This window comes from Miscanthus floridulus, chromosome 2 (genome assembly GCF_019320115.1).
Source record: "Miscanthus floridulus cultivar M001 chromosome 2, ASM1932011v1, whole genome shotgun sequence".
NCBI lineage: Eukaryota > Viridiplantae > Streptophyta > Magnoliopsida > Poales > Poaceae > Miscanthus > Miscanthus floridulus.
In genome coordinates, this window is record NC_089581.1 from 41,245,532 (window position 1) to 41,389,710 (window position 144,179).

Consider the following 144,179-nt stretch of genomic DNA (forward strand, 5'->3'; position numbering starts at 1 on the left):
GGTAGACCAGATCGATGCAGCCGTACTTGAACTAAACAAGAGTTGATAACTAGCTTATACCAGAGTCGCAGTGGAGGTCGACCGGATCGATGTAGCCATACGAATAGAAGTATAAGTCATGATGGTACTTACAAACAAGCCAGAGGTCGGCCGGACCGATGCAGCCCTGCTCGCTGAAGAACTCACCGAGATATACTCTACTCCTACTCCTAAGGAGTGGCCGGAGCCGAAAAAAGCAAGTAACTTGTATTTGATTATTGTGCGTCCTTTACAATAGCTGGGGGTTTATATTTATACCTTGGGCTGATAAGAGTCCTAAATGAACATGACTAGATAACAAAAAGAAATATCAAGATACATGGACTCTAATTTCCCTTATGCAGAATCCTTGCTGATGAAGCTCCCTTGTTTGATACGTGTCCTTATTTCTTTCATCTTGATATGCACCTAGACGTCATGTCTCTCTCAAATTTATTAAATAATATTTCCTAGCTAGCTCATAAATACACCTTAATTAGGAAACTTTCTTGCTTTTGACATCATCGGCTGATCTCTTCCTTTCCAGCATAAGCTTACCAAATTTTTGTGTAAACAGTCCTATAATTGGATGGATCCCCAAAGGTGACGGGCAGATCGATCTGTCCAAGTGGCACGGCCTGCTTTCTAGGTACGATGCCATAGAAAGGCGCTCCGATTGGTCGAATGCGTGATCGGTCGATGCCCATGGCATCGAGGGTCTCGGCGTACATGATGTTGAGGCCACTGCCTCCATCCATCAGTACCTTGGAGAGACGCTTCGTGCCGATGATCGGGTCAACCATGAGCAGATATCTCCCCAGCTATAGGATGCTCTCTGGGTGGTTGGTCCAATCAAAGGTTATGGCGGCTTCTGACCACTAGAGGAAAGTAGGTGTGGCCAGCTTGGCCATATAGACCTCGTGGCATGCGAGCTTCTGATGACGTTTGGAGTCATAGGCTCCCGACCCTCCGAAGATCATGAGGCAACCATCCGGTGTTGGAAAGTCACCGTCTTTCCCCTCAGCGTCATCCATGGTTAGGTTAGGGTCCTTCTCATGCTCCCCCTTATTGGAGGCTCCGAACAAGAACCACTTCATGAGACCACAGTCTTTGTACAAATGCTTGATGGGGAAGGCATGGTTTGGGCATGGCCCGTCAAGCAGCTTCTCGAAGTGGTTTGGGGTGCCATCCGTGGGGTTCCAACCCTCTTACGATCGGCGATGGCCACGAGAGAACCCTCATGCCGTTGCTTGTTCTTCTTCTTACTAGGATAGTTGGAGGCGCCCTCGCCAGTGTCCTTGTCCTGCTTCACCTTGCCTCTAAGGTGATCGAAGATCACTCCGACCACCTCCTCACCCGAGGCATGGATGGTGGTGATGTCGAGGATCTCCTTGGTGGTTCGTGGGCCCTTGTGTCCTAGCTTGTGAACTAGGGACTCGCAGATGGTCCTAGATAGGAAAGCTCCTATAACGTTGGCATCGATGACGTTAGGCAGCTCGTTGCACTACCGGGAGAAGCACCGGATGTACCCATGGAGGGTCTCTATGGCCTTCTATCGGCTGTTTTTTAGATCCCATGGGTTCCTAGGATGCTTGTACGTGCCCTGGAAGTTCCCCATGAAGATCACTTTTAGGTCCGCCCAACTTTGGATTCTGTTGGATGGAAGGTGTTCCAACCACATTCATGCCAAATCGGCCAGGAACAATGGAAGGTTGCAGATAATGAAATCATCATTATTCGCCCCACTGGCTTGGTAGGCAAGATGATAATCCTCAAGCCATAGTCTGGGGTTTGTTTCCCTAGAGTATCTCGGGATGTTGGTTGGAGGTCGGTACCTTGGCGGGAAGGCAGCGTTGAGGATGTGTCGGTCAAATACCTAAGGTCCCGGCAAGCCAGGGCTTGGGCTTCGGTCCTCACCATTGTCATAGTGCCTACCCCATCGAGGGTGGTAGCCACGGCTGGCCCCCTCCCCCGCATCGCCGTGGGTATGCCTGCGGGCATCGAGGGTGTCGCGCACATCACGGTTGCGGCCGAGATGCTCATGCACCGGAACCGTGATGTGTGGCCTACCACCCTACGACGCCTGGTGGACTAATGCATCCTTGTTGGGTCGCTCTGAGGGCATGCATTGGCTAGCATCGAGCTTGCATCACCGAGATAGCGAGCTCTCGGCCTGCTACGCAGCCGCACACTCGAGTAGCGTGCGAATCTCACAATGGGCCCGAAGCCCATAGAGCAAGGCTACCGCAACAGTGATGTTCTAGCTCACCTAGGAGAAGTGTGGGAGGCTTCATCACCCTTGATGACCCTCCGGTTCATGTCACAGGCCATGGCGCGTGAGCGCCCACCGTCTCCGCGGCGCTCGATCTCTCGATCGAGCTCCGCGCGTTCCTGCTCGAGCTAGACTCATGCTTCCTCAAGCTCTTGGTGCCAGGCCTTTAGCTGCTCCACCCGTAGGCAGGGTGGGGCCCCTGCATCTCCCTCGATCTCGTCATCGAGGCCATTCATCAGGGTAGCCTCCTCCTCGTGGATGCTTTCGACATGTTCATTGGGGGTACCTACCATGAAACATTCATGAGAGGGTGATGGCTTCCCCTGCTAGAGTCAGAGGTGGAGAGCGACTCTGTTTCTCCTACAAGGAGGTCGTGGAAAGACTCTGTGATGTATTCGGTCACCCCACAAACTCATCGTTCACGGGGGATGGAGGCATGCATGGTGCCACAAGGTGGCCAATGGTCTCTGTGGCATTGCGAAGACTGAACGGGAGCACTATCGAGGCACTCCAGATGAGGTATTCTAGGGAGAGGGGCTCTAATGTAGATGAGGGTCCCGATCTTCCGTCAGGTTCAAGATAAACAACGATTTGTTTGGAGAGCGACACACCGATCCGGCTTCAGATCACAAAGACCCAAACCCTGCAACCTTAGCACCACGTCTCCTCTGGTTATCAACTGTGTCACAATCCTGTTGACCTCACCAAGAAGGCTAATCCCTGCTGCGAATCGAAGAACACAAGTAAGAACAAGATAAAACGCAACTTAATTGAAGTGACAATTGCAGATGAAAGATTAAGCACTCGAAGTTGGGATCTTGCAAACCGATAACGGCGACTGTTCAATGACAGATTGATCTAAAACAAAACCCAAAACCTAATGTAGGTGGTGGCTACTGATTATATAGCCTAAGGGACGTCCAAGGATCCCTCTTCACGTCCTAAAGGTGTCCCAACACGTTACAAGGCCCAACGGCCCAAAAGACAACAACGCAGCGCCGTGATAGATTCTGGACGTCAACTTATTTTGACGATTCCCATTAATTCTGATGGAATTTTGATGTGGGACCACTTCCATTGGTTTCCTTATGAAATTATCTTTCCATCCATATGTGGATCATAAAAAACGGAGTTTGGATGCGTCTTGGGCGTCCGTTTTATTGCAGACTGGTCCTGACAGCCGAGGCAGACTCGAACTTGGATTGGACTGGGCCTCTGGCTTGGCTTGGACGTCCTTGCTGGCCTTCTAAGGTGGTGGCCAAGGAGGAGGACGTCCAAGGCCATCTTTTAGGTGTTCTCCATCTTCTTGGGGCGTGCTCCAACTTGGGCTTGGGTCCCAAGGATGTCTAACAAGCCCATGACGACAGTGTAGCTCCCGCCAAAAATAGCGACAGAATATATTGGTGATTTGGAAGGCCTTGCCGATGTGATATTGAGATGGAACCAGATCTATTTGAAAGCTTATCAAACAAGCTTTCCAGCAAGTGCTCATTGACCTCGATCGCACTCCGGATGGATGAGTTATGGCCTTCCCAATGAGGCACTGTCGGGCTGCCGACGAACCGAAAGTTCAACTTTGATGAACTTCCATTATGAAACACATTTGAACCTACAATCAAATAGTGACATGTACATGTGGAACCAAGTGAATTATAACCAAAGCCACTATGCAAATGTAGGAACAAGCGCACCTTATAATCATTGTTCGTATCCGAAGGTGCCATGTCCTCATCATCCTCCCCTTCTTGACAACAAACCGTCCTCGGTTTGAGCTTAGCTGGTGGACAAGTTGTCGGTAGTAGCCAACATTGCTCCCCTTCTTGAAATTTAACCTGTTGCCTCATTACAAAACTTGGGGATTTCAACATGATAACATTATCGCTATTGGTGACCTCTAGTTGATCATATTTTTGCACAATGAAAGGAGATTTCAGAGTTGAACAAATATAGACACAATGCACCATATACTCTCCTTTACAATTATATTTGCCAATAAAGTGACATGTACATCTAGATAACCATGGCAATCCTGCACAATTAAATTTCTCCTCCAAACTACTCAGAGCACATAGTGTCTCAAACTCAATATACAACAAAGTATTTAGAGAAGACAACAATTTTAGTTTATCTTGTTCAGTGGCAATTGGAAGCAATTGTTTATTTTTAGCACAAGTATTTGGTTCCAAAACAAAAGAATCATTCTCATTCACTGGTTGCGGCACATTAATAATTATATCACTATCACACAACTCTTCTCTATCGCAAAGATTAGTAGAACATTCGCCATGTGTCAAAGGTAAATCAATAGAAGATTTTAGTATAGAATTATTAGAATCATTGGTGGAAAAAATCAGTACATCAAGAGAGCTCTTACTGGATATATTTACCTGTTCTTTCTCAGTCACCTTGTCCTCTTTTTGGGATACATGTTGCAAAATATTAGTTCCAACAAGAGGCAAAGCACTATCTCCATTTTGTAAAAATCTGAAATAGCCCATTCTTTTCTAAAAGGCTCATTTTTTCTTCTCTCTGCTCTCATGAGATCTTCTCTTAAAATTTTAGTAGCAGTCATAGGTATAAAAGTATTTTTTCTACCATTATATCTGAGCAAATATTTATTAGTAGTTGTGTTGTGCAAAATATTATTTTCAGATATCCATGGCTTGCCTAGCAATAATTGACATGCTTGCATAGGTACTATGTCAAATTCTGCGCTGTCCTTATAAAGACCAATTGAAAACTCAATACGAGCAATTTCAGTTACCTTTATCTTATCCCAAGAATTTACCCATTGCATGTAATATGGATGTGGATGTGGCTGTGTGGTCAGATCAAGCTTCTCAACCATCTCTAAGCTTACAAGGTTGTTGCAAGTCTCACCATCAATCATAACATGACAACGTCGTTCCTTCACAACAAAGTATGTTTGGAATAAGTTGTTGAACTGGTTTTGCTCTGCCTTCTCCATTTGAGAACTGAGCACGCGCTGTGCAAACTCTGTAGTATATGCGCGAGGTGACGGTGATGACGTTGTTGTAGCAGCGGAGGAGGAAGGTTGTGTGCATGCTCTAGTGACCGCTTTTGCAATTATTTCATCCATCCTTGTAGTTAGTCGGTCCATGATGTCCTGCATTTCACACTTAAAAAGAAACTCGTTGTTTGGCATTGTTAGCAATCAAAATAAATGCCCTATCAACTATTTATTGGTCAGTGGAATCACACTCTCACACGTCTTACCAAGTTCTTACAAGGTTCTTACCAACGCAAAGCAGTGGACGGTACAACCGGTGGCTGGTTCGTGATACCTGTGAGGGTGTGACACTAAGATTGCAAGGGTCTTTTTCTGTACCGATCTGAAGTATATGTGGAGCTTGGGAGGTACGAAAAAGAACAAATATATATATGTGACACACAAGTCAGTGACAGACAGCAATATTAAATAAACGTCCAGAGCACTTGTCCTAGTTGCTGGCCTATACGTGTTTCTAACACCAGTTGTGATAAACAAGAGAGGAAACAAGGATGAAAGGAAACAAGTATTAAAGGTAGCAACGGATATGAACAAGGCAAAAGATACCACAAACAATAGAGCTATTGAGTGTTCCTTATGTGCTCCTTTTCGATATCTTCTATTCTCTTTTACTATTTTTTTCTTTTATTTTTTGTCCAATCTTTTTTTTCTTGCTTTTGCTCTTTTGATATTTTTTTCTCATCAAGGAGCACACAAGAATAAACCACAAAAAATTTGAGCTCAATTGAATAAAAGATGTGGCCTATAGAAAATTAGGACTGTGCTAAAAAGCATACCAAAACTTGTGGGCCCAGAAACTCAATTTTCCTAATCGAATTTCGCAAATCTAATTTTTGCGAACCTAGCAACGCTAGGATGAAATATATCTAAAATTTTCTGGCATTCTCCATACATATAAAATTTTCCCCGTTTCGAGTTCGGATGCAAAAGTTATGACTGTTTTAAGGAAGCTGCTCGCATCAGGGTTTTAGTGGACACAAGATGCAAACCGATGGTGATATGGAATAGCGGTGGGTGAAGGGATCAACACAAACTAGATAAGAACATAATCTAAACCAGCAACAAGACTTTGACCTAGGACACAAACTCAACAAAACGGACTCTGAAACTGAATCATGCAAAGGCTATGGCGCGGATGGTTATAGGATAGGAAACAAATATGACAATGGACTATGGGATAAAAGCAAAAGCACTCGAACTAAGGGTAAGATGCGAACTTGACGGTATACCTGAAGCTCTGATACCACTTAATATAGACGAGGGTCCCGATCTTCCGTCAAGTTCAAGATAAACAACGATTTGTTCGGAGAGCGACACACCGATCCGGCTTCAGATCACAAAGACCCAAACCCTGCAACCTTAGCACCACGTCTCCTCTGGTTATCAACCGTGTCACAATCCGGTTGACCTCGCCAAGAAGGCTAATCCCTGCTGCGAATCGAACAACACAAGCAAGAATAAGATAAAACGTAACTCAATTGAAGTGACAATTGCAGATGAATGATTAAGCACTCGAAGTTGGGGTCTTGCAAACCGATAACGGCGACTGTTCAATGACAGATTGATCTAAAACAAAACCCAAAACCTAATGTAGGTGGTGGCTACTGATTATATAGCCTAAGGGACGTCCAAGGATCCCTCTTCACGTCCTAAAGGTGTCCCAACACGTTACAAGGCCCAACGGCCCAAAAGACAACGACGCAGCGCCGTGATAGATTCTGGACGTCAACTTATTTCGACGATTCCCATTAATTCTGATGGAATTTTGATGTGGGACCACTTCCATTGGTTTCCTTATGAAATTATCTTTCCATCCATATGTGGATCATAAAAAACAGAGTTTGGATGCGTCCTGGGCGTCCGTTTTATTGCAGACTGGTCCTGACAGCCGAGGCAGACTCGAACTCGGATTGGACTGGGCCTCTGGCTTGGCTTCGACATCCTTGCTGGCCTTCTAAGGTGGTGGCCAAGGAGGAGGACGTCCAAGGCCATCTCTTAGGTGTTCTCCATCTTCTTGGGGCGTGCTCCAACTTGGGCTTGGGTCCCAAGGATGTCTAATAAGCCCATGACGACAGTGTAGCTCCCGCCAAAAATAGCGACAGAATATATTGGTGATTTGGAAGGCCTTGCCGACGTGATATTGAGATGGAACCAGATCTATTTGAAAGCTTATCAAACAAGCTTTCCAACAAGTGCTCATTGACCTCGATCGCACTCCGGATGGATGAGTTATGGCCTTCCCAATGAGGCACTGTCGGGCTACCGATGAACCGAAAGTTCAACTTTGATGAATTTCCATTATGAAACACATTTGAACCTACAATCAAATAGTGACATGTACATGTGGAACCAAGTGAATTATAACCAAAGCCACTATGCAAATGTAGGAACAAGCGCACCTTATAATCATTGTTCGTATCCGAAGGTGCCATGTCCTCATCAGGCTCTCCCCCGGTGAGCTGTGCCAAGACGTTGGTGAACGATAAGGTGAGGTGGCGTAGGTCCTCCTGGGATGGTCAGGGTCTCAAAAAGGCATCGAGCTGGCGCTCTAACCTTCCATTATCGAAGCCGGGGATCTGGCTGCTCCTGGGGGCATGGGCCTCTGGTGCGTGCAGCCGTAGCTCCTCAAGCGCCTTGGCGATCGCATTGAGGACAGTGGAGTGGAGAGGCTGAATGATGATGGGTGCCTGCACAAGCTTTCCCTCCGTCATGATGATGAAGTCTAGGTCCTCAAAACGAACGTGCGCGCCTAGGACCTAGGTGATGTCGTGACTAGCCATCTGAGGCCTGTTGTTGATGTCGAGATGTGCAAAGGCCCCTACCTAGCATGCCAACTGTCAGTGTTTCGAGTAAACACCAACGAGTAAATTTCTAATATTGCACGTCTGGCCCGGATAGTGCGCTAAGAGGACATGAGATTTATACTGGTTCGGGCAGAATGTCCCTACGTCTAGTTCGTTGCTACTGCTCATGTTACTAGCATAGAAAAGTTCATAGTAGGGGTTACAAATGGCTGAGAGAGGGATAGGTCCCAAGTCTCTAGTGGAAAGAACGAATGGGCACCGAGAGCTCAGTCGCTGCTCAGCTATGTGTTCGAGGTTTGATGCTAGTGGTTTTTTATATGATCTAATGTAGTGCGATCCGATCCCAATTAATGGGATGCCCTGCTTTCCCTTTTATAGGCCAAGGGAAAGCATGGGTTACAATGGGAGAAAAGAGGAGAACGAGAGGGAGAGGAAGTCCTTTAGGGTCGCTCTGCCCTTCGATTCCTTTGTGCGGGCCTCGCTAACACAACAGGTGATGATAGGGACAGCTCCATGCCGGGCGCCTGTCCACCGATGATGCCATGCCCTGGCGTTGTCAGTGGGTCGTGATGTCCCACTTTGTCCGGGTGGGCAGCGCGGTGAACCAGTGTGCTGACCAACGGCCGTATAGAGAGTAGACAGCATAGTGACCACACGTCCGTCACTGTGGGCGATGTGAGTTCCCTAGAAAGACATGTCACAGGGATAGGTCATGTTGAGACATGACTGCTCCCTGCATGATGCCACAAGTTTGACCTTGGGTTGTACTTTCTGGCCCATAGTGGTTGGCGACAGCATGAGCTTCCGTTAGGATCCATGCTCGAGGGATCGGGCAAGGTGGAGCCCGCCCCCAGACATCGGGCGAGGTAGAGCCCACCCACAGACGTCAGGCAAGGCAGAGCCTGCACCCTGATGTCGAGCGAGGTGGAGCCTGCCCTCAGACCTCAAGTGAGGCAGAGCCCGCCCTCAGACATTGGGCGAGGCAGAGCCTGCCCTCGGGAGTTAGGCGAGACGAAGCCCGTGGCCTCGGTGTTGGGCGAGGTAGAGCCCGTCCCTAGAGGTTGGGCTAGGTGGATCGCATGACCTTGGGGTTGGGTGAGGTAGAGCCCATCGTTAGAGGTCGAGCAAGGCAGAGCCTGCCCTTAGAGGTCGGGCGAGGCAGAGGCCACAACCTCAGTGTCGGATGAGACGGAGCCCGCCCCTAGAGGTTGGACGAGGCAGATTGCATGACCTTGGGGTCGGGCGAGGCAGAGCCTGAGGCCAGAGGTTGGGCGAGGTGGAGCCCATGACCTCGGTGCTGGTTAGAGCTATAGTCGCACCTTTGACTGCCTGGATGGATTAACGTATAACGACCATTAGCCCCTCCTCTTCGGGTACCCTAGTATTGGTCCCCGACAAGTGTAGTTACTTAACCTATGCATGCTAGTTTTTCATTTGATCATTCAAACCTACAACTAGCATACACCACACAAGCATGGATATTGAAATTTAAAACTTGTGTCATGCAAGCAAACATATGAAATGCACATTCAAATGCATCCACCAAGTTTATGAGCTTGCTCCCCCTACTTGTGTGCTCAAAATTTTAATTGATCCCTTACTTTGTCATATCTCTCTCCCGATGTTAATTTCTCCCCCTTTGTTATCTTCTCACTATCTTTGTATGATCCCTTGTACACTATCTCTCCCCCTTTGTCATCAATGACCACAAAGGTTTAATTTCAAATAGGTTGAGATTATAAATGTCAATCAATGGGGTGAGGATCATTTTCCCAAATTTGGTTCAATCTAGAATACTTGCCAAAGATATTTAACTCGGTTTGATCCAAGGACAAGCTTCTTCACACCTCTAAATAAGGGTTATCTTGTACCATGTTGAGTTAAACACTTATAGCCCATTTTCTAGATCAAACACTAGGTTTACAAGCCCACAAACATGTCATATGCTAACACTAGACCAAATTAATCATAGAAGCAATAGTGTTACCCTACAAACATTAAAATCATTTGATTTTCATGAATGAGCCTATTAAATGTGAAAAATGACTAGATGCACTAAACATGTCCTTAGCAAGGATGTATGCCATGCCAATCAACTTTTACCTTGGATTGCTCGAAGGAGAGGTATGTCATATAAGTGGGGAGGTGCATCAACACATATTTGAGAAATCCAACATGTTCAACTCATTCCTTAGCTTGTAAAACCTTTTCTCATCTAATGGCTTGATGAATATATTGGCAAGTTGATCTTCGGTGCCTACACTCTCAATGCAAATGTCGCCTTTTTATTGGTGATCTCTTATGAAATGGTGGCGGACATCAATGTGCTTTGTTCTTGCATGTTGAACCGGGTTGTTGGTTAACTTGATTGCACTCTCATTGCCACATAGCAATGGCACTTTTTTGAACTTAATTCCAAAGTCACTCAAAGTGGCCTTCATCTAAAGTATTTGTGCACAACAACTACCGGCGGATATGTATTCGGCTTCGGCGGTTGATAATGCAAGACTATTTTGCTTCTTTGATGACCATGAAACAAGTGATCTTCCCAACAATTGACATGTGCCCAAGGTGCTCTTCCTTTCAACCTTGCATCCCACAAAATCCGAGTCAGAGTAACCAACTAGCTCAAACTTTGCTCCTTTGGGATACCACATACCAACATTTTGTGTATGCTTTAAGTACCTTAATATTCTATTTGTAGCCTTCAAATAACTTTCTCTTGGTGAGGCTTGAAATCTTGCACACATGCATACACTAAACATGACATCCAGCCTTGATGCAGTCACATAGAGTAGGCTTTCAATCATAGACCGATACAATTTTTGAACCACCATCTTGCCACTTGCATCACTATCCAAATTACCATTTGTTCCCATTGGTGTACTAATGGCTTTGCTATCACTCATGCCAAACTTCTTGAGCATGTCTTTGATGTACTTGCCTTGACTCACAAATGTACCATTCTTCAATTGCTTGATTTGAAGACCAAGGAAGTAACTTAACTCTCCAATCAGGGACATTTCAAACTCATTAGCCATCATCTTTCTAAATTCTTCACAAAACTCTTGATTGGTTGATCCAAATATGATGTCATCAACATAGATTTGCAACACAAATAAGTCTTTGCCAATCTTTTTGGTGAAAAGAGTGGTGTCAACCTTGCCCATCATGAACCCTTTAGAGAGTAGGAAGTCCCACAATCTCTCATACCATGCTCTAGGTGCTTGCTTCAAGCCATACAATGCCATCTTTAACTTGTACACATGGTCGTGCTTCTTGTCATCTTCAAAACCGGGAGGTTGCTCAACATATACTTCTTCATTGATGCAACCATTGAGAAATACACTCTTGACATCCATTTGATAGAGCTTGATGTTGTGGCCACAAACATAGGCTAGTAAGATTCTAATTGCTTCCAATCTAGCAACGGGGGTATATGTTTCTCCAAAGTCAAAATCTTCAACTTGTGTATATCCTTGTGCTACCAATCTTGCTTTGTTCCTTACTACTATCCCATCTTGATCTTGCTTATTTCTAAAAACTCATTTGGTTCCAATCACATTGTGTCCCTTTGGTCTCTCTACTAATTCTCATACTTGATTTCTTGTGAAGTTATTCAATTCTTCATGCATAGCATTCACCCAGTCAACATCCTTCAATGCTTCATCTATCTTGTTTGGTTCAATAGATGACACAAATGAGAAATGCTCACAAAATAAGGCCAATCTTGATCTAGTTTGCACACCTCTTGAAATATCACCAATGATAGTGTCCAATGGATGATCCCTTGCAATATTTGTTGGTTGGAGTATTAAAACTTGATTGCTTGCACTTGCTTGATCATTTGGTTGAGATGATGCACTAGCCACTTGATCTTGTTTATTATCATGAGAGCCACTTGTACTAGCTTGATTTGTATCATCTTGCACATTTAAGTTAGAGAGCACTTGCACTTGATCATCTTCATCATCATTCATTTGCCTAGGCCTCAATTCACCAACATCTATGTTCTTCATGGCATTTGAAAGTTGAATGCCTCTAACATCTTCGAAGTTCTCACTCTCATCTTGGGAACCCTTGGTTTCATCAAATTCAACATCATGAACTTCCTCAAGAGTACCACTATCCAAATTCCAAACTCTATGCTTTGCTTGTAGTGGAATAACCAAGTAGGAATCCTTCATCATATTTCTTATCAAACTTGCCCAATCTAGTGCATTTCTTCAAGATATAGCATTTGCAACCAAAGACACAAAAATATGCAATGTTGGGCTTTCAACCATTCAAGAGCTCATATGGTGTCTTCTCTTTTAATGGGTGACAATAGAGGCAGTTGCTACAATAGCAAGCCATGTTGATAGCTTCGGCCCAAAAAGATTGACTCACATTGTACTCACTAAGCATAGACCTTGACATATCAATGAGTGTTCTATTCTTCCTCTCAACAAGTCCGTTTGATTGTAGAGTGTACTTGACCAAGAATTGATGTCTAATTCCAAATTCATCACATAGATCATCAATTCTAGTGTTCTTGAACTCACTACCATTGTTACTTCTAATTCTCTTCATGGTTGTTTCAAACTCATTGTGAATGCCCTTGACAAATAATTTGAATGTTGCAAACACATCACTTTTGTCCATTAGAAAAAATACCCAAGTGTATCTAGTATAATCATCCACTATCATAAAGCCATATTTGTTACCACCGATTCTAGTGTATCGTGTTGGCCCAAACAAATCAATGTGCAATAACTCAAATGCTTTACTAGTGCTCATCATGCTTTTCTTAGGATGGATGTTTCCAACTTGTTTGCCAGCTTGACAAGAGCTACAAAGCTTATCTTTCTCAAACACTACATCTTTCAAGCCTTTAACCAAGTCATGCTTGACCAGTCTATTCAATTGTTTCATTCCAATATGACCAAGCCTTCTATGCTATAACCAACCCATGCTAGACTTAGTGAACAAACATGTAGATAATTGAGCTTCACTAGAATTAAAATCAACCAAGTATAGATTCTCATATCTAAAGCCTTTGAAGATCAAATTAGAACCATCTATACTTATGATTTCTACATCATCTACCCCAAATATGCATTTGAATCCAAGATCACACAATTGAGCCACGGATAGCAAATTGAAATTCAAGCTCTCTACTAGCAACACATTGGATATGCTCATGTCATTAGATATTGTAATTTTACCAAGCCCTTTGACCTTGCCTTTGCCATTGTCACCAAATGTGATACTATCATAACCATCATTGCCATTGGTATTGATTGAGTTGAACATTCTTGCATCACCAGTCATGTGTTGAGTACACCCACTATCAAGAACCCAATGCCTTCCTCTGGCTTTGTAATTGACCTACAAAAGAATATCAATTCTTTTTAGGTACCCAAACTTGCTTGGGTCCTTGAAGGTTAGTCACTAAGCTCTTTGGTACCCAAATGGCTTTCTTCTTTTAGCCCATCCATGGTGCACCAATGAACTTAGCCTTTACGACATTTGTACCCTTAGTAAGCACATAGAAAGAATTAATCTTAATTGAGGATACATTAACATTCTTGCTCTTTTTCTTGCACTCATGCTCTTTGTGACCAACTTGCTTGCAACTAGTGCAAAACCGACCAATATTCTTCACAAAATTAGTCTTGTGAGGAGCAAAGGCCGCCTTGCTTTTCTTGGGGGTATAGCTCAATCCCTCTTTGTAGAGAGAAGCTCTTTGGCTACCCAAGCACATAAGCAAGCGGTCCTCACCACCATAGGCCTTAGCCAAGGTGTGAGTGAGCTTATTGATCTCCTTCTTGAGGGTCTCATTCTCAACCATTAGTGAGGCATTATATGTGAAACCATCACTACTAGATGATGTGGAAGTGGAAGTGCTACAAGAAGGGTTAGTGGAAGCAACAATGATAGGCTTATGGAATGATTCATCAATTATATCACAAGTTAAGCCTATATTACATGTCTCAACATGCTTCTTCTTATTTTGCTCATCAAGCAAAGAGGAATGAGCTTTTTCAAGCTTCTTGTGAGCCTTGCCAAGCTTCTCATGGGCTTCCTCTAGCCTCTCATGAGATGCATTGAGCTCATCAAAGGCTTGCTTAAGGGCTTCTAGTTCCTTACGCAAGCTTTTGTATTCCCTTCTCTTAATGTCAAAGTGTTCTTTAGCATCATCTAGCATGTCAAGTAATTCATCCTTAGTTGGTTCATCATCATCACTTTCACTTTCATTTTTATTTTCATTATCATGTTCCTCATTACTTCCATCATCACAAGTTTGTACCATAGTGGCCTTAGCCATGAAGCATGATGGAGTGTCGAATAGAGAAGGCTTCTCATTGATAGCAATGCTTGCAAGATCCTTCTTCTTGGTGGTCCTGTCATCATCATCACTTGAGGAAGCATCACTATCCCAAGTGACTACATATGAACCACCCTTCTTCTTCTTCTCGAAGGTCATCTTGCTCTTCTTCTCTTTCTTTTCCTTCTTGTCCTTCTTCTTATTATTCTTGTCATCATCATTGTCACTATTGTATGGGCATTGAGCAACAAGATGATCCTTGCTACCACACTTGAAGCACTTCCTTGCTTCGTCCTTGTTCTTTGATGATGACTTCTTCCTTCTAGCATGGTAGCCCTTCTTCACCATGAACTTGCCAAATTTCTTGACAAAGAGAGCCATCTTCTCATCATCCATCTCATCAAAGCTCAAGTTTTCATCTTCACTCGATGATTCTTGCTTTGCCTTGCCCTTGGATGATGTGGCCTTGAATGCCACACTCTTCTTCTTCTCATCTTTCTTCTCCTTCTTTTCTTCCTCCTCCTCATCATTTCTATATGTATCATCGGTCATTATATCTCCCAACACTTGGTTTGGTGTCATGGTGTCCAAACCACTCCTCACTAGAATAGTGACCAATGTGCCAAATCTTGAAGGTAAGCATCTCAAGAACTTGTGGGAGAAGTCCTTGTACTTCACCTCTTCTCCAAGTGCTTTGAGATCATTGACAAGCACTTGAATCCTATGGAACATCTCCGGCACACTCTTATCCTCCTTCATCTTGAAGCTTGCAAACTTCTCCTTGAGAATGCATGCCTTTGCACCCTTCACGGCTTGAGTGCCCTCAAATGATTCTTCCAACTTCTTCCATGCCTCATGAGCTCTCTCAATGTTCTTGATTTGCTCAAATGTTCTCTCATCCAAAGCATCATGGATGGCACTAAGAGCAATGTCATTGTTTTGGAGTAGCATCTCTTCGGCGGTGGTGGGAGCCTGTTCATCATCAATCTCAATCTTAGTCTCCACCACCTTTCAAACCTTCCTATTGATTGACTTGATATATGTTGTCATCTTAGCCTTCCAATAGGGATAGTTGGAGCCATCAAATTGGGGTGGCTTCTTTGTGTTGTTGATTTGAGCCATTTTGACACCGAAGGTTGTTAAGCCTCAAATCACGGTGACCACGGCTCTGATACCACTTGAAAGGTCCTAATGGCTAGAGGGGGTGAATAGCGTATTAAAAAAATTCTATAACAACACTAAGACAAATGATTAGTCAATAAGATGGCGAAGCGAATTTTGCGCTAGCACTATACTTCGGGTTGTAAGCCACCTACCCAATTCTATTTTCTAAGATCTCTAGTATATCACAGCAAAGCTATGTCACTAATATACACCTAGGCAGTGTTTTCCTAAACGCTAAATGGTAAACAGTCGGTCACCTACCGTTTAGCCATTAGTCGGGCAAAACGTCCCATTAAACGGGCTAAACGGCCAATTAAACGGGGTAAACGGGTGATTAAACGGAAACGGCGCACCACCGTGTAGCGTTTATACGGTGTTTCAATGGGCTAAACGACTGTTTAGGCGAACAGTGCACCTAGGTGATCAACCTAGTGAGAGTAATACAATTAAATGATACACTATCTAGTCTTAACTACCACTAGCTCTATCCAAGTGATTGTATAATGAAATACAAGAGAGTGGTAGAGAGGTATACCGCCGTGGCAAGTGACCAATGAGTGAATACCAATGAATATCAAGGAGACAATCAAGACACATTGATTTTTCCTCCGAGGTTCACTTGCTTGCCGGCAAGCTAGTACCCGTTGTGGCGATTCACTCACTTGGAGGTTCACGCGCTAATTGGCATCACACGCCAAACCCTCAATAGGGTGCCACACAACCAACAAAAGATAAGGATCACATAAGCCACGAGCAATTTACTAGAGTACCTTTTGACTCTCCACCGTGGAAAGGTCAAGAACCCCTCACAATCACCACGATCGGAGCCGAAGACAATCACCACCTCTGCTCAATGATCCTCGTTGCTCCAAGCCATCTATGTGGTGGCAACCACCAAGAGTAACAAGTGAATCCCACAGCAAAACACAAACACCAAGTGCCTCTAGATGTAAACACTCAGGCAATGCACTTGGATTCTCTCCCAATCTCACAAAGATGATGACTTAATGATGGAGATGAGTGGGAGGGCTTTGGCTAAGCTCACAAGGTTGTTATGTCAATGCAAAATGGCCAAGAGGGTGAGCTTGAGCCGGCCAAATGATATTTATAGACACCCCCAAACAATAGAGTCATTGGCTCAATTATTGGGCTAACTACGGGACAACCGGACGCACCGGGCAGATTGACCGGACGCACCCTGCCATCGTCCGGTCGTAGTACACCGTCCATGTGTCGCTCTGCATTCAACCGGAGCCACCCGATCTCAACGGTAACTTCACGTGGCAACGGTCACACGACGATCGAACGTAGCACAACGAAGATGACCGGATGCTGCACCGCCTAAGTTCGGTCATTTCCAGAGAGCTCACCGAGCCTCTGTTTTGCGACCGGACACGTCCGCTCCTGCACGACCGGATGTAGACCAACGTCCGATCAGCTCTGCGCCTGTGCGCCAACTTCAGCACCGCCTAAGTCATTGTACGTCACCCTGACCGGACGCGACCACAGTGCGTCTGGTTACTTCTTCGCCCAGCGTCCGGTCACATGATCGAGACTGCGCGCTATCTGCTGCCACTGATCGGACGTGCCGGTCCTACCATGGCCAGCGTTCGGTCACACACAGTGACACCTTCTCGCCTTCGTTTCTTCACCAACTTCTTCTCCTTTGCAAATGTGCCAACACTACCAAGTTTACACCTTGTGCACATGTGTTAGCATATTTTCACAAATGTTTTCAAGGGTGTTAGCACTCCACTAGATCCTAAATGCATATGCAATGAGTTAGAACATCTAGTGGCATTTTGATAACAGCATTTCGATACGAGTTTCACCCCTCTTAATAGTACGACTATCTATCCTAAATGTGATCACACTCTCTAAGTATCTCGATCACTAAACCGAAAAGCTCATATCAATTTTACTTTGCCTTGAGCTTTTTGTTTTTCTCTTACTTCTTTTCCAAGTCTAAGCACTTGATCATCACCATGACATCACCATCACTATGTCATGATCGTCATTTGTTTCACCACTTGGAGTAGTCTCTACTACACAAACTTTATTGGAGGCGGGCGTTTTTGGTTTTCCGCGGCGGGCAAAGCCGTCCGCCGTGGCCTAGAGGCCACGGTAAATCGTGGCTTAACCGCGGCGGGCGGCCTTGCCCGCTGCGGTTAACCGATTTACCGCGGCGGGTGGTGTAACGCGCCCGCCGTGGTAAATATACTTTTACCACGTCGGACACGTTAGGATGCCCGCTGCGGTTAATCATTTAAAAAAACAAAAAAAACCAGGAGCCCGCCGGCGAGCCCGTTCTCGAGCCCACTGGCGAGCCCACCGGCGATGGATCCGGGCTTCCCACGACTGCAGACCCGTGCCGCTCGGGGAGGGAGAAGAGGAGGCCGTGGTGGAGGGAGGCCGCCGCGCCGAACCGTCCTCGCCCGCCGGATCCGGCCACCGCGCGCCGCCACCGACCGGATCCACCTCGGGACGCCGTCACTGGCCGGATCCGGTCACCGCGCGCCGCCACCGGCCAAATCCGCCTCAGGACGGGCTCGTTGTTGCCGTCCCACGATCCGTGGAGGAGGAAGTCGCCGCCGCCGGATCTGGAGAGAGGAAGAGGGAGGAGTGAGGGAGATGGAGAGAGGAAGAGGGAGATGAACTCACCTACCTCGGATCGACGTCCTCCGCGCCGTTGGCCTGCCGGATCCGAAACCCTAGCCCCACGCCGTCGACCCGCATGCCGTCGTCCCGCGCGCGCCGTCTCCCCACGCGCCGCCGTTGCTCCGCACGTGCCATCGCCCAGCGCGCCGCCGTTGCCCCGCGCGCGCCATCGCCCAGCACGCCGTCGTTGCCCCACGCGGAGAGAGAGAGGGAGTCGGGGAGGGGAGGGAGTCACGGCGCAGAGAGTGAGATGAGAGAGGGAGGCGCGACTGCTGGGAGTGCGAGTCTGTGTATATATATGACGACGAAAATAGTGGGCCTCGCTTTGCTATTGGGCCTCCGATTTTCCGTGGCGGGCCTTAAACGATGCCCGCCGCGGTAAATCGATTTACCGTGGCGGACGCCTTAAGACGCCCACCACGGTAAATAGGGTATTTTCCGTGGCGGATGTCTTTAGGCGCCCGCCATGGCGGACGTCGTTACGCGCCCGCCGCGGTAAATCGATTTACCGTGGCGGGCGCCTTAAGACGCCCGCCACGGTAAATAGGGTATTTTCCATGGCGGACGTCGTTACGCGCCCGCCGCGGTAAATCGATTTACCGTGGCGGGTGCCTTAAGACGTCCGCCACGGTAAATAGGGTATTTTCCGTGGCGGACGTCTTTAGGCGCCCGCCGCGGTAAATTGATTTACTGCGGCGGGCAAAAAAACTTTGTCACGGTAAATAAAAAATGCCCGCCTCGGTAAATCGCTGTATGTACCGTGGCGGGCAAACTCAGTGCCCGCCACAGAGGCCAAAAGTGCAACGCTGCGCAAATTCAATCCTACCTATCTCATAATCACTTTAATAAACTAGGTTAGCACTTAGGTTTTCATCAATTCACCAAAACCAAACTAGAGCTTTCACACATGGCAATCGTCAGGACTAAACCAACGGAAAAGAACTTTTGCTAAAACAAATAGGAGGGACTAGCCACCCCCACATTATATAAAATGGCAAACATACCTTATCAAAGGCGGGCACTAATATTTTATAAATACGTTGTGGCTTTTTCATGTAATTACAAATTGATTATAACCGCAAATCGATTATCGTTTCATGCCTCTCATCCATTCCGATACATCACGTTTCCCCCTATACGGGCTTAACGGGCACGTTTTCCTTTAAATCCGCCGAATCTAAGCGTTGTCGTGACATGGAAAATCTGAATTTCACGCCAAATGCATCAAAGTATACTTCCCATGCAGTGTTTTTCTCTCTTATAGCCATCAGATAAAACCCGACTGAGACTTCAAAAGGAAATATTTGAGTAATATCTAGGCAGCCCCTCCCTCCCCCCGTTCTTAAAAATGATCGGAGAACTTTTACCGTTTTAATGGATGAAAAGATGATTAGGTTTGAGAACAAAAAAAAATCTTTGGTTCTACTTACTATATCATATCAATATTTTGCTTTGCACAATAATGCCCTCTAAGTATTATTAAGTGATAATTTAGAAATTTGTAAAATATAGTTCATTTTTTTTGCAAATAATATCCGCCTCTATATTACCTCACAGATATATCATTGGTGACTTATAGTTCCCATATCTAACTAAACCGATGGAAAATAATTTTTGCTAAAATAAATAGGAGGGACTAGCCGCCCCACGTTATATAAAATGGCAAACATACCTTATCGAAGGCGGACACTTATATTTTATAAATACGTTGTGGCTTTTTCAAGTGACCACAAATCAATTATCATTTCATGCCTCTCATTCGTTCCGATACATGACGTTTCCCCCTATACTGGCCTAACGGGCACTTTTTCCTTTAAATTCGCCAAATCTAAGCGTTGTCGTGATATGGAAAAAACTGAATTTCACGCCAAATGCATCAAAATATACTTCCCATGCAGTGTTTTCTCTCGCTTAGCCATCAGATCAACAATCCTTGCATTAGTACCTTGCTCCGGGGTGCAAACTGTGTCCAAGACCAGCTGTATATCCATACTGCAGCTATCCATCCACTGTAATAAAAACCAGCCGGGCCAAGACATTTGTGGCAGTGCTGACAGGTGGGGCCCATACCGCCGCTCCTTCGCCTCCCACGCTGCGCGCATAGGCTAGGCTCAGTGATGTGGAGTGGTGACAAGGAGACACCTCACTTCCCCCTGTCCTCTACCGCACGAATATTAAGGGAGAGTTGGAAGGTCACCCGCAGCCATGGCCGCTGACCGTTGGATTCGCGGAAGATGGACGGCAGTGGCGGCGCGGGCCCGGCTATATATCGTGCACCGCGGATCGGAAGGCCCACTACTCGCAAGCCCGGCGTGGCCCTATCTTCTCCCTGCTGCTTCTTCCTCCTGCCCAGTGCCCCCCTTCTCTCCCCAGCAGAGAAAGGGCCCTCTCCAATTCCTCTCGCTCGTAACCTCGACCAGAGGCAAGCAAGCCGGGAATGGAGTCCGGGAGCTCGGTGCGTTATGGCCACCAGGAGGTGGCGGCTGGCGGCGTGCACCCAGGTAACGGCGCTCATCAGGTGATCCCGGGCGCGGGCATGACGATGCCCCCCGGCATGGCCTCTCTCCTGGTCGGCCGCCTCGGCATGCAGGCGCCGCGTGGCATGGCGCTGCCCGGAGGAGCCCTGACATCCGCCGGGTACGGTGGCATCATGTCCAGCGCTCTGCGCGCCGCCTGGAGTGGGGCTCAGCAGAAGCAGCCGCAGCAGCCCCAACAAGCGGGCGGCGGCAACGGCGGCTACAGGGCGCACCAGCACAAGGGACCCTGGACCGAGGCGGAGGACGTGTGAGTCCTGACTCCTGGGTTCTTCTGATTTGGCTTCTTTTCTTCTTCTTTTTGGTTCGATTCGATGCAAAAAAGTGTTTGCTCGTGGCTGATGCTGAACTCGTGCTGCTGCGTGCGTGCTCGCTCGCTTGCAGAATCCTCAGGGAGATGGTGATGAGGCACGGCGACCGGAAGTGGGCGGTGATATCGCAGTCCCTCCCCGGCCGGGTGGGCAAGCAGTGCCGCGAGAGATGGACCAACCACCTGCGCCCGGACCTCAAGGTGCATATTCTTTTCCTAGATCGATCGATCTGTCCTCGTCTCGTTCGATTTCTTGGATGGATAGATCTTGATGCGTGGAAGCTTGAATTCGATCTGTGTGCAATAGTGTGTAGCAGCTGGTTTGGGGGAACGATATCCCCTCGCTCTCCCCCACATGATCCGCGAGGGGAATTTCTTTTGCCTTTAATTTCTACGTATAAATCCTGCTAAATTTTGGTCTAATTCGAAAGTGGGCATTAACTCGGTAAGAAATTAGTGGGAGCTGTACATGTTGCATGTGTTTTTGACTCTGGCCACTAACTGTGGCAATTCTTCATCAAAGCCACGATCGAATTGATTGGAAAAGGACTTTGCCAGTTTGCCTACCTTACTGAGGTACTCGATTGGAGCGTGTGGAGAGAATCTTTTAATTTTTTATCTGTGGTTATGCATATGCCAAGTTATTTTGATGTATGGATGTTCTGAGTTCGTGACCACTGCACCGATCGGAAATTCTGATCGATGTTGCAAAGTCGATTAACCTTGTGCTTTATTTCGATCTTTTGAGCTGTCGTATATGCACCGCGCTTGTTTTGTTCTGTGCATCTGCATACGCTAATACTGATCGATCGGTCTATCTCTGTCGACTTGCAACGATTAACAGAAGAGCGTGTGGACCGAAGAGGACGACATGGCGCTGATCAAGGCGCACAAGCGCTGCGGCAACCACTGGTCGAACATCGCCACTTTCCTCCCGGGGCGCTCGGAGAACGCCGTGAAGAACCACTGGAATGCCACCAAGCGAAGCCTCAAGGCCAAGCGCCGCCTCAAGAAGAAGAACATCGCGCAGCAGGTGCCTCCCGGCCAGTGGTCCATCCTCGAAGAGTACATCCGCAGCGTGTACCCTGACCTCGCCGACGGCGCCGCCCCGACCCCGCCGCCGGAGGAGGATTCCCCTCCGTCGTCCTACAACAACCTTGGGTCGTACTCGTACGGCGGCGAGGTGATCAGCACTCCACAATCCTCTGCTGCTGCCGCCGCCGCCGCCGCCGCTGCGGCGGCACCGCCCGGCAGCGCCTTCGACCAACTGACTGCGATGGGGCTGTACCTGGGCGCGTCGTCGTCGTCCGCGCCGCCGTCGGCCAACCTGGGCGCGATGAACTCCGACGCCGTGGCGCCGTTCCTGCAGCTGGACCTCAACACCTACTACGGCGCCGCGCCGACAATGCAGCTCATGGCTCCGATGGGGCCGCACATGATGGAGCATGATCACCACCACCACCACCAGGCTGCTGCTTCCTACGCCGCCGCCAACCTGATCACCTACCCCTTCGTCGACAACATGATGTGGCACTCGCCGTTCGCTGCCCACCATGCCAGCTCCACCTACGGCGGCGACGCAGGAGGTGCCGGCCCCAGCAATGCAGGAGGTGCCGCCGTTCCGGACGACGTCGACGTCGTTCAGATGGCCTCCAGGGAGTTCCTGACGCCGTCTGAGGACGAGGTCACTCTCGACCTGGCCAGGTTCCATTGAACAGCGCAGCAGCACCTAGCTCGTCAAAAGGGCGTGCCAGTTTGTTTACTCCCGTCGTCGTTCCTTTATTGTATCTTTCCATGTTGTACTAGCATTTTAATTCCCCGGAGAAACCGTTCGTCGTGTAATTCGCGTTCAATAATTTGGACCTCCCATGGATCGGACCATGTTTATACTGTTTCAATTCCTAAACTTAATTAGAAATTTGCTTCTGTATTAACATTAGACTCTTTGGTTTCAAAATCGATCGGTAGTTTTTATTTCTTCCTTGCGCAGATCGATCGACCCTCATTTTTCTGCCAATCGCCATGATTGAGAGCTTGTACGATTGAAGAGCTAGCGAGGACGCCGAAGGCATAAGTCAATCAGTCAACACTAGTCGTCGTCATCTTGCATGCAGGCATGCACAGTGCCATGCATGGTCCGCGCGGTTAGAGATGCCGTCCCGGCCGGTGTCTTTTGTTTTGTGGCGCGGGCGGCCGGCACGCATGCTATCTGCAAGATCGAGAGATCGACGTCCATCCTTGGCAGGCCGCAGACAGGGTCGAATTCGTTCGATGCTGCTGATTATGTTCAGTAGAAACTCCATTAATGGCGTGTAGTGGTGTGGTGGAGTCATTTACGTGCCTGCCAAAACATCCATCCTTTGCATATTTGCATCCACGTCCAAGAAAGCCTCGGTATTTGGATCTTCTACCCAGCGCTCGATCTCTCTCGTGAGTCATGGTAGTACCGTGTGCTCTTCCCATTGTTATTTGTTAGGCTTTTTACATTGTTTCTGGTCGCTTTTACGTTTTATCGCCCTGAATTTAGGGGCCTCTCTTTCTGTATGTTAGAAAGCAGCCTTTTATACGGCCTTTTATACGTGAAGACGAGCCTAGATCGAATGCTGCGCTGTATTCTGGTAGTCTACTTGTTTTCGCTTGTCTTACAAGCGTGTCCTACACATCCACCTTTTCATTTCATGAGTTTGGAGGGGGTAGGGCGTGTCTCGGCTTCTCCAAAGGGCCAAGGCTCCTAGTGAAACATGTTCAGCATGGCCTTAGCGTGACGGTTTAGATGCTAATAAATCATGCCAAAATAAGATCGCTACTTGGGGTGTCGTGGTCAGTAATTAGGCATTTTAGTGAGAGCCACTATGGGCAGTGGCACAATTGTCTTCTTGTTAATTATAATGATTTCTTTTTGCTCTCTCAGCGAAAACGAGTAAGGCATGAGATCGAGGATGGATTGGCATCACAAATCACTAGCGCGAACAATTAGTGATGACAGCTAATTCTCTACTGGGAGAAACTTGCCTTTTTCGCCCTCTCATGGATGGCCTTTCACTTTTAGGATCGCGTTTTTGATCTTTCATGTGTTGTGAACCTTGTGAACGTTAGAGTGAGTGTGAATCTTCTTTTGTAATAAGCATTGTCTGATTTCTCATTTGTAAGGATGAAGTCGGGTTTATCGCCCCTAATTTAGGGCCTTTTTGCCTCAGATGTTGTTGTATTCTGGTTGTCTACTTATTTTCGCTTGTCTTACAAGTGTGTCCTACATAGTACACATCCACCTTTTCATTTCACAAGTTCGGAGAGGGTAGGACGTGTCTCGGCTTCTCCAAAGGGCTAGGCCTCCTAGTGAAACATGTTCAGCGTGTGGCCTTAGCGTGACGGTTTATATGCCAAAAAAATCATGCCAAAATAAGATCACTACTTGGGGGCCGTGGTTAGTAATTAGACATTTTAGTGAGAGCCACTATGGGCAGTGGCACAATTGTCTTCTTGTTAATTATAATGATTTTTTTGCTCTCTCAGCGAAAACGAGTAAGGCATGAGATCGAGGACGGATTGGCATCACAAATCACTAGCGCGAACAATTAGTGATGACAGCTAATTCTCTACTGGGAGAAACTTGCCTTTTTCACCTATAATGGATGGCCTTTCGCTTTTAGGACCGTGTTTTCGAACTTTCATGTGTTGTGAACCTTTGTGAACGTTAGAGTGAGTGTGAATCTTCTTTTGTGATAAGCATTGTCTGATTCCTCATTTGTAAGGATGAAGTCAGATTTTGTCGCCCTAAATTTAGGGCCTTTCTTCATGTTAGAAAGCAGCTTTTTACACAAGAAGATGAGCCTAGGATGCTGCTGTATTCTGGTTGTCTACTTGTTTTCGCTTGTCTTACATGCGTGCCCTACATAGTACACATCCACCTTTTCATATCACGAGTTCGGAGGGGGTAGGACGTGTCTCGGCTTCTCCTATGGGCCAAGGCTCCTAGTGAAACATGTTCAGCGTGGCCTTAGCGTGATGGTTTATATGCCAATAAATCATGCCAAAATAAGATCACTACTTGGGGGTCGTGGTCAGTAATTATACATTTTAGTGAGAGCCACTATGCGCAGTGGCACAATTGTCTTCTTATTAATTATAATGATTTTTTTGCTCTCTCAGCGCAAACAAGTAAGGCATGAGATCAAGGACGGATTGGCATCACAAATCATTGGCGCCGAACACTTAGTGATGACAGCTAATTCTCTACTGGGAGAAACTTGCCTTTTTCATTTCTCATGGATGGTCTTTCGCTTTTAGGATCGCGTTTTTGAACTTTCATGTGTTGTGAACCTTGTGAACGTTAGAGTGAGTGTGAATCTTTTCTTTTGTAATAAGCATTGTCTGGTTCCTCATTTGTAAGGATGAAGTCGGATTTTATCGCCCTGAATTTAGGGCCTTTCTGCATGTTAGAAAGCAGTTTTTTATACGAGAAGACGAGACTTGGATGCTGTTGTGTTCGGACTGTCTACTTGTTTTCGCTTGTCTTACAAGCGTGTCCTTCACAGTACACATCCACCTTTTCATTTCACGAGTTCAGAGGGGGTAGAACATGTCTCGGCTTCTCCAAAGGGCAAAGGCTCCTAGTGAAACATGTTCGGCGTGGCCTTACCCTGACAATTTATATGCCAATGAATCATGCCAAAATAAGATCACTACTTGCTGGGGGCCATGGCTAGTAATTAGATATTTTAGTGAGAGGCACTGTGGGTAATGGCACAATTGTCTTCTTGTTAATTATAATGATTTTTTTGTTCCCTCAGCGAAAATGAGTAAGCCATGAGATCGAGGACGGATTGGCATCATAAATCACTAGCGTCAAACAATCAGTGATGACAACTGATTGTCTACTGGAAGAAACTTGCCTTTTTCTCCTCTCATGGATGGCATTTTGCTTTTAGGATCACATTTCATGGTGTTGTGAACCCTGTGAAAACGTTAGAGTGAGTGTGAATCTTCTTTTGTAGTACGCATTGTCTAATTCCTCATTTGTACGCTAGTAGAAGTTTTTGACATGTTAGTAGACACTAGTAGAGAACAAACTTTTGGTTCAAGACTTTAGTCCCAGCTATTTTTTGGCCCGGGACTAAAGACAGGATTAGTCCTGGTTGGAGCTATCAACCGAGACTAAAGTCCCCTGCCCAACAGCTAAAGACGTAGCTTTTGCAGGAGGGGAGCAGGAGGGGACCTTTAGTCTCGGTTGGTGGCTCAAACCAGGACTAAAGGTCACCCTTCAATCCTGGTTGGAGCTACCAGCTGTGACTAAACCTTTAATCCCGGCTGGCGGCTCTAACCGGGACTAGAATTGTACCTGTAGTTCGGGTTGATACCACAAACCGGGACTGCATGTCCTGGGCTATATACTTTCTCCTTCTTCCTCCCCCAGCCCGAGCCATTTCAAGCTCTCTGCCTGCTCTCTGTTCTTACTCGTGGAAGGAGTTCATGCTTGCAGGATTGGTGAAGACTTCATTCCTCCATCCATTCTTTGGTTCTAAAGGTTACCAACTTCAACCTCCCATGTTTCATCACTGGCATGACTCATTTCTTGTTTAGAAATAGAGAAATTTGTGGTTTTTTAGATTGGGAATGATGGTGGATTTTTTTGATTTATATACCGTTTGAGCTCGAAATCACTTGATAGTTTGAATATGAAGATAAAGGAAGCTTATAGTAGTTCATCAAAACTAGTATGCAATTTTTATTGCCTCATTTCATGGTCTAGAATGAAATTTTTGGTTTTCTAGATTCGGAATAATGGTGGATATTTTTTATTTATATGCCATCTGAGCTCAAAATCACTTGATAGTTTGCATATGTAGATGAAGGAATCTTATAGTAGCTCATTAAAACTAGTATGCACCTTTCATTGCCTCATTTCATGGTTTAGAAATAGAGAAATAAAAGGTTTTTTTAGTATATAGCTCATTTAATTTCATGGTTCACAAAATGAGAAATTTATAGTAGTTGATGAAAATGAGTATAGAGAGTCATAGATGGCGACCGCTTCTGGGTCCTCGGCCTCACATGGGGTCCCTAAGTGACTAAGGCCGGACCTCCCTCTCATTACATGCGCCGTGCGGCAAGTGTGGGCAAAAGACTGTGAGGGAGTACATGGTGAAGAAGAAGGGTCCCAACCAAAGGCGCATCTTCTACACGTGTCCGGATCGTGAAGTGGGTAATTTTTTTGTCATGTTTTGTTATGCTTTGTAGCCATTTTTCATGATGATTTTGATTAAAGTTCTTGATTTGTTGTAGTAATTTTAGTGGGATGGCACTAGATCATGTGACAGTTGGTACTAGAAGGAAGAGTATGTTGAGCACATCCAAAAATCTCTTGCAAAGGCGACTGAGGCGACCGATGAGAGTGCACCTTTGTATGATAAGGTAGTGGACCAACAGAAGAATGATCTGTGCATTTTAGTTAGAATTGGTCGTGAAATCCTTATTTTGCTGAAGTGCATTTTAGATTTAGTTTGTTTAGTGCTATTTGGGATTATCTACATTGTATCAAGGCTTTAATAAATTAATGTTCGAGAGTATGTGAAACAGCTGTGTGGTATAGGATATTAATTAATCATGTTGATTGATAGATATTTTGGATCTTTTAATTAACTACTAATCATGCATGTTGTATAATATGAGTTATTACAAGTTTTTGATGTGGTGTACGTCATGTAATGCAGATGAACCGTTAATGGATGTACAATGCGGACCGCCGCTCCCTAGAGTTCATTAGGGGCATGCATGAATTCATAAATGTGGCCAAGGCAAACACGCGGAATGGTTTTATGTGCTGCCCATGTGTTCTATGTAAGAATGAGAACGATTATTCTGGCTCAAGGATCCTACACGAACACCTATTTATGGCCGGTTTCATGCCAAACTATATTTATTAGACTAAGCATGGAGAAAGAGGTGTTATAATGGAAGAAGATGAAGAAGAAGAAAAAGGGGATGATGACAACATTATTATTCGTGGTTTTGCTGAATACGGTGCCTTTGATGATACTGCAATGGAGAAGCTGAAGAAGAGGTAGCGGTAGAAGATGAGCTCGCTAATGATCTTGGTCAGGCCATACATGATGCACAGAGAGAATGCGAAAGTGACAAGGAGAAGATCAAGTTCGAGCGCATGTTAAAGGATCATAAGAAATTACTATACCTGACTTGCGAAGAGGGGCAAAAAAAAGTTGGGTACCACACTTGAATTGCTGTAATAGAAGGCAAAGAATGGTGTATCCGACAAGAAATTTGTGGAGTTACTGACTATCGCAAAGAAGATGCTTTCGAAGGCAAACAAATTGCCTGCCACTACATATGCAACAAAACAAGTCGTCTGCCCTCTAGGATTAGAAATCCAGAAGATACATGCATGTCCTAATGACTGCATCCTCTACCGTGGCGAGTACAAGAATTTGGATGTATGCCTGGTATGCCATGCATCGTGGTATAAGATCAGGCGAGATGACCCTAATGATATTGAGGGCGACGGTGAACATCCAGGAAGAGAATCCCTACCAAGGTGATGTGGTATGCTCCTATAATACCACACTTGAAACGTTTGTTCAGAAACAAAGAGCATGCAAAGTTGCTACAATGGCATAAAGAAGACCGTAAGGTAGACGATATGTTGAGACACCCCACTGATGGGTCCCAGTGGAGAGCAATCGATAGAGAATTCTCAAAGTTTGCAGATAACACAAGAAACTTAAGGTTTGCTTTAAGTACGGATGGCATGTGAAAGCATCTAGGCCCCTAGTTGGGTTTCAATGATTAATGATAATACGTGATTACTATGACTAACATGTGTTTTGCAGAGGCAATTAAGTTAGGTCATGGTAATGGAGATCGATTGAGCTATCATGGTGGTCATGCCCCTATGATGGAAATCATTTCGGTTTTCAAAGGATGGACGACAAGGTTAAGGATGGACTAGTTCTAAGTGTCGTTTGGTGTTGAAGAGACACTTAGAGTAGTTTAGGACTTTGTTTTTCCTTTGGCCGTACTATTAAGGGGGGTATGGATGGGTAGCTTGACCTAGGTGAGTCTAGTGGGTTAGGTGTGGTGCACACTTGCTAAACCTAGCACTAGGTAGCTCCTAAAAAGCCCTTAGATTCATTGGAGCAAACTTCATTCACGTACGTTCGAAAGTTGGAAGTGAATGGAGGGTCAAATACTGTTCGGACGCTGGCTTCGGTGTGACTGGACGCTGGCGTAGAGTCCGATCAGTTCATTTGATCAAGGTGAAGTCGTCTAGAAGTGATCGGACATTGAGAGGTGAAGTGACCGGACGCTGAGGACCAGCGTCCGGTCGACTCTAGTAAGGTTCCAGAGAAGGAAAATCACGACTGGACGCGTCCGGTCAGTACTGACCAGACGTTGTCCAGCATTCGATCACTATTTGATCACTGGAATTCAGGGTGAACTGACCGGCGCATCTGGTCAACATGACCGAAGCGTCCGGTCACCCCGCAAAGGCACATAATGGTTCGTTTTTCAGCCCATGTTATAAATACTTCCTCCATTCGTGTGTGGGGGTACTTTTGCTCATTTCAACAGCTGAGAAACACCTTTGAGAGTGCCAAGAAGAGCAAAGTCCTAGTGAGGTGATTGAGATTTGAGAATCCCAAAGAGAGCCCTCATTAGTGAGATCAAGAGTAGCAAAGTGTGCATCCATCCTTCTCATTAGGCTTGTTGTGGTCAAGTGAGAGTTCGCACTTGTTACTCTTGGTGATCGCCATCACCTAGACGGCTTGGTGGTGATTGGGAGCTTGGTGATCATTCGGCGGAGCTTGTGGATGACCCAACTCAAGTTGTGAGCAGTTGTGGGTGATTCAGTGCGACCAAGTGTCAAAGAATCAACCCATAGAGAGCACTTGATACTTGCACGGAAACTAGAGATCGATGAGGCCGGACAAGGGCTCGTGCGGGAGTACGCGGACATCAATCGCGAGATCGAACGCCGCGAAGACGGTGGGCACGCGCACCACGGCCCACACTGTATACCAGAGGATCCTCACCGATGACGGGACCCTCCCTCACTTCGCTCGGGTGAGCCAAAACAACGCCGCTGCGATGGCCTTGCTGCACGGCCTTCCAGAGGCCACGACATCCGAGGATCGCCGGGCCCACCGAGAAATTCGCACGTTGCTCGAATGTGCGGCGATGCAGCAGGTGGAAAGCTCATTGTCTCGGCGACGCGAGCCTAACGCCACCCAACACACACCCTCGGTGCACCCCACCAAGGACACGTCCGTTCACCAGACACCGTTAAGTGGCAGGCAGCACACCGCTGTCCCGGTACATCAACGTCTCGGCCACGACCGCGACGTGCGCAGCACCATCGATGCCCATAGGCGCATCCACAACGACGCGAGGGAAGGAGCCTGCCATGGCTATCATCCTTGACACGGCGGACGCTACGACAGCGGCGAGGACCGAAGCCCGAGCCCCGACCTACTAGGCCCTCAGGCCTTTGGCCAACAGATCCTCAACGCTGCCTTCCCACCAAGGTACCGACCGCCTACCAATATCCCTAAATATTCTAGGGAAACAAACCTCGGGCTTTGGCTCGAAGATTATCGGCTTGCCTGTCAAGCCGGTGGTGCGAGTGATGATGATTTCATTATTCGCAATCTCCCGCTATTCTTGGCCGATTCGGCGCGAGCGTGGTTGGAGCACCTAGCGTCCAACGCCATTCAAAGTTGGGCGGATCTGATGGAGATCTTTGTGGGGAACTTCTAGGGCACGTACAAACACCCTGGAAACCCATGGGACCTTAAGAATTGCCGCTAGAAGGCTGATGAAACCCTTCGTGGGTACATCCGGCGCTTCTCCCGGCAATGCAACGAGCTTCCTAACGTCGCCGACGCCGACGTAATAGGAGCCTTCCTGTCTGGGATGACCTGCGAGTCCTTGGTTCACAAGCTGGGGCGTAGGGGCCCACGGACCACCAAGGAACTCCTGGACATTACCACCAGCCACGCCTCAGGCGAGGAGGCGGTCGGAGCCATCTTCGACCATTCCGATGGCTAGGCGAGGCGGGACGAGGACGCCGATGAAGGGTGGCCGGAAGCCCACAGAGGGTGCTCCAAACCACTTTGAGAAAATGCTCGAGGGGCCATGCCCAAACCATGCTTTCCCGGCCAAGCATCTATACAAGGATTGTGGCCTCATGCGCAAATACTTGTCCGGATGCCTCAACAAAGGGGAGTAGGGAAAGGAACCTGCCCCCACCACTAACAACACCGAGGAGAAGAACGACGCCTTCCCAACACCGAACGATGCCCTCATGATCTTTAGAGGATCAGCGGCCTACGACTCTAAGCGCCGCCAGAAGGACGCACGTCGTGAGGTCTATACGGCCGGACCGGCCACACCTGCCTTCCTCTGGTGGTCAGAATCCACCATAACCTTCAACCGGATAGACCATCCGGATGCCATCCCACACCTAGGAAGGTACCCGCTTGTCGTCGATCCGATCATTGGCCCAAAGTGACTCATGAAAGTATTGATGGACGGAGGCAGCGGCCTCAACATCATGTACGCTAAGACACTCGACGAGATGGGCATCGACCGAATGAACCTCCACCCCATCTGAGTGCCTTTCCATGGCGTCCTACCTGGCAGACAGGCCGTACCACTGGGACAGATCGACCTGCCCGTCACTTTCGGGGATCAGTCCAATTACAGGACTGAGACCCTCACCTTCGACGTGGTAGGGTTCCCCGAAACTTTCCACGCCATCCTAGGACGACCATGTTATGCGAAGTTCATGGCCGTCCCCAACTATACATACCTCAAGTTGAAGATGCCGGGTCCTCGCGGGATCATCACCGTCGACACCTCCTTCCAGCGTGCTTACGAGTGCGAAGTCGAATGCTGCGGCCACACCGCCGCAGTCGTCGCCTCCAAGGAACTCTCCACCTTCAGGGAGGAGGTTCCCAAACAAACGCCCGACGCCAAGAAATCAACCGGGTCATTCGAATCGGTGGAAGGATCCATGGAGGTCCTTGTAGACCCCAGTAGCTCTGAGGGCAAAAAGGTCCGCATCGGAACCGCGCTCTCCTCCGAATAGGAAAGCGCGCTCGTCGACTTCCTCCACGATAACAAAGACATCTTTGCGTGGAAGCCCTCGGATATGCCAGGCATCCCGAGGGAGGTCGTCGAGCATACCTTGAAAATCCACCCAGGCTCCAAGCCGGTGAAGCAACGTATGCGCCGCTTCGACGAGGAAAAGCGCAGGGCCATCGATGAAGAAATAGCAAAGCTGTTGGTTGCTGGGTTCATCAGGGAAGTATACCACCCAGAGTGGTTAGCAAATCCTGTTCTTGTGCGAAAGAAAAGCGGGAAATGGAGGATGTGTGTCGACTACACGGGCCTCAACAAGGCGTGCCCAAAGGACCCATTTCCTTTGCCATGCATCGACCAAATAGTTGATTCTACCTCAGGGTGCAAAACCCTCTGCTTCCTTGACGCATACTCTGGCTACCACCAGATCGCGATGAAAGAGTCCAACCAGCTCGCAACATCTTTTATCACCCCCTTCGGATCGTTCTGCTACATTTCAATGCTGTTCGGTCTGAAGAACGCTGGGGCAACTTACCAGCACTATATGCTCAACTGCTTCGGGGACCTCATCGGGTGGACTGTTGAGGCCTACGCCGACGACATCATAGTTAAGTCCAAACGGGCTGACCACCTTATCGCCGACCTTGAACAAACATTTGTGAAACTCTGGGCAAATAGCATCAAACTTAATCCCGAAAAGTGTGTTTTCAGGGTCCCGAGCGGCATGCTGCTCGGCTTCATTGTCTCTGAGCGCGGCATCGAAGCCAACCCGGAGAAAATCTCAACCATCACAAGGATGGGCCCGATCCAGAACATAAAGGGGGTTCAGCAGATCACAGGGTGCCTCGCTGCCCTCAGCCGATTCATTTTGTGCCTTGGCGAACGAGGACTCCCCCTTTATTGACTTCTGAAGAAAGCCAACCGCTTCGAGTGGACAGCCAAGGCCCAGGAGGCGCTTGACATGATCAAGCTACTTCTAACAAAACCCCTGGTCCTGGTTCCACCAGGCAACAGAGAATCTCTCCTATTGTACATAGCGGCCACCACACAAGTGGCAAGCGCTGCCTTACGAGAAGTCTGAAGAGTTATCAAAAGCGGCGGCACAAAAAGATTTGGATAACTGGAAGCAAAGTTTAGCAAAATCAAGAGCAAGGAGGTTGAAACTTCAAAAAAAACCCCGCCAAAGCCACACTACATAGCTCAACGAGAACTAAGGAAAAAAAATCAATGAGCGCGAGAAAAAGCAGTGTGATGCACGTAAGCCCTCGCCATTATCGGACCATGAACGCTCTCTCGACAAGTCATATAAGGTGTCGCTGAAAGCGAAGAGAGTAGGGAAAGATGTTGCACAGCTTGGGCAACAATCTAAGCAATATATCGACCCGATAGTTGTTGAGGATGATTGTACAAACGCATAAGGTGGTCCGATCGATAGGGAGGCACTCCAAGACTTCATGGCCACAACAGGTCTCACACCTCAACAACTCATTGAGGGAGGATCCATACCAACAGCCAACTTTGATATTTACCAGACCTATCAGTATGTCAGGAGTCTTGTCAACCCTAAGTCCTTCTCGTCACTGGGTATGCAAATGTTCTTGTTAAACAAGTGGTACTTAAGAGCGTGTGACAATGAAGAGGCATGGCTTGTTGTCAGAATTAGACCAGAGAATTACTCCAATGGCTATGACGTTTTACATATTGAGTTCAATAAATTACACCAACTATTAAACTGGGACGCTCTCGACAAATCTCTCATCAACTGCTAGTGTCTGTAAGTGATTTTTTCTACAATTGAAGTAACTTGCATGTTAGTTCGTTGTCTATATATAGTTATCCTCATACTATATATATTCTTTTGTACTATATAAATGTAGATATGAGATGCTGAAACTAAAGAGAAAAGGGTTAACTGATGTTGGTTTCATGGATCCGAATCACACATTCAAGGACACTGTTACTCCATATAATAGATGGCGATCTCAAGTGGAGAATAATTTGTTTAAGTTCTTAGATAACCAACATAACATGATACTCTTCCCTTACAACTTCAAGTAAGTGTTAATGTCTTGTGCCCATTTTATTTTGCTTACTCCATGTTGACTTTAGTTAACGAGTTATGCCTGCGTATAAATATGTAGCTATCACTGGATACTACTGGTCATCGATATGCCTAGGAGTACTGTAAAGATCTTTGACTCAGTGACAAAATCTTGAAAAGATTACCAAGAAATGATAGATATTCTCCAGTGGTAATTTCGGTCTCGCACACTGTATACTCTCTTATGCCATTTTATTGATATAACTCTATTTATTTATTTTGTTGGGTAGTGCTTGGAAAAGGTTCGCCAAGAAACGCCATTATGGTCAATGGAAAGTGCCTCTAAATGTAGTCCAATACCCAGTAAGTACTAGCTAGATCACCGCATCTTTATTTAGCTCAATTCATTATTACCCTGCTTCATTGGTTGATGATGAATCTTTTTTCGTAAAATAGTGTCTACAGCAGGGATCGAGGAACAACTTATGTGGATACTACGTTTGCGAGTTTCTCATGGAATACTCAAGGAGAACAAGTGAAGAGATCCTTGAAGTACATAAAAATATACACAATTTATTTATTACCATTGTGTTGATATATATAATCACATATATATTCATACTTTTTCGTTCATTCGAATTGAAGATTGAATGGAGGAAGCAAAAGATTATACAATTTGACCAGATCAAAGCAATTCAAGAGGTATTGGCAGGATTTTTTATGGATAAGGCCATAGATCCTAAAGGCACGTACCACTATGACCCTAAAGAATTAATACCTAGTAGCCATACGACTGAAGATTAGTGTTGAATGAAATCCCAAGGACATGAGTACAAGGTTTTTGTGACTTTATTATGTACATATTCCATGCATGTACAACCTCTTGAAATATTTGTATATATGTAGTTTCATACATTTTAGTGTGTTATTTATGTATAATGCTCGAACAGAACCTTATACGTGGAAGTATATTAGCAGCGTAGAATTAGTATACGAAAAGCTAATCAAAACCAAAAAGAATTGAATTGAAAAGAAATCATAAAATAAAAAGAAATGAAATGGAAAAAAGGAACCTTTAATACCGGTTGGGAACACCAACCGAGACTACAGTTGCCAGCCCCGATACAATGCCTGGGGACCATTTAGTCCCGGTTGATAATAGCAATCGGGACTAAAGGTTCACTTTCAGTCCCGGTTGCCAGGACTGGGACTAAAGGTGGGCCTTTAGTCCCGAATTCGCAATCCCGGTTGAAAAACGGGGACTAAAGGGGGTTTCTCAACCGGGACTGATGCCCAGTCATGCACCAGTGAGAGAATTTCAATTTATCACACAGAATGTGAAGACCAACCTTAAAGAAATCATGAAAAAACATACCTCCATCTAGCCTTGGATCTAGAACCTCTTCATCCCTAGTAAACAAACAACATCCTCACCAAGGATGCGTGTTAGAGTTTGCATTCCTTGATTTCTTTTCCTTTGATAGTAAAGGACTTGGGCTGTGCCAAATGACCCTGCTGCCCGCAACTTTGTGGACTATTTGGTTTTGTTTATCTGGCCATGATATTGTCTGTGTCTTCCTTTGATATTGCTAAAATAAGAATTGACTGCAATCCAAAAAAAAAATTCAAACATGTGTTACTATCACTTGAAGTAAAAAAAATAGGTTGTGGTCCAGAAAAGTCTATTTTGCCTGTGTTTGCAAAAAAATATAGTTGATTAATTAGTCGTCCTCTAACTCTTGGTCTAAAAACAACAAAGACTTAAAAAATAATTGAGTAATATGTAGGCAGCGCCTCCATCTAAAAACATTTGGAGAACTTCTATGATTATAACGGACGAGAAGATGATATATAAGTGGAAAGAAAAATCTTGGTTCTACTTACTATGTTATAAAAATATTTGCCTGCAACATGGTACATACCCTCCAAATTTTATTAAAAGATGATTTAGAAATTTATACAATTTAGTTCAAAATTTCTACAAACAATATCCGCCTTTATATTACCTCATAGATATATTACTAGCGAGTTTGAGCTTCCATATCTACCTCCCTTTCACTCTATTTCCCAACCCCACATGGCCACACATGGCAATCGCCACAGGACCAAACCGATAAAAAAAACTTCTGCTGAAAACAAAATAGGAGGGACTAGCTGCCCTACCTTATATAAAATGACAAACATATCTTATCGAAGGCGAAGACTCATATTTTTATAAATATGTTGTGTCTTTATCAAGTAACCGCAAATCATCAATTGTTGTTTCATGCCTCTTGTCTGTTCTGATAGATGACGTTTACCAATATACAGGCTTAACGGGCGCTTTTCCCCTTAAATTCGCTGAACATAAGCATTGTCGTGACATGGAAAAACTGAATTTCGTGCCAAATGCATTAAAATGTACTTTGCATGCAGAGAGACATTTGTGTGAATATTTTGCTAGACTTGGGCCTTGTTTAAATCTAATGTGTGAAGTTTTAGGGTGTCACATTGGATGTCACATGGGGTGTCGCCTAGGGTGTTCGGATACTAATAAAAAAACAAACTACAGAATCCATCAGTAATCCGCGAGATAAATTTATTAAGCCTAATTAATCTGTCATTAGCATATGTGTTACTGTAGCACCATATTGTCAATTCATGGACTAATTAGTCTTAAAAGATTTTGTCTTGCAAATTAGTCGCAAATTGTGTAATTAGTTATTTTTTAGTCTATATTTAATATTCCATACATGTGTCCAAACATTTGATGTGATAGGGAGTAAACTTTAGGGGGACTAAACAAGGCCTTGGTTTTGTCTTAGTGTGATGCACTAGCTATGTTATTTTCTTGCAACTTCCTAAGGACCTTTGCTACTGTGTTCTTGCTAAGGACATGGGCTTAGTTTCGTGTCCCTAAGGACTCACTTTGGTTTCCTTTTTTTGATAGTTGCAGAGGTGGTTCATGCCTATGCATGGGTAAAGTAGTTTGATCAGGTTAAGACTTAAGATTTGCTATTTTGATTTTTAGAGCCTCAATTCACCCTATCTTAAGGCCATTCGATCCTTTCACATGGATTAAAATTAGTGCATCAAGTAGAAGGAGGCCTTCATAAAAAAATGGCACGAGGAAGCAAAATTAAAAAATGGCACGAGGAAGCAAAATCGAAGAGGGAGAGGCAGAGGAAGGAGGACATGTGTTTGAAGAGTGAGCTCTTTTGTAAGCATGTGAAGAACATGTATGTGTATTCACAGAGATAAGTGTGTATGCGTGTGTGGGCGTCTATGTTGTAAAAAAACATGATGAGCTAGTCCCCTAAATTTTTTAGTTTACCCGTGAGTTTTTTTCTAAAAAAACATCCACATATACATGTACCATGTCATGTTATATAATATATTCATATATATCCTATCAACAGTAGTGAGCAGGGTATGGGGGAGGGGGAGCTAAACACCCTCTATGTACAATGAATATCTTTTATGGATATGAAATTTCACCATATAATTTAACAAAAACAATTAAATTATATATTTGATTATTCATTATAAGTACTTGGCTCCCATCATCTCCTTTTTTTTAACTCTGCTTTGACCGTGGGTCCTGTTTCTCCTGTTTCTCTTTCTTGCACACTATACATTGTTGAGAGCTTAATAAGGAAAAGCTAATTGGCGATGGTTAAGCAAAAATATTAAGTGCACGCTCATATTTTAACTAAAAATATGAAGACATTTACCAAATAATACATCAAAATGCCTAAGTAATAGTTTCATTCTTCTCATGTTGGAACTTTGACGTATTTAACTTCCAATCGGGCGAAAACTCCAAACAACAGAGTATAGATGGGAAAATAAAAGACAAGGAGATCAAGTAGCACGTGGGCACGAACTATGCACTAAAATCGGTGAAGGCATTCCAACTGTTGGGCTGTTGGAATGACCAAACTCTAAAAATATGCCAAATTTCAAATGTTATACAACATCATGCCCCTCAATAGAATTTAGTTGGACAAATTTCAAATTGCTACCAGAAATCCGGAACTGCCATTCAAATGATACTCCATTGATAGAGAACCATTGCCAAATGGGAAACTTGATTTCATAGCATCGAAAGATCACGAGATCAAAAGAACTCCGTTACGTAAAATACCACTAAAAGATGAAACTGTTATTCGAAAGTAGCATTCCATCGTATTTGAAGGTAATAGCGTCAGCATCGTCGATTCCTGTCCATCTAAACTTCTAAAGGCACAAAAAAATCCAACTCCCACCTACCTGAGCCGGACATGGATAGAGCTCACACGCAAGCGCCTCCTCCTCAACTTAGCTCACATGTGTGCCGCCGCCGCCATGACAGAGCTCGCACGTGTGCCTCCGCGCCCCCCGGCTGAACTCCCTCGTGCGCTGCCGCTTCCCTGGTAGAGTTTGTGTGTGTGCCACCGTTGCCTCCAGGATGGTCAAGTTTGCGCGCGTGCTGCCGCCGCCTCTGTAGAGCTTGCGCGCACGCGTGACTCCGCCGCCCCGGCCGAGCTCCCCAGTGTGCCGCCACCTCCCTGGCAGAGTTTGCGCGTGCGCCACCATTGCCTCCCGACTGGTCGAGTTTGCGTGCGTGCCGCCACCGCCTCTGCAGAGCTCGCACGGTGCCGTGGGAAGTTGTAGAGTTCTTCTTGGAGGAAGAAGGCTAAGAAGCATGCCGCCGGCTCGACCATGTGCGCAGCTGCAAAGTCATGTCTGCTCGTGGCCTCGTGGGTCAGATCAGCTAGCTACCTTCCATAGTTCCATGCATGCAAGAAAAGAGCTTGATGTGCCTAGATGCATGTGTACTAGTACTACTGAGAAGGATGAGATCCTTCCCATCGAGTCGGTTGGCGCAAAACTTGGGGCGGAGCATGGACTACTACGTATGGCATCGGCTTGCCATCCCGGGTGTGCCCAGGAGGACATCGCAGTGTCTGTGGCCTTGATGCCAGGCCCGTGAAGAGGCGCGGGTGCCTGCCGATAAAGGCTGCAGCGAGTCCATAGCCAAGGCACGTCAGCTCTACCGCCTAAGCTACAACACATAGAAGCCCTCCCCCGCGAAGAGGCTGTGCTGATCCGCCAGGACTCCATCCTACCGTGGATCCACCTACGCCGGAGCTGAGAAAGATGAAGGGGATGAGACTTCCACCGATGCTCACTTGAAAACAAGGGAGAAGCAACGGTGGACTCACGTCGTTAGACCAAACCGTGATAGAATGGTAGCTTCGAGTAACAGATCATTCTTTCGGTGGTATTTCACGTGACCGTAATATTTGATTGGTATTTTCTGAATCTCGTGATTTTTGAATGCTACGAAGCCAATTTTTTCTTGGCAAATTTGCAAGTGCAAAATCTATTCTGGTGGAATAATTCAACCTAGGCCTTGTTTAGATCACCTCCAAATTCCAAGTTTTTTCACTCTCTCTCCATCACATCAATTTTTGGACGTATGCATGGAGCATTAAATGTAGGTAAAAAAAATAACTAATTGCACAGTTTGGTTGTAAATCACGAGACGAATCTTTTGAGCCTAGTTAGTCCATGATCGGACAAAGTTTATCAAATACAAATGAAACATGCTACAGTATCCAGATTGCAAAAATTTGCAGTCTAAACAAGGCCTAGTCAAAGAGCCACTCGGTCCTGGACTCCTGTCTCCTGGTCCTGGCCTGACGTGTAAGACTGAACGAGACCACGTGTCGATCCTCCATTGCTCGTAGACGGCTGTACCACCACTCACTCACTCTCTCTCCTCTCATTTCTCTTCCCGCCTTGTCATCAATAATTGCTCTCGCTCCACCGCGACCTCCCCTCCCCTCTCTCACAACGCCGAGCGATTCCGCCTCTAGAACCTTCCCCCACCTCGCTAAACCCTAGCCCCCGTGCCTTCCGGCTCTGCCGCCGGACCATGGACGAGCGGCTGCCGCTGCCGAACGTCTTCGGGCTGCTCCTCGACACCAGTGGGCTACATAGCGCGCCCCGTCCTTCTTCCTCCCGCCCCCGCCCCCCAAATCTCTCTGGTCTGATCTCACGCATTCCGCTTTGCTCTTTTGCGCAGATGATCAGGACCAGTGGCCTCCGGAGGCGACCCTCCTCATCGCGGCATACGACGGCAACGTCCGCCGCCTCAAGGGTAAGCACTAAGCACACGCCTTTTCCTGCCTCGTTCGTCTCATCGCGACTTCGTTCGCGGTCGATTTAGTTAGGGGTGTTCTCCTTCCCTTTTGCCTTGGCGTCCGGAAAAAAAAACTCACTCTTTTTTTGAGTTTGGGATCCTGTCGCGCGTGCGGCGTGGAATTTGGTTGAGACGAGCGCTCGTGTCTCGGATTTTAGTTGGTTATCAACCGCTTTCTGTCATTATTTCCTCGATTTTCTCACTATACTGCTGTTTCCGATCGTTTCATGCAGAGATAGCTAGGGGTCTGGACGTCAACAGGAGGGGGGTCAACTCGGTGCTACGTCGCACAACCTTCAAGGGCATGGACGCCCTCCACGCCGCGGCTGGTGGGAAGGGCAAGCTACCAATCTGCCGATACCTCGCCGAGGAGGCCAGGATGGACGTCAACAAGCGTGACACCTTTAAAGGTACAAACTAGCTTAGTCCAGACTCCAGAGTCATCCCCACTTTCCTCCTCTCCGATCCCTTCTCCATTAATTGCTCTCTTCAAACCTATAATTAATGCTTAACTGATTAATTAATTAATTTGGTAAGTTTGATCGATTCACGGTTTCTGAATTGGCTTCAGTTGACAAAATTGTGTGCCTTTGTTCGCAGGTAAGAGCATGACACCACTACAGCATGCTGTGTTCAGTGGGAACGTCCCTATCGTGAGGTTTCTTCTTGATCATGGTGCTGATCTCCATCAAGAAGGCGGTCTAGGAGGTCATGACAGATGCACTGCTCTTCATACAGCTGCAGAGAAAGGTATAAACACCAAACGAACTTCACTCATTTATTCTTTCTTCTCTCAGGACATGTGTTGGTTTCCTGTTCAGTCTTTCCTGTTACCTTCTTTCTCTTTGTGGTGGATATAAATGGAACATAGGATATTACTTTGGAGAGTCTGTAGTTGAATCTATACACAAACACAACTGCAGACAATGGCATCATATTCAAGAGAAAACTAAGCAAGCTCAAAAATTCTCTACTTCTAATTTTATAGCTTTCTGTTGTGTCTAATGTTGCTATAAACTCAAGCTATCCTGGTTTTATAAACTTTTCGTGCCCAACTGCTATGTCGCGATGTGTTATGTGTAGTATACCATCTTTCAATTTTTTCCCCATTAAACTTTGTTTCCTGCCCTCACATGTAAAATTCATGTGCTTATTACATCTGGACATAGTTCTTAAGGCGTCGCCTAGGCGTCCAGGCGACCCCCAAGCGCCTTGCAAAATGCTCGCCTAGGCGTCTAAGGCGGGCGCCTAGGCGTCTGGGCGGTGGCACATTATCATGCCTCGCCTTTACGCCTTAAGAACTATGCATCTGGAATTGTTGCTGTTAGTCTTTGTGGACCTTGTATTTAGTATATGTTTGTGCTTTTCTGGATCTTCTACCAGGATCAGTTTCATACTTTATTTGTTTTCAGACAATGAAACTGATAGATTGTCGAAAAGTAATTGTTTCATTTCTTATGTACTGTTGATTGCTATCGAGATTTCCCTGTATGCTCTTCAGTGAAGAGTGAAATAGCAATTTTGTCTTTTTTTTTACCTGTTGAAATTTTGTTGCTGAAGATTGGTTTATTGTTATAGTTCTGCAGTCCACTTTACTATGACCTTACTTTTTCATCTCTGTTTCTTCAGGACGGTGTGAAATAGCAAAACTTCTGCTTTCTAGGGGAGCTTACGTTGATGGCAAATCATGCCATATGACACCACTACAGCTTGCGGTTCATGGAGGGCATGATAGTACTCTGAAGATTTTGTTGGACCACAATGCAGATGTACTAGTTATATCTTTTTATTTTAATCTATTCATAGATGAGCTGAGTTCTCTATTTTACCGTTAACACACTGGGGCTTGATATTCCATAATTTTGTTCCTACTTCCTACCTTTACATGCTTAGTTCCTCGTAGCTGTTGATGTGTGACCACTTGGGCATATGTGAGCAGTGGCCCCACACAACAACAGTTCCTGAGAAATCAAAGGGAACACATATATCAGCTATACTAAAAAAACGGTTTTCGTGATCTATTCTATACTGTTTAATTTACCTTCTGTTTTCCTACATAGCCCAACAAGGAAGTAAATCTGTCAACACCTTTGACCATAGCATTGCGCACTCCTTCCTTGTCTTGTCTGAAGCTATTGATTCAGGTATAGTATTTTCTACTATGAGTTTTGTGTTATATTTATGAACTGTCAAGTTATATATGGAGAAAACATCTCATCTTTGATACATAAACTGGTAGGCTGGAGCTGAAGTGAATGGCATTGGTAATCCTTTGGCAAGGGCTGCGCAGGAAGGCTTAACCGAAGCTATCAAGTGCTTGTTGGAGGCTGGTGCAAACCCCAACACTACTGACTGGGTGAGCCTTCTCTCTTGTTCACACTATCACTTGTGAGCTGCTTAACATCAAATAGTTCTGGTCGTACTGCCTTTTAACACTATTTATATAACATAGCTCCTGTCTCCTGAAAAAAATGCTCATTAGAAGTCTGTTCATGAAGGAAAATTGAAAGTGGCATAGAAGTCTGTTGGCTTCCAAAAGAAAAAGGGCATTAGTTTTGAACATCTGAGCACCAATTGAGTCACTGATCTGATTTAGGCGTACTTTCAACATTTCTCACCTTTTACGAGTAGGTTCATGACACTGGCTCGATATAGATGCTCACAGTTTACAGTACTCTAGTTCTGTAGCGGTTTAGATGCTTGCCATTCAGGGTATTGCACGTTGTTTCGTTATTCAATTATATATATCTATATCGATACAAGTTGGGTCTACTGTTTCCCTCAAACATCTGGATACACATGGTCTACTGTGTTAAAACTAGTGAAAGTATCATCAATTATCTTCACATACAAGCTTGTGAAACTTTGCCCGTCTCCATCCCTTGCTATGCACAGTTTATTGGTCTGGATCTATGAATAGTTATAACCTATAGCACTGCTTTGGCTCATTTTGTTGGTTTGGGATCAAGGAAGTTTTGGGGTAGACAAGAATTACTCATCGCAATATGGACAAGTGATTTTATTAGGCATCTATTTTGTGGTATTACATTGTTTCATTAAGCCTCTGAGGGAGCATAATTATCCTGCAATCAGTATTTTTTTTCTTGGAAGTGTCCATTTGTCCTTTCTTTTACATTAAATTTATTGTTTGTGATGCTCTCCACAGTATGGTAGATTTCCAATAGAGTTGGCTGCCGTGTATGGTACAAGGGAAGATGTTGAGATTCTGTTTCCTTGCACTTCCCCAATTCCAACTGTGACAAACTGGAGCATTGATGGAATAATCAATCATATGGAACTGGAAAGAAAGCAACGAGAGGTATGCCACTGTGGCAAATCATCTTGTTCATTCACTTGTCTGTGCAAATAATTTCATTCACTTGAAAAGAAACCAAAGGGTAGCTTCTGCTTGCTCCTTTTCTCTGTAAGCACTCCTAGAGATGCCAAATGCTAGTGTGCCTGCATATTTGCATTGATGCCAAAGCTCTCTGTAGATTTCTTCTAGAAAACTTGTTTAATTTAAATGCTTTCTCGAATACCTTGTATTGTTGGATTGTTCATAAGTTTGATTCTATTAAAGAGAATACGTAACCAGTTCAATTTCCTAGATAAAATATACTTTAGAAGTAGGCTAATGCCAGTAATCCACTAATTTCCATGTTTAATTGTCATGTACTGATTGCTTTCAGTTACAAAAAAGTACTAGTAAACTTTGGAAAGGACATGTTATTTTACTTGTCGTGTACTGTGTTAATTTACAGTTATTTTTCATTAAGATTACAGAAACTGGTCATGGGAAGAACTTTACACCTAGACTAGTACCAGTTGCCTGTTTTCCACGAAAATTTGGAAAGATCAGTGGTTACCAGTTAAGGTTTTTGAAAAAAAAAATCTGTAGAAAAAGAAGTCCATAGCCGTTCAACCATTAAATCTCATTGGCCGTTAGCATGTGTTTGCAACCAGTAAGTCTGGACGCAGATTTCTCGGGATCGATGACATGCCTAGTTTTTATACACCTCATACGTATGGGGATTTCTGAGACTCCTTTGAATCTTTTTCTAGGTTACAGGTTTGCTTATAATATGCTAAATTTGTCTGATTCAAATTATTGTAAAATGTTTAGGATGATGATTTTGTGGAAGCAAGGAAGTCTGATCTGAAAAGACAGGGTGATGATGCATTTAAAAAGAAAGATTATATAAATTCCTCAGCATTCTACACACAGGTATGTTGTATTAAAAATGTATTGACATCAGCAGGGTGAAAAAATGTAAAAATGTTGAATTTGAATGGTTAGTGTCATCATCTCCTTGCATACATCTGAGCGTGTTGATTGCAGACTGTTATTACCTAGAGCTTTCAGTAAGAAATGAGTAAAACTATGCACTTCCTATAATGCTTGAGAGTAAAGAAACCAAGCAATGGCTTGGTCAGTAGAGTCTCTATTTGAGAGGCTGTGCGCCCGGCCTGAACCTGATGGTTGCAGGTCCTTTCCTAAAGGAGTAAAGGTGTTCATTCCTCTCTTAAGAAAGCCAGGGGACACTTGGTTAAGTTTATGCTGCTTGAAAGTAACGATATCTATTCATTAACTTCATTTTGATGGTAGAACAAGATGGGTGTGTTATGGTAGTGGATGGCTATTCAGTTGTATGCTTTTTTTCTCTTTCACAAATTGATTTTCCTAATTGTATTAGTCCTGCATTTACAAAACTAAATCCCTAAAATATCATTTGTTGGTTAATCATCAGCATATTTTTTCTGAGTAACCTATGTCCTGATACATGGCAAACATCAAAGTATGTCTCTAGGAATTGCATTTGTTTGCAAAACATTTTTTTTCCTAGAACACGCAGGAGAGTTGCGCATCTTTATATTAAGAAGAAAAAATGGGGTCACACACCTCCAACACACTTAGGTTTGCAAAACATGGTTGAACTGATTGCATTTGTTTTCCTCCATATTTCGTGGTCTAATAGTATGGAGTAGTAAAATATTCTGATATGGAAACCAGCAATTAATTTTGCTTGGACAGGCCCTTTGGTTTGGTACTGTTAGTCATGGAATCCTTTGAGTTAAGTTGAGGTCGTGAGGAGGAAGTCGAGTGATACTGATATTCTGGATGGTCTCGATCTCTCATCTATTTTCAAGGAGATATTTCTATGTTTCAAAAAAAAGGAGATATTTCTGCATGAGAATTACTGTTTGATCCACAATTTTTGTTTCAACCTTGTTTTACCTAAGAAATAAATGAGGAATCTCTGGGCTAATGTATGCAACACATCTGGAATGTGGCAACAGTGATATACTGACACTTTTTTATCTTACTGCAGGCAGTGAAGGTAGATCCTTATGATGCTGGATTGTTCTCAAGCAGGAGTCTTTGCTGGCTCCACACAGGTGATGGGAAAAGGGCTTTGCAAGATGCAGTTAGATGCAAAATGCTGAGTCCAAAGTGGGCAAAGGCCTACCACCGCCAAGGACAAGCTCTGATCCTTCTAAAGGTGCGACTAAAAATCCAGGGTGTAGCTCTAGTAGTATGTAACTGGATTTGACACTTCATCATCTCTTTAATCTCTCGTATATTGACTGGTCATGCACTGTGTCAATTGTATTCCTTAGGAGTATGAAAAAGCTTGTGACACACTCTCTGAAGGCTTAGAACTGGACCCTATGTCTGATGAGCTCGATAAATTATATTGGTAAGAGACCAGTCCATTGCTTCCTATGTTTCATTCCAGTTACTGTAGAAGGATTGCTGTAGCTAGCGCTGTGTTGTTTATTTGGTTGTTATCTATTCTTTGGAGTTTCCCACTAACTGTCAAACCTTGTAGGGAGGCAATGGAACTGAAGAATGGCAGCACTGGAGCAGCTTAGAAAAAGCCTGCAAGAAAATTGGATCGCCGTTCCCCTTTTTGGTTGATGTTCTTGGGAATACGAAGAAACACTCAGTAGTCTGTAGTTTTGCTGGTTGTACTGTATTCAGCACATCAGCATTTGCCTGTACTTTGAATTGGTGGCTCTCTGCTTGGAGTCCTTTCTGAGGTTGGGAGAAGCGTGTGATACCTGGAGAATAGCGCTTAGCTTAGATCGAGGTACTGGTTTCAAGTAACTTTTACATGCTACCTGAGTGGCATACGCACACTGTTTTGGCCATTTGCGTGCTTGAAGCACGGCACGACCACAGCTGTGAAGCGTTTTTCTGGGCGGCAGACCTGCACTATCCATGCTTGAATATTATTTTTTGTTTGTTATTACAAATTATAATTTACTTTACTCGAACTTTACTAACTTTGACATATATTGACATATACAAGTTTGAATAAATGCACTATCAATATATTTTTATAGAAAATTTAATGAAACTAATATAATACTATAGATTTTTTTTTCTGTAAACTTAGTTGAAGATAGAGAAGTTTAACTTAAAACAAAGTTAAGATGAACTATAGTATAATTTATGGGCTAGTTCATCTAAATGCGTTGTCGAACGGCATCACATATTTCGTCGGTGACTTTCTCGAGCTATGGTTGGGCGATGTTGCCTAAAATTCTCACTTCTCAGGCGTTCAATGCTGGTTTCGCTACCATTTCTTCCCTCTTGTCTGCTACGCTCGTCCAGGTAGCAGCTGCAGTGGCTTGAATACGCAGTACGCTTGGTTCCTTCCTAGCCCTAGCACGCTTCGGCGAGTGGCAGAGCAGGAGCTGCTGGTCTTGGCAGCGCTTCGCTCAATGTTGGCTCTCCTTGGATCCATGGCTCTTCGAGCAGCCACAGTGTATGAAAAAAAAAATGATGCTTCGGAAAGAAAGAGAAGATTGGAGGCTTGGAGCATCGGTTGGCACATTGCAAGGGCGATGCTTGGATAGAAAGAAGCTAGCATCGACGCTTGTTGAATCACCGATGTGGTTGAAAAAAGAAACAGTTTTATTTTTGTTGTAGTTTATAGTCAGTCCAGTGGCTGCCGCGAACTGATCCAGCAAGCTCTTGAGGGCAGCGGTCACCACGGACAACAATCATAGTGTCGTCCGCGTATTGGAGTACCGAAGGAGGCTGGGCCAAGTGGTCCTTTTCAAAAAACAAAAAACAAAAAACAAGGGTCATCTTCTGCAATTGGATGTCTGACCGAAGGAATGGTTTAAATTAACACAGTTCAAAAAAAAAGAATGGTTTGAATTAGATGCTGAAGAGTATCTCTTCCACAATGAGGAATAAGTATGGTGAAAGAGGGTCACCTTGGCGCAAATCCCTTTTGCAGTTCATCCAAGGACCTGGGCACCCGTTAACTAAAACTGCAGATTTGGAAGATGATTGCGAATGTTGAATCCAAGCACGCCACCGTTGATCAAAGCCCCGAGCTTCCAAGATCTTCGCCAGGCCTGTCCAATTAACCGTGTCAGAAGGCTTTTTGCAAAATATAACGTGATGATCAGGGTCGGTGCCTTCACCTTCTTGCAATATTGAGTCAGTTGTACCGTATTTGAGTTGCAGTGGCAAACTATATATACAACTTTATTTATCTAGTCCTAGTACAGCTGCTCTGCTGCAACAGTGACCAGATAACACAGGAGGACTGACTTCTGCGCATGTCCCTGCCGTGGCTAAAGTGAGGCAGGTGAGCCATTCGGCGCCTGCCCTTGCAACGCTACAGTACCACAGCATGTGGCATTTTCGGCGCCGCCTTCCCTTGCTGTGTGTTCACACAAGGAAGGAGGAGGTGCGAAACCGAGATTGGGTTCACGAGGTGCGTAACCGAGCACACACTCTACACGCGGCGATGGGGGAAGGAGGAGCTTGTCGTCGGCGTGTATGTGGACGACTTGATCGTCACTGGCGCGCGTGCGGAGGACATCGACAGCTTCAAGCACGAGATGACGGCTCGTTTTTGAATGAACGATCTCGGCGCACTCTCCTACTACCTCGGCATCGAGGTGAGACAGGGGAAAGAGGAACTCACGCTCGGTCAGAGCGCGTATGCCTCGAAGCTGTTAGAGCGGAGCGGCATGGCTGAGTGCAAGCCATGCGTGACTCCGATGAAGGAGCGGCTGAAGCTAACGAAGGCCAGCACCGCGGCGAAGGTGGATACAACACTCTACCGGAGCATCGTTGTCGGTTTGCACTACCTAGTCCACACGAGGCCAGACATTACGTTCGTCGTGGGCTACGTCAGTCGCTTCATGGAGGATCCCAGAGAGGATCACTGGGCTACGGTGAAGCGGCTACTGCGTTATATCAAGGGGACGGTGGATCAGGGGATCATCTTTCCCAAGACCAGCGGGAGTAAGCTGCAGCTCACTGTGTTCAGCGATGCAGACATGACAGAGGACATCGACGGACGACGGAGCACCTCTAACGTGCTCGTCTTCCTCGGGTCGGCTCCAATTTTATGGCTGTCGCTGAAATAGAAGGTGGTGGCGCTATCTACCTGCGAGGCAGAGTACGTAGCGGCGGCCACAGCGGCGTGCCAAGTTGTGTGGCTACACCGGCTGCTGGGTGAGCTGACCGGTGCGGAAGCTCACCCACCAGCACTGATGGTGGACAACCAGCCTGCCATCGCCCTTGCGAAGAATCTGGTTCTCCACGACTGGAGCAAGCACATCGACGTGAAGTTCCACTTCCTCAGGGACTGTGTCAATAAAGGGCAGATCATCATTGAGTTCGTCGAAACTGGTCGACAACTCGCGGACGTCCTCACCAAGCCGCTCGGACGTCTTTGACTCATGGAGCTGAAGAAGATGATCGGCATGGAGGGGGTACAAGGGATAGCAGTATGATTAGGGGAAGAATTATGAGATAATCTACTGCTTTCTTGTGTGAACACACAGCAATGGAAGGCGGCGCCGAAAAGGCCCCCTGCTGTGGTACTGTAGCCACTGCAGGGGCAGGCGCCGAACGACTCACCTGCCTCACTGTAGCCACGGCAGGGACAGGCGCAGAAGTCAGTCCTGCTGTGTTATCTAGTCACTGTTGCAGCAGGGCATCTGTACTATAACTAGATGAGTAGAGTTGTATATATAGTTTGCCATTGCAACTCAACAAAGAGAGTTCAGATTTGTCATCTCCTATACAGGGCTCCGACCAACGCTGATGTCTCTGCCGTGTGTGTATGCTCTGTTCTCCCTCTTCTTCTATCTCTGACCATAGTGTGTGGTCGGACAGCGTCTGTCGTGCTCGGCCGTGGTCGGCAAGACTGGTGAGTGGTCGACTCACCGAGCCGGTGATCCTATGGGATAACAATCGTGTTCCTAGTGGTTGCCATCATTTTCAAGACCAAGTGATGGCTAGGATCTGTAGGTGGCAATGGGGGGCTGGGATTTTGCTGCTGTGGCAAGGGGTAAAAGTAGTTTTAGTAGTGCTGATGAGTTAGGAGTGGACATGAGTGATGGATGAACTTGGTTTGTGGTAACCTGTCAGGCTACGATCCTGATCTTTTGATTGTGCCCATGTCAGAGTGTGGCAACTGAATGGTGCACTTACTTGTACAGCGTACTGTCACTAAATGTGTTAGCTAGTGTGGCAACTGAACCAGGTCAAGTTAGCAGTTGTGCTTAGGATAGCACCGATGACATGCCATCAGGTTGGTTCTTTTGATTGTGCCCAATTCGTAAAGATTGGTGCACTGATGTAATTAAGTCAGCACTATGTCATGGATGGTTAGTAATGCAAATGAGTAATTTAGAACTAAAATGCATAGTAATGTTTACATCTTCATGGTTCACATTACATTGTGTTCTACTAAACCCAAATACAGTGCATGTTCTTAACTGATAACATCACAGTATAGCCTGGATCACTACCACTACAAACAGGAGTACAAGGACAAAATCCTTAGCAGTCATGCCTCCCATTTTCTTGTTCTGAACTTTGGCAAGTTCTTCTTCACCCAGGTGCTTCGGTTTAGGTGTTTTGCTTCTCAGCGATGCCTGGTATTGTGCTAATGCCTGCTCACCTTCCTGTCTTGATGGGAAACTTGCATGCAGGTTGTTAGGATAACCAAACACTTGGGCTTGGCAGTCCATCCAAGTTGTGTACACTCCAGGTGTTCGCCCCACGAAAACCACATAGACCTTCATGATCATAACTGCATCATACATCAATTGGAACAATCAGTGATCCTTACATCTTGATATCACAGAAATCTCAGCTAGAATACGATAAATCTCAGATTTATATCAAATGACAAATACCAAAGATCATGCAATTCATAGATCATCAGATGAATGCTAAAGCCACTGAGTTCATCAATGCATAATGCAGCAACCAATTTGTGGTAGGTAACTACCCTAAATAGTTCACTCCTACCATAATCTACCCTAGACAATAGTGATAGTTCAAACATTACATCCAATGTTACACATCCAAAAAGGGTTAAGCTGCTACATCAGAAGCACAGGAACATGGCTTTTCTTCATCTCACATCTCCACTTCACTGGAACGCCATCTGGCCTCTGACCTTGGCCAGGTGGGTGTTGATCCACAGCTCCTTGTCAGATGGCGACATCTCCACGATGACCATTGCAGGGACCTTGTGCTCCATCAGGTAGCTGTGGCAGACTGGCAGGTCATCAAGTCACTTCTGGAGAAGTTTGGGCACCCCATGACAGCTTCATATATCCCAGGTGCCACCTCTGAGTGGTAACCTTCACTTAATGCAACGTTGAGTCTCGAGCATCCTCTTCCTCTTCTTCTTCTCATCTGACTTATCCTTATCCTTGACAGCAGCGGTATCTTCCTTGGTAGCAGGTGGAGCCTCATTGGAGTCAACATCAATGGTCTCGGGTTCAGCTGCAAGTTGGCCCAAAGCTTCCTTGGAGCAAATTGCAAACCTCCTAGTAGCCACGCCACAACCAAAAATGGTTTGGATGTACTGGTAGTTCACAATGGGAACATTGAGAAATTCTGCATCCTTTGAGTGATCCTGCAAAATGGGACTAATCAGAAGAAAGCTCAGCAGTTCATGTGTGCAGATGCATACAAATCAGCTCTACAAAATTTTAGGTACAAGTGTAGTGATTACCTTCACATGGCCGTGGTAGTGTTCAGGGTCCACTACAAAAAATACCCTTATACATGACGGTTTACTTTGGTTACAGACAAGCGAAAATGCGTCACAGTTAACTCACGATGACGATCCCAAAAAACGTCATGTATCCCACGTCATACATTTGTTGGACCGAATTGAGCCGTCACAGATTGGCATTTGTGTCCGTCATGAATTAGTTGTTCGTCTCCTATAACCAGCCCAGATCCAAACCGTAGTGACAAAAAAGAACATCACAAATTAGTGCCAAATCATCACAGCATTAACGATACAATCAACATTAACCTTGTCACACATTAAGACACTCATGAAACACGCAAACTGGAACAAAGCTCACAATTGACAGAACATTGCCCATCATTTTCATTGAAACCATCAACATTTGTTTTTGTACAAATTTCCACAGGAATACTAAGGCAATAACCAAGCTACACTCAAGTACATTCAAAACTAAGATGTTGGCTTGTACAGCACACAACTCATATGATTTGCTCAGACAACTAAATATTTCGTAACTAACAAAAATAGCCACCATGAGCACCCTTGATCCTCTTGCCACAATTCTAAGAGCATAAGAGTTGGTCTTAGCTAACCATCCATTGGGTTTGCATCTGAAGAGTACCAGAGAAATAATCACAATCAGCGGTAGTGTGCTCTAGCTACACCATATTTGTACTATTAGCCTGCAATGTTTAGAAGAAACACCCCCTATTTGTTAGTATTGAGCACAAACAATATATTTTAGGTAACTTAATCTAGCACAAATTTCAAATCAGGTAGCCTATAGAATTGACAATTGGAGTAACACAAGGTAGTTCAAAGTATGCATTGTCTGACGCCTAGATATGTTCTCATCCTGAATATGTTAAAATGTCAAAGAAATCAATATAACTTAATTTCTTTTTTTTTGTTCTAGATCAGAAACTTAGAAAATAATTAGCTATAAACAAAACATTAAGGCCAAAAGAGTATAGATCCACCACACATCTAAATTTTTGGTCCAAAACTCATGTTCAATGATATTTACAACAAATTAAGTGATGCAACACTTCTAAAGTACCAGGAAAATGAGATTTTTTTAAACACTATTCTAAATGGCCGGGTTATGAGCTAGCTTCTGAAACAAGACAAATTTTGGAACAATGCAGACAAGTATCACAATAAGCTTACCATTTCTTAGTTGTGCTTGCTACTCCATTGCTTGCATCATGATTTTCAACTCATTATTGCTAGTAGCCATCTCAGCTGAGTCTCTCTGCAAACATGTAAGAGGACAGTAAATTGTTGCAGCTCAAAAATCTTCTCCAACCCAAACAGCAAGATAGTGATACCATATTGAGCACCATACTATATCGAAGCACGGAGCTAGAGATATCAGGTACTAAATAGTGAGTTTGTAGATCATAACAATGGTCCTCTCACATGCTAGGCTGCATCATTAATACCAGCACCCCTTCCCATCATCACAACAACTAGAAATCACAGAGTAGATCTCCTGAGATGTAATGTATGTATTCTAGAGCAGGCTCAGATCAGCCTGAGATGCATGTATGTATTCTAGAGTATTCTAGTTGCAGTATCAGATCAATTCAAAGCCATAAGAAAAACGATTACAAGAAAGCTCACTCACCTACTTGTACATGAAAGCATCTAATCGGGTTTCTAAACTGACCTAGTAACTGCAACAAATAATTATTATATAAGCTTTTGCTTCACAATTATATATAATTGTTATTGTTCCTCTATATTCCTCATCCATGTCGTTCAATGAAATTTATTGTAACACCCGGTTTTAAGGACAAAACCTAATGCACACCATATGTGAGTCTTTAGAAACAAATCTCACATGTAGCTACAAATGAGGGGTGTTATCAAATAACAATGCCTAATAACATAATGTACATAGTATAAAAGATATAACCTTAGGAACAATCAATGGATAAACAACTCCGATCTCCGGGTGTAGACTCCACTCTACGGGATCCAAACTGACTGGTTGATCACAAGCCTAACTCCTTTGAAAACTAGCAATCTGAACTTCGTCCTGAGGTGTGGGGGAAATTGCAAGAGTGAGTCCATGTCGAACTCAACAAATATAGCCAGGGGTTTATGAGGCTCAAAAAGTTAACGCTGGTTTACTGTGATTAGCATTTAAGTAATCTTCAAGTTTAGCATTCATTAACATCAAGGTAGCAATAATCCCATAACACATGATCAATGAACATGAATAATCAATATCTTAAACAATTAACATAAATGATCATCTTAACAAGTAAAAGTCATTATCCCTTAATGTAAGTGTTCCAAGGTCGCTCGTATCCGTGAGCACGACTAGTATACCAGTTTGTTAACTCTGCGCAGAGGTGTACACTTTCACTGTGAGTCATGTTTCCCAAATGAGTGGGTTAATTACTCCCAAAACACCGGAAACCATATAAAGCCACCCAAGAGCTCGTCTAACCGACCAGGTCCGCAGGGTCATCAGATATAGGAACCCCCTTTCCAATAATATAAAAGGCTGCTTCCAAAGCTAGGCTCAACAGGACAGAGGCTGTCCTATACCCAACTCGCAGACCTCTAACCAGCTAGAAAAGGGTTTCTCAAGCAACTAGAGCCAGAGCCATATAGCTCTCACAGCTGTACGTTAAATCCTGGATAATCAGTTACAAGACAAGTCCTTATGTTGCTAAAAGTCATCTTGTTTATGTTTATAGCATATTCATTAATCAAGTTTCAAGATCATGATTGTTGCACTAGCAATAGAACTACCCAATGCAAACCTCCCAGGGTAACAAGGTAATTGAGTATTCAAAATCTAGGAAATCCTACCATAGGTAGCAAGAAAGACACATGCATATGTATTTTAGTGAGCATCATGAATAGGACAACAAGGATGATCCTTAGCTATACTTGCCTTAAACTTAGATCCTTCTTCAAGTCCAAAATCTTTAAAGAACTTCTTCTTGATCAAGCCTTCGATGAACTTCTTAATTTCCAACTTCTAGATCACCAACTTCTTCGGGATCACCAACGCAAAACTCACCGACAGGACATGAGCAAAAAGCACCACACAAGCTTCTATGCAATCATACATGAAGCAAATAATAGAACTAAATTAGAACAGTACACCAATAGAGATAAAACAGTTTGAAGATTTTATAAAACTAATCTACGCATCACTACGATCACACAGACGTGAAGAACACACTAATCGAAGCTTACGGTGAAAAAGAAGCAAACTACCGAAAGGTTTACTTTGAAAAACTAAAGGCTTCATTTATTTTAATCATACAAAATCAAGTATAAGATATTTCATAAGTCAAATTTATATTTGAATTAGAAAACAAAGGTAAAATTAATTATATTTTATTTATAAATCGTGTTGCACGATCATTATTCAAGTTGGGTTTTAAACCATAAAATTATATAACTATTGACATAGTTAAAACTATTACTATCACGTAGTTCAGGTCGTTATGAATCTAACGCAACTTGAACGGGTCAAATCAGAGCTAAAACGAAGATTTTATGGCTAAAACATGGTCAGTGCCAGTTGGGTAAATATGTGAAACTTGATTTTCGAAATAAAATAAATAAATCTGATTTTGATTGCTGGTTGGACTGCAAGTTAAATATAGGAAAAAACTCAGGGTCTCTTTGGCAAAAAGGCAGGTGAAAGGTATCTTCTAATCTGGATCGTCGATCTGAAAACGGACGGCTCAGGATGATTGGAGATATATATGTATTTCCATCGTATTTGGGGATTTGTTTTTGTAAAGAAAAAGGCAAGAAAACGTATGCTGATGTCATCAAAGCTAGATATGAAGTCATCAAAGCTAACAATGACGTCATCAAGCTAAGAAAGCAAGGCAAGGCACCTGATGGAGGCCATGGCCGGCGATGGTGTTAGCTAGTCTGCTAGCTTCGCTGGGGTTGTACGTGTCTGTGTCTCGGTGGTTCTATTTGCACAGGACCTGCACGGGAAGGTAGGGGAGACAACGTCGCACTCACCAAGAGCTTTGCTCGAACGGAGATGACACGAGGGCGGGCTGGTGGCGTACGACTCGATCGGCCGGAGAGGCGGTGACAGCTTCCTGCCAAGGCCCGGCGGCGACGCGTAAGAACCAGCGGAAGCAAGAGATAGAGAGAAGGGCGCAGACATCTGCTTTACCTCGGGTCTGAGCTCGTCAGCTAGCTAGGCACAACGGCAAGGCAGCGTAAGGTGCAGACAGTGGCGGTGGCTTTGTCTGCTCGTCGGTGGGATGCCGATCCAAGCAGCACAGCGCCGCGGGATAGCTTGGACAAGAGGACGGGAAGCGGACGTGTCTGGAGATCAAAACCGGCGGCAGCAAAACAGCGGCACGGCGAAACGATCTCTGCGGCTTTAGAGTTTCGTGGTTGCCGCGGGCTGTAAGCGTGAGGCGGCGGCGTTGCGGCTTGCGCTAGGGCTTGGTTGTGGCTTGCTATTTATGAGGCCTTGGGTCGTGGCACGCACGCCAAAAAAAACTAGGAGTCTGGGATCCGGCGGTCGATTGCCATCGGTAGAGTCCTGCTTGAGGACGATGAGAGGAAGGGGACGACTATGATGCGTGGGCTCCACCGGTTAGACAGACAACAGAGAGGGAGAGGCATGCGTGCGGGTTTTAGCTCTTGTTGGGCCGGCCTGCTGTGCTTGTGAAGGGAAAACTGGGCCAACGCTGAAGTGGGCTCGGGCCGCATGGGAGGGAGAGGGAGGAGGCCATGGGCCAAGAGAGAGGATATTTTCTTTTCGTTTTTTTATTGCAAAAGCCATTTTGTTTGAAATCCTTTTGAAGACAATTGAATTGGTTTGAATTTTGGACAAAAACCAATCATCATAATAAATCATATGCAGCAGCATGCATGCAAGAAAGATGTTTCTAAACCCTATGATAAATTTTAATTTAATAGAAAAATGTTATTTATCCTATGCTTCATAAGCACAAAATGTGAAAATTAAATCATTTTTCATCTATTTCCAAAGTTGCAAAGTTTAGGGTGTTACATTTATACATAATCATTCCTCTCTACTCCACTTTGCAAACAGATAACATAGTCATAATGAAATATATTTGTGCAGGCATTGGAAGTTATGTGTCTGCAGAATTGCACATCTGTGGCTTCTTTAACCAGAGCTAGCATTACCTACCACACAAGAATTGCAAATACCCAAACCTGGTCTATAGTGGTGGTAGCTAAGGATGAGATCTGGCTTGTCGCCTTGCCCCCTATAGCACCACATCTTGTGCCTTAGTACCCCAACCAAATCCTAGGCAACAGGCACTAGGCACCATTAGCTCGAACCAAGATTGAATCCAAGGTCACCAAATCTTGACATAGAGAGACAACACGAGGAAGGAAGGGTGGGAATTCACCTGGATCTCATCCCTACAAAGGGAGAGAGGTGCTTAGGGTTAGGAGAATCACAGGAGCTACAGGAACTAGCACAGGAGCGATAGGAACCAGCATAGGAGCAATGGGTTTTAGTACTTTAGGGACTAGGGTTACCCAACGCCATTGTCGCCCACACGCCGAGAACTTGCCACCGCCGCCGCCCACGCCAAAATCCCACCACTACCACCACCATCACCCACACCGAGATCCAGTGGCTGCCGCTACTGGGATCCCGCCACCACCACCGCAATTGCCCACGTCGGATCCCGCCATCGCCCATGCTAGAGGGGAGGGAGAGGGAGAAGGGCCTAGGAGCGTCGCCACCAGAAAAGGGCACCACCGTGCGGCCCACCGCCAGTGGCTACTAGGAGTGCATGCCACTCAGAGATAGGAGGAGGAGAGGGAGAGGGTGTGGGCCTATGAGAGAGGGAGAGGGAGAGGGAGAGGAAGAGAGAGATGTGCTTGCTGGGCTAAGAGAGAGGGTGAGGGTGTGCGCTGCTCTCGGTTAAGGGAGAGGGAGAGGGTGAGAGAGTTGAGAAACCCTAAGTTTTGGTTCTGCTTATATATGTGAGGGGTACTAGGTCTTGGGCTGGATATCCAATACTCTAGATCTTGCATCATTTACAGGGGAATATGATCTGTAACGTCCAACCATGATGACAACTAAACCAGTCGTCATAGATGTATCACCTCAGGAATGAATGGTCATAGACAATAGAATTCTATGATGTTTTCTTAGAATGTCACCAGTAAACCATCATGTAAAGCCTTATTTCTTATAGTGGTCTAGTGTATTCATGCATAGGTCCTCATCCTAGTTAGCACCACTAAGGCCCTATGCCTATAGATCTTCACCCACTTGGTACGCCTCTTCTAAAGGTGGTTGTAGACCTATGTACCTAAAACTTGCTGGTCTATGTAACTCTATAGTTCCCTAGCCACTGTATTGACATGACAGTCCTTGAACCCCTTGTCTGTCCTAACTCCTTTAGTAACCAAGCCTGAAAACTTGCTCAGTACATAGGTAGACATCATAGGTGTCCAGTTCGGCCTAGCTGCAGCACCATTTCCTTGTGGTGTAGGTTGCAGCTCTTGCACCTCATCGACAAGGTTATTTTGGACATCCCCCCAAAGATGTCAAACCCATCAAGCCTAGCCATAGCTACCCAAAATAAAAGTAGTACGTGCAGAAGAAAATAAAGCATGGAGTTCACAATATCAGAGGACAACAAAAGAACATGAATAAGTGAACATGGAAAATCAAGACAATAGAATAGTAAACATAGCAATTTTAGTTCAGATTACAAGACAATAGTAGGTAGTAAACTCAATTCAGATTATAAGACAATAGTAGGTAGCAATTTAAGTTTAGATTACAAACAATAGTAATTACCAAATTCAGTTCGAATTACAAGACAGAGAATGGCATCATCGCCTTAGGAATGGTCTCATAAACATAACACAATTGAAACATCATAGAGTTCATCCATACTGCTGCTGGAACAAGCTTCAATGGACCCCATTCCTAGTTTGCCACATCTAGTTGGCCCAGGTGTCCCTCTTGGATGCCCAAGTATTATTATCACTAACATTGTCATTTGGGGCTGCCTCATTTGTAGGGTTGGCCTCCCAGTCAAACCCTAGTGGGATGACTTCATCAACACCATACCTAAGTATCCAGTTGTGTAGGATACAACAAGCTAACACAAGCTTCACTTGAGTTTTGTAGGGGTGAAAAGGCTTGTTGTAAAGGATCTTGAACCTATTCTTGAGTGCCCCAAAAGCCCTTTCAACTATGACCCTCAAGGAGGAATGCCTCAGATTGAAAAGCTCTCTAGGATTCTGGGGGCTCCTAACTCCAATTCCCTCAGATGGTATCTTGTGCCTCGATAGGGTGGCAAGAACCTAGGCTTGATAGCATACCCAGCATCTATAAGGAAGAACTTGCCTAGACATAAGGAAAAAGGGACATAATTAGAAGTGTAGGACCCTACAAAACCTAGGCTAATAAAGAAACCAAGGAGATACCAATATACTTGGTGGTATCCTAAGACCATCATCCCTTTCCAAAGCATCAGCAAGAATTAGAGCATCATGAGCTAAACCTTCCCAACTAGCTAACACATAAGTGAATCTTAGGTCAAAATCAGCTGTAGCCGGGACATTTTGGGTGGTTGTGTGCTTCCTGCCCATGAAAGCAGCTCTATGTTTCTCAGCAACTCGAGCAAGAACATGAGTACCATCAATGGCACCAACATAGTCTAAACAAAAAAGGTACATCAACATGGAAGTCCTAGTAGTGAAAATGGAATAAGTGAAGTAAGAAACTCCAACCTTGAAGAAAGGATTCCATTTTTTGCTATGCTGAATTTTGGGATGGACTGAAGTAGAAGAAGCCACTATCATTTCATTTCTTAGTTCACCCACTGCATAAAGCACTTCCTAGAAATACCTACTGATAGTTTTAGTAGACCTCCTAAAAGTGTGTTTGATGACCCTGAATCTTGTGTTATGCCAAACCACTAGAATCAACATGGCAAGTTGTTCTTCAATCTCATAGTTGATGCTATCCCTGAGTAGGCCCCTATTGCGAAACAAGTCATGGAGCTAGAAGAAAGGAGCTCTCTTCATCCTAAGAAGCTCCACACAGTTGTTGTCATCGCTGTGGTGGATGAACCTAAGGTTTGCTGCCCTTTCTTGATCTCTGACAAACATTGGGCCATACCTAATTCCTCTCCTACTGGATGACATCTATCTGAATCTAAGAAACACCTAAGCAGTCATGACGACAACAATTGCTACACCCCTAACAATGAGCCGACGACACCTAACCGCAGGATTAATGATGCTAAACAAGAATTTGGGACTAAGTATTAGTACAACCTCAACCTTAACCAAATCAAACGATTGGCTACGACACCAAAGGCTATGCCACCTAGATCTAGTCAAACATGCAAAGAAAGATGGATCTGAACCAGAACATTACGCTAAACAGGAAATAGGGATACCAATTACTCGGACCAAAGTAGCAGTATGAACAAAACCCTAATCAGTTCTAAGGACCGACTACAACAGGACATGCTATGCCACCTAGGTCCATAACAATCATCGACCAAATTCCTAAAGCTCAGCATAAAATTGAACCATCTGTAACAAATCTAGGACAAATCCATAGTAGAACAAAACAAGAAAACATGAAGGAGATGGGGATCCGGCCATGTACCAGTGGCCCAACCCACTTACCAGATGCACCGATGAGGTTCACCACCACCAGTGGCACCCTGAGGATGACAAAGACAGAAGGGGGTGAGAGGGAGAGGGAGAGCAAGAGCGAGACCGAGAGTGGCACCACAGAGAGCAAGTGAACAGTACCTAGGAAACCCGAGGGGGCAGTGAGGTGCAGCTTATATTCGGTGGCTACCAAGAGCCACCCGGGCCCATGGGATAGAGCAGGCGCATAGCTTCGCCAAGCTAGGCCTTAGAAAAATGGATCTCGAATCCGTTCTTTGGGAGCCAAGCCTAGGTGTGTACGACGACCACCTTAAGCCTGGCTAAGGCCCAAGAACAGGCAACCAAACATCCACATCTTATCTCCAGCAGCCTAGTCAGGGGTTGGCCACCCAACCAAAGAAGCCCTTAGGCTATGTGTACCCGAAAGGGCTCGATGAGTTACACCATGAGGATCCACTTGCACATGTGTCATTCCTATACATGCCTTGCTGGATGGGACATGGGAGACTTCCCTAAAAATAGCTAGTTTACAGAGCATCTTTTTTTGTTAGGAAATTCTGAGACTTCTTTTAAACTTAGCATCGCACAATATAACCAACATTAATTATTAAGGAAAATAATAACTAAAGTACTCCCTCTATATCCTAATTAGTGATGAGCAAGGTGATGTTTTATCATACTAGTCTTTATTTTGTCAAAAAAATCACTTGGATCCCTTATATTAGTATGAAGAGAGAGATAGAGTATGAATATAGGAGTATCTACTACTTTCCTTGGATTTTTTTCTAGGTACTTTCCTTGGCTTTTTTTTATTCTTATAGAAAGATATGTTACTTCCTCCACTCAAATAAAAGTACTTTCTGCATTTAACTTCACATGGTCTTCGATGTATATCACTGATCACTATTTTCTTCTAGAAAATATACTTAGAATACTTCAACCGTCATGTGAGATTTCGTAAATAATTTAGGAGACACATAAGATCTGCATGTTTTTAAGATAAACAGTTTCTAATAAGTTAGGTTAATGTATGTTGTTTTTTAAAGTATGACTAATATGTTGCCCTAGACGGGTGCTAGCCTATACTTTGGATATACACAAGATTTTTTATGAACATGCCTTGGTGATATCTTGTCACATGTTTTATTAAAAAGAACAAAATTACACCACACAACTATGAGAAAGTCATTGTAGCCACATGTTACAAACCACAAAGATAGTGGTAGACAACCCAAAGCAACCTAGAACAACAAGAAAAAGCAAGGAGAGAGGACCCTCAGCCACAACACCTAGCAAATAGACTAAGCTTATGAAAATAATTAAAATACACATCGACGCAATGGTTGCCTACAGAGATACTAAAACCATGGTGACAAAGCTTCCACCTGAAGGTGACAACACAGACTAAAACAATCCTAATTTCCTCGAAGGGAAATTCAGAGATTCAAAGTATAACATGATAGCCCTAGGTGATCATCCCATCACATTATCAAATAACAGTCGATATCACAGTCATACATTGAATACCTGTCTCAAGAGAGTACAAATAGCAAGGTTTACTCATTATTGTATCACCACTTGGTGGAATCACTCAGAGCATGCAGCATCCAGAACAGCATCAAGTAGAAGGGCAGCATACGTTGACTCCATCTTCTCAACCAAATTTGAGCGTAGGAACAAGACCTCTAATCCTCCCAATCACCTCCCTAGTATGATTTGTAGAAGGGCAGCAGACGTCGACTCCATCTTCTCAACCAAACTCGGGCTCGGAACCTATCAAACAATTATCAGTATGATTTGTACTGGCCACTGGCTCCCACCTATGCTTTGTGTTTGTTTTGTGGTAGTGGAATGCAAGGGTAGAGCAAAAGACCTATTTGTGGTTGTAGTCTCCTATGCAGGTATGTGAAGTTTTAATAATAATAATTCATCAAGTTTTTACCCAACTCATCCACACATTTGTAACACACTAGGTGTTAGCCACTTGCTAGGCAGTGGGTTTTAGCTCAAACATGATAGATCAAGAGGTAATCAGGAGCTTTAGTTCCTTATCTCTGAAATGGTGATGAAGGTGTTGAGGTCAAATCTATGAAAATGAGCCCAACTTAAATTTGGACAACACACCATTGCTTACATGTTGACCCTTTTAAAATGTATGCTTGAGTAGTGTTAAACATTTCTCTTTCATGAGCATCACCTTAATATCTATCTCCACCATTGGAAAGGTTTCATGAAGTTTGGAGCAAAAAAGTCACATGAAATGATAAGTTACATTTTGCTTAAATTGCTTCATTAAGCAAATGGAACATGGGATGTCTACCAAACCTTCCTACCTTGCCCAAATGACTCTAATTGAACTCTAGAACAAAAGTCATGAAAGGTTCATATTGAGCAAATGTCAAGAAAATGCCTCAATTGGTCGAAAACCCTAATTCCAAGGTTTATCGTGATGCTGCTTTGACCAAGATGAAACTATGATTTAAGGACTAGATATGAAGTTTGACCTTTAATAGAAGTTGAAGTTTAAGTTATGCATAGCAAACTTTGTTTTTGGATCAAGAGCCAAATCATCTTGGAAATAAGTCAAATAGAGGCTCAAAGATTGAATCTGCTGCTGTTTTCAGCCCTTAAAAATATTATAAGTCAGAGATTTCAGTGGCAATGATGATTGATGTGTCATGTTCCCATGTTTTCATTAAGAAACTTGATTTGATCCAAAAATAGAAGTTGGAGTTAACTCCATGGAGAAGAACTCAGAGAAGTTTGGCCGGAGTTTGACTTTGTTTTGATCATCAAGATTGAGTTCCCTTAATTGTTGTCAATGCATTGATACTACTATCTTGGAGTCTAATTATCTCCTAATCCATAGCTCTAATGGCTCTGCACCCTTTATGATAGTTGTAGAGCAGTTCGTGGGCTTCCACTTTGCTCATGGGACCAAGGTCCAATTTGGCCCATAACTGGCCCAAAAACACTTCCCACGTCAACCACACCATCGCCCTCCACGTGCTCGGAGAAATGCCCTAGAGGACACTGTGTGTCAGGTATGTGTCCACCATGCATAGTGATGAGCGCCCTCTCCCTGCCGCATGGTCGTGCCCTTGCCTCCCGGATGCAGATGCCAAGCTCCTCCCCTCCCTCACTCGCTCCATCTGCCTCTCCACTTGCCTCGCCTCACTCTCCATAGCCCTTGGCAGAACGCGTAGGGCCGACCACCATTGCTAGCAAGCCAAGCTCCATGGCTACTGCCCCTCACTCGTCCTTTGAGCCTCCCCGCGCCCTCTTCTAGCTCCACCAGTTGTGCCAACTCACTACCAGCTCCACGCACGCGCTCGCCGAGAAGCTCCATCATCGTGCAACCACCGCCGCTAGAGCCGTGCCTTTGGTGCCGCGTGGCCAGGTCAACCTAGCCAACCTTGGGCTGAGTGGGGTAGCCCTGCGGGTGTGCTCAGGGCCCTGGGTGCTCCCCACCACTGCTAGCCCCTGCTGGCCAAGGCCAGCTAACCCCGAGCCCATCCTCGCTAGCCGTCGGGCCACTGCTGCTATGGCTGCGCCAACTAAGGCTGTCTCGGGCCGAGCCAAGCTATCCCATGGATGCGCGTGGACCCCCTGGTACTCCCCCGCTGTTTCCCCGACGCTGGGGACGACCTCACCAGTCAGAAATCGGCTGACCACCAATCCTCCTCCGCCTCCTCTGTTCTGATTGGCGTGGAGGACCTCACGTTCAAATAGAAACAAGTCCAAGGGGTTTTCTATAGAAGTTGTGACTTATGTGAATAGTTCCTAGAAGGACCATTTCGCTGGTATCTGTTTTCGTGAAAGTTTGGGGTCCTCGGTGTAAATTTGTTTTTTCTTTTATGGCTAAAACTTTGGAAAATCATAATAAATCATAGAAAAATCATAAAATAGCAAATAAAGACATTTTGGAATCTTTGAGAGTAGTTCTATGCATTAGAGTTACAATATGATATGTATTAGTAGAAAGTTTCTGTTGTTTTATTTATTCTTGTAAAGTGCTTTTAAAAATGCTTTTAAGTTGGACATATGCATATCTTGAGTTATAGAATTCCAAAAATGGTAATTCTAATTGTGTTAATCTTGTCATGACATGCTCTAGCTAATAAAAATAGTAAACATGCTAGTTGTGTACTGCTTTTATAATGTTTTGGTTTAGTCTTGTTAAATAGGCAATTTTAGCTTATTTTGCTTGTTATTCTCATATCTAAAGTTTTGGTGCTCCAATTGCTGTGAAATTTTTATGGTAGGCTGTTGATGTCACATATCTGCTGTGGTAAAAATTTCATATTCAGTGGATGCAAATGACTGAGTTATTGATTGAACTTGTTTAATGCTTATTAAATAGTTTATAAATAATATAAGTATGTAAAAATGTAAAATGTGGTTCCACAACCTTTGTATGATGTTGTTATATCATGTTGATACATAATATGGCTATATGTTTATAGAAAATGTTGAGTTTTAGATTTATCTTGCTCTTACATGTTTTCTTGCAATAGCAATTTGTCTTTTTCATAGTGATTAAATTAATCACTATGAACCACGTAAAGGATGTGATGTTGGAGCCTAACCTTAAGATGGTGTATGGTGGACCTATCCCAAACATGGAAGGACTAAGCAAGTGCTAGGACCGAAGATGTCACCAAGACGGTGCGAGCTAACTGATCTGACTTGTGTCGGATCCCAGGCAAGCCCTAGAGCATTCTAAGCCTCCTATGTTTTCTAAATATCAACTTGAGTCCTTTTATGTTGATGCATTAAGTACTAGGGGTTGATTCGAACCACTTGCTGCATATACTTTCCTTGACCCGACAAATATATCTTGAATCCTATGTAGGTCTAGGATCGAATATATGCTTAGCCATGCTTAGTCCGGTATAAGTCAAGTGATTTCCTGTCACCTACAAGATATAGATAGATATCTGGTCATGGTTGGCTATAATTGCTATCGTGGAAATAACCATGTGTTGATGAATAAAAGGAGACTGGGCGGGATTGTGATAGAGAAGCAACAAGGCACGGAGGTGTTGGTGCCTATTTATCCACGTCTGTGTTGGTTAAGGACCGATTTGTTGTATGTCCTCATGTCATGTTGAACGCATGCCTAGCACTTAGTTGGATGGATAAGCCGTTCTGACCGCAAAGCCGAGTAGCTCAACTCAAGCTAGGACACGGTAAGTGAAAGTGCGCACACTAGAGGAAGTAAGGATGTGTGGGGAGCCAGTGGCATGAGACCAAGGGCAGGCTAGGCCAGAACTTCCTGGCAGACTAGTAGTATCCCTGAGGGTGCGATGCTGATCAGATCCGCTATTGTACCTGAGTTGTACCAAAGGTGAGCCGACACAACCTCGATGGAGGAAATATGGTTTTGTGTTAGGAATAAGTCCCCAGCTGGTTGGAATCGATTCGAGTCACCGTCTCTCCTGGATAGTGAGAACTTGACTGAGCAGAGGCAACGTAGCATTAATTGATGGAACTTGATGGTTATGATGATGCTCAAATTAATACACCGGATATGGTTACTAATGCTTGCTAGCTTAATCATGTGATTGCTCTAGTACAGGTACTAATCTAGAGATGCTTAATTGAATATGTATTCAATTTGATGCTAAAGATATTCAATCTCCAAGTTATGTTACTTAAGGTTTTATGCAAAATGTTGTCAAGCTAACTCTACCGATAAAGCCTTTCATACTCCTTGGTGTCACTTTATTTTTGGTTTATGACGGGTAAGTCTAGCTGAGTACATTCGAGTACTCAGGGTTTATCCCACCATGTTGCAGGTGATATTCTCAGCCTGCTGAAGATGGTGGCTAACCATCGGTGGGCTCGGCAACTCTATATAGTGTTCTTATCTATATGCTTTTGTCAGAGGATGTCTCATATGCTAGCAATATTTTTGGAACTTATATTATTGTAATCAGTTGAAAGCTATGTTGTTTTCACTAATCGGTTTTGAAACCCAAACTTGTATTATTACTTCTGAACTCATGGTTACATTTTTTCCGCTGCAACTCTATGTATATGATGTGTATTTGCTTAATCGTGCGATCTTGGTTGTGATGTTGATTTACCGAGGTCCTTCGTAACACTCGGTGGACTACCGGGTTTATATAAGTGAAAGTATGTGCGCGTTAACATGTTAAACGGGGACAACCGTACTTGATCTTGTATAAATTAGGTGGTTCTATCACAACTAGCATCAGAGCAAGATTAAGCATAATACTGTCATATACGTAGTTTTAAAAACAAAGTTTTGATTTTAAAAGCCTATTTGGACTAAAACCTTAGCTACAGACAAATTTGTCAAAACTAATTTGCAAAACTATGCTAGCGACAACCTCTAGTTAAGCCCAATTAAGGACTACTAGGTGGCTAAGTAAACTGATACTAACTATGAGGGATTTACTTAATTGCAATTTTTATTTCATCGTCCATACGGCATGCTATTGTATGGATGCCATTCACTTAAGTGGTAATGTATGGATCAATATACCTCTACGCCCAAGATAAGATGATGAGTGGCATGACCACAAGATGTGAGCATGCAGTATAAGGGGAGAGGTAGCTTTGATACTAAAGTATATATATATATCATGTATATACGGAGGTATTTAATTGTGGGTTAGTTTTGGTATGGTTGTACATGCATATTTATATGTATGCATGCACGTATTTACATATGGGTAGCTTTGGTACGGAAGTATATATATGTTGGGTATATATATATATGGAAGTATTTAGATTGCAACTTAGAGACTAGATTTTCATTCTTGCATATGTATATGTGGGGTTGGGCTGAAATGAAATCCTTCTATAGGTATGCTAACCACGAATGCATAGATTGAATGTAGCTGACAACTAGCTATATATCTAGAGAGTATGTGTTATGCCATCGACATAGAACGTGATTGCCACCTTAGGCTGGCAATTTTGTGAGGACAAATAGGACGGTCATGCATCATGATTGTGCTTGTGCATAAATATGCTCTCCTCAGCTTTGTTCTAATAATAAGTAACTTGTGATCAATGTGATGTTACTATTTTCCTTGTGTAAAGCTAGGAAAAATGCCTTGTTCCATGTCGCTTGAGTAGCTGTGCTTGAAGATAGTGTTTGATTAGCTTTGCCTTGTATGTTTGCTTTCAAAGAAAATAGATGACAAGTTAGTAGTTAGCAAAAACTTCACCCTTTTGAAAACTAAAACTGGTAGTGATACCTTGTTAGAAGTCTGCACATGCTTTTCTTTTAAATATAATGGTAGGTTCTTCCTTTCAAGTTATCTTGACACTAGTTCTTTAGACATGTGGTTGCTTGCTTTCTAGGTATTACCATGATGTATGTGTGAATGTGTTGTGATCTAGGTGGTACCATAGTTGTCACCCTTTTTGTCCTCGGTAAGCATGTGAGTGTGAATAGCCTTATCCTGGAACAACACTCAAGTTATGTTAATCTCATGGTTTTCTCCAAGTAGATTCCCTTGCTTAGGAGCTTGAGCCTATGTGTGTGATTGTTAGCCCTTGAATGTTTGTGTATCCATGCTTTTGCTTGACTCGTGAGTCCAAGTTTGGTTCCCTTAAATGCTTGCATATGTCATGGATGTCTTGCTCCTGTGTGTGAAGACCCTGCCCATAAATCCTTGTTGGACATCTCTGCCCTTATCCTAAAGGTGATCCAGTGCAACGCTAACCTCTCGCTACCTGAACCTCAGAGTCTTTTCCTTGCAAATCATTTCATTGCTTTATCAACTGAATCCCTAGTCAGTGTATCAGCTCTGTCCCTCGAATCTCGCTTGTTTAATCTCTAACTCTCTCAAGTCTCGGAATGTTTATCGGTCCTGATCTCATGTTGTTGCCCAACAAGACCAAATCCCATGGAAGTCTTTTCTCTAGAGATCTATATTGGTGGAAGCTAGATATGCGTGGAAATTTAAGCAAGAGTCTCATGCTTAGTTGTCTGCATTAGTTAATCTATGTTTCTCCTGTGCCATGTCTTTACCTTGGACCACCCCTTGTTGAGTCCAAACCTTGTGACTATCTTTGCTTACTCATAGTGCTTGTTCTTACAACCCAATCTATGCCACATGAAAGTTCACTTTGGTTGTGTGTTCAGTAATGGTGTCTTGGTTAATGACTAACGGTGCCACAACAGAACCTAGGGCCTCCTTGTGGCCGGCCAGCACATGGTTGTGCTGCTGGGTGCACGTTGGTATCGAGGTTTCTAATCATGATCCATTATGGAACTGCACCGATGTGTTATTTTAACATAAGCTCTTCCTTGGTTATCTCTCCATATCTAATTAGAAGATCCATATATCAGACCAAAAGTAGTAGAGTTTCCTTCTAAAGTTGCAAAAAGGATAACCTAGAAGAACAGATCATCGACATAAACAATAGCAGACTACAAGAGGTGGTAGACAAGTGACTCTACTTGACTATCCCTATAATGACATCAGTCATCTAGTGAGCAACTTGCGTCATCCCCGTTGGATCAGAAAGGTACACAATACTTAAAGTTAGACAAGTTATCAATTGGATGATAAATGGACTAGGATATTATGTCCTATAATAGGTCACCTGGTGCTTATGAGCTTTCTGTCCAAGTCTTGACCTTTATGTGCAAGATGATCAACCGACCTTCTTCGGTGTGACCCTTTTCTGCTGACTTCAATGGCGACCATCTGTTTATGCATCGACCACAATTCTTGTTGTCAAGAGTGAAGATTTGGAATCTTTTTAGTGTTGAGAGATAACTGCTTAGTTACCAGTAGGAAGGTTAATCTCTGGCTAGGTAACGACTCTTTGGTAGCTATGAAGGTTGTGTCTCACAGAACAATAACCAACAAGGAGTTGATCAACTAGCTAACGGCCTGAGTGGCACTCTATCTTCTAGAGCCGTTGTGATCAAGTCAATTCCATCTTGAACCATCACATAGATAGTGCAAAATGTTGTATCAGCTAAGTAAAGAGCTAGAGAAAGCACGTCCCTAGTCTCGGTCAGCATCATTATGTATATGGTGCTATCAAAGGATTTGTTCAGGACTCTATTGGATGAAGCATAGGAGGATAGTTAGAAACGGTCCCTTATCTTTGCCGGACTTCCCCTCTACATGTAGTATACATTGTGCCCTACAAAAACAACCCACAAGTCTAGTGCTTGTGTATCATCGAGTTGGTGTCTAAATCAATGGTTAAGGTTGTTTCCAAAGAGGCATGTAAGGAAAAACCCTAGCCTCCATCCTCAGTGAGAAAGCTACTGCTGCTTCTGTACAAAGAGTTAGAGAGTGCGAAACACACTCCACAATGTGTGATGCAAAGAAAAAGAAGAACGAGAAATATGTCCAGTTTTCATTGCACCAAACCAGTTATCTTTAAGCCGGTGATTAGAAGCTCAAACATGGTTGGATTGTCACAAAACTTGGCGAGCTCATTCTTCACTTGGGGTACTTCGATGTCTGAAGTTGGTTTGAGCATTGGTTGAGTAAAGCATCAGAGTTGAGAGATGTTTTGCCAGTTTGGGGACATTAAAAATTTCAGAACAGAGCAGTATTGGTAGATAATTCATTTTGATAGCCAAATAGTGTCTGTTTGAGCTGAATTTTTGTCAGTTGTTAGAGGACTCATGGGTATAGATGCCTACCAAAATTTGTGTGGAATGGACTTGTAGTTTGTGAGATATGTACTGAAAACCAAGGTGTACAGAATCTGTGATTTCTCTATTGATTGCTATCATCCCTCATGTTAGAAGGTTGTGTTTGTGATTGATGCCAAGATTAGCAACATGGTCAATGTTTTGCCGTTAGATAATAATTTAGGTGCCCTAGAGGAGACTCCTTACACCCCTTTGTGCCTTACTTTTGCCCTCTCATATCAACAATGCTTGAGCAGTTAAGGTGTTCTACAAGTCAATTTGTGCCTTTGCAAGTCAAAAACAATTTGAAAAGTGTCAAACAACAGATTTTAGGTTATGATCTTGAGTTGTTGATTGACATTAGAAAGGAAGCTTCAATGTCAAAAGTAGTTCAACAAGTAAGCTTTGTTGGATTGTAATTGTACCATGAAAGAATGTTGTACTCAAGCTACTTTGGTAGAGGACTGCTTTTCAAACTTCGTGAATAAATCCTCGACCACTATTGTCCTTTGAGCATCACTATTATGCTTTTTAGTAGCAATCTTTAACATTGGCTCGTCCTTTGGTAATTGCTGTGTGTTTTTACCCAAGAGATTGCATTAGATTCAACCCAGATAACTGTTGTCGCTTGGATACGAGGATCCCCTTAACTAATGATCATCAAAAATGCTGAGCCAACAGAGTCAGCTATCACATTCACCGCTCACTCAATAGACTCAGATAATACAGTGTTGTCATTAGAGAAAGAGAACTGCACACATGGAACTTTATGTAGTGTTTCCTCAATTGGCATCTAAGTGGTTGAATAGTCACCAGTGACGTAAACACCTTCCGCTGGTAGGCCAATTTCCTAACAAGAAGGGTTTTGTGGAGCATGATTGTTCATATACATGCTATACCCACTAGAGAAACATATATTTATGAGTAGTTAGTTTATGCTCCATAGCACTTTCCGCATTCCAACAACAAAGTGCTGCGCTATCTTGGATTCCTCCCAAAGTAACAATGCTTCATGGGGTCAATGAAGGAAATTCTACAGACAAAAATTTACTATGAAGAACAAGTATCAGAGAATGTCTTGACCAAATTAGCCTCTCTAATGCTCGGAGCTAAGTAACCTAATGCTATCGTAGACGTTGAAAATTGGATGACATGCCTCCCTTCCCTTAAAAGTCTTTCGCACCGAATCTCGAGGCGAGATTCTCGTAAGGGGAGCATAGTAACACCCTGGGTGTTAGCCACTTGTTAGGCAGTGGGTTTGAGCTCAAACATGATAGATCAAGAGGTAATCAGGAGCATTAGTTCCTTATCTCTAAAATGGTGATGAAGGTGTTGAGGTCAAATCTATGAAAATGAGCCCAACTTAAATTTGGACAACACACCATTGCTTACATGTTGACCCTTTTCAAATGTATGCTTGAGTAGTGTTAAACATTGCTCTTTTGTGAGCATCACCTTAATATCTATCTATCTCCACCATTGGAAAAGTTTCATGAAGTTTGGAGCCAAAAAGTCACATGAAATGATAAGTTACATTTTGCTTAAATTGCTTCATTAAGCAAATGGAACATGGGATGTCTACCAAACCTTGCTACCTTGCCCAAATGACTCTAATTGAACTCTAGAACAAAAGTCATGAAAGGTTCATGTTGAGCAAATGTCAATAAAATGCCTCAATTGGTCGAAAACCCTAATTCCAATGTTTATCATGATGCTGCTTTGACCAAGTTGAAACTATGATTTAAGTACTAGATATGAAGTTTGACCTTTAACAAAAGTTGAAGTTTAAGTTATGCATAGCACACTTTGTTTTTGGATCAAGAGCCAAATTAGCTTGGAAATAAGTCAAATAGATGCTCAAATATTGAATCTGCTGCTGTTTTCAGCCCTTAAAAATATTCTAAGTCAGAGATTTCAGTGGCAATGATGATTGATGTGTCGCGTTCCTGTGTTTTCGTTAAGAAACCTGATTTGATCCAAAAATAGAAGTTGGAGTTAACTCCATGGAGAAGAACTCAGAGAAGTTTGGCCAGAGTTTGACTTCGTTTTGATCATCAAGATTGAGTTCCCTTAATTGCTGTCAATGCATTGACACTGCTATCTTGGAATCTAATCATCTCCTAATCCATAGCTCTAATGGCTCCACACCCATTATGATAGTTGTAGAGCAGTTCATGGGCTTCAATTTTGCTCATGGGACCAAGGTCCAATTTGGCCCATAACTGGCCCAAAAACATTTCCCACACCGACCACACCGTCGTCCTCCACGTGCTCGAAGAAATGCCCCAGAGGACACCGCATGTGTGGTACGTGTTCGCCATGCATAGTGATGAGCGCCCTCTCCCTGTCATGTGGTCGCGCCCTTGTCTCCTGGATGTGGACGCCAACCTCCTCCCTTCCCTCACTCGTTCCCTCTGCCTCTCCAGTTGCCTTGCCTCACTCTCCATCGCCTTCGGCTGAACACGCAGAGCCAACTGCCATTGCCGGCAAGCCAAGCTCTATGCCTACCGCCTCTCACTCATCCTCTGCTAGCTCCACTAGCTATGATGACTCACTACCAGCGCCGCGCACATGCTCTGTTCTAATTGGTGTGGAGGACCTCGCGTTAAAATAGTGGCGCCATCGTCGAGCCGCCGCCACCGCCAGAGCCATGCCTCTGGTGCCACGTGGCCAGGATGACTTGGCCTACCTCGAGCTAAGCTGGGTAGCCCTATGGGTGGGCTCAGGGCCCTAGGTGCTCCCCACCGCTGTCGGCCCCTGCTGGCCAAGGCCGGCTGACCTCGAGCCCATCCTCGCCGGCTATCGGGCCGCTGCTGCCATGGCCACACCACCTAAGGCCGCCTTGGGCCAAGCCGAGCTATTCCATGGATGCGCGTGGACCCCCTGGTGCTCCCCCAATGTTTCCCCGATGCCGGGGATGACCTCACTAGTCGAAAATCGACTAACCCACGATCCTCCTCTGCCTCCTCTGTTCTGATTGGCGTGGAGGACCTCGTATTAAAATAGAAACAAGTTCAAGGGGTTTTCTACAAAAGTCACGACTCATGTGAATAGTTCCTAGAAGGACCGTTTTGCTGGAATCTATTTTCGTGAAAGTTTGGGGTCCTCGGTGCAAATTTGTTTTTCTTTTATGGCTGAAACTTTGGAAAATCATAATAAATCATAGAAAATCATAAAATAGCAAATGAAGACTTTTTGGAATCCTTGAGAGTAGATCTATGCAGTAGAGTTATAATATGATATGTGTTAGTAGAAAGTTTCTGCTGTTTTATTTATTCTTGTAAAGTGCTTTTAAAAATGCTTTTAAGTTGGACAGATGCATATATTGAGTTATAGAATTCCAAAAATAGTAATTCTAGTTGTGTTAATCTTGTTATGACATGCTCTAGCTAATAAAAATATTAAACATGCTAGTTGTGTACTGTTTTTGTACTGTTTTGATTTAGTCTTGTTAAATAGGTAAATTTAGCTTGTTTTGCTTGTTATTCTCATATCTAAAGTCGTGGTGCTCCAATTGCTATGAAATTTTTATGGTAGGCTACTGATGTCACATGTCTACTATGGTAAAAATTTCATATTCATTGGATGAAATATGACTGAGTTATTGATTGAACTTGTTTAATGCTTATTAAATGGTTTATAAATAATATAATTATGTAAAAATGTAAAATGTGGTTCCACAACCTTTGTATGATGTTGTTGTATCATGTTGATACATAATATGGCTATATGTTTATAGAAAATGTTGAGTTTTAGATTTATCTTGCTCTTACATGTTTTCTTGCAATAGCAATTTGTCTTTTTCATAGTGATTAAATTAATCACTATGAACCACGTGAAGGACGTGATGTTAGAGCCTTACCCGAAGATGGTGTATGGTGGACCTATCCCGAAGATAGAAGGACTAAGCAAGTGCTAGGACCAGAGATGTCATCAGGATGGTGCGAGCTAACTGAACTGACTTGTGTCGGATCCTAGGCAAGTCCCGGAGCATTCTAAGCCTCCTATGTTTTCTAAATATCAACTTGAGTCCTTTTATGTTGATGCATTAAGTACTAGGGGTTGATTGGAACCACTTGCTGCATATACTTTCCTTGACTAGATAAATATATCTTGAATCCTATGTAGGTCCAGGATCGAATATATGCTTAGCCATGCTTAGTCCGGTATAAGTCAAGTGATTTCCTGTCAGCTACAAGATATAGGTAGATATCTGGTCACGGTTGGCTATAATTGCTATCATGGAAATAACCATGTGTTGATGAATAAAAGGAGATCGGGCGGGATTGTGATAGAGCAGCAACAAGGCATAGAGGTGTTGGTGCCTATTTATCCCTGTCTGTGTCAGTTAAGGACCGATATGCTGTACGTCCTCATGTCATATTGAACGCATGCCTAGCACTTAGTTGGACGGATAAGCCATTCCAACCATGAAGCTGAGTAGCTCAACTCAGGTCAGGACCCAGTAAGTGAAAGTACGCACATTGGAGGAAGTAAGAATGTGTGGGGAGCCAGTGACATGAGTCCTAGGGCAGGCTAGGCCTGAACTTCTTGTCAGACTGGCAGTATCCTTGAGGGTGCGACACTGATCGGACCCACAACTGTACCTGAGTTATACTAAAGGTGACCTGACGCAACCCCCATGGGGGAAATATGGGTTTCTGTTAGGAATAACTCCCCAACTAGTTGGAATCGATTCGAGTCACTGTCTCTCTCGGATAGTGAGAACTTGACTGAGCAGCGACAACATAGCATTAATTGATGGAACTTGATGGTTATGATGTTGCTCAAATGAATACACCGGATATAGTTACTAATGCTTGTTAGCTTAATCACATGATTGCTCTAGTATAGGTGCTAATCTAGAGATGCTTAATTGAATTGGTATTCAATTTGATGTTAAAGGTATTAAATTTCAAAGTTATGTTAATTAAGCTTTTATGCAAAATGTTGTCAAGCTAACTCCCCCGATAAAGCCTTACATACTCTTTGGTGTCACTTTATTTTTGGTTTATGATGGGTAAGTCTAGCTGAGTACATTCGAGTACTCAAGGTTTATCCCACCATGTTGCAGGTGAAGTTCTCGGCCTGCAGAAGATGGTGGCTAACTGTCAGTGGGCTCGGCAACTCTATATAGTGTTCTTATCTATATGCTTTTGTCAGAGGATGTCCCATATGCTAGCAATGTATTTAGAACTTATATTATTGTAATCAGTTGAAAGCTATGTTGTTTTCACTAATTGGTTTTGAAACCCAAACTTGTATTATTATTTGTGAACTCATGGTAAACATTTTTTCCGCTGCAACTCTATGTATATGATGTGTATTTGCTTAATCGTGCAATCTTGGTTGTGATGTTGATTTACCAAGGTCCTTCGTGACACTCGGCAGACTACCGGGTTTATATAAGTGAAAGTATGTGCACGTCAACGTGTTTAACGAGGATATCCGTACTTGGTCTTGTATAAATTGGGTAGTTCTGTCACAACATTCACCCATACCATCACACATATCTAACCACTCTCACACTCTCTAGGTGACAAGGATGACTCTTGCTCGTACCTTGCCTCATCGGCTAAAGCCGGAAACAAACACAAGAACCTAGGGGGAGAGAAGAAAGGACTCCACTCACTAATCAAGGGAAGCATAGGTCATAGGAATGTCCATATCCGAGGACACGGCTATACGTATAGATCAATCAGCTATACAGAACATGTACACCTAGAACCACAAGATCACCATCATCGATGGTGCCCCTCCTAGGCTGATATCGACTGCCTCCCAACCGATATGGTGCCAACCTACCACTCAGCCCTAGGCCACCCTAGTGTCCACCGGCATGCTGAGACTATGAGATGTAGTATCGGGCCCCCATAGGTCACTATGCTATCTTAGGAGGGTGTGGGCCATACACCCATACCTCCCTACACTATCCACTTCTAACCTAGCAGTAGTAGCACCATCCTAGCTGGTCAGGTAACCGTCCCCCATCCATTCAGGAGCGAGTGGTGTGTATGTACGGTCCAATGATCCGGTTGTCTCGACATACCAATCCTTATGGGGACCGGATAGGATATCTTCTCAAAGGGGATAACCAACACCCCATGCCTCAATGGCACCTCCATCCCAGGGCTTCATCCCACAAAGACACTCCACCCTGGTATCTCCTCATCTCAGATGCATCGGCCATAGGTAACAGTCATAGGGGATGCCTAGGATGCACCCCCTAGCATGACTCATCCAATGACTCATCGTAAGATCCTACCCGATCGACTCAACCCTCACCACACACCTAAAATGCATGCCAAGATCTCCCTGGTTGTTACCACATTACCGGCACCCAGTGCCTTAACCACTCACATACAATCCTCCACCAAGCATCACATCACAGATATAATGCATAGTAGAAGTAGTGGCAAGTAACTAAGTGAGCGTCTAACTTAACAGTGGGTGTGCAGGGGTATAGGTTGCTACAAGGTAATGGCTCACAAGCAATTCTACCATGCAACCTATCACAGATCATTTGCTTAAAAGTAAAGCACTAGCATCTACATTGTAGCATGTCCAATAGGATTCTACGAGGTTGGGTAGGACATGGCACTAGGCAGGTCATCTCCAAGCTTCTCTATGTAGTCAGGGTCATGCTCCTTAGTCTGTGGCTCCCCTGGGTCTATCAAACAAGACATATAGTCACGATAAGTGACTCCTATAGATGATCACAAAGAAGCAATAGAAATCCAAAAGATCCAAATGCACTCAAACATAAGCCTATGACATAAAGCTCATTTTTAGAAAAAATGGGGCACTGGTTTCATATTTTTCTGAGGTCGTATGAATTTCCTATGAATTTTCTATGTTTAAATTATTTTCTAAAAAAGAAAAATAAGAATTTTGAACAGTGAAGGACACGTGTCAGCACGTGATTGGACGTGGGGAATATGGTCACTGATAGGTGAGGTTCGCGGTCAACAGTGACTAACAGGTGGGGTCAGGTCAACGGTCATCGTTGACTGAGCCTAATGGGCCGAGCCATGGGCTAGTCTAGGCTGGGCTGGGCCCGAACACATGTCATGCGCATAGGTGGCCACGTGGCGCAAGTAGGCCGCTACTGGTCTCAGTCCATGGGGGTTGGTCCATGGTGGACTGCGTCGTGCGGGTTCATGGACCACAGGCACGGTCCGTGGTGGACCGCGTCCACCTCTCCCTCTCCTCTCTCTGGCTCATGGTGCGCTGCATGCAGGTAGGTCCACGTGAAGGGTGCGGCTGCCTCCCTCTCTCTCATGGCGGTGCTCTCACCAGCGACGAGCTCAGCCATTCTCGCGCTGTGGCAGCTCGGAGGGGTAGCTAAGGGGGTCCACGGCATCATGTGGTCACAGAGAACTTCACGGCGGGCCAAGGACAGTGACTTGGAGGCTCGAGTGCTCGGCATAGGTGTCGTGGCGGGTGGCGGTGGCGTGGTTCAATAGCAAGGGTGGTGGAGGCATTGGGACAGCCTGAGCAGGTCTTCTACAGCTTCTAGGTGCTCCAGCGAACACGGCAAGGGTGTCAAGGCAAGGCGAAAGGGCTCGGGTGAGGCCAGCTATGGTGGCGGTGCACGCGCGGGTGCGGGCGTGAGCTAGGCCGATGGGGTTGGGCTAGCTTCTGTAGCTGGACTTCTTTTCCCTTTTCCCTTTTCTTCCTTTTTCCGATCCTTTTTCTATTTCTATTTCTATTTCCACACTACTCCTATGCATGTATATATGTGTTGCCAACATATCTACATCATAGTGGGGTCCACCAGAGGCCATCTAGGGTCCTAGGGTCCAAGCCAAGGTTTGGCAACTCACACAAACAATTTATTTATAAAGGTTGGATTGATTTTATTACATCACATAAAATCATGAAGAAGCAACTCACAAGTTGAATTAAATGCAAAATGCTCAATCATGCTAACTTGGTTATACTTGTGCAACTACATGGATGGTTTGCTAGTATGCACACTCACCATGCATGGGTTTTGTTAGAAAAATTTTTAAGTTTAGATTTTTGGGTATTGGAAAACCTAGGTTGTTACAGTCCTCCCCCCTCATAGGAATCTCGTCCCAAGATTTAAGGTGAGACGTGCCTTTCAAAGAGGTAGGGGTAAAGCATCCAAAGTTCTGACTCTTTCTCCCAAGTAGTTTCTCGTTCGGTGTGGTTGCTCCACTGAACCTTGCACATAGGTATAATCGTGCTTCTAGTTTCCTTCTCAGCTCTGTCAAGTATCTGTATCGGGTGCTCCTTGTACTCTAGAGTGTCCTATATATCGAGTGCCTCTATAGGTACTTGCTCATCTAGTAGCTTCAAGCACTTGCGTAGTTGGGATACATGGAACACTAGGTGCACTCCGGTCAATTCCATAGGTAGTTCCAACTCATAGGCTAGCTTGCCAACTCTCTGACAAATCTGGTAAGGTCCTACATACCTTGATGCCAACTTCCCTTTCACATGGAACCTAATGGTGCCTCTTAGTGGGGAGACTTTGAGATAAACGTAGTCCCCAACTTTGAACTAAAGGTCTCTACGCCTTTTATCTGCGTAACTCTTCTGCCAGCTTTGAGCAATCCTCAGATTCTCTTGCACTTGGGTGACTCCTTCCTCGGCATCCTTGATCTTTGAGGGGCCAAAGAATGATCTCTCCCCGACTTCTGACCACATCAAAGGGGTCCTACACTTCCTCCCATACAAGGCCTCAAATGGTGACATCTTGAGACTAGCCTGGTAACTGTTGTTGTAAGAAAACTCTACATGTGGCAAACTCTTCTCCCAATTAGACCCATATTTCAAAACACAAGCTCAGAGCATATCCTCCAAGATCTAATTCACTCTCTCTGTCTGGCCATCCATCTAAGGGTGGTAAGCGGTGATGTAATCTAGTCGAGTCCCAATTGCCTTTTGGAGACTCTTCCAGAACTTGGACACATATTACGTCCCTCGATCAGACACTATGCTCACAGGGGCTCCGCGAAGCCTGAGAATGTTATCCACATAAATATCTATGAGCTTCTCAGTTATGTAGTCTTTCCTCATAGCTATGAAGTGAGCTACCTTGGTCAATCTATCAACAATTACCTAGATTGAGTCATGGCCTTTCGGGGTTCGAGGTAAACCCACTATAAAGTCCATGGATACGCTTTCCCACTTCCACATTAGAACATCTAAGGGCTTCAATAGTCCTGTTGGTCTTTGGTTTTTGGCCTTGATCCTATTACAGATGTCACAACGCGTGACATGCCCTGCAACATCAGCTTTCATATTCTTCCACCAGAAAAGTTTCTTCAAGTCGACATACATCTTGGTACTTCCTAGGTGGATACAATATTTAGAGTCATGACCCTTGGCTAGGATCTCCTCTTGCAAGGCTATGTCAGAGGGTACTCAGATTCTATCCTTATACCAGTACACTCCATGTTCATCTTCTCTGAACTCGGGACACTTGCCTAGCTCCATAAGCTCTTGGATTTCTTAGATTTTGGGGCATTCTTGCTGGGCTTTGCAGATTCAATCTTTAAGATTGTACCGCCCTCGAAGCTCATTCAGCATTCCCTTTGGTAGGATTTCGAGTCGAAGGTCCTCCATCTCTTGACTCAGCTCTGATGGTATGGCTTCTGTCATCAGACTATGGCAATAGCCCTTATGGCTCAAGGCATCTATGACTACATTAGCTTTCCCTGGGTGATAGTGTATCTCCAGGTTGTAGTCCTTAATCAGCTCTAGCCATCGGTGCTATCTCATATTTAGATCCTCTTGAGTGAAAAAGTACTTCAGACTCTTGTGATCGGTGTAGATGTCACATTTGTTCCCGATCAGATAGTGTCTCCAGATCTTCAGGGCGTGCACAATAGCTGCAAGCTCAAGATCATGGGTAGGGTAGAGTTGCTCGTGGTCTTTTAGCTGACGGGAAGGATAAGCTATAACTCTCCCATTTTGCATCAGAACACAGCCAAGTCCCTATCTGGATGCATCACAGTAGACCACAAAGTCTTGTTGAATGTCAGGCAATGCTAACATAGGAGTGGTGGTAAGCTTCTGTTTCAAGGTCTAGAAGCTTTGCTCACACTCATGTGTCCACTCAAACTCATTGGTGTTCTTCAGAAGGTTGATCATCGACTTGGCTATCTTGGAAAAGTTCTCAATGAAGCGGCAGTAATATCCTGCCAACCCAAGAAAACATCGGATATTAGTCACATTGCGGGGTTGTTCCCATTCTTTTACAACTTCTATCTTGTTGGGATCAACAGCTACTCCCTCAGCAGTGAGAATGTGACCCAAGAAGGTGACTTCTTCAAGCCAAAATTTGCACTTGCTGAACTTGGTGTACAGCTGATTTTGTCTCAGCTTCTCTAGCACTACTCTTAGATGTTGCTCATGTTCTTCTATAGTGGCTAAATAGACAAGAATGTCATCAATGAATACCACCACAAACTTATCTAGTTCCTCCATGAACACCTTGTTCATCATATTCATGAAGTAGGCGGGGGCATTGGTGAGTGCAAAGGACACAACGGTGAACTCATACTACCCATACCTAGTGACAAAGGTTGTCTTGGGAATGTCCTTAGTCCTAACATTCATCTGATGGTACCTAGATTGAAGATCAATCTTGGAAAAGAACTTGGCATTCCTCAGCTAGTCTAGTAGATCATATATCCTTGGCAGTGGGTACTTGTTCTTGACAGTCATGGCATTCAAGTTCTGATAGTTAATGCACGTTCTCATGGAACCATCCTTCTTCTTCACAAACAAGACAGGGGAACCCCAGGGTGAAGCACTGGGCCTAATGTACCCCTTGTCAGACAACTCCTTGAGCTATTTCTTGAGTTCCTCTAGCTCATCAACTGACATGCGATCGGGCCTCTTAGCAATAGGTCCCATACCAGGTAGAAGGTCGATCACAAACTCCACATCCCGATCAGGTGGCATACCTAGCAGCTCTTTAGGGAACACATAAGGGTACTCACATACTACGGGAACCTCCTCAACTGACTTGGCTTCCAAGGCACACAACATGGAAACCGTCTTCTCAAGGTTGGGCTTGCATTGAATTGCGTGACCACTCGGGTGCATTATCTTCACATACCATGGTGAGCAAGATATTACTCCCTTGTGTTGAGTTAGCCAGTCCATCCCTAGTATGACATCTAGTCCATCAGAGAGAAGCAAGGTAAGATCATCTAGAAATGGGTGACCCTCAATGATGATGCTCACTCCCTAACATCTTTCGTGCATATAATGCGTCCCAAGGGTGAACTAGTGTCTATAGGGTCCTTGCATGGAGTCACTAGTATACTATGCTCTCATGCAAACTTGGTGGATATGTAAGAATAGGTAGCATCTAAATCAAACAATACCAAAGCTATAGCTCCATGCACAATGAACATACCGCACACCACATTGGGGGTGTTCTGGCGTCCTCTACGGTCAGGTGGGTGAGGCGACCACGGGTGGCTCTAGCAACATTCTTGTGTGGCATACCTTGAATCGAAGCCTATCTCGCTAGTGTCAGAGTAGGTGGTGCGGCATTCTTCATGAGGTAGTCAGTGACCTTGTGGCCCGACTGACATAGTCGAAGCAAGTGAAGGGCATGTTGCCTGTGGTGGTGGGCGTAGTAGTCTTCCACGTGCTAGGGCTCTAAGAAGGGTGGCTCTGAGCTAGGCGGTGGTAGTTGGTGGTGTGGGTACCACCTCCATGGCTCAAAGTAGGTGTGGCTCCCTAGAAGGCATGAGGGCGAGGCTATGAGGACATGTGAGCATGCGGCCTCTAAGATGCCGAGACACGAGAGGTGCTCTCGGACCGATGCTTCTTCTCCTTGTAGAGGGCGTTAGCCTCTAGACGATCCCTCTCCCTCACTAGTACCTTGTTGATCATCTCATGGAGGGTGTAGCAGGTATGACCCGAGAGGGCCACCTTGAGGCGTGTGTTCAGAACCTTCTTGAAGAAGTACATCTTGTTCTCAGAGTCTGTCTCACCAGGAGCAAACCTCATCATGCGAGTGAAGCGGTTGGCATACTCCTGGATCTTCTAGGATCCCTAGGAAATGTTGTGAAACTCTTCCACTTTGGCATCCATCATGCCCTTGGGCACGTGGTGCTCGCGGAAGGCTTTGGTGAACTCCTCCCAAGAGATGTGCATGGGGTCAGCGTGGGTGTCACAGTAGCTATCCCACCACGCACATACAGCACCAGTGACCTGGTGGGCTGCAACTCCAACACACTCCTCATTGGAGCAAGTGGTTAGGTCTAGCTTCTTCTCCATCTCACGTAGCCAGTCCTCAGTGGTGATGGGATCATCGTTAGAGCTATCGAAGGTAGGGGGCCTCAGCTTGAGGAAACCCTCCAACTTCCTCTGAAAGTCATTGGGTGGTCCCCCATTGTGGCACAATAGCCCCTCAGCTAGTGTATCCATGAGATGTGTTAGGCATTCCATCACCTCAGACAGAAGTGGTGGAGGTGGTGGAGCATCATCACCCCCAGGTTGGGCTACGCCTGGCTCCTCCAGGATGGGCTCCTCCACGTGCTGCTCTCCATCAAGTGGTACCTCCTCCTCGAGGTTGAGGGCAACGCAGGCTGCAGCGTGTCCTCCTCCATGCCCATGGCCACGACCATGACCATGACCATGGCCAGCAGACATGAGGGACGGAGAGCGATGGTTCAGATGTTCTAAGCAGCGACACGACATCTTTGTTGTAAACGTTAGGTTACAAGTTGTTATTAAGTGGTTAGACGATTTATTAGCAATTCAATTAATAATTTAATTCTAGCCATACACTCAAGCAAAGAAGCAGGAACAACCATAAGAAACATTAAGATCTAAACATTCATTATATGAGTTTATTACATGGTGATGTCTCCAGTAGCTACACTAGAAACTCATGGGGAATAGCACTACATGCAGGTAGGCTTCAAAAGTGGGACATTCTACTCTACTCCTAAAAGTGAGTCATGTCTCATAGCCATGTAGGGCTCATCATGAACACTATGACTACTACATTATTAGAGCATCACTAGGAAGCTAACTCTAGCTAGGTGGTGGTGAAGTGCTAGCATCCATCGCCTGGAGCTCTACATCGGTGCGGTGCATCCTCGAGATGTACTCTAGGGCCTCCTCCAACTGCTCGGTCTTCAGGGCCTCAGGGTAGTCCTTAGAAGGGCATGCCCTTAGATTAAGCTTTGTGGGCTCAACCCAGAAGGACTCCTTGCATGGCCTCTTGCGTGATTTAGGGGGTAGGAACTTCTGCATCTCCTTAAACTCCTTGACTCGCATGATGTTGGCGTCAACCCATGCTTGGCTTATCCTATCTGCCCTATCTTTCTGGAACTTCATGTACTTCATGTACTCAATAAGGTGGCACTGGTTGTGAGCGGTGTTAACACTCAACGGAACCACCTCCCTCTCCAACATGTTGCAATGGCTCTCCAGCATCATCTTCCTAAAACCATACCTCTTCTCCATGTCAATGTTGTCACTCAGGCACCCCTTCTTGCACTCGAGGGCATCCTCAAGCTCAAGCACCTTGCAGTCTAAGTAGTCATTGTGGAGCCCAAAGTCTCCAACCTTGTCTCTTAGATCTACAATCTCATCCTTCGGCTTGCTTTCACGTGCCTTGTAGTAGGCCTCCATGCGGTCGTAGCCCTCATGATCCACATGGATGGTCTCCTTAAGTACTTCCTTCTTCTTCTCTCCTCCAAGAAGGCCTCGTCAACCTAGAACAGCATGTCCCGGTACTGACGGTTCTATGCTACACCTCCATGATGTACCTGTCCTAGCAGAGGATGTACTGTCCGAACACTTGAAGGCAAAGGCCCTCCTTGGCATAGATAATCTGCTTCGTGGCCAAGACCTACCTCTTGGTACTCTAGGTAAGGTCTAGGGCTTGAGTAAGCAAGTGGTGCGGTCCCCTCCTAAGGTGCTCGTGGGCATCACGCATCAGGCGGTGAAGGGCCAAACGCAAAATGGACTGGACACAAGCTATGATAGAGGTCTCCACCTGTAGCTCCTGGAAGGCATGCAGCTCTGGCAAGGTCTCACTCATAGGAACCCTGAGGTGGATGATGATGTGGCCCTATAGTCCGTCGGGTCTAGGCTCGCCATGATAGACATACTCTGCCTACTTGGTAGGGACACCAAGCTCCTCGAGGATGTCATAGAGCATCTAGACAAAACCCCGATAGCTCAGACCATTGATAGGAATCTCAACTGCTGGTGCCATCTACAAATTAGTCCATAAAAGGGGATCAACAGACTAGAAAAAGATAAGCCATGCATAACAGGGATGCAAGGTCTGTACATATAACCAAAAAAGATAAGTTCCACTCCTATTTCTATCGTCCAATCCTAAGGGTCTTGTCCTAGGGTCAAGTATGGCTATGATACCAAACTGAAATAATCCCGATTTCCTTGAAGGGAAATCCACATATTCAAAGTATACTATGACAGTCCCAGGTGATCATCCCATCGCATTATCAAATAACAATCAATATCACAGTCATACATCGAATACCTATCTCAAGAGAGTACAAATAGCAAGGTTTACTCATTATTACATCGCCACTTGGCGGAATCACTCAGAGCATGCAGCATCTAGAACAACATCAAGTAGAAGGGCAGTAGACATCGACTCCATCTTCTCAACCAAACTTGAGTGTAGGAACAAGACCTCTAATCCTCCCAATCGTCTCCCTAGTAGTCGTACTCAGGCTTGGAACCTATCAAACAATTATCAGTATGATTTGTACTGGCCACTGGCTCTCACCCTATGCTTTACGTTTGCTTTGTGGTAGTGGAATGCAAGGGTTGAGCAAAAGACCTATTTGTGGCTAGTCTCCCATGCGGGTATGTGAAGTTTTAATAATAATAATAAATCAAGTTTTTCCCATCTCATCCACATGTTCTCCCTTCCCATCACACATATCTCACCACTCTCACACTCTAGGCGACAAGGACGACTCCCGCTCGTACCTTGCCTCATTGCCCAAAGCCAAAAACCAACACAAGAACCCAGGGGGAGAGAAGAAAGGACTCCACTCACTAATCAAGGGAAGAGTAGGTCATAGGAATGTTGATATCCGAGGATGCATCTATATGTATAGATCGATCAACTCTACAGAGCATGTACACCTAGAACCACAAGATCACCATCATCGGCGGTGCCCCACCTAGGCTGATACTGATTGCCTCCCAACCGGTATGGTGTCACCCTACAACTTAGCCCTAGGCCACCCCAGTGTCCACCGGCATGCTGAGACTATGAGACGTAGTACCAGGCCCCCAAAGGTCACTATGCTATGTTAAGAGGGTGTGGGCCATACGCTCCTACCTCCCTACACTATCCACTTCCAACCTAGCAGTAGTGGCAACATCCTAGCTGGTCGGGTAACCGTCCCCCATCCATTCAGGAGCGAGTGGTATGTACGTACGGTCCTATGATCCGATTCTCTCGACATACTAGTCCTTAGGGGGACCAGACAGGATATCTTCTCAAAGGCGATAACCAACACCCCATGCCTCGACGACACCTCCATCCCAGGGCTTCATCCCACAAAGACACTCCACCTCGGTATCTCCTCATCTCACATGCACCCGCCATAGGTAGCAGTTGTAGGGGATGCCCAGGACACCCCCCTGGGAAGACTCATCTAATGACTCATCGTAAGATCTTGCCTGATCGACTCAACCCTCACCACACACCCAAAATGCATGCCAAGATCTCTCCCGTTGTTACCACATTACTGGCACCCAGTGCCTTAACCACTCACATACAATCCTCCACCAAGCATCACATCACAGATATAATGCGTAGTAGAAGTAGTAGCAAGTAACTAAGCAGGCATTTAACTTAACAACGGGTGTGCAGGGTATAGGTTGCGACAAGGTAATGGCTCACAAGCAATTCTACCATGCAACCTATCATAGATCATTTGCATAAAAGTAAAGCACTAGCATCTACATTATAGCATGTCTAATAGGATTCCATGACATTGGGTAGGACGTGGCACCTGCAGGTCATCTCCAAGCTTCTCTGTGTAGTCGTGCTCCTCAGTCTGTGGCTCCCCTGGGTCTATCAAATGAGACATATAGTCGCGATAAGCGACACCTATAGACAATGTTTTCCTAAATAGTAAACGGTCTTTACACGGTCGCCCTTCGTTTAGCGTTTAGGCTGTTTACACGGTGTTTAAACGAAGTTAACGGTTTTGTACTTTTTAAAAAAATACATATAATTATATATGTGCATGTAAAAAATCAAGTATTCTAGCATTTATACATATTTATCCGAGTAAAAATCAATTATTTTGGTATGTATATATATTTATGCATGTGAAAAGAACCAAATATAGATATTTATGCATGTAACATATCAAGTGTACACATTTATAAATATAATAAACTTAAGTATACAAATTTATCCATACAAAACTGAACTAGATTTCACCTAAATGACCGTTTAAACAGCTGTTTAGCCTGTTTAATGTTGTTTATCTCCGTTCCGTTTAGGCCATTTTTCCCTATTTTTGACTGTTTAAACGGTCAACCATTTAATTTTCGTTTACCCTCTAAACAAAACAGTTTACCACCGTTTACCATTTACTAGCCGTTTAAACGGTCGTTTAATCCATTTAGGCGAACACCGCCTATAGATGATCACAAAGAAGCAATAGAAATCCAAAAGATCCAAATGCACGCAAGTACAAGCCTATGATGTAAAGCTCATTTTTAGAAAAAAATTGGGCATTGGTTTCATATTTTTCTGAGGTCATATGAATTTCCTATAAATTTTCTAAGTTTAAATTATTTTCTAAAAAAAGAAAAATAAGAATTTTGAACAGTGAAGCACACGTGTCAGCATGTGATTGGACGTGGGAAATACGGTCACTGACAGTGAGGTTCGTGGTCAACGGTGACTGACAGGTGGGGTCAGGTCAACGGTCAGCGTTGACCGGTCAACAGTCATCGTTGACTAGGCCCAATAGGCCGGGTCATGGGCCGGTCTGGGCTGGGCCGGGCCCGAACACATGTCACGCGTGTAGGCAGCCACGTGGCACAAGCGGACCGCTACTGGGCCTGGTCCACGGGGGCTGGTCCATGTTGGACGGCACCGTGCAGGTTTGTGGACCGCAGGCACGGTCCGTGGTGGATCGCGTCCACCTCTCCCTCTCCTCTCTCTGGCTCATGGTGCGCCACATGTAGGTAGGTCCACACGAAGGGCGCAACTTCCTCCCTCTCTCATGGCGGCGCTCTCGCTGGCAACGAGCTCGGTCGTTCTCGCGCTGTGGCGGCTTGGAGGGGTATCTAAGGGGGTCCACGGTATCATGAGGTCATGGAGAACATCACAGCAGACCAAGGCCGGTGACTTGGAGGCTCAGGCGCCCATCGTAGGCATCGTAGTGGGAGGAGGCGGCGTGGTTCGACGGTAAGGGCGCCGAAGGCATTGGTACAGCCTGAGCGGGGCTTCTACGGCTTCTGGGTGCTCTAGTGAACATGGCAAGGGCGTCAAGGTGAGGCGAAAGGGCTCAGGCGAGGCCGGCCATGGTGGTGGTGCACGCGTAGGCACTGTCACGAGTGCACGGGAGCTAGGCCACGTGGGCGGCATGGGCCGGCGGGGCTAGGCTGGCTTCTACAGCATGACTTCTTTTCCCTTTTCTATTTTCTTCCTTTTTCCAATTCCTTTTCTATTTCTATTTCCACACTACTCCTATGCATGTATATATGTGTTGCCAACATATATACATCCTAGTGGGGTCCACTAGAGGCCATCTAGGGTCCTAGGGTCCAAGCCAAGGGTTGGAAACTCACACAAACAATTTATTTATAAAGGTTGGATTGATTTTATTGCATCACATAAAATCATGAAGAAGCAACTCACAAGTTGAATTAAATGCAAAATGCTCAACCATGCTAACTTGGTTCTACTTGTGCAACTACATGGGTGGTTTGCTAGTATGCACACTCACCATGCATGGGTTTTGTTAGAAAAATTTTTAAGTTCAGATTTTTGGGTATTGGAAAACCTGAGTTGTTACATAGACATCACAAACATTACTGGTAAAGCATCCGCATAGGGACGTGGTCTCGGTAGCAAAGCATCCACAGAGACTGAAGCAATGCTGGCAGCAAAGCATCTGCTAGGAAAGAGACCAAGAACGGCTAGACATCCGTCTAGAGAGACATGGTAGCGACAAAGCATCTGCCACAAAAGTTGAATGATAGCGGCAAAGCATCCACTAGGATGACCCAAACGATGCTACGATATGACCAACCATTGCAAAGACAGATGATAAGCACACACATAGGCACAATAGAGTGCTCCAATGTGGACCAGTGACGTGGCAAGTACACGGACAGTGGCAATGACCCTATGAGGTGACGGTAGATGGCCACAAAGAACTAAGGCACGAGACTAGAGTAGTGCTTCTATAGCGACACTTCCAAGGACGAACATGACGCCAAGGGCACCATCGCCATTGACACCACCTAGCAGCTGAGCAAGGCTTTCACCTAGGAACCACCACCACACTGAGTTCCTACCCAAGCCACCCATAGCCACAAAGGAGTCAAACCCCTAGCCCCAAATTCCACACACCGGTGCAGCTACCATGAGCCAAGAATAGTGGCAACAACTAATGGAGGTAGGCAACCCATGACCTCACAAGCGGTGTGATAACCCAACAAGATGGGAGCTATCGCCCCGCTGACCATGAAGACCCAAACCCAAAAGGAAGTGCCACCTCCACAAAGCACCCATGAGCCCACTGAGAAACATGTTTAGAACTTAGCCCAAGTGACGGTGCTACCACCCACTGCATGAGGAGCCCATGCTGAGGTGCTAGCAAATGCACACTGTGGAAGCAGCAGCGCCACTGCCACGAGCCACACTAAGAAGGACAATAGGGTCACAGGGGACGGGGGCACCAGATCCTTGTTGGTAGCCATCAGATCTAGAGTGGAGGATCACGGACCTGGTGCCCCACCGACCTAAGGCACCATCGGCCACCATGGGAGCCCCTCAAAGCTTGGGGAATAGGTGAGGAAGGGAGATAGGAAGCCGTGGTAGTAGCCTTTTTGGGCACCCCCGCTGACCCTTCGCTCATTAGTGAGCAACAACAGTGGTCAAACGGACAATAATGACGGTGACTGGACACCCCCAAGTTGCCTTCAGACAATACGGGGGCCTGTTCACAAGGATATAGCCAAGACTCAATTCTCTACAAGTCACAAAAACATTTCTAAATTCCATATCTATTACCCTCACCATTCCCTTCTCATCTTACTCTATCTCCTGCTGCTATCATCTCCACTAGGTGGACCCTTTGAAAGGTCCTTGTTTGGTTTTGGTAATTGAGTGACAACCTTAGGTGGACTAATTGTGTTTATGTGAGATACACAGGTGATTAGTCCACAGTTTACATGTGTGTGAGCAACATATGCCATGGAGGTTGAAATGGCTCAGAAATGTTGCAAAGCTCACATATGTGGTGATGAAGGAGCTCATTGCACATGAGACATGATATTGAGTCATGTGATCAAGATGGAGAAGATCAAGACATGACTTGGCTCGACGGACCGGTTGCAAGTGTGGAGGGCAAGTTGAGTGGTGACTTGGCGCCGATGGACCGAGGCAACGATGAAGAGCAAGTGAAGTCAAGATCAATGAACCAATATGATCATGTGATGATATGAAGTGGATCATATCATTATTGATCGTGTTGGTGCATGTGTAGCATCGACATTGGAGGAGATGGAATGGAATGCGCAAGGCAAATATATAACCTAGGCATTTCATTTCACCAGGTCATAGGAGTGTAGAGGAGTTGATGACCGGGTTTAGGATAGATGGCCATACTATCAAGAGGGGCAAACTTGTTTACATATCGGTCATCTAGTGCCACTCGAAGTGATCTAACTTTGCATCATTGCTAGGATTGAGTGGCATGGCAAGTTGAGTGGCTAACTCCTTAAAATGTTTGTGAAAAGCTAACACACATACACATATTAGGTGTACACTTGGTGGTGCTGGCACATTTGCAAAGGAGGAAGAAGTTGGAGTTGAAATGGATCAACTCGGCGAAGAAAAGGAGGCTAAACAGGTCACTAGAAGTGACCAGGACTCTAGCACAGCATAGCGACCGGACGCTATCTAGCAAGTCCGGTCATGTGTTCCTGAGAAAGCGTGGTCTCGGTCAAGTGACCAGATGCTGGGCTGAAGAGGTGACCTGACACATAGTGGCCAGTGTCCAGTCAGGGTGACGTGCGCTGACGTAGCATGCTGAGTTGATCCAGAGGGGATCGAACGTAGAGGCTGAGTCCGGTCACCTAGGGACCGGACACGTTCGGTTGCAAAATAGAGGCTCAGGGAGCTCTCTGGAAATGACCGGACTCTGAGGCTCGCGTGTCCGGTCTTGGCACAGAGGTGTGTCTGGTCATCACTTGACCAGTGGCATGCGGTAGCCGACCATTGAGATCAAGTGACTATGGTTGAATGGGGGTGACGCATGGCGTGCATCCGTTGACCGGACATTGGCTGGGTGCGTTCGATCGATTCGACCGGCGCGTTCGGTCACCCCAAGCTGTGCCCAGTGAAGGGGTACAACGGCTCTATTTTCTTGAGGGCTATAAAACCAAGCATTAGCTGGCCTTGGGCTGGTAGCTGAGCACACTAGAGCCTTGGTGGCTTATGTGGTAGTGCTTAGGAGCCCTCTAACTCACTTGAGCTTGATAGTGTTTATCCGATCGAGTGAGTGAGTGATTCTAGTGAGATTACATCATGAGGTTGCATTGAGTGGCACTAGGTGGTCGTCTTGCAAGCTGGTGGTGCTTGTTACTCTTGAAGGTTTCCACCTCCTAGATGGCTTGGTGGTGGTCTCCATCAAAGCCCACAAGAAGCTTATGCGGTGCTCTGGAGAAGAGCTTTATGAGGGGCATTGTGCTCGCCCCGCGGGAGCCACTGAAGAGCAACTCTAGTAGAGTAAGACGCGAAGGGCAACAAGTGGTCTGGCTTGGTCAAGTGCTAGAGCTTATGGTAAGCACTTCACGTGGGAGAGTGTGACTTGTGAGTCACCACTAGCAAGAGGACCAGCGGCAACCTTAGGAGCTTGTCTCAACTAGGGACATAGCGTGTTGGCAAGCATGTGAACCTCAGGATAAAAATCACTGTGTGAACATTGTTCTTCCCATTGGTTTGCAATCCCCGTACACAAGCTTGTAATTACTTTCATATACATTGTGCTTGTGTAGTTGCTCTTATCATTAGTTAGCTTTTGTAGCTCACTAGTTACCTTCTTGCTTGTGTAGCATAGAAGTTGCTCCCTTGCTTGGCTAATTTGGTTTGTGTAACCTTGTTAGTCACATTGCTTAGTTTGTGTAGCTAAGTATTTGTGCTCTCTAATTTGGCATTGGTTGCCTTGTTATTGAGCATTGCTAGTGAGCTTAGGAGCTTTGTGCTTTTGCTTACTAGAATTGTATAGGAGCTCCCTAATGTGCAAAATACTAGTGGCATAGGTTTGTGTGACCTTGCTCCTAGAATTGGATAGGTGAGCTCTAGCTAGCCCGACACCTTTGTTGTCTAATTAGGATCTTTATAAGGTGCTTGTGAACTTCGATAGAGGGGTGTAGTCTTGGCTAGATCGATTATTTTAATTTCGCATTTGTTTTGGTTAGCCGGCGTGATTAAATTTAGAAAGGACTATTCACCCCCCCCTCTAGTCCACCATCTTGACCTTTCACCCTTGCTGTTATTTATAAAGAGAGACACAAGATCAAGATAGAGAGATGGATCAAGAGGAGAGACACAAGATGAGACAGATAGAGCATGTTTGCGGTGAGCAACTCTGGTGAAAGAGCAAGCTCAATCCCAGTGAATAGGAGCTCCATCATGTTAGCAGGAACTTCGACGCCATTTCCTCAGAGACCACCCAGAGGATGTCATCGAACGACCTCTACAACTATACCTACAACATCGTTGACAAGCCAAAAGGCTAACACCAGTGCGGGCTCATCACTAGCTTAAGACAATGAGGCGAGGGCACTAATGATGTCCACCACCAACCCCCTCTCCAAGACGCAACTCACCCACACTGCTTTCTCTTGGTAGGCACACATCCTTCGACCCTTGATTGCCTTCCTAGGGTTGGCATCTGTCCTTGACTCCTCGCGTCTGGCCCTAGAAACCTCGTCGCCTTCCCTGCCCCCAGATCGGTGAAATTTTCGGCCGAATATATATATCACTGGAAATTGGCAATTTTTTCCTATCTATGACCTCCGGTTAATATAATACCGGTAATTTCGGTTTCATTTTGTTCAGGTTTTTCACATTTTAGCTAAAATTTCATGAAAATTTGAAAACCTCGACCAAAACCACAGCCGACTTTCATTGATTTTCACGATTTTCGTTTCTACTGGTCCTCTCTGGTATTTATGTCTTAAAACGGTAGGCCGAAACCTGGCCGCAACTTGAATGCTAACCAATCATGAGTTCGTGACCGGCCAGGGACTCGAGTTGTGTGCATCTGATCTGAATAAAACCACAACCGCGCTACCACTGGAGAAGAACTATGGAATTACAGTAATGCAAGGCTCAGGCCGTTCATTCGTTCGGATGCCGCCTTCCTAGGCCTGTGCGCTACCAGCCCAATTGGCCTGCCTGCTCTCTATGTCTCCCCCATCTCTCTCTCAAAAATATCTCCCCACTCCACACTCACTTGTCATCCCCACATGTGCCCCCATCCTACGCCGCGCCATCCCACTCCACCTCGCCACCGCGTCCATCCCTTACCGCACTTCATGCTCGCCTGTCATGACCATCCACCACAGCGCCTCGCTCCATGCTCACCCATCACGGCCACAGCATGCACCCTACCACCACCACCCCGTGCCATTAGGAGAAGGTCATTGTTGGCTGGGACATTGTCTCCCGTAGCTGACCGAAGACACCACCCACGGTAGGAAGAAGCGCATGCTCTTCATATGTTTCAAGTGCTTTAGATGTTTCAGAGGTATGTTGCAAGTGTTTTAGATCGGTGTTGTAAAAGTAGATTGGGAGATTGCATATGATACGATAGCTATACACGTATGTTGCAAGCGTCTGTTTCAAAATATTTCATCTATTTTTTAGACGTATGTTGCAAGCGTGTTTATCGAGATATTGCATATGTTTCACACAAATGTTGCAAATGTTTTATCTGGATGTTGCGTATGTTTTCTATGGCTTTCAAGTGTTTTTATGTGTTTTTGCATGCAAGTGTTTCGGTTGTTTTAGGCGTACGTTGCAAGTGTTTTATTTATGTGTTTTTGCATGCATATGTTGCTCGTGTTGTAATGGGACCCACTTGACGTGGCCGCCTATTGCTGCTGCTGGGCACCGCCGAGCGGGCGTAGATATCCGAGCAGGGAAGCAAACGGGGCCCAAGAGGTCCCCACGTGGGGTCAAGCGACGCGGGCGAAGTCCAGGCAGCAGGGGCCCCATGTGGGGCATGCGATATGAAGTGCAGGTGCAGGGGCCTACACGTAGGCGTCTGTCCGGACGTCCTGGCGCTATGATTACCGGTGGAATTAATCTTGCAAATTGAACGTCCAACCCATCTCCGTGAAGGACCGTGCAGCAAGCATGTGTGTCATGTGCGTGGTTGGCCATGGCAACAAATCAAGCTTCCAGCGGTTGGTTTGAAGGTCGTCACAACGCGGTCGAGGTACAGGACGAGGCCCAGGGAGTCCTCGAGCGTGAGTGTGAGCGCCGAGGGACAGGGGAAACATCGAAACTAGCAAGCTAATTTTAGGGTGTTTGATGTAGGGACTAAAGTTTAAAAGGTGTCACATCAGGTGTCATATGGATGTCATATGGGGTGTTTAGATACTAAAAGTAAAACAAATTACAGAAGTCGTTAGTATTCCGCAAGGCGAATTTATTAAGCCTAATTAATCCTGTTAATAGCACATGTTTACTGTAGCACCACGTTGTCAAATCATGGACTAATTATGCTTAAAAATTCATCTCGCAAATTAGTCTCAATCTGTGCTTTTAGTTTTGTAATTAGTCTACATTTAATACTCCATGCATGTATCCAAACATCCAATATGGTAGCAACTAAAGTTTAGGATTACTGTCCAAGATTCACCTAGAGGGGCAAGTAATCAGCTTGCCATCTTTGACAGCATCTCGTGCGCGCGTTTTGCTGACCCATATTATCTATCTTGCATAAGACGGCGACGACGACGACGACAACAACAACAACAACAATAAAGTCTTTAAATCCCAAACAAATTGGGGTAGGCTAGAGTTGAAACCCAGCAAAAGCAATCAAGGTTCAGGCACATGAATAGCTATTTTCCAAACACTCCTATCTAATGCTAAGTCTTTGGGTATATTTCATCCTTTCAAGTCTCCTTTTATTGCCTCTACCTAAGTCAACTTCGGCCTTCCTCTGCCTCTCTTCACGTTACTATCCTAGCTTAGGATTCCACTACGCACCGGTGCCTTTGGAGGTCTCCGTTGGACATGTCCAAACCATCTCAACCGGTGTTGGACAAGCTTTTCTTCAATTGGTGCTACCCCTAATCTATCACGTATATCATCGTTCCGAACTCGATCCCTTCTTGTATGACCGCAAATCCAACGTAACATACGCATTTCCGCGACACTTATCTGTTGAACATGTCATCTTTTCGTAGGCCAACATTCTGCACTATACAACATAGCAGGTCTAATCGTCGTTCTATAAAACTTGCCTTTTAGCTTCTGTGGTATCCTTTTGTCACATAAGACACTAGATGCTGGGTACCACTTTATCCACCCTGCTTTGATTCTATGGCTAACATCTTCATCAATATCCTCGTCTCTCTGTAACATTGATCATAAATATCGAAAGGTATCCTTCCTAGGCACTACTTGACCTTTCAAACTAATATCTTCCTCCTCCCGAGTAGTAGTGCCGAAGTCATATCTCATATACTCAGTTTTAGTTCTACTGAGTCTAAAACCTTTGGACTCCAAAGTCTCCCGCCATAACTCCAGTTTCTGATTCACTCCTATCCGACTTTCATCAACTAGCACTACATCGTTCGTGAAAAGCGTACACCAAGGGATGTCCCCTTGTATGGCCCTTGACCTTCATCCACCACTAAGGCAAACAGATAAGGGCTCAAAGCTGACCCTTGATGTAGTCCTATCCTAATCGGAAAGTCATCCGTGTCTCCATCACTTGTTCGAACACTAGTCACAATATTGTTGTACATGTCCTTAATGAGCCCGACGTACTTCGTTGGGACTTTATGTTTGTCCAAAGCCCACCACATAACATTCATTGATATTTTATCATAAGCATCTCCAAAATTCTTTCTTAGTCCCACATTCTAAAGTATCACGAATAAAATCGCTCTATATATCTTTTTATCCTCTAATAACTTTTTATGTCTTGTGCGTACTCTACAGAGTCAGCCCTGTTATTTATTTTTGACTAGCGAGAAAAGAATAACAGTATTTTTGAAGATCTAATTTAAAAAACTATTGGAGGGTAATTTTTTACTAAAATTTTTATTTCTATCAATTATAAATAAAGGATATAAAGAGACGTTTGGAGATGCTCTAAATAAGATATGGACGGCTATTGCTTGCAAAGTTATTCATCGGGAAAAACATTTTTTTAAGAAAAATCTTGGAGACCTTGGTGAATTGGACACAATGGCAATTGGCAAAGAAGCAGGTCACCGACGAGCCGAGCTGCATGAGCTGCATGGCTTCGTTGTCACAATCAGGTCAACGTCAAAACAGCAAGAGATAAGAATCATACTTATCATCGCCTTTTCTCGTTCCAATTGGTCGGAATAATAGTTGTTCTTGCTCACGAAAAAAAAAATCTCCAGAATCTATTTAGTGATGCGCTGTGGGGGAGTGACTACACAACAATCGATTGATTATGTTTCGTTCTATCAACCAGATTTTGAGCCAATGAAAAACTGACAGATTGGGTCACAACTCAATCCGAATAAAAATCTGGAAGATACGATGGAAAAAAAACAACCAGATTTAATTAGGTAAAGAAAATAAAAAACGATTGAAAAACTAATATGCCAACAACCAGATTTCAAAACAAATCAGTGGACCACACCAGTACCTACCTCCACCAGATAAGATGCATTCACGCAGCAGAAAAGCAGAAAAAGGAACCTCATAGAAAAATGCACGAATCTCATCAGAAACACAACCATAGAAAAATGAATGATTAAGAAACAAAATAATAACCGAATGATAAATAGAAATTCCCATCTTAAATTTGACCGAGCTTATATACTAAAAAATACTAATATTCATGATATCAAATAAATATCATTTGATTTAGAAATATATTTTCATAGTAAATATATTTGATGTCATAAGTATTGATATTCTTCTATGTAAATTTAGTTAAACTTTGAGTTAAAGATAAAACCAAAACGCCACTCTTTGCGTGACGAAGGTAGTAGATAATGGTAGAATGTAAATATTTCATCTGTTCAGAAAATAAAATAATTTTTAGAGTTGTCTTAAATCAAACTATTAAAAATTGACCAAATAAAAAAGAGTATCAATATTTGTTCAGTTCAGCCTATAAGAATGTTCAGCTGAGAAAGATACATATGTATTTAACTGAAAATATGGTGTGTGTGTTTTTGAGAAAAACTGAAAATATGGTTGAGTACACAGGTTAGATCTTGGGCCCCTACTTGGACTGGGCTCTAGGCTTTTGCATCTTTTGCGCTCCCCTAGGGCCTAACTCTAGGCAAGGCAAGTAATGTAATTATTACTATGCTCTTTATTTGGTCAACGAGTGATTGATCGTTTTAGTTTTATCTTTTTTTACTAATTTTAACTAATTATACAGAAAACTTTATTAACATCTAATCATATATAAAACCAAATAACTACACTATAAACATGTATTAAATTGTGGACTTAAATTAAATAATTACAATGACAATATGAAGAGAATTGTGTAGTAAATACACGTCGGAATAGCCGTAAAGGAAAAAAACTTTCTGCGGCAGTAGCACAAGAACAAAAAATATTTGCTCTTTGAGCGCTTCTATATTCTGTACAATGGAAACTGCACAAATCATAAAACACCAACAATTACAGTTGCTTTTGGTGTTTTAATAATAAGCTCTTGAACTTCTCATTTGCTTTGCATCTAGCAGAGACAGCAAAACAGAAGCACCAGCTCTTTAACCCTCTCGGCTTCGTACCCATCTCAACTCAAGAATTGAGAAGATAAACTAAAGACTAGTTAGCATGGTTCCAACTAAAAAAATCATGCTAAGTACGATCTGTTAAGAGATCAATCCCTTGCTAAATTTCTGCACAGATTCCAAAATGGGTCTGCAAAAGAAAATGCCCCCTGTTATTTCATCAGATTTTTCCTTCTGTGCAGGTTTTTTTTTCTTTCATACTTGTCAAATTAAACATCAGCTCAGACATGTGATTTGTCCTTTTTGTTAGTCACCCTATAAACAAGAAGAAGAAATCAGATAAAATCCAAAATAAATTAGTTAAACTGCAATATGATGCTAAAAATCCACCCATGGACATCCGAGGACATGGATATATGAACCAATTGACTAGTGTACTGATGGTGACAAATTAAGCTAGGTACAATACAAATACACAATTGACGTTCCAGGCGAGCAATTCTAATTAAGTAGAACGACCTAACTTTTGGCATATATGTAAAAACATATTCTCCCACCATCCGAGCTATTTTTTTTTCAAGTGTGTGTACAAGTGGAAAGGGACCCTAGTGTAACATCGCAACCTTATCTTGTCCAATTGCATCATATTTTTCTTTTCATTACCGAATTTTATTGGTACAATGGTCAGACGGTACGTAGTTTTCGTGAGATACCACTAGGTAGGGTTTTGCTGACCTCACAATAACATGAGTACATTGAGCACGTAAATGAAATGTTTATTATTTGGTTAGGCCTTGTTTGAATATGTTCATGTCCACCTCAATCTATAATTCCATATATGTTGAAGTAGATTAGGATAAAACTTAGGTGATTGATGTAATTATATGAGTGCATATAATAAATAAGCCCTTAGTGGTTATGGTTTATATATATTGGGCTATAAGCTATATATAGAGGCCATTTGGGAAGGCTTCTAGGCTCCGGCTCCTCCAACTCATGAACTGTTCACCATACTGTCCATCCAAATCCTTTTTTTCCTCTCTTCTTCATATAAATTAGGAGCTAAGAGGAACCTATTTTTTTCTCTTCAGCTCCGGCTCTTCGTCCACTATATAACACATAGCCGGAGCCAGGAGTAGCCCGGTCAAACAGGCTCAGTGTCTATTTTGTATAGCTTGCATATGGACTAGGTGGAGTAAAGGCAGTTCCCACATCGATCGCGGTGTGTTTGTTCTTACTTCTCAGGGAGCTTTTTTAGGCCATGTTAAGGGTGTTTGGGACTGCCCAATAAATTCCATCATCGAGCAGCTCCACAAAAAAACTTAAAGTTTGTGGAGCACCCTTTAGGTGCTCTCACAGCTTCACCTTTTTTCCTAGGGCAGAATTGCATGGAGCTGGACATGTTTGGCTGCAAAAATGTGGAACGGAGTTGAAAAACGTAGAGCGGAGCAGTCCCAGACCCCCTTAGTAAGGATCCAAAAGTGAGCGGTGTTACTTTCGGTGCTACTCCACTAAACAAAAACTTTAGAGCACAGAACCTTCCTCTCCATTGTGCTGCTAATGATTGGGCTGAAGCTGAACTCCAAAAGGCTAGTTTCCTTTCTATCCCATCATTTTCTTGCATTTCCCCCTTCTGTAAGCAGCTTTGTTACTTTTACTTTTCAAAAGAAAGCTTCGTGACTTTGTCCTTCTATGCCTATAGAGTAAAAGAAACTTGTGCATTGTGCTAGAGGCAACAAATTTTCGTCTCTCCACGGAAAACTAAGAATGCAACACATATGAGCAGCTTCAATGTGTTCAAAAATCGACTCGCAAACTGAGTGTAGCTTAACTGATTAGGTTTCTTTGTATTAGAACCTGTCCATTCGTGTTTGAGTTTTTGGTTTGACATGGATGCTCGTATTTTCCTAAATTTATTCCAGGATTAGACGGCGTAGTTTTTCATTAGCAGGCGACATGCCCATCAACAACGAGGTGACTGTGATGACTCCATCAATCTCGAAATCTGCCAGTCCGGTCTCAGTGTTGGTGCACATAGTGGTAGGGTTTGTGTACATGCATTCATGAGTGAGCGTACGTGCATGTATAGGTGTCTATCAGAGCAGAAAATCGGCGTTGAAGTTTGACGTGGTGTTTGGAGGAGTTTCTTTATGCAAATTACCTTTGCTCAATCAAGTAGAAAAAAAATTTCACAAAAATCACTTCTGCATTTACACTAGGACCTTGGAGAAAAAACTGGGTTTTGGCTACTCTAAATTCAATTCTCACCTAAATCACTTCACCTCCTCTACACACCCCTCCTTGACTAAAATCCTCTTATCAGAAAATTAAGGAGCTGGAACTCAGAATCAGAGGTCATTCGACAATACTCATTGGAGCAGCTTCTCCATGAGAATCATTTCTCCCTAACCAAACAATAAAAAGTTGCCTAGCTTCTGGTGGGGATTAGCCAAAAAGCATTTCTCCATTTAAACTGTCAGAGAATGGAGCTCTACCATCTATCTTGGATCGTTGAGGGCTGACAGTGAGGAGATAGATGCCCTTGGCAAATGATGGAAGGCACGAAAAGTAAGCTCCATTGCGCCGTCAAACCGTATCGTACTTGTCCCTCGCTTTACACGTTGAGGGGACCAAACTCTAAAAAAGTTTATTCGGCGCGAACCGATCCAACTCGAGACACTCAAGTCAAGCGCGAACAATATATTCCTGTACAGGGCCGGCGAAAAAAGGCCCCAGTTCAGTTCTGATCTCATTGTGTATTGGGGCCCAAAAATGTACCAATACCAACCACCAACGCTAGAGCTGCCTATATCTAGCAAGACACTAAATCTTCTGTCTGAAATTGGACAGCCACTAGTGTTGCTTTACGTTGTTTCTTTTTTCCTTTCATTTTCTCGTTAATAAAGCTGCTAAATATTTCATTGTTGGTGGTACACTCAGGGCCAGTTTCTATCTATCCTGTAATAACCACCAACCAAACATGTTTAAACCAACGGCTACCTTTGTTGCAGTGAACCTGTGATCCCAGAAGCAGAAGATGAGGAGAAAAGGAGAGCGAATGGCACCGTACCTGGTCCTCTGCTTGGCGCGCTCTCTGGGGGCAGCACTCCGGGCGCGGCGCCGGCCGGCATGCTGCCACCGGGGCCCGGCACGTGATGAAGCTCTGGAATCTGCTGCTGCACGGCCTTCGCCCCCAGCGGCGGGTAGTAGCCCACGCCCTGCACGTAGTGCTGCCCAAACTTGTCAGGAAACACACACAGGCCCACAGCATAGGGAAATAAAGAAGGCGGCAGGCAGGGGACGCGGCGGACCTGGTGGACCTGCGACGGCGGCGGCTGCAGGTGGCTGACGCCGAGGTAGTGCCCGTACGGCTCCGTGATGCCCACCGCCGCCGGCATGTGGTGGTGGCCGCGGTAGCCCGGCACTGGGTTGACGTTCACCTGCGCGTTGGTGGGCACCACCGGCTGCGGGGCGGCCATGAACGGCAGCCGCGGCATGGACGGCATCGCCGCCGCCGGGCCCATCCCGACGCCCATCCGCGGTAGGTACTGGTGCACGCCGGGGAACATCACCGCCGGTGGCGCCGCGATGCCGCTGCCCATCCACATCATCTGCATGCCGCGATGCCGTTGCCTACGGTTAGTGTCAGTGATCGACTTGCACGGCGAGGGAGGACGTGGTCGCTGTCTCACTGACCTGCACTTGCAGCTGCAGCGACTTGAGGTACTCGATCGCCTCGTCAAGCATTGACGCCTTGTCCGTCTGCTTCACGTAATGCAACAACAAGATTAATACTGATCTACTGTATAAAACACTGTCCACAGGTTATGATGAAAGTGATAATGGAGCTACTTCTTGTCCAGTGCAGTCTACTAACCTTGTTGCAGTGAGGTATGAGCTCTTGCAGGGCTCTCATCTTCTCGTTTATCCTGTCTCGTCTCTTCTGCATTGGGACCAAAAACATCCATGTCAGACAGTCAGAGATCGTCGTCGACTGTTCAACGAGGGCAACAGCTAGCAAGGAGGTGTTGTCGTCACGCACCCTCTCCGAGAGGTTGTGCACTTCGGCGGCGCGGCTCCTCCGCGCCGTCGTCATCTTCTGCGGCGGCTTGCGCGCCAACATGGCGGCGGACTCCGACTCCGCGTCCTGCATCATCGTACCATTGCCGGGAGCGTTGTTATTAAACAATAATAGACGGGCCGACAAGGCAATCGTCGTCGAGGAGAGACGAGACCTCGCTGGGGCTCTCCGAGTCCTCGGTGTCGAGCCGCTTGCGCTTGCTGCTCCGGTTGCTGGTGCTTGTCGGCTCGGTCGTGGTGGTGGTGGTGGCGGTGCCGAAGCAGTAGTTGGACCGCCCCGACGAGGACGCCTCGTTGCCCCTGCTGCCCATGGCGTTCGCGTTCGCGCGCCCCGGCGCGCCCACCGCGCGCTGCACCAACACCTGGTTGCTCCCGCAGATGCTCGACCCGATCGCGCTCAGCATCGACGACGCGCCGGCCTCCGCCGCCGCCGCCCCCGCCGCAGCCGACTTCCCCGCGCTCCCCGACCGGACGATGAGGTCCGAGAGGTCGCCGGCATTGTCGCCGCCGTTGGCCAGGCTCCTCGTCTGCTGCCTGGAGCAGGACGCGGGCGTCGACTTGGGCGGCGGCATCAGGTCGCACGGGTCCTCGGACACCGGGCACGCCCCGCCGCGCCTGTCGGCCTCCGCTGGAACGACGTGCCTGCACGACTTGCCCACGGCGGCTTCGGTGCCGGTGCCACCAGAGGCCACCGGCGCCACCGGTGTCGCCGCCGCCTCCACCGCTGCTGGTGCCTCGTAGAAGAACTCCGAGAAGATGTCCTTGTCGAGCGAGTCGGCCAGCGCGAAGGGGGACCAGAGGCCGCCCTCGTCTTCTTGCGGCACCGACGCGGGGGCTGGAGGAGGCGCCACCACCGCAGCCTTGTCGGGCCTCGGCGGCACCTTCCGGTGGGTCTGGCTCTGCATGACGACATGGCCGTTGCACCAGAGCAGCTCAATGAGGTCATCGTCTTCGCTGCACGCACGCAACAACACAGCAGAATCTTGAGTAATCCCTCCCTCTCGCAGGAAGATGAAATCAATCGACCGATAGATGAAGGAGATGTCTCTGCTTCATGATCTCCATCGATCAAGCAAGGAATCAGAGCTAGTGCTCACCCGAGCGGCCTGGAGGTGTCTCCCATGTTGCTCCAATCATGGACGAACTGGTTCATCGCTCAGATCACCACCATCGATGAGCAGCCAATCACTTGAATTCAGTCAGAGTGCACGCTGCAAGAACACACAAGAGGGCAATCAGCATGAGCTGCAAGAAGCAGAGGGACGTGCATGGGAACTGAAAGCGTGATCTTAAAAATTGTTGGCAACTTTCATTTATGCAGTTGTCAATGGAGGGAAAACTGTAAACAATGACGTCTCCTGTCCAGGATCTTGCAGCACACAGGAACCTTTTTTTTTTGGCCTAAAATGGAGGAAGCAAGCAAGCATGTGCCACACACGCACGCACATGAAGCAAGGAAGCGTGTGTCACTCATCTATGCTCGCTCTCTGTCCATCTGCTATGACTGGCAGCCTTCCTTTCCTGTTCCGTTTAACAAAGGGGGAAAAAACGCAGTAGTGTTCTATAAATTGGAGGAGATGCCAACAAGAAAAAGGGATGGAAATATGACAAATTGGCAGGCCCTACAAGGTACATGGATGGATCTGGGAGAGCAAGCAAGCAGAGCATGTGAACTGTGGAGTGCAACAAGAACATGAACAGTGATGGATAAATAAGAGAGGGAAGAAAACAAAGGAGAAGCGGAAAGCAGGATAGACGTGTGGACACCACATACTTGCAAGGGGAGAAGCACCTACTCCGCCTGCCTGCCTGCTCAAGAGCAACAACCAAACACCGTGCAAAGGTTCTTTTTTTATATATTGAAATTGCAATCTATAGCAAGAACACTGGATACGAGACGAGATCCTTCATTAAATTAAGTTACTAACAGAGGAGCTTTCTATCAAGTGTAAAGTTAAGATTGTCCGGTGAGAATGGACGGACGACGGTGAAAGTGAAAGTATCATATCAGATCTCGCCTAGAAAAAAAAAAACAGCTGCGCAGTAGTATATATATATATTATTATAGAAGAAGAAAAGAGAACATAAGCGGCGAATTCGAGAAAGATGGAGATACGGTACGTAAGAAGGAGAAAGAAGAATCAGAAAAGACGAACTGACCAAGTACCTTGCCTCCTTGTTCGTCTGCGGAGCTTGGAAATCCGGCTTATCGAGGGGGAGCAGAGCATGGCCACACTACAGACGGGTTGCCGCAGGCCTCTTTCTGTGACTGACCGCGACTCTCGCTTCTTCCTCTCTTCTAGAGTCCAGAGCTGGAGCTGTGATGAGGAAGAGGAACTACAGGTGGTGAGAGAGAAGTAGATAGCGCGACGGACGGGGGAGGGGAGGATGAGTTGCTTTTATTCAGTTGAGCACCATGTTCGCTGGATCGTATCAATCATGCTTGTCATACAGTGTTTTTGTGTTTTTTCTCTCACAGCAACACGGCATCCGTCGACTTATAAGCCATTGCGGTGTGGGAATCGAAGTGGATTCCAGCAGACAGGGACGCGCGAGAGCGACGGGAAAGCGGAAGAGGGATGGACTGGACTGATGCCTGATGGTAGGGGTCCGGTCCGGTCCGGGCGCCCGGGGGCGAATAATGTGCAAGCTGCAAGAACACACAACACCTGCTGGCATAGCTGCTGCTGCAGCCTTGCAGAGCACCGCAGCGCAGCGGCGGCATGTAATGTGCGGTGGCGGTGCGGACCAGACTACTCCTAGAGAGGACGACGTACCAAGCCGCGCCTTACCATTTCGAGTAACCAACCGGCCTGTGTGCTAGGCTGCTAGCACTAGCAGTACTAGTACTAGTACTAGTACGCTGGTACCTGCTGTTGGGCGCCGCCACCGTATCTGCGGCTCTGCCTTGCCGGTGCTTCGCCTCGCACCTGCTGAGTGCTGACGATGATTAGGGGAGAATCCACAGCACAGCTCTCGGTTGTTTGACTGCTCCAATCCTGATGTGGGTTGTGGGATGTGGCACCCCAGACCCCACCCCCGCGTTAGGTGCCGCGCTAATCTATCCCGCATTTGGTCTCCGTTTCTCTGGTTTGTTTTAGGACTCGTTTGTTTTAGCTATACGCTCTGTTTGGGTTGGGCCGTGACTTTTAAAAGTTTGGGTGAGCTGTGGGCTTTAGATAAGCAGGTGTGGTTCTCTTTAAAAAAAAGATAAGCAGGTGTGGCTTATGAGCTTCGAAGAAGCGCAAAGCCTTTTGGTTGATCAGTTGTAGCTTTTGAAAAAGCAGCCGGCAGCAGCCCCACATGTCATACACGACCCCACATGTCAATCTCTCCCTAACTCCTCCCTCGTGCTGGCCGAGGATGGGGCATAGGCTACGCATGCCGCCGGGGATGGCCTGCGCGCTGGAGGACGTGCTTGCCGGGAGCAAGGCCCGTGCTAGCATGGGGGGCGGAGGTGCTCGCCGGGAGCAGGGTGGGGAGAGGGGAGGAGCGAGGCGGGAGAGGCGCGCGCACCCGTCGGCACTCGCCCAGTGTTCGCCGGATCCGCGCGTCGCCGCCGGTCTGCCCAGTCAGGCCGCGCCGGGCCAGAGCACGTCTTTATCACCCCCAGCGCTCACCCGAGACGCCCGCGCTCCCATTTTTTCATTTTCTGGCCTCCTCCTTCGCCATTCGCAGTAGCGCAGCAACCGCCGTCGCCATCACCGGCACCAGCTCGCTTCACCTCACCCATTCGCCACCGCAGCCACTCCACTACCATCACTGGGTCTCACCGCACCCACCTGTGCTCACCAACAGCGCCTGGTAAGCCGCCGTGCCGCGCACGACCTCGCCGGAGTATCACCACCGAGCCCCGTCGTCGTAGTCGCACCATCTCTGTCCACCATGCGTTGTGTTGTCTTGTGCGCTAGGTTCGCCATGGTCAGTAGATGCTCGTCCGAGCTTTAGCTTGAGTCGCCGTGGTCACCTCCAGCGTATCGCCGTCGATCGCGTCCGCCGCGCTGCCATGGCCGCCGCCGTCGTCCTTCGCGCCGTTAATCCGCCCACCTAGACAGCCTAACGTGTGCGCGAGGTCTAGAGGGTCACCGTAGACTAGGTGTCGTCGCCGGAGACGTCGCCGCCGGCGAGTTAGCGCCGCGCCGTGTCATTTCTCTGTTTCGGTTTCACTGACGTGTGGGGTCACTGAAAAGCGGGTCCCAGCTGACAGTGACTGTGAAGCTCAGGATAGTTCATTTATTTCTTGTTTTATGTGCAACATTGAAAAATGGATAAGTTGAGCTATAGAGATCCAAATATTGTGAACCAAATTTTGTAGTGTTTCTTAGAAAGTGTAGTATTTATGAAAAATATAATATTAGCTTTTGTAGTAGAGTTTCTGGAAGATTTAAAATGAAACTTGAAATGTGTTTTGAAATGTATGTAAACTTGTTTAATTTATATCTAGAGTTCCTATGCTCCAAAAATTATGAAATTTATGTGGTGAGCTGTTCTTGATAAGTATAAGCTCTGGTAAACATTTGAGGGCCATAGCATGACTAGATTTCTAGTTATCGATTTTCCTTTTATAATTAGGTGATCCTTGTGTGAATTTTTATAAATTAATTATGAATCCAATACTCATGAAATTTATTAGAGGTTGTCCTAGTACCATATGGATGCTAAGAAAAATATAAAATATGTTGCTTGACACTTTTCACTAGGGTTTCCTATTTATGCTATTTTAAGCCTTTATATCTTGTCATTTTTGCATAGGACGTTTTACTTGGTAAAATGGCATGAAACTTTTACAGTAGTCTATTGGTAGCACTAGTAAGCCACTGTAAATTTCTGAGAATTTATGATGTAAATTTAGTATATGTTTATTATTTACCCTAATTGTTTAATTAAATTAATAAAGGCATTTGAATAATTAGATTGTGATTAAGCATGATGTTTTCTATGGTTATTATGATATATAGTAATTGTTGAGGTCAATGGTAAGGCTTAGAAGCCATTGATTGTATACAAATAACTAATTATCGCTTTATCATTCAACTACAAGACTGCATGTATAATTTTGATTGTGTGGATGATTTCATAAGGGTAATGGTCTCTGCTGTAAAACTTGTTCATAACAAAGTTGTAGATAACTTACTAATATACCTTGTGTTAAATTTGCACAATCATAGGACTTAGGGTTTTCGAGTTCTAGCTGTTACAAGTTTGTTGTCCGAAAGGTTTACTTCCTGGACAGATTTGATTGAATGAATTGTTTGCCCTATATAACTCTTGAATCACAGTAAGAGTATTAAAGGAAAGTTGTAGATAATTTTATAAGCTTTCCAGAAAATTCAAGATCACCACATTTTGATAAGTAGAACTTCAGTTATGAGTAAAACAAGTAGCTGTTATTTTGCGGTATAGTAAATGTATTGTTGAAGTAGTTGATTAAATAATCAAGAAGAGATATGCACATACTCAGTAAAATGTGATGCACTTGTTATTACTTTAACACCATGTTGTTAAGAATGCTTACAAGAATCCATTCATCATGTATCACCATACTATACTTGTCAACATGAATACATTCGCAATATCTTATGTCATACTCATACATCTAGGACCGACAGAGGAGATAACGTTGCTGGAATTCAACGAAGAAGAGGAAGGGGACCAGCAGGAGATTCCTCAAGCCGCAGCTCCCAAAGGTGAGGAGCAGACCCCAGAAGAGCTTCCGGAGTGCCCTGACCACCGTCCCACTTTCTTTCTAAAAGGCAAGCCCCGGAGCATTCTAAGTCTCCCAGTATTTTACAAAATATTACTCAAGTCCTTATGATTGATGCATTAGGTTATAAGAGTTGATTGGAACCACTTGATGCATATAAATTCCGTGTCTAGAAATACTACCTTTAACCCTATATAGGTCTAGGATCGAGTATATGCTTAGCTATGCTTAGACCGGTAGAAGTCGGGTGATTTCCTGTCACCTGCGAGATATAGGTGGATACCGAAGCACGGTTGGCTATATTTTCTATTATGGAAAAGAACCATGGGGTAAAAGTAAATCAAGGCCAGGCGGAGTCTATGATAGGTTGACTCATGTGATTCCGTCTATGCCGATTAAGGACCGTACCGTTGTTGGCACTTTTGACAAGATTGAACGCATGCCTATCACTTAGCTGGCCGGATAACTCGTTCCGACCGCGAAGCTGAGTAGCTCAACTCAGGCTGGGCCCCGCTCTATAAGAGTGCGCACTCTGGATGGTAGTAAGGATGTGCGGGGAGCCAGACTAAGCCCAAGGGCAGACTGGGCCTGAATGTCTTGGCATTTGGTTGTCCCTGATTGTGCGGCGCTGGGCGAACCCACGAAATATGTACTTGAGTTGTACCAAAAGTGACCTAAGGTGACTGTTGATCTAGTCTGCCTGGGTTTGTATTAGGAATAAATTCCCAGCTAGTTGAAATCGATTCGAATCGCCGTCTCTCCCGGATAGTGAGAAACTTGGCTAGCTCCAACCTCGTAGTAATTGTACTATGGAATAGGATGGTTCGAATGAACATGGAAGTACAATACCTGCTATGGTTATTATTGTATGCTCTTAAAATGATATACCACATGTTTGGCACAGGATAGTTGCTAATTTAGAGATGGATAGTCATAATTAACTTGGTAACAGAATTATAATTGTATAACTGAGTTAATCGCTTTTTATGTAAAATATTGTCAAGTCATCTCCAGTTATACAGCCTTGCATAATCCTTGGAGTCATTTTATTTCTGGTTTATGACGGGTAAGTCTAGCTGAGTACCTTCTCGTACTCAGGGTTTTATTTCCCATTGTTGCAGATGGCACTGTGTATCATGGTTACTGCAAGAGTTGCTTCTATTCCGCTGTGGATGAGGAGTAAGCCTTGGGTAGGCTTCTTATTTAATCCTTCTACATGCTTTTGTGGATTGTGATTGTATGTTGGCACTGTATCAAACTATGTTGGCAAATGCTACTTTCAAACTTATTTTGCTTCTGCTTTTATCTATCAAACTTGGTTTGTAATAACTTTGTTTCATACTCTGATGATGGAAATGTATCTGTGAACTTTATGTAATATGTGACATGTATGTTGAATCATGTACGATCTTGGTTGTTGTAAATCGTTTATCGAGACCCGTCGTGGTACTCGACGGACTACCGGGTTTATATGGGTTCAAGTATGACAGTGCGACCGCTTGCGGGCTGCCATTGTACTTGTACTCTTATAAATTGGTCGGTTCTGCGACAGCTGGTACTCGCACGGCGGAGTGCGGAGCAGGGAGGGAACGCTAGAGGAGGGAGGGAGGCCCCGATGGGGTCAGTGCCGCTCGCCCGCCACCACCGGTGAGGCACATTGGGGCCATGTCAAGTGACTGGATGTTGCCCGTTGGGCGGGTGGAGGAGCTCGTCGTGGCCCACGCCATCGGTTTTCCTCACGACACGAACAAAGCAGAAGGGGAAATGATTCGTTTTCATAACCAGTGGCTGGTGGATAATTTCTTTGCCCAAAAGCAGGTGAAAGCAGGGGGAAAGGTGTTGTGGGTTTTGTACTAGAATAAAAGCAGTTGTGGCTTTTCACCCCTTTGGTTGGCTTTTGACTTTTGCAAAAACACAAGCAGGTTGAAAAGCCGAACCAAATGAGGCCATAGCTTTTAGGTCTTTTTTTTTAAAAGCTACTCTTCTTGTTTCTTGTTTCTTTCCGCTATTGACATGTGCAATAAATTTTAGTTTCTCGGTAGACCAAAACACAGAAAAGCTACTCTCATTTGCCTTTTAGCTTTTATAGTTTATTTCCTCACAAGCCAGTTTTCTAGCTTTCCTAAAACCACCTTAATTGCGTCTACACTATGAAACATCGCAATGCAATTGTTAGAAGGTAAGAGAATCTTCAATGGTTTGGTAATGTCACTGTTAATCTTAGTTTGTTTGGTAGGATGAAAAAAACTTTTTCCAACCATTCTCTATATATTCACCCTAGGAAAAATAGAGGCATCCACGCAAAAAGATACATGGACGACAGCTACTCCCTATCATGGGGCGCTGTTTTTTTTTACACTCCATCGCCCCAACTGCCACCGCGTAGAGGTTCGTCGTAATTGAATCTTCAACTACTATTCTTAGATGGGAATACTGATAAGTAGAGCAAGCAATAGAGATTTTGTTTTGTAGATTTTGGTTGTGGGTTAAGGTGTTGGGATGGCCAGCAACAGTGGGCCATGGATGCAGGGGTGTCCAGTGGCCACTACCGCCTAGGAAGGAGGTTCGTCAAAATTGGATCTCATGGTTTAGAATCGTCTCCTCATCTTCTTCTATGATTGAGCGGGAATGTTAGAAGAAAATATATGTATGGTTAAAGATAATTGGAAACATATAACTCTAGAGAGAAAGATAGAATCCTAGAGATATGATATTGATTATTAGGCCTAGTACAACTTGTCTTGTACTCCAAATCTCTTCATATATGCACCTATATATACCCCCGGGGATCAATGCAATTAGCAACAAATTATTAACGTTTCTACCATATATATACACCCTTTTGAACAGGGAGCATCTTAACTATGCAGATGTTAATAATCTTTTTAGTACAATTTTATTCTATCAAGGATTGGACCTGCGATCCAAAGCGACGGATGACACCGGTGCTGCTACTCCATTTCACGCGCGTCGCGCACACGCAGGAACCTCTGCGCCTCCCATTCGGACACCTGCGCCCCCTCTACTTCAAGCGCTAGCATGCTCATTCCCCTCGGCTTCCCGTGCCCGGTCCATGCACGGCGCCCCAGCAACTCCCATTTTCACGCGCTTGGGACCGCTCGCGCCACGTCCCTGCCTCCATCCCCCTCTGCTTTCCGCGCGCATGCACGGTGCCCCAGCAGTTGCAGCAGACGGCTGCAATAGGTGGGTCCCGTTGCAACATGTGCAACCCTAGATCTACTTTTGCAGCACCCAGACGAAACACTTGCAACATACGTTCGAAGTAGCTGAAATGCTTGCAAGATACGTCTGAAACACTCAAAGAACACATGTGTAGCCATTGCAAAACATAAGCAACATCCAGATAAAACACTTAACATACGTATGAAACACCTGAAACACATGAAAACTACTCCTGCAACATGCATGTATATGCAACATCCAGATCTAATTTTCAACATCCAGATGAACGTCCGAAACACCTTCTGGTGGCCTACTGTACTTGAGAAGCAATCATCTGATTCATGTCACATCCAAGTTACATGCGGGGGGCATCATATAGGACAGCCACACAAACAAGTAGGTAGTGTAGCAACATTCATTATTAATTAATTTGACAGGTTTAGAGGCAAATTATTAGTTTGCATCTGTGGCCAGCAACACTTAGAATCATAGTATCATAGTACGACAGTACGTGCAAGGGAAAGAGAAAACCCTTAATTTTTTACACTTCTTTTTTGTCAACGTCGTCGTAGGTCGCCATAGAAATTAATTAAAATCACCTGTTGCAGAATAGTTTTATCAAATCTACTGACGTGACTGAGAATTCTGTTGCCATTTGCAATATCTCCGGGTGATCATGCGGATTTCCATTCCAATTATTAGCTCTTCAGCTATCCGCGAAGCAGGGATTTACATTACAGTCAGACATTGAAAATGTCATAATCTTGTAAGTTACATGAACTTCTCTTGATAGTAATAAACAACATACTAGCTAGTATAAAAGATGAACAACGTGACACAAAATGCGACCTTGTTTTAAAAAACAACAGTACTTTTTATTATGTATGATGGTGATGGCAAACAATTGGCAATTTTGTGACTGTGTATAGTGAGCAGCATGGACAGTTTACGTACGTGTGCGATATATTCCCGATTCTCATACCAACAAAATGATCTGGGGATCGGATATTTTCTAGTTGGCCTGCACGGCTAGCTGTGCTTGATCGCATTGTCCATCTCTGCATTTTATTTCAGTATTCATTCTTTTTGGAAACAGCAAATCCATCTCATCCGTGGAAACAAAAATATCTATATATAACTAGCTAGCATTTGAGTTAGTCAGATCTCACACTGGCCTAGGTAATTACCCAAAGCACATATATATAAAATTAGATCACACGTATTTGTTAATTTGTGTGTTAACTAGCTAGCTATGCATATATGTGATCTCTCAAAAGTCCCCTGTTGAGTTGGTAAACCATATAGATAACTATATCTATATATGGCGCATGAGTGAAGTGAATAGAGTGCAACATGCATCGCCCTGGTGCAGTGCGCACTACGTACTGCTTTGTTCCCTTGCTTGGATACTTATCCACATCAGCAGAGGCGTGCCTGGCCACGAAAAGGATCCCCAAAATCGTGGCCACATCTTTTTCTTCTCCCGCTTGCGGAGCTGAGAGCTGCATGCACAACACCCAGGGCCGCGAACGAACCAAGCTCCATCGATGGCTTGCTAGCGGCCAAGCAACAGCATGTGGCTGGCTCTGCGGAGCATCCTTCCCCTTCATTCCCCACAACTCCTCACAGGTACGGCCGCTAGCTTGCTAGATCTCTATCAGTATGTGTCTCTGCATGTAGGCGGCCGGATGGACCTCACATCGATCCGTAGTGCAGCCGGAATAAGCTACGACCAAAAAGCCAGCAGCTGTTCACATCAGATCACATGCCATGGCCATGCGGGAGGAGACCAAATCCCGGTGGCCAACCAGCTGGTGGAATGCATGCAGCTCGCTAGCTCTGCTTGGACCATCTCCGGGTGATGGCCTTGTGCCCGACCCTGTGCAGTGGGTGTGGCTGCATTGCACTGCAGGCATGCACCTGCTTTCGGGGCAGGCTAGGCAGCAGCAGTCGTCCTCCTCCTCCTAAATGATTGTTCTCGTATTTCATCAAAAAAAAATGATTGTTCTCGTTTCATTGATGTGCATGGCCGGCGAAGCCGCGAAGGACGACACTGATTATTGGCGTACGTGGGTGGTATACATGCATACCCAACAAGATAGAAAATCTTTCATCCTTTTCGGCCAGCTATAGGCAGATCCAAGGCGATAAATATAGCATCTAGATCGAGAGTACACATGCATGTCTAAATGATTGATTTCTGAAAAGAGAGAGCTCGATCGCATCCAATCCAGCAACTAAGGTTATGTCGTCTGAATATGTATCGTCAGGAAATTAAAACCGGTCGACGACATGATCGTTCAACTACAACAGACTCACATGCATTGTCGCCATCTACTTGCATTGACATGATTTGGGGTCCTGGCCTCCTGGGTGTTGGATCATCATGCTGCGCGTGTTCCAAGTTCTTTTTTTTCCCCCACGGGATCGAGTGCTGTGACGGGTAGATATATACAGCTAGAGTGAAAGCTTGATCGAGGGCTCCACGGACAGGGGAGAGTGAAAGCGCGAGTCACCGTCCGCCGACTAAACGAACCATAGATCATTTCCCCTCTTCATTCTCCTCCCGAAGAAGGTTCGTTCCAATGAGCCGTTGTCCAGCAACTTCACGATCGATTCCCGATTGAATGGCGAAATTACAGTATCTATCAATCAGATGGTTGGACTTTGGAGGAAAAAAGCATGGACGAAGACACAAAAACAAAGCAGTTCCACTTGTGGGGTGGGGAGAATAAAATCTGTAACACTCAATATTAACTTCTTTTCTTTTCTTTTTCATTTAATTTCCTTTTTCTTTTTAACTAATTATTGGAGGGGGGTGTTGGGGATTTAACTTCGCCTACGAAAACTCAGCTCCTAAAACTTCGGAGTTGAAATTGTGACTTCCATAACAGAGTTTACTTGCAGGAAAAGAAACAAAGCGAAGATGGAAATTTGACTTCGCCAGAAAGATTCCGTCTTCGCTGAAGAGATCTCATCTTCGCTAAAGAAAAGAAGAAGGCAAGATTAGGCGAAGACAAAGATTTGACTTCGCCTAACATTTTGAAGACAGGAGAAGACCAAAGCAAAAATCGACTAAGTCCTAAAGACGAAGACACCAAGAAGATTGATAAACAAAAGTTGAAGAATGAAGGCTCAGAAGGAGAAAAAGGACCACTTGGCCCTTGTAGTCGAAAAGGGTTATAACTATTTGAGTTAGGGGATAAAATTATCATTTTATATAAAGTACGAAGACTATGGCCCCTATGAATACCCCCTCTGACATGAATAATACGATCATGAAATGAATACAACTTTGAGTTGTGTTCAAACTTTGATGCTTGCGTGATTTCTTTACCCAACATCTAGCGCCCATCGTTTGTGTGTGCTCGAAGACGTACTCCCACGACCACGCGAAGCCAATGGCTAGGAACAACAAGAAAGCTACCACTAGGGTAACTGAAGATGAACCACCAACAGTTCAAGATCAAAGTCTTAAAAAAGATGCACCCCTAAGACCCAAACTCTTCTAGGGCAAGCGAAGTCGAAGAACAAAGACTCAAAGAATTGAAAGAACAAGTGTTGAGAAAGAAAAAAGAACTCGAAGAATGCCACCCAAGAACAAGAGAAAAGTCTCTCAAACAAAGAATTGAAGAAGTCAAAGCCACACTTCGTGAACTAAATGAACAACTTCAAAGTGCAAGCCACGAAGTCATACATTTAGAAGACCCAAATTCAGCAACCAAAGATTCTCAAGAAAAGAACTCCCAAAAGTCATTTATATCAATTGACACAAGCTCTCCCTTATCAATATAAACTTGCAGCTTGCACAATGGCCCTTGGGATACAAATTCAACATGATACCAATATTTGATGGCCAATCTGACCCAAGACAATTTCTGATGAGTTTTGAAGCCGCAGTAATTTCTAGAGGCGGTGATGAAACTCACTCTGGGCATAATTAACCGAAGACCGAAGACCGAACCGAAAAGACCGAGACCGAGACCGAGAAGACCGAGACCGAAAAGTTCGGTCATGAGTTCGGTCCTGGCTCCCAACTAACCGAAGTAACCGATAGAAGTTCGGTCATATGTGTCGGTTAACCGAAGTGACCGAACTGACCGTAGTTCTGTAGACTTCGTTCATAATGTGTGATTGTGATTTGTGAGAACTGAGAAAGTTGTGTGCTAGAACTTATCATAATAATGTGTGGTTTGTTTTATATATTGTGTTGTTATTTTTTTGCCTTCAAATAGCAAGCATGCTGTTGAAAATTGCTATAGATTCTGCTATTATTTGTGGCTGCTACTCAGGTCCGGTTAGTTCGGTCGTGACTGAGACCGAACCGAACTAACCGAGACCGAACTTCCTCGGTCTTCGTTTTTTGCAAAGACCGATCGGTCCCAGGTTTCTGATGACCGAACTGACCGAATGATCGAGGAACCGAACCGATCGGTTCGGTCTGACCGAATGCCCAGGGTGAGATGAAACTACATTAGCAAAATCTCTTGTCATGGTAGTTAAAGGACCAGTCCAACAATGGTACTCTTTGCTAAAAGCAAAATCAGTAAATTCATGTGATTAACTTAAAGCAAATTTACTTGTTGACTTCCAAGGATTCCAGCCAGCTGGCCTCAAAGACATAGATCTATTCAATTGCAAGCAACAAATCAAAGAGCCCCTAAGCCAGTATTTCAAAAGATTCATCCAAATGAAGGCACAAATTCCAAATATCCCAGACAAAGTGATAATAATAGCGGCAATCAAAGGGCTTTGAGTAGACCAATGTGCTTCCCATCTTGCTCGAGAAAAAACCAAGTACAGTTGCTGAGCTTTACGAAGTCATTCAAAATATTGCAAGTCAGATGATGATTACATGAAAAGAATTGAGGAAGAAAATAGCTTCAGGGCTCAAATTAAATGAAACAACAACTTACATCCTCCAAGACCAAACAACTATGAGCGAAGACCATTTACACTGCACAACCAAGTCAATGAAATCGAGAATGATAACAACTCAACAGTTGAAAGTGATTATGCTCACCAAAATCAGTACAACCAGCGAAGTCAATTCAATGAAAGAACATTTGAAAGAGGAGGCTTTAGCCCAAGAGGAAGATAAGGAAGAGGAAGAGCACCTTTAAAAGCCGAAGATATGTATTGCATTATTCATTGTAAAGGGGTTGGACATACATCCAAGATGTGTCCGAAAGTAAAGAAAAACATTGAAGAAGCAAAAGAAGAAAATAGGACACCAAGCCAATCAAAAGTTAGTCAATCATGTGAGGCAAGAACAGCAAAGTTTTCATCAAACATATTACCCAATACATTATGGGCATGCCCAAGCAATAATTCCAACACCTCCGCCTGCATACAGCTATGAACCTTTAGCAATGTATCACCCAATGAAAAGTCAATGGAGGCAAAATCAACCTCAATAATCCAATGTCCAATCGGCACAACCTGAGGCTTCGGTCGCAAATAACAACCCTCAAAGCAGTCGAGCTAAGAAAGAAAACAATTCTCCATCAGCTTCGACAGCGAACAATAATGCAATCATCCCAAGAAGAGGAGAATATTGACAATCACAAGAGGAAATAACATGAATCATGAAAATAATAATCAAAGAAGAAATTACTTCCAAAGAGTAAATTCAATTTCAATCGAAGGTCCATACAAGAAGACAAGATGGTCCCATTTGCCAATCACATTTTCTGAAGAAAACCTCCAGTTGAAAGATTACCCACATACGGATGCAATGGTAATCGAAGCCAACATTGATGGATGGACAGTCTCAAAAATATTAGTTGATGGTCGTAGCTCCGCAGACATTATATTTACATCAACAATAGATGCCATGAAAATTGATCGCAAAATATTAGGGAGAGCTGAACACCCGCTTTATGGCTTCGATGGAAAAAAGATACACTCAATTGGGCAAATAGTCTTACCAGTATCATTTGGAACAGTGAGCAATGCAAGAACAGTGCAAATAGCATTTTATGTGGTTGATATGTATTATCCATACAATGCACTCTTCGGGAGAGGAACCTTAAATGCATTCGAAGCAGTCATAAGCTACTCCTATTTATGTATGAAAATACTAGCAATAAATGGAGTATTCACAGCCCACGAAGGCCAAACTGAGGCAAGAAACATTGAAAAGGAATAGTAACAAGCATGATCACAGATGACTTGTCATTTTTCATAAACAAGCAAAATTGCCATCAACTACATAAATTATTTAAAAAAATAAGTAAATGGAAGAACACATACCAAACTATATAACTTCAGGAAAAAAACATCTTCCTCAAACAGGTTCCTGCTCCTGATAAGAGTTCCACCTCTGAGGGCAAACTTCCTCCATTGGTAACTGAAAACACAATGAAACAGAAATTGCAAACTAAAATTGCATACTAAAATTACAAGCTAGAATTGCAAAATGAAATTCCAAACAGAAAGCACATAATTAACAGTCCTGAAGATGATGACTTGGTCAGGCTTTCTTTTCCTAGAACTAGTGTACAAGTCAATCAGACACTCCCTGAAACAAAATCAAATTCCAATAAGTAATGGGGGAAAGCATGTGTCAATACAACATAGAGCATTAAGTATCATGCTCAACTAAAAAGGTATATCATGCTCAAACACGATCAGACCGCCATCTTTAGAAGAACAAGAGGGACCTCCACAACCCTCAAGCTTGTCCTTGTCTTCGCTATCAAAGGTTACTACACTGACACATAGTGGTCAATATTATTTTATTTGATATAGTTACCACATATAATTGAGAAAAAAAGAAATAAATTATACTTACACCAACTTTAGAGAAGAAATAATGCTTGTAAGAATTCTTGGGGTGTTTCCTATGAAATAGCAATCTACACAAAGCATTCACTACAAAGTAATGAACCTTTCCTTGAGGCTTAAGAGAACTTGCAAGTGCACTCAATTTCATAACCACTTGCCCATAATTGATTACTGCAAGACTAAAACAAATGAAAACAATTCATAATTACTTGATTCAAGTGTACTCACGTGTGGTGAAAATGCTAAGGAGGTTATAAACATTTAAAACTTACTCGGAATGTTCGCTTTCTGCCATTCTCAGAACAACAGCATACACGTCAGCTTCAAGTCTGGACACTATTATCTTCGAACGAGGCATCATATAAGGGCTCAACTTGTATTTGCTTGGGATCACGATCCTCTTAGGATGATGAACAGCCAGCTTTGCACTAGAAGAGTACCAAGGACCTTGATTTGAAAACAACTCAGAGTCGTCTGATAAACCATTGCTTCCCATACTTTTTACAGAAACAGAACTCCCACCATGATGGGATGGAAGAGGTGTAGGTGCCTGCAAAATCAGGAAAAAAACATAAAGTTGTTCGAAAATCATAAAGTAAAATTGAAATAACAGGGCTCATACTATTTCATTCTATTCTCCAACTACCTAACAAACAAACATGGCTGAGAGGTATAAGAAGGGGGCAGCAGAAATGATTCCATTGCCTTTATTCTCAATATATACAGCACTAGTACTGCTAAGGTACACTAGAGTATGGACAGTACTACAACTACTTGTACTAGCTATTTCATGGCTGAGAGCAGCCCCCAACTACTAACAATTGTCCTTCCACTATCATGGCTGTAGCAAAAGCAAATCAGTCGATTATCTCACAAGACAATTGTTCCAAAATGATTAAACTAGAAATGCCAATTTACAATGTCATAGTGTTCTCCAGAAGGGATGATTGCAGCTAGAGGAACAGGAGCAGTTGAATCTTCAGCAGTCTCAGAATAATCAATAAAAGGTAAAGACTCCATATGAAAAAGGTCCTAATAAAAAATACTATCATATTAGTTATAGAAAAGAGAGAAAAGAGAACACAAGATATGTCACAATACAAAATTGATCCAATCTAATAAATAAGCTTACAGTTTCAACATTGTCATTTCTTTCGATCTCAACAGTTTCCTGATTGCTCACATTACTGCCTCCACCAAATGGATTAGACCTCATCCGGTCAACAAATGTCCAACCCTCTGATGCAGGGCAAAATTGGAAGTAGAAGCTGCTCTCAGATTGAACCTATCAAAAAGTGAAAGTAAATCAGGTGCTAGTACAATGAATAAGACAAACATATTGGAACCACAATTTTACAAAGAACAAGTTACAAACATATATTAGCAAGTAAATCAGGTGCAAACATATAAAAAAGTAAATTAGGTGCACGTAAGGTCAAACATACATTTACAGGGACACCTCCATGGCATATATTAGCACCATGATTCTGATCTGAAGTAGAAGTTGCTTTCAGCTGCAACAACACATATTAAATAAGTACAAAAATGTATATACACACAATATGATGATTTAGCAAGGGAAGAATAAACCATTGCTTTCCCTGCTTAATTAAATATTAAATTAGTAAAGAAAGTTGAAACTTACAGGTGACAAGAAAAGATATTGCACATGTCAAATATCATAATTGAGTATTTCCAATGTGCAATTTACTGCTAATAAATGTACAATCTAAAAATAGGCACTAACCTGTATGATCCAAAGCAGGAGCTGTATTTTTAGCCAGTTGAGTTTCTTTTGAATGGCAGAGAATAGTTTTTGGCTCTGAAACATGCAAATTAGGACTAGAAGTAGTTTGGACATTCTTCACTGCACAAAGACCATGATCACTCTGCTTCAGAGAACCAATAGGATTCCTTCTACTAGATGCTTCTCTTGCACGGAGACCATGCTCAAACATGTGTCTTGTTTGTATCATAGATTTGTTAAACATTGTTTCATGAGCAGGACAAACCTGGAGCCTTCTCAACCATAACCGTCGAGTGTCCAACAGCTCCACTAGTTCTTTCACCTACCTGAATAATGACAAATAGATGGAATAAGTTGCATGGGCAAAATAAAAAAGGGGGACTATTGTTCATAAGTGCACGGGCAAAAAGCACAATATAAAAACAATGTGAGTCTGCTCCAAAACATAGACTGGAATGAAAGATCATGGTAATAACAAAAAACAATGCAAGTATGTTACCTTTGTTGAATCAAGAGGTATGTCCACTGTCACACCACGATCATTGTAGAAGCCAGTTGGTTCATGAGGAAGAGGTGGCATCCGAGAATTAGAAGCAGCAAGTACACTTCCTTCCTACAGAATAGGTAGCAATAGGAAAATCGGTCAAATAATAGTTAAAGAAAACAGGTGGAAGATTAGAACCAGCTAGAAGCTTGGTTTGCATTTGCTAAAAGATAACAGAAAACTATGGCCCTAAAGCTCTGAATTGACAGTACTGTAAGTGTTAGATGGAGCACATCAAGGGCCAACAAAGTCGCAAACTCATGATACAAGAGCACAAGCAACACATGCCAATTTCCCAAGGAGAAAGAACTTTGGCAAAGACCTAATGCTACAAACAGCCCTCAATTCCCTTGTGCCATTAATAACTCACCACCAAAAACAATATGCAGTCAGCCCTCAATTCCCTTGTGCCATTAGCATATTGTATCTTATGAAATATTGATGCCAACAACACTTTGTGTAAATTCCCTCATAAAATAAGTTTTCACACATGCACTACAATGAGTAGGTCCCTAATATAACCCCACAAATCTATTGCTGCCAACCACACACCCTTGAACCCAAGCATCAAATTCCATGTTTAAGCATCATTACTCCCTTGAAAATCTCAGAACAACAAATACAAGCACAGACATGAGGAATTGGACTTGTCTAGCACTCAATAGCTAGCAGCTGACCCCTACTAGTCACTGGAATGGAGACTTTTACCATACTGATCATTGAAGAATAGACATTTAAAGATAGCAAAAAAACACAAACCCAAAAAAAACCCAATACCAAACGGCAGAAAAATGCTGCGACCTATGCCTATAAAGTATTTTGTAGCACTATCTACAAAAAGCAGTGAGGTGCAAACACAGGAAAAAAGGAACAGGGAAACATAGAAACTCACTTTTAGTTCAAGCTTCTGTCGTATACTTGCAGCATTAGAAATTATGACTAGGGCTTCTTCAACAACTACAGGATTGTCCTTTGTACCTCATGTTCCAGTATGATCCAGCACACTTGCCTAAAATACAAAAATACATTATTTAGGGAAATAATTTTAAACTGAAATCACTATTCTAAACACAATAACATAATCAACAAAAGAAAAATTTGAATAGAGATGATCCATCAATTTAGAAAATACAAAACTAAAGGAAAATGAATAAGATGTAGGAACATTGACCTCAGCATCATCATCTTTTCTGCAATTGAGAGGGGATTTTCCAAGACGTTGACATAGTCCATATCGAGTCCTAGAAGCTACACTATCAGGACTGGAAGTTTGTGATGCATAGTTTTTCCTCTTCCTCTTCCTTCTACATGAATCTACAGCTGAATCTGCACCTAAAAATATTCATAAGAGTATGAACAAGACAAACAAAGTTAACTCAATCCTGAAACAAAGGTACATATCACTTCATGTACCTTGAACTGATGAGTTATTGGAAGGAATAATTTTAGTTGGCTGAGAAACACCACAATTGTCACTACCAAAAATATTGTATGCACTATCTGAATCAACTTTTGTAGTCACAGAAACTTCTTCATCATTAATTTTAGTAGCAACAGCCATTATGGGATCCACATCTTCCACATTAACTGCAGTAGCAGTGGTATCGAAAACATCTTCCACAATGGTATGAGTTGAACCAGCAGGCATTAGGGCTTCATATTCATGAGCCATTGCATCATTATCTTTGTCACTAACATTGGCTAGAGAAGGGATTTTGGCAGCAGAATTCTCATGCAGTGGATCATCATCAACTACATTACCATGATGCTTTTTCATGTACTGGAACATTGAGATGACAAGTTTGCCAGGGCTCCTGAAACCATGTGTTATGTGATGTTCTTGAAAAATGCCACACAAAGCTTCATTGTCCTATCATGTTAAATTAATAGTGCCATATGAATCATATGAAGCATATTTTCTGATCATTGAACCTCTCCAACACATAATTCTTGGCAAATTTGGGGGAATCTGGTGACGAGATCCGAAGTTCAGGAAGTCTAGATAGTAAGACTACAAGAAATTACAAAGTGGTCAGTAAATACATTACATATAGATGACAAAAGGAATTGATAGGAAAACAAGCAATGGAAAAAAGACATGTTGCCTACCAACTTCTTGCCAAAGGTCTTGATGAGGGGTAAAGAAGTCTCATTGATTTCTTTAACAAAATTGACCTTTGCAGACTCATCTTTCTGTTGCCTGATGTCTTCACCACCAATTGGAATCCCTAAGAATAGGTGAACTGATTTTACAGAAAAAGGGACTACTTTGCATCCAACAAGTATATCACAATAGTTGACATCGACTTGATCCACAATCCATTGGACAAAGTTTTTAGGCACTGAACATCCATCATACTCAAGCAAGATCCCAAATACATGATCCCTAATGATCTTTTTCTTACGCCTATCCAATTCTCTTATTTTCTGTCCAAAATACTTGTTATTGCACCTGCTTCCTGCTTTAGCAGATGAACTCTCACCAGTAGTTGATTTTTCTTTACCAGTGCCTTTAACATCTCTAGTATTCTGAAAAAATGATGAAAAAATAAGTTTCCAGTTATGAAACTAATCATCAATTCACTAAACATGGTGTCAAAAAAAGCATATGCTACTGAATTTACCTTTGCAGCACGTTTCTGAACTCTAGAACGTCGTGATTTCCCTTTCTTCTGAATAGACATAGAAAATTAAAAATACAATATCAATAGTTAGTTCATAAGAAACATAGTGGCATGGACTGATTCGAGTAACTTAACTGCTGAAGAATAAGAACAGAAAAGGTTGATATGTGCAAATGAGAGACAGACTGATGTCCAACTCCTATAACTATGACATAGTGAAGGTAATAGTCCAAAGAGATATACAAATATGCATAGTTCAGTAATAAAAGTTTCAGAACATACTCCAAAAAACACTCCTTTCAAATACTTGAAAGCCTGGACTGCTACAGCAGGATCAATATCATCATATAAGGAGTTTGGATCCTAAAAAGGAAACAAGATATATCATATTATATACACAGGTGTATAAACAAACAAAATCAAGTAAACTTATTACCTCGCCAATATTCAATAAATCAGAATTGTTGTCTTCTTCAGAGTTCATATCAAACTCATCATCACTCTCACCATTTACAGATTGAGCATCAGAACCAAATTCATCATCATCCATGGCTATATAACAAAAAAAAGTTTAATCAACTACTGTTTTCTTAAAAAATATGCATACCTATCCTTCAGAAACTCACGGAGGCTATCAATGTACTCAAAAAGAAGTATATAATCCAACAAGCACTTCAAAAGACATGACAACAGATAGATACTGGACCATGAACACAAGCAACCATTTTCAAAGATGTTGGATCATTGAGATGACCGCTAAACTTTATCTATATAACACCTAACCTGATCCAATGTTTTTCTAAACGGTAAACGGTCTTTACACGGTCGCCCTTCGTTTAGCGTTTAGGTTGTTTACACGGTGTTTAAACAAAGTTAAACGGTCTAAACGGTTTTGTACTTTTAAAAGAAATACATATAATTATATATGTGCATGTAAAAATCAAATATTCTAGCATTTATACATATTTATCCGAGTAAAAATCAATTATTTTGGTATGTATATATATTTATGCATGTGAAAAAGAACCAAATATAGATATTTATGCATGTAACATATCAAGTGTACACATTTATAAATATAATAAACTTAAGTATACAAATTTATCTATACAAAACTTAACTAGATTTACCTCGTATTCGCCTAAACAGCCGTTTAAACAGCTGTTTAGCCCATTTAATACAGTTTATCTCCGTTCCGTTTAGGCCGTTTTTCTCGTTTTTTGACCGTTTAAACGGTCAACCGTTTAATTTTCGTTTACCCCCTAAACAAAATAGTTTACCACCGTTTACCGTTTAATGGCCATTTAATCGGCCGTTTAGGCCGTTTAGATGAACACTGACCTGATCACTACATCATTCAGATGCCTTTAACTATTTGAGGTATTGGATCACCATGGTACATCTAGTTGAGATACTACCAGATCATGAGAAGTACAGTATTTATTTTTTAGAAAAAACACAAATGAGCAGTTGGGCACTATTGTGTTAAGTTCTATGTGCTCAATACAACCCCAGATCAAATCAGCAAGCACTACTACAAACCTCAGCTAGTGTAAATGAGCAATGCAACAACAGTGGGTTTTTGTTGTTAAATGCTGGAATCACAAACTAATACAGAGATTCAGACTAGAAAAGAACAAAACAAATTGATAGAGAGATTTCAACATATCTCTGACTCTTAATATTTGAGTTCTCTAGTTTCAGTTTCGGTTAAATGCTGGCAGGAGACAACAGTTAGGTTCTAGTATCAGTTCAATGCTGCTTGGAGACTACAGTCAGTAACCAGTTCACTCAACTCCTAACATGTTCAGACAATAGGCAGTGGCTAAAAGCATGAAACCTATAGCAGTAGCAACAGAAATATGCACAGTTTAGTCAAACTATGCAGTGGCCACCCCCGACCATGCAGCGGCCGCCTCGATAAGTTAGCGCCGCACCATCGCCACCCCCTCTCCCCCTAGCCTCTGCCCCACCTCGACAACAAGCGGACTAAAAGTTGGTCATCTACGGCAGCACGAACACGCGCAATTGATGAGTTACTACAAACACAACAGCAGTACACACCACATCCCCGCAGCATCGACTTGCTTCCGGCAATGACCATTGCCAACCCTGCCCCATCTCAAGCAAATTAAAACACCACTGCCTATAAATGGAGTGACAAGCATCACCTAGCAATGGAGTGGCAAGATTCAGTTAAAAACAGAAAGCAAATTAAAAGAAAACTCAAGCAAACACAGCCAAAAATCTAAAAATTCAGAAACTAACATATATATGATAACAAAGATTCAGTTAAAAACACATGAGTTTCAGTTTAAAATAGACTAGCATCCTGAACGCCTAAGTTGACAAATGACGCACCGTAGCAGGGCTAAGGGTATACATTTATTGTGAAGAAAAGATAACAATATTTCCTCCTTGTGGAATAGCACAAACTAAAGCGGCATTCCCCTATTCTCATTTGGGATCAGATCGAATAAATGGAAACAAAATGGGTAAATTATACAGAATCAAAGCTTGATTCACAAAATAATACAAGCAGAATTCAATCAACCCCTAGACGGCTACAACACAAACAGAGCAATCAGCCAGAGTCTTACAAAATGCATGAACTAATTTAACTTGGTAGATGGGCCTAAACATTGACATGGCATTCATGGCAATATAGGAGCATATAGTAATACTGATGGGCCGAGACTATACAAATGCATGAAGAAAACCCATCCTCGCACAAGCTTGCCGGCCACAGTCTAAATTCCCAATCTCAGTTTGTCTAGAATTTACTGTATTCAGGATCACCAAATTCCCTAAAATATTTTTGGACGGAAAAGTCAAAACAGAAAATCCAATTTTAGAGATACCAACAAGGATGCTCGTTCCTGGGTTCTACTGGTTGCCTAAACACAACCATAAACGACGGAGTTGTCAGCTTGAGTTGAGGAAAGAAATGATCACCTCTACCTAAACTCATGTCTACTACTAGTGTCTGACAATGACACACTAGTAAACTACATACAGAGAACACGCAAGCCTGAACCTAAAGTCTGACCCATTCATTCTGAAACGAACTCTGTACGATCTACAGGCAAAACAATATGCAGATGGAACGGCAACGACATCCCAGAGCACAAGGTACAGCTCACAAAGCCGGACCTGTTGGCGGCGGAGCAGATACAGGAGGCCGTCGCCTGCCTCCCACGCGCGGCTGGAAACCGCGCTAGCCACCAACGCGCTGCCGCTGGGCCTCAGGAAACTGATGACAAGCAGAGATCTAAACAAAGAGGAGCGGCGGCCCCGGTCTCAACAACGCTCGCATTAGCACCTGGTCGCTCATCGTCTCCTGTGGACGCGAAGAAGAGACAACACCCATGGCCTGTGCACGCGTGGCCGACGCGGACGAGGGTGCCGCGTCGTCGTCGTCGGTGCTGGTCCCCCCATCTTCTACCCAATCGAACCCCGCCGCCCGCTTACATTCCAAAATCCCCCACCCAAATCTCCATCCCTCTGAACTCAATAAAGTATTCCACACATTACGAAACGGGAATTGATTACACACCTTTGGCAGCACTCTGCGCCGGGGGAGCACGAGTTCGTCGGACCAAATCGCCACAGCGCCAATGAAATCGCCTTGGGCGCGTGTCGCGGGGCAAAACGTCAAGGGGAAGGAAGACGAAGGGGAAATGAAACGCTAAAAAAAGGAGAGGCGCGATTCCCAATTTTTCAACAATACCGAAAAAGTGAGCCCTCCAAATCAGAGAAAGAAGCGGTGGTGGCAAGGACACACGATGCCCATCCAACGAACAGAAAAAACATGTGCCAACACAACCAAAAACACTTGAGTCTGATATAGCATTTCTGTATTTTTTGTTTTTGTTTCGTGAATTGACAACAAAGTGTTGTTATGAGTTTCAAGAAAAAAACAAAGTGTTGTTATGTGCTCGGATAGAAGATGCTTTAGCTTCCAAAAAAGTGTATTTAATTTACGTTGCATATATATACTAATTATTAGCTCATCAAACACCTCGCTCGTAATTAAAACCACAGCTTAATTTTTATTTTTTGAGGAAACCACAGGCTTAATTTGAAAGAAAGAAAGAAAGAAATAGCTGGGGGCCCGAGGCAGAGCATGTTGGGCTGGACCATTGTTAAATCTTGACAGGCCCTGATGGCCGCTACGAATAGAAATGGGCCGGACCACCCGGTCATGTTTAGACAAACTAGCAAGCGACGTGCTCACCAAAATAATTTTTTCTTTTGTATATAGTAAGTATCCTCTCCTTTATTTTTGAGAAAAATTCAGATATTATGGTTGTGCTTTTATAACCAGGTCTGTTTGCCGTTACCACGGCTACAATCGAATGGAAGTATTTTTATCTTTCATTCACAGTTCCAAATTTCATTCCAATCAAATGAAATGATCCGTAGCGGCATATAATATAATTCTGTATTTGCTATCTGTAACAATTTTTAAATTACTGTTGCAAAACATGTACTGTATATATTTTTCTTTATAACTGAAAATCTCTGCATCGCCAACCCAGTGTCTTTTTCTACATCAGTTGCCATTGTTTCCCCAATAGGTCTGGCCGACTCGCGCGCCGTCGGCTACCGAGTCATCCACCTCCGCCCCTTCAACCGCGTTGGCCGGCTCGTCGTCGGCCACCTCGCCACCAGCTCCCGGCGCCGACATCCAGCCCGTGGCCGCGCTCCCTTTCCCCTTGGGGTTGAGCAGCGACGCCCACATCGCGAGCTGCTCCTGCCTGGTGGTCGTCGTCGACCCGTCGCCCTCGTACGACGGCCGCTGGCGGCGTTCCCGCTCCGGCCGCTCCCGCACGACCTCCTCCCCCTCGCTGCCCTCCACGGCGCCTGCGCCGCCCGCAAGGTCGCCGGCCCCGACACACGGCACCGGCCTGTGCGCCCAGTACGCCGCCACCGCAGGCAGGTGGTGGTGCACGCCCGCGAACGGCAGCCACTTCCCGGCCCTGGTGGCCGCCGCCGCCGCTGCCCCGCGCCGCTGATGATCTCGATGCCCAGCCGGCGCCAGCGCCAGCGCCGACGTCGTCGTCCCGGACGATGCCGCCGAGGCCTGCCATCCCATCGGCCGCGCGGCGGAGGCGCCGTGGAGCACGGCGAGGAGGTGGAACGCCGTCGCGACGGCGATTGCGGTGAAGGCGCGAGGCATGTTTGGTGCAAATCGCAGTGGTGGAGCGGAGCACTGACCAAATGACGGAGCTTTATAAGGATTTTATACTTGAGATGGTTGGATCCAAATGGTGAAAGCTTGGGAACAAGTGAAACAGGTCGTGCACAAGGTAGGAGAAGGTGGTGGAAATGCATGTGTTATACTTGCCTCCCAGCTACTGCCGTCTTACCCATACCGGCGTTGACTGCCTGCCGCGCATGCTGCCGGAGAGGAACGTGGTTAGGTTGGTCATGTAATGCGTCCATTTTCTGATTTTTTTTATCTGTTGCTCTGTTCATTATAAATTATAAGTCATTTTAATTTTTATACTAAGTCAAATAATTTCCTATAACCAAGCTAAAAATGCACTGGCATCAAAACACCACTTCACTTTAAAACATGCTTATAGAAAAAATATACACAAATATCAAAACACCATCCTAGAGCCCGACTTTTATAACAAAAGCATGTTAGACACAACTTCCCTCCTGCACCAATAATTACAGCAGCACTGTTCATGCCAGAATTTGTGGACATCACACGGTCCCAAAGTCGCTGGTCGAAAAAGCCTTTCGTCAAGTTTTTTACTGGTCCACCGCGCTACGAGATGCAGAGGAGGTCGTCCGCAGATGTAAAGGATGTCAGTTCTACGCTCGACAAACACATCTGCCAGCACAGGAACTCCAAACCATCCCCATCACCTGGTCATTCGCGGTCTGGGGCCTCGACATGGTGGGACCCCTCAGAAAGGGGCCAGGCGGTTTCACTCACCTACTCGTAGCAGTCGACAAATTCACCAAGTGGATAGAGGCCAAGCCCATCACAAACATCCGCTCGAAAGAGGCGGTCAAATTCTTACTCGATATTATCTACCGGTTCGGCGTTCCTAACTGTATCATCACTGACCACAGAACCAACTTCACCGGAAAGAAGTTCCTAGACTTCAGTGATGGATATGGCATCAGGATCGACTGGGCCTCGGTCGGACATCCACGAACCAATGGTCAGGTCGAGCGCGCCAATGGCATGGTACTCCAAGGACTCAAGTCACGCATCTTCGACAGACTCAACAAATACATCGGACGATGGGTGGCAGAGGTCCCAGCAATCCTTTGGAGCCTAAGAACGACCACGAACCGATCCACAGGGTTCACACCTTTCTTCCTGGCTTACGGAGCTGAGGCAGTGCTGCCCTCCGACCTCGACCACGGCGCCCCAAGAGTGAAGGCTTTCGACCGCGACTGAGCCACGGAGGCTCAGCAAGACGTAGTCGACCTGCTCGAGGAAGCCTACGAGACGACCGTCATCCGCTCCGCTCACTATCAGCAAACTCTTCGTAGGTACCACGAAAGAAAGATCAGGGGGAGAATCCTCGAAGTCGGCGACCTCATACTCTGGAGAACCCAATCAACAAAGGAAAAACACAAACTCTCTCCGCCATGGGAAGGACCCTATACGGTGACCAAAGTAATCCGACCGAACACCTACCGACTGGAGGACGACAACGGCAACGCTCTCACCAACACTTGGAACATTGAACAGCTACGTCGTTTTGTCCCCTAAATTTTGGTATTACCGCTTTTTTAGTCAACACTTACTCCTAAAATGCACCCCGGCCCGAACAGTTTCAGCCCAGGTCGCTGGGGGGTTACATAAGGGCATAATACCGAATATTACCTCTATTTTTATTGTCACATGGTAAACAAATTTATCCCCGAATGGAAGCACATTTCCTTTCCTTTAACTGTCCTACATAACTTTGTTCTCACTTCTAACCGAACGCACCCCGCCATGACCTACGGCTACGAGCAGCCGAGCCCCACGGGCCATGCCCAGGTTCTTAAAACAGCTGCAGCCTACGGAACTAACGGGTAGGTACAAAAAAGAAAGGACAAAAACAATAGCTACGCCAGGATAAAAACAAGAAATGGATAGTGATTCTGTCACAGAGAACAGGACTAATGTGCTCATTGATTCAAAAAACTGTTCACACTGGGGCTCACCCACGAACGACGAGCGCGGGTCCCGGTCGGACATTTCCGACTGAAGCTCTCCGAACCCTGTCACTCAAGTCATCAAGGTAAGCACTACCAACCCCCTCTATTTCCTTACAATCATTTCATACATCCATATGCGCATTCATTCCATACGCCCGAACCTCCCGGACGATTGGGGCCCTGAACCGCCCAGGGGCTCGGGAACTAAGCATCGCACGTGCAACGAAATGCATCACAATGTTCCATGTTGCGTCACGAAGCGGCGATTGCCTCATTCGACATGAGCAACCAACAGAGCTAGGGGAGAAAAACGTAGATGAGCCCCGTGCGGCCCTTGCCCGGTCTAGCAGACCGGGTCATCTCAACCTTCTCGTTCGATCCTAAACCTCTCACCAAGCCCACAGAATCTCCATCGAGGGGAGGCCGTTAGGACACCCGGGTTAGTCTCCGAAATGACCTAGGCATCTACCGGGTTGCAGGTAAAGGAGTAGTGGAATGTCACAAGAGGGCTATGCCGACCCCATCATGAATGACGGACCTGGATTCATCTCGATCACACCCATTAGCGAACTCACCAAGCGCGTCACTCGAGCCTGAGCGATCGGGACAAGCGACAAAACTCAGCCCCTCTGGTTGTGAGGAACCGAGGATGGGGTAACGCACACAACTCACACTGACCCCTACTAAGGCCCAACAGGGCTCGGGGGCTCAAGACAAAAAGCCTAGGACTACGACCCCGAACTCGCCCCTTCCGACTGCGCTCCAAAAACCTGGGTCTGCGACCCCGATCTCGCCCCATCTGGCTATGCTTCTGACTATGCTCCAAAAACACCCGGGTCTGCAACCTCGATCTCGCCCCATCTGGCTACGCTTCCGACTGTGCTCCAAAAACACCCTGGTCTGCGACCCCGATCTCGCCCCATCCGGCTACGCTTCTGACTGCGCTCCAAACACCTGGGTCTATGACCCCGATCTCGCCCCACGACTCTGACTCACCCGATCCCATGGCGCGCATCAACGCTGGGATCAGTGAGCTCTGTCTCGTCCAAATCCCTTGGCTAACTCCCTCGCTCGATCCCACAGCGCGCATCGATGCCAGGATCAGTGAGCTTTGTCTTGTCCAAAACTAACTGCCTCACCCGATCCCACGGCGTGCATCGACGCTAGGATCAGTGAGCTCTGTCTCATCCAAAACTAACTGCCTCACCCGATCCCACGGCGCGCATCGACGCCAGGATCAGTGAGCTCTGTCTCGTCCAAAACTAATTGCCTCACCCGATCCCACGGTGCTCACCGATGCCAGGATTAGTGAGCTCTGTCTCATCCAAAACCCTTGACTGACTCCCTCGTTAGATCCCACGGCACACACCGACACTAGGATCCACGAGCTCCCTCTCACCCAATCTCTAAAAAACAACTAAAAACCGCGTCGGCTGCACAACGACGCCTTGGGCGACAAAACCCCATCTCAAAACAAAAACACGCACGCACGTCCGCTAAAACCAGCATCCCCTAAATGGTTCTGCCCGAACCGCCCGGGGGCTCAGGGGCTACACCCGCGGGTGCGCTCGCACGCACCCACCGATAAAACGAAAAAACTCCCCCACTGACAACACAGGAAACCCCTAGACGGTTCTGCCCGAACCGCTTGGGGGCTCGGGGGCTACACCCATCAGCAAGACAAAAATCTTCTGGACGATTCTACCCGAATCACCCGGGGGCTCGGGGGCTCCTGTCAGGTTCATAAACCTGGGGTCCCTCGGGGATCGGCTTCCACGCCAAGGCTCGGCCCGAGCAGACAGCACGTAACTCATGGGCCGGCCCAAGAGTCTAAAATGATAGGCTGGAAGGGCGGCCCAGTCACCGACTGGAAGGTCTGGCCAAACAGGAACAGCGCCCGCTCGTCGGCTACTTCGGCCCACCTCTCCGATCGGAGCGTTCGCTTCGACTCCAGCCGCCTCCGGACGGCCTCTCCGATCGGAAGGCCTGGCCCAAAACACTACTTCTGACTTCGACCCTGCGTCTCCGACCGAGGTTCGTAGGAACTCTGCTCATCGCTCTTCTCCGACTGGCGCACTCAGAGCCGACTGGAGCCATCCGACCAGGGACGCCCGCTCGGTAGGAACCAGGAGACATGCGGAGAAAAGCAAGGCAAGGCTCACAAGTCAAAACCACTATACCAGGGACCATACCCTGCACAGAACAGTACTCTACAGCCACCCTGACACAAATAGTATTGTAGGCGCCGACATCTCCCTCTATAGTATTGTAGGCGCCGCTAAAACTCCCATACGGTAAGCCCCCCCCCCCCCCACGTGCCTCTAGACATCGATAGCGTTATGGGCGCCGGGATTTACCGTACCGGGTGAACGTGGTGAGACTCCTCACATGCCTCTTGGCATCAAACAATATTTACAGGTACCGACGTCTACCATCCCTGAAAAAGGTAGCACGACCTCCCACATGCATATGACATTCTACAGTGACATCAACAGTGTTGTAGGCGCTTACCATTATCTTGTACCCGCCGGCATGGGCAACAAGGCTCGGTAGCATATGTACCCTCACCCTCTCACTTGTAAAGCCATCCCCTTTATCTATAAAAGGGGATGTGCCCCCTCCAACAAAGGAGGGCCCTTCTTGAAGAAAACAAGCACCGATCAAGTTCACTAGCTCACAACCACAGAACTGCCGGATTCAGACTCCAATGAAAGGTCCTAATGGCTAGAGGGGGGGTGAATAGCCTAATAAAAATTCTACAACAACACTTAACAAAAGGTTAGACAATTATGAGGCGAAGTAAGTGTTGTGCTAGCCTACTTAAAATGCAAACCACCTACCACAATTCTAGTTTAGATAGTGTCGATTCACACAAGAGGTATGACACTACCCTATGTTAGTGTGCTCTCAAAAGCTAACTAAAGAGCCACACCAACCAAGCAAGCAAGCTCTCACAACTAGTTACACTAAAGAGCTTGTTAACTAGTTTGTGATAATGTAAAGAGAGTGATCAAGATGGTTATACCGCCGTGTAGAGGAGTGAACCAATCAATCACAAGGATGAATAACAATGAAGACCAATCACCTCAGAATCAATGATGAACACAATAATTTTTACCAAGGTTCACTTGCTTACAGGCAAGCTAGTCCTCGTTGTGGCAATTCACTTACTTGGAGGTTCACGCGCTAATTGGCTTCGCACGCCAAACCCTCAATAGGGTGCCGCACAACCAACACAAGATGAGGATCACACAAGCCACGAGCAATTCACTAGAGTACCTTTTGGCTCTCCGCCGGGGAAAGGTCAAGAACCCCTCACAATCACTACGATCGGAGCTGGAGATAATCACCACCCTCCGCTCAACGATCCTCGCTGCTCCAAGCCGTCTAGGTGGCGGCAACCACCAAGAGTAACAAGCGAAATCCACAGCGAAACACGAACACCAAGTGCCTCTAGATGCAAACACTCAAGCAATGCACTTGGATTCTCTCCCAATCTCACTATGATGATGAATCAATGATGGAGATGAGTGGGAGCACATTGGCTAGGCTCATAAGGTTGCTATGTCAATGAAAATGGCCAAAGATATGAGCCACAGTCGGCCATGGGGCTTAAATAGAAGCCCCTACGAAATAGAGCCGTTGTGCCCCTTCACTGGGTACACTGCGCTCTGACCGGACGCTCTAGTCTTACTGACCGGACCCTAGACTCAGCGTCCGGTCCACTGATGGACGCCACGCGTCACCAGCTTCAAACGTTCTTCATCAGATTTCAACGGCTACGAACCTGATCGGACACTCCAGTAAAACTGACCGGATGCTGGAGCCTCAGCGTCCGGTCGAGTACAGTAAGGGTCAAAAACCGGTTTTCCTCGACCGGACGTGTCCGGTCCATCTCGATCGGACGTGTCCGGTCCATCTCGACCAGACACAGCACAACGTCCGGTGGTAAACCCTAGCCACTGTACCGCCAGTCAACGTGACCGGACGCAGGCAGTCAGCGTCCGGTGCTTTTGGATCCAGCGTCCGGTCACTTGACCAACGTTGGCATCTCCTCTGTTTTCTTCACCCTTGATCAAATGTGCTAACCACCAAGTGTATCACCTTGTGCACATGTGTTAGCATATTTTCACAAACATTTTCAAGGATGTTAGCACTCCACTAGATCCTAAATGCATATGCAATGAGTTAGAGCATCTAGTGGCACTTTGATAACCGCATTCCGATATGAATTTCACCCCTCTTAATAGTACGGCTATCAAACCTAAATGTGATCACACTCTCTAAGTGTCTTGATCACCAAAACAAAATAGCTCCTACAAGTTATACCTTTGCCTTGAGCTTTTGTTTTTCTCTTTCTTCTTTTCAAGTTTAAGCCTTTGATCATTGCCATGCTATCACCATTGTCATGTTATGATCTTCATTAGCTTCTCTACTTGAAGTGTGCTACCTATCTCATGATCACTTGATAAACTAGGTTAGCACTTAGGGTTTCATCAATTCACCAAAACCAAACTAGAGCTTTCAATCTCCCCCTTTTTGGTAATTGATGACAACCCTTATACAAAGATATGAATTTAAATTCAATTGAATTCATGTTGCTTGCCCAAGCATATTTACCATTTGTAAAAGGATATGTACAAGTATCATGAACCCTAAGTGGTAGCAATTTCTCCCCCTACATATGTGCTAAGAATTTGAATTGTAGCTTGCACATATGCTTAGATAAGAAATGTAGGAGTCAATGTCTACCAAATGATGCTAAGGTATAAAAGATGGACCTTTGAAGCGTGATACCAATTGGAGTGCACCAATATACCATCCTTAGCACCATCATTAGCTCAATATCACTTGGAAACATATTTTTGAAAGATACCACTTGTAAAGACTTATTTGGAAATGAAAGTTATCTAGTGATTTTATTTCACCATTCAATCTTACAACTAACATTCATCACATAAGCATGGATGTGTAAATTTAATACTTGTGCCATGCAAGCAAACATATGAAATGCACATTTAAATGCACCATACAAGTTCATGAGCTTGCTCCCCCTACTTGTGTGCTCAAAATTTTAGTTGATCCCTTTCCTTTGTTATATCTCTCCCCCTATGTCATACATCAAGATATCTTTCTTTATGTTTGTTTCTCTCCTTCTTATCTTTGTTTCTCTCCCCCTTTGTCATTAATGACCACAAAGGGTCTAAATATAGATAGAATTACTTGTCGGGTCGAGATTATCAATGTCAATCAATGGGGTGAGGATCATTTTCCCAAATTTGGTTCAATTCTAGATTATTTCCCAAAGATATTTAACTCGGTTTGATCCAAGGACAAGCTTCTTCACACCTCCAAATAAGGGTTATCTTGTACCATGTTGAGTTAAACACTTATAGTTTATTTTCTAGATTAAACACTAGGTTTATAAGCTCACAAACATGTCATATGCCATCACTAGATCAAGTCAAGCATAGAAGCAATAGTGATATCATATCGACATTAAAATCATTTGATTTTCATGAATGAGCCTAATAAGATAGAACCACTTGAGAGGTCCTAATAAGATTGAAAATATGACTAGATGCACTAAACATGTCCTTAGCAAGGATGTATGTCATGCCAATCAACTTTTACCTTGGATTGCTCGAAGGAGAGGCATGTCATATGAGTGGGGTGCATCAACACATATTTGAGAAATCCAATATGTTCAACTCATTCCTTAGCTTGCAAAACCTTTTCTCATCCAATGGCTTGGTGAATATATCGGCAAGTTAATCTTCGGTGCCTACACTCTCAATGCAAATGTCCCCTTTTTGTTGGTGATCTCTTATGAAATGGCGGCGGACATCAATGTGCTTTGTTCTTGCATGTTGAACCGGATTGTTTGTCAACTTGATTGCACTCTCATTGTCACATAGCAATGGCACTTTCTTGAACTTGATTCCAAAATCATTCAAAGTGGCCTTCATCCAAAGTATTTGTGCACAACAACTACCGGCAGATATGTATTTGGCTTCGGCGGTTGATAATGCAACACTATTTTGCTTCTTTGATGACCATGAAACAAGTGATCTTCCCAACAATTGACATGTGCCCAAGGTGCTCTTCCTTTCAACCTTGCATCCCGCATAATCCGAGTTGGAGTAACCAACTAGCTCAAACTTTGCTCCTTTGGGATACCACAAACCAATATTTGGTGTATGCTTCAAGTACCTCAATATCCTCTTTGTAGCCTTCAAATGACTTTCTCTTGATGAGGCTTGAAATCTTGCACACATGCATACACTAAACATAACATCTGGCCTTGATGCGGTCACATAAAGTAGGCTTCCAATCATAGACCGATACAACTTTTGATCTACCATATTGCCACTTGCAACACTATCCAAGTTGCCATTGGTTCCCATTGGTGTGCTAATGACTTTGCTATCAATCATGCCAAACTTCTTGATCATGTCCTTGATGTACTTGCCTTGACTCATAAATGTACCATTCTTCAATTGCTTGATTTGAAGACCAAGGAAGTAACTCAATTCTCCAATCATGGACATTTCAAACTCATTAGCCATCATCTTTCCAAACTCATCACAAAATTCTTGATTGGTTGATCCAAATATGATGTCATCAACATAGATTTGCAATACAAATAGATCTTTTCCAATCTTCTTTATGAAAAGAGTGGTGTCAACCTTGCCCATTGTGAACCCTTTAGAGAGTAGGAAATCTCTCAATCTCTCATACCATGCTCTAGGTGCTTGCTTCAAGTCATACAATGCCTTCTTCAACTTGTACACATGGTTGGGCTTCTTGTCATCTTCAAAACCGGGAGGTTGCTCAACATATACTTCATTGATGTAGCCATTGAGAAATGCACTCTTAACATCCATTTGATAGAGCTTGATGTTGTGAGCACAAGCATAGGCTAGCAAGATTCTTATTGCTTCCAATCTAGCAACCGGGGCATATGTTTCTCCAAAGTCAAGACCTTCAACTTGTGTATATCCTTGTGCTACCAATCTTGCTTTGTTCCTTACTACTATCCCATCTTGATCTTGCTTGTTTCTAAAGACCCATTTGGTTCTAATCACATTGTGTCCCTTTGGTCTTTCTACCATTTCAAATACTTGATTTCTTGTGAAGTTGTTTAGCTCTTCATGCATAGCATTGACCCAATCAACATCTTTCAAAGCTTCATCTATCTTCTTTGGTTCAATGGATGACACAAATGAGAAGTGTTCACAAAATGATGCCAATCTTGATCTTGTTTGTACACCTCTTGAAATATCTCTAATTATAGTGTCCAAAGGATGATCTCTTGCAATACTTGTTGGTTGGAGCAATGGAACTTGATTGCTTGCACTTGCTAGATCATTGGGTTGAGATGATGTACTAGCCACTTGATCTTGATTAATGTCATGAGAGTCACTTACATTAGTTTGATTTGTATCATCTTGCATATTTGAGTTAGAGAGCACTTGCACTTGATCATCTTCATCATCATTCACTTGCCTAGGCCTCAATTCACCAACATCCATGTTCTTCATGGCATTTGAAAGTTGAATGCCTCTAACATCTTCTAAGTTCTCATCTTCTACTTGTGAACCCTTGGTTTCATCAAATTCAACATCATGAACCTCCTCAAGAGTACCACTATCCAAATTCCAAACTCTATATGCTTTGCTTGTAGTGGAATAGCCAAGTAGGAATCCTTCATCACATTTCTTGTCAAACTTGCCCAATCTAGTGCCTTTCTTCAAGATATAGCATTTGCAACCAAAGACCCGAAAATATGCAATGTTGGGCTTTCTACCATTCAAGAGTTCATATGGTGTCTTCTCTTTCAATTGATGACAATAGAGGCGGTTGCTACAATAGCAAGCCGTGTTGATAGCTTCGGCCCAAAAAGATTGACTCATATTGTACTCACTAAGCATAGACCTTGCCATATCAATGAGTGTTCTATTCTTCCTCTCAATAAGGCCATTTGATTGAGGAGTGTACTTGGCCGAGAATTGATGTCTAATTCCAAATTCATCACATAACTCATCAATTCTAGTATTCTTGAACTCACTACCATTGTCACTTCTAACTCTCTTGATGGTTGTTTCAAACTCATTGTGAATGCCTTTGACAAATGATTTGAATGTTGCAAATACATCACTTTTGTCCACTAGAAAGAATACCCATGTGTATCTAGTGTAGTCATCCACTATCACAAAGCAATATTTATTTCCACCGATGCTAGTGTATTGTGTTGGCCCAAACAAATCTATGTGCAATAACTCAAATGCTTTACTAATGCTCATCATGCTTTTCTTAGGATGGGTGTTTCCAACTTATTTGCCGGCTTGACAAGAGCTACAAAGCTTATCCTTTTCAAACACAACATCTTTCAAGCCTTTAACTAAGTCATGCTTAATCAATCTATTCAATTGTTTCATTCCAACATAACCAAGCCTTCTATGCCATAACCAACCCATGCTAGACTTAGTGAACAAGCATGTAGATAATCTAGCTTCACTAGCATCGAAATCAACCAAGTATAGATTCTCATATCTAAAGCCTTTGAAGATCAAGTTAGAGCCATCTACACTTATGATCTCTACATCATCTACCCCAAATATGCATTTGAATCCAAGATCACATAATTGAGCCACGGATAGCAAATTGAAGTTCAAGCTCTCTACTAGCAACACATTGGATATACTCATGTCATTGGATATTGCAATCTTACCAAGCCCTTTGACCTTGCCTTTGCCATTGTCACCAAATGTGATACTATCATAACCATCATTGCCATTGGTGTTGATTGAGTTGAACATTCTTGCATCACCGGTCATGTGTTGAGTACACCCACTATCAAGAACCCAATGCCTTCCTCTGGCTTTGTAATTGACCTACAAAAGAAGATCAATTCTTTTTAGGTACCCAAACTTGCTTGGGTCCTTGAAGGTTAGTTACTAAGCTCTTTGGAACCCAAATGGCTTTCTTCTTTGAGCCCATCCATGGTTTACCAATGAACTTAGCCTTCACACCATTTGTACCCTTAGTAAGCATATAGCATGAATCAAACTTAATAAAGGATACATTAGCATTTTTGTTCTTATTTTTGCATTCTTGCTCTTTGTGACCCACTTGCTTGCAACTAGTGCAAAACCGACCATTATTCTTCACAAAACTAGTTTTGTGAGGAGCAAAGGCCGCTTTGCCTTTCTTGGGGGTATAGCCCAATCCCTCTTTGTAGAGAGAAGCTCTTTGGCTACCCAAGCACATAAGCAAGCGGTCCTCGCCACCATAAGCCTTAGCTAGGTTGTGAGTGAGCTTAGTGACCTCCTTCTTGAGGTTCTCATTCTCAACCACTAGTGAGGCATCACAAGTGAGACCATCACTACTAGATGAGGTAGAAGTGGAAGTGCTACAAGAAGGGTTAGAAGGAGCAACAATGATAGGCATAGATAGTGATTCATCAATTATTTCACAAGTTAAACCTACATTGCAAGTTTTAACATGCTTCTTTTTATTTTGCTCATTAAGCAAAGAGGAATGAGCCTTTTCAAGCTTTTTGTGAGCTTTGCCAAGCTTCTTATTGGCTTTCTCTAGCCTCCCATGAGATGCATTGAGCTCATCAAAGGCTTGCTTAAGGGCTTTTAGTTCCTTACGCACGCTTTTGCATTCCCTTCTCTTGATATCAAAGTGTTCTCTAGCATCTTCTAGCATGTCAAATAATTCATCCTTAGTAGGTTCATCATCATCACTATCACTATCACTATCATTTTTATTTTCATGTTCATTATCATGAATATGTTCTTCATCACTTTCATCATCGTAAGATTGTACCTTAGTGGCCTTAGCCATTAAGCATGATGAAGATTCAAAGAGAGAAGGCTTCTCATTAATGGCAATGCTTACAAGAACCTTCTTCTTGGTGGTCTTGTGATCATCACTATCATCATCATCATCATCACTTGAGGAAGCATCACTATCCCAAGTGACTACATATGAACCACCCTTCTTCTTCTTGAAGGCCATCTTGTCCTTCTTCTCTTTCTTTTCCTTCTTATCCTTCTTCTTGTTCTTCTTGTTGTCATCATCATTGTCACTATTGTATGGGCATTGAGCAACAAGATGATCTTTGCTTCCACACTTGAAGCACCTTCTTGACTCTTCTTTGCTCTTGAATGAAGACTTCTTTCTTCTAGCATAATAGCCCTTCTTCACCATGAACTTGCCAAATCTCTTGACAAATAGAGCCATCCTTTCATCATCATCATCATCCCAAGATTCATCTTCTTCACTTGATGTTTCTTGCTTTGCTTTGCCCTTGGATGATGTGGCTTTGAATGCCACGCTCTTCTTCTTGTCATCTTTCTTGTCATCTTTCTTCTCCCTCTTTTCTTCCTTCTCATCATCATCTCTATAAGCATCATCGGTCATGATATCTCCCAAGATTTGGTTTGGTGTCATTGTGTTCAAACCGCTCCTCACTAGTAAGGTGACCAACATGCCAAATCTTGCGGGCAAACATCTCAAGAACTTATTGGAGAACTCCTTGTCCTCTATCTTCTCACCAAGTGCCTTGAGATCATTTACAATCACTTTCATCCGATGGAACATGTCCGGCACACTTTCATCTTCCTTCATCTTGAAACTAGCAAATTTATCCTTGAGAATGTATGCCTTTGCACCTTTGATTTCTTTGGTGCCCTCAAATGATTCCTCCAATTTCTTCCATGCCTCATGAGCTCTTTCAATGTTCTTGATTTGCTCAAATGTTCTTTCATCAAAAGCATCATGGATGGCACTAAGAGCAATGTCATTGTTTTGGAGTAGCAATTCTTCGGCGGCGGTGGGAGTTTCTTCATCTTTAATTTCAATTTTTGTTTCTACCACCTTCCATATCTTCCTATTGATTGACTTGATATATGTTGTCATCTTAGCCTTCCAATAGGGATAATTTGAGCCATCAAATTGGGGTGGCTTATTGGTATTGTTGATTTGAGCCATTTTTACACCGAAGGTTGTTAAGCCTCAAATCACGGTGACCTCGGCTCCGATACCACTTGAAATGTCCTAATGGCTAGAGGGGGGTGAATAGCCTAATAAAAATTCTATAACAACACTTAACAAAAGGTTAGACAATTATGAGGTGAAGCAAGTGTTGCGCTAGCCTACTTAAAATGCAAACCACCTACCACAATTCTAGTTTAGATAGTGTTGATTCACACAAGAGGTATGACACTACCCTATGTTAGTGTGCTCTCAAAAGCTAACTAAAGAGCCACACCAACCAAGCAAGCAAGCTCTCACAACTAGTTACACTAAATAGCTTGTTAACTAGTTTGCGATAATGTAAAGAGAGTGATCAAGATAGTTATACCGCCGTGTAGAGGAGTGAACCAATCAATCACAAGGATGAATAACAATGAAGACCAATCACCTCGGAATCAATGATGAACACAATGATTTTTACCGAGGTTCACTTGCTTACCGGCAAGCTAGTCCTCGTTGTGGCGATTCACTCACTTGGAGGTTCACGCGCTAATTGGCTTCACACGCCAAACCCTTAATAGGGTGCCGCATAACCAACACAAGATGGGGATCACACAAGCCACGAGCAATTCACTAGAGTATCTTTTGTCTCTCCGCCGGGGAAAGGTCAAGAACCCCTCACAATCACCACGATCAGAGCCGGAGACAATCACCACCCTCTGCTCAATGATCCTCGCTGCTCTAAGCCATCTAGATGGCGGCAACCACCAAGAGTAACAGCGAAATCCGCAGCGAAACACGAACACCAAGTGCCTCTAGATGCAAACACTCAAGCAATGCACTTGGATTCTCTCCCAATCTCACTATGATGATGAATCAATAATGGAGATGAGTGGGAGCACATTGGCTAGGCTCATAAGGTTGCTATGTCAATGAAAATGGCCAAAGATATGAGCCACAACCGGCCATGGGGCTTAAATAGAAGCCCCTACGAAATAGAGCCGTTGTGCCCCTTCACTGGGTACACTACGCTCTAACCAGACGCTTCGGTCTTACTGACTGGACCCTGGACTCAGCGTCCGGTCCACTGATGGACGCCACGCGTCACCAGCTTCAAACGCTGTTCGTCAGATTTCAACGGCTACGAACCTGACCGGACGCTCTGGCAAAACTGACCGGACGCTGGAGCCTCAGCGTTCGGTCGAGTACAGTAAGGGTCAAAAACCGGTTTTCCTCGACCGGACGCGTCCGGTCCATCTCGACCGGACACAGCACAGCGTCTGGTGGTAAACCCTATCCACTGTACCGCCAGTCAACGTGACCGGACGCAGGCAGTCAGCGTCCAGTGCTTTTGGATCCAGCGTCCGGTCACTTGACCGACGCTGGCATCTCCTCTGTTTTCTTCACCCTTGATCAAATGTGCTAACCACCAAGTGTATCACCTTGTGCACATGTGTTAGCATATTTTCACAAACATTTTCAAGGATGTTAGCACTCCACTAGATCCTAAATGCATATGCAATGAGTTAGAGCATCTAGTGGCACTTTGATAACCGCATTCCGATATGAATTTCACCCCTCTTAATAGTATGGCTATCAAACCTAAATGTGGTCACACTCTAAGTGTCTTGATCACCAAAACAAAATAGCTCCTACAAGTTATACCTTTGCCTTGAGCTTTTGTTTTTCTCTTTCTTCTTTTCAAGTTTAAGCCTTTGATCATTGCCATGCTATCACCATTGTCATGTTATGATCTTCATTAGCTTCTCTACTTGAAGTGTGCTACCTATCTCATGATCACTTGATAAACTAGGTTAGCACTTAGGGTTTCATTAATTCACCAAAACCAAACTAGAGCTTTCATCCAAGCACACGCTTGAACACTTACTCATAGCGCAGCTCCCATCGCTCTCGGCCCTTTCGACCGGAGCCGACCAAACCTCTTATACACCCCTTCTTCCTCCTTCTCGTTTGTAACCCCACTGCAAACTTTGAGCACCTAAGCTTAGGAATAAAGTCACTAACCGACCCAAACTAGACATAGGGCACGTTGCCTGAACCAGTATAAATCCTGTGTCATTGAGTGCTAGGCCACCTCCGATCACAACGTATGGCAAAACTACAAATATTCACTAGTTGGTCACTTTCTGCACCGATAGTACCATTATAATTCTCAGAACTTCGAGATGTACCATTAAAATTCACCTATTTTGAGATTTACCATTATAATTCAATGTTTCACTGAGTTTTGCAATTTTTTATGTCTTCCAGCTACTTGGGCCCACTGGCAGGTGTATGCGTACTGTTCGCTTTTCTGTATAGACGTATTTGCCCCTGTCCCAAAGTTGAAAGAGCCCTACGCCTGTGGTCCCATCTCTCAGTCTGTTCTCCTCACGCTCACTCTATCTCTCACTCTCTCGTCCTCCCGATGCGGCAACGGCGGCAGAACCCTATCCCTAGCCACCGGCGTCCTAGAGCCCACGCCTATGCCTGAGTCAACTGCCGCCGTCGCCCAACTCCACTGCCGCCTGTGCCCGAGCTATCCTCCCATGGCCCCATCTATTGGTCTGTGGGCTCTACTTCGTGGCTGTGCTGAGCTTTTGAAGCCATGGCCGGGCAATGGACTAGAAGCCCGATGAAGGTACCTTCAATAGGCTCAAGCACGATGGCCAACGGCAGAAGGGAGTGCCCTTATTGCCATGTTCCTTTGGTCCGGATCCAGAGCAAGCAGCCGTTGACAAAGGATCAGTGGTTTCTCACATACCCGCACAACATTAAGGATAGGATTCTTGACATTGTTGACCTCACTATTTCTCTTGATGCTACTCTAATTGATGTGTTTTTGTGTGCAGGGTGATCATACTACCTGCGGCTTCATCTGCTCTGAGTTACAGATTGAGGCCTTGGAAGCCAAGGAACGCCGGTTGTAGACTGGTAAGGAGACATTAGCTGACTGTTATGCCGAGTTGAAGGAAGAATTGCAAGAGTTGAAGCAAACCGTGGATAGTGTTGTAGCTGATCTGTGGAAACTAAAGGTCCAACCTGCTGAGCCGAAGCCTGAGCTAGACATGAAGAAATACCATATTATGCTTGATTGTTCAGTTGTATCGCCAGTTTTTTGGTTTTGTAGGTGTCCTTATTGGTGCATTTATTGTTGTTGTTATGTGGAAGTGAATAGCTAGAATGTGTGTTAGTCAGCTAATGTAAGTGTGGGTTAGCTAATGTGTGACTGTGTGTATGTATGCTATCCTAGAATTGAATTGAAATAAAATGTGTTCTGTTGAATCAATTGACAGCTTGTGTTCTGAATACTAGATATCTTCTTTTCTTTCTAGAATCTACGAGCATTAGATCTACTTCTTTTATTCTATGTTCAAAGCATTTTCTTGCCTTCAAAGCACTACTCTCTAGTTCTTGAATATGTGTCTTAAGAGATTCCCGAGCTAATGAAAGCTCTTGCCTGAGTTTTGATATTATATTGTCACTATTCTCCTTGTCCTTCTGAAGCTTAAGCAACTCCTCCTTTGTAGATTCTAACTGGTTGTGGTTCGCTGGGACAATCAGGCCTGAAGCACTGAGGAAGTTTGGAGAGACGGTGGAGAAATGCCTTGTAGAGTATGGTGTCGAGCGTCCTACCATGGGGGATGTGCTGTGGAACCTAGAGTTTGTGCTGCAGCTGCAGGAGGCAGGTCCAGACATGTCCAACATCAACAGTATGAATTAGATCTCTGAACTCCCTTCAAATGCAAATAGAATAAGCTCCCTGGATATCAGCACTATAGATCAAAGTCATATGCCGATCGAGTACTCTGACATGTCGACAAGTAATGCCTTCTCACAGGTAATCAATGCAGAAGGAAGGTGAACTAGATAGAAGTGTTCGAGACACTGAAAAATGTTGAGTGATAGAAGTGTTCGAGACACTTGTACAGAACTGAGCATAGCGTACTAGCATATCAGGTTCACAACCACTTAAATCAACATAACATCATACCAGGTTCACAACCATATAAGGTTCCAGCATTTTAACTACAAGGTTCCAGGAATCCAACTACAATGTTACACAAACAACAAGGTTCAACTGCTGATCTTACAAAAGCATACCAATAGCAGCATACAAGTTCTCTTTTTATTACAAAAGCATATCATAAGCTGCTGACAAGCTCTAGTCTTCATAGACTAGCCTCCTAAGGCTACTAACAATAGTAGTAGGTGGGTCGGTTGTAGCCTTCTTGAGCTTCTTCTTGATGGGTGTCTTCTTCTTCTTTGGTGTGCCCTTCTTCTTCTTCTAAACCTTCTGTTTCTTAGCTTGGGAGGGACCAACTACATCTATTGGAGCTTCTTTCCTACATTTTAAAGGTGACATTACATATTGTGAAGTGAAAAACAATGAGACAGATTTAGTGCATAGAAACATACCTTTTGTTATCCTTGTT

At 44.5% G+C, this 144,179-nt stretch overlaps 4 protein-coding genes and 1 long non-coding RNA gene across 17 annotated transcripts; 2 read left to right on the plus strand and 3 right to left on the minus strand.

Annotated features, from left to right (window-relative positions):
- Nucleotides 1-20,694: 20,694 nt before the first annotated feature.
- LOC136538579 (transcription factor CSA-like) lies at nt 20,695-22,815 on the plus strand. The gene is made up of 3 exons (XM_066530526.1): nt 20,695-21,041; nt 21,176-21,302; nt 21,946-22,815. The coding sequence occupies exons 1-3, from the start codon at nt 20,695-20,697 to the stop codon at nt 22,813-22,815; spliced, it is 1,344 nt and encodes a 447-aa protein (XP_066386623.1).
- A 17,206-nt stretch (nt 22,816-40,021) lies between these two features.
- On the plus strand, nt 40,022-46,654 carry LOC136538580 (uncharacterized). The gene is made up of 12 exons (XM_066530527.1): nt 40,022-40,193; nt 40,292-40,366; nt 40,642-40,818; nt 41,009-41,158; nt 42,038-42,177; nt 42,469-42,552; nt 42,648-42,764; nt 43,575-43,727; nt 44,532-44,633; nt 45,739-45,909; nt 46,028-46,107; nt 46,240-46,654. The coding sequence occupies exons 1-12, from the start codon at nt 40,142-40,144 to the stop codon at nt 46,280-46,282; spliced, it is 1,344 nt and encodes a 447-aa protein (XP_066386624.1). The 5' UTR covers nt 40,022-40,141; the 3' UTR covers nt 46,283-46,654.
- A 5,201-nt stretch (nt 46,655-51,855) lies between these two features.
- LOC136538581 (uncharacterized) lies at nt 51,856-54,461 on the minus strand. Its single transcript, XR_010779384.1, has 4 exons — nt 54,359-54,461; nt 53,366-53,488; nt 52,615-52,699; nt 51,856-52,127 (listed from the first exon to the last, which is right to left on the minus strand). It is a non-coding gene; the product is annotated as an uncharacterized lncRNA (long non-coding RNA).
- A 7,216-nt stretch (nt 54,462-61,677) lies between these two features.
- On the minus strand, nt 61,678-103,451 carry LOC136522537 (transcription factor PHYTOCHROME INTERACTING FACTOR-LIKE 13-like). Of its 13 annotated transcripts, none has more exons than XM_066516366.1 (9): nt 103,152-103,451; nt 102,082-102,195; nt 101,140-101,938; nt 100,947-101,051; nt 100,782-100,847; nt 100,601-100,669; nt 100,216-100,537; nt 99,975-100,122; nt 61,678-61,860 (listed from the first exon to the last, which is right to left on the minus strand). In XM_066516366.1, the coding sequence occupies exons 2-9, from the start codon at nt 102,135-102,137 to the stop codon at nt 61,794-61,796; spliced, it is 1,632 nt and encodes a 543-aa protein (XP_066372463.1). In that variant the 5' UTR covers nt 102,138-102,195; nt 103,152-103,451; the 3' UTR covers nt 61,678-61,793. The 13 variants fall into 13 exon arrangements, with proteins under 13 accessions (XP_066372463.1, XP_066372447.1, XP_066372452.1 ...); XM_066516350.1 differs by having other exon boundaries at nt 61,681-61,860; nt 99,975-100,134; XM_066516355.1 differs by having other exon boundaries at nt 61,681-61,860; nt 99,975-100,134; nt 103,145-103,451.
- Nucleotides 103,452-126,130: 22,679 nt separating this feature from the next.
- LOC136538582 (uncharacterized) lies at nt 126,131-127,047 on the minus strand. The gene has a single exon (XM_066530528.1). It carries the CDS (start codon nt 126,755-126,757, stop codon nt 126,131-126,133), a length of 627 nt encoding a protein of 208 aa, XP_066386625.1. The 5' UTR covers nt 126,758-127,047.
- Between the last annotated feature and the right edge of the window lie 17,132 nt (nt 127,048-144,179).

Excerpts from the sequence above, each read along its gene's own strand:
- LOC136538579 (XM_066530526.1), top strand. The coding sequence starts at position 20,695 with ATGGAGTCCGGGAGCTCGGTGCGTTATGGCCACCAGGAGGTGGCGGCT. Across the intron at positions 21,042-21,175 it reads TGGACCGAGGCGGAGGACGT|AATCCTCAGGGAGATGGTGA; the intron begins GTGAGTCCTGAC and ends GCTCGCTTGCAG. Across the intron at positions 21,303-21,945 it reads ACCTGCGCCCGGACCTCAAG|AAGAGCGTGTGGACCGAAGA; the intron begins GTGCATATTCTT and ends AACGATTAACAG.
- LOC136538580 (XM_066530527.1), top strand. The coding sequence starts at position 40,142 with ATGGACGAGCGGCTGCCGCTGCCGAACGTCTTCGGGCTGCTCCTCGAC. Across the intron at positions 40,367-40,641 it reads CAACGTCCGCCGCCTCAAGG|AGATAGCTAGGGGTCTGGAC; the intron begins GTAAGCACTAAG and ends CGTTTCATGCAG. Across the intron at positions 41,159-42,037 it reads TCATACAGCTGCAGAGAAAG|GACGGTGTGAAATAGCAAAA; the intron begins GTATAAACACCA and ends CTGTTTCTTCAG.
- LOC136522537 (XM_066516350.1), bottom strand. The coding sequence starts at position 102,137 with ATGAACCAGTTCGTCCATGATTGGAGCAACATGGGAGACACCTCCAGG. Across the intron at positions 101,052-101,139 it reads ACTCGGAGAGCCCCAGCGAG|GACGCGGAGTCGGAGTCCGC; the intron begins GTCTCGTCTCTC and ends ACGATGATGCAG. Across the intron at positions 61,861-99,974 it reads CGCGCCAAGCAGAGGACCAG|GTTCCGAGCCCGAGTTTGGT; the intron begins GTACGGTGCCAT and ends ATTGTTTGATAG.
- LOC136538582 (XM_066530528.1), bottom strand. The coding sequence starts at position 126,757 with ATGCCTCGCGCCTTCACCGCAATCGCCGTCGCGACGGCGTTCCACCTC.